Raw genomic sequence first — 144,179 nt, 5'->3', positions numbered from 1 at the left:
ATCCTATAGATAATCCAAATCCAATACCAACACCATGCCCAAAAAACCCAAGAAAATTGGGTGGCACACAAATTGAGTCACAAACCTCAAAAATCCAACATTGATGAAAATCAATGAAAATAAAACCCATTCAACCCATGGATGAATGAGCCAAAAAAATCCAATAAAAATTGGGTTTGAACACCATAGGAAAAAATAACCAACATAACGGTATGAAACCCAAAACTCCCATCCTAAAAACTAGGGAAATGCTCATACCTAACCAACTGGGTATAGCTAGCAATAAAAAATAGAGGGGAACACTAGTCTTCAACCTCCTAACATAACACTACCAAAAATGGAAGCTTAAACAAAAAAACAAGAGAGTCATACCTAATAGCCAAATAGGTCAAAACAAGACTCTAAACAATGAAATACAAATCCTGTACAAGTTTTCAAAAATCATAGCAATCCAAGGTCTCCCCAAGCTAGATTGAACAAGATCGGTTACATGATGATCCCATGTCCATTGCTCCTACAATGAACAAAAATGCAATCCTATAGAAGAGGATTTGGAAAATTTCTCTCTATTTTCTTATTTTAGAAAGTGAGAAGTGAGGAATAAAATTCCTTTTTGGATACTTATTTACTTTCAAGTGAATAAAGGATTAGGGTAAATAACTAGGTCATCTAGTTAAACCCTAAATTAACCCAAATGAAAATTGGCTATTCCAAGTATTTGGAACTCATCTACGACAAGGCTATTGGGAATTAAATTAAATTAAATAAATCTCAAAATTCCCTTAACCCAAAATCACAAAATTCTTTAATAACTTTCACGACAAATCGAAACCTCTAAAGGAAAAGATACACTCAAAGGTCTAATCACATAATGCAAATGAATCTGGATTTATTAGATCACTAGAGAGTTTAATTTAAACAATTAAATAGGATACGTCAAACATATAAGGATGACATTGGTTAAATACAAACAACTAAATCACTAACTCCATGTACCACTACTAGGGACATAAATCCTGGACACCAAAACACACTATCAAAAGTAATTGCATATAATAACACAACTAAAGTAATAAATGCATTAAATGACCTAATTTAACCATTTATTTAATTATATTGAAATAATCCATTTACATCACTTACTTTTGCATAAAGCATCACAAAGAAGGAATGAATTAAATAACCATAACATCAATTCCAAAATATAAATATAATTAGAGGATATGTCCAAATATTAGATAACTAGATATCACAATAAAACATACTGTCATCTCAAAAAGTGCATCACCATGTAGATATTATTATCTAAACATCATAGTAATCTGACATCTATGATACTAGAAATAAAAGTATAAAACCTGACCATCAGGTCATCTCAAACATAAAAATAACATGAGTAACAAGTATCTCTCAGATTAAAATATAACAAGGTACAGACTGCAAACACAAGAGGCACTACATCCTCCCCCACTAGGCATAGGCTTTCTCCTACAAGCCTGCAAAAAGATAGGGGTACAAATCTTTGAATTGTGTAGCATCTTTCCAAGTAACAAAAATCTCATTTCTCAGGTCCCACTGGACCCTTACTTGATCTATGTTCCAACCTCTCAAAGTTATTCTTTGATGTTGAAGGATATGAATGGGCTCAAAAAAAAGGTGTCTATCCTCCACCTACAAACTATCCCAATCAAGAACATGTTTCACATCGAGAACATACTACCACAAAACACAAACATGGAAAAAATCATGGATGTGCAATAGGCTAGGTGGAAACACTAGTAAAAAAGAAATAGGACCTATCCTCTCAAGCATCTCAAATGGTCCAATCAAATGTGGCACCAACTTAGACACTTTCCCATAATAGATGGGGCTCTTCCTCAGAGAAACTCTCAAAAATACCTTGTCACGAATAGAAAAGTGACGATCCAACTTATGGGCATCTACATACTTCTTTTTCCTATCCTAAGTAGTAACCAAATGCTCTCTAACATATAAAAATTGCTGCTCCATATTCTAAAGCATCTCTAGACCTAGAAGTACTTGATCCTCCAAGTGATCCCAAATCAAAGGGGTATGGCACAGTCTACCATACAAGGCCTGAAAGGTAACATGTCAAGTGAACTATGATACCCATTTTTATATGAAAACTCAACAAGATATAAATAATCCTCCCACTTCATCTACCTATCCATTACATACATGCAAAGCATGTCTTCCAAAATTTGGTTTACTCTCTCTATCTAACCTTTGGTCTCTAGGTGCTAAGTCGAACTAAAAGTGAGTTGTGCACCCAAAGAATGCTAGAGTGATGTCCATAGTACTAAAGTAAACACTATATCTCTATCTGATATAATTCAATGAGGGATCCCATGCAATCAAACAATTTCTTCCAAGAAAATATGCACTATAGAAGAAGCTATGTAGGATGCTCTCATGGGTCAAAAATGTTCTGCCTTGGACAACTTGTCCACTATCACCATGATACAATCATGTTATCATGATGACATAGGAAACCCTATGATAAAATCAATAGATATAGTATCCCATTTCCACTTTGAAATGGTATGTGGTTGTAAAAGACCCATCAAATTTTTATTTTTACCTTCATTCTCTGGCACTTGAGACATTGAGCAAGAAAATCTGAAACATCACACCCCATCCCTACCTAAAAGTACAACTGTCTAAGATCAACATGCATCTTCTTAATACCAAGATGGGTGGAATATGGTGAATGATGTGCTTCCAAAAAATCAGGGTATGAAGATCACAAAATGTTGGTAAATAAATACTCCCCAAGTATCATAACAGTCCATCAAACTCTAGAAAATAACCTAAAAACCTCCCCTTAAGGGTATGTCTAGAATCAATCTCTTACCTCACCTAATAATACCATGTGTCACTAGGCAATACCTCCAAGATACATCAACCTCACAAATCCACTCCCAATGACAAAACTGATATCTCATGTTGCCTCCTACTCAAGGCTTCTGTGATGACATTTTCTTTCCCTCTACTACAATGAACATAAAAGTCATACTCACATAAGAACTCCATCTAGCAATGTTGTCGTGCATTCAAGTTTGGTTGGGTAAAGATATAATATAAGGTATAATGATTGCTATGTAGCTCAAACCTATTCCCCAAGAGGAAATGCCTCCAATGCACAAGAATAGTCACCACGGCTATAAGTTCCAAATCATGAATGGCATAGTTAAGGTCATGGTCCATGAGTTTTGTAGACTCCTATGCAATTGCATGACCATCCTACATCAACACTATACCCTCAGCTTCCATTGAAGCATTTGTCCAAACCATAAAATCACCTATGGGATTAGGTACTATAAAGATTGGTGCACTAGTCAAATGCTCCTTAAGAGCATTAAATGTTGCCTCACACTAGTTTGAGCAAACATACTTCTTCCCTTTCCACTAAAGAGAAGTGATGGGATGAGCCATACATGAAAAATCCTTCATGAATTGATAGTAGTAACTTGCCAATCCCATGAAACTATTAGCCTCAAAAATATTAGTGGGTACCAGCCATCCCATGATAGCTTGGATTATCTCTAGATCTACTACAATATAATTAGTAGTGATAATATGCCTCAAATACTTCACCTCTAACTCAAAGAATCTACATTTACTCAAGTTGGTTGCATATAGATGCATGAAAAGGAAACATTCCATATCCATAACCAAGTCTCATCCCTAAGGCCACCTCCCTTATCATCATAGTATGGTAGTTTAGATAGCTGAAGGGATTTGATCATGTCCATGTGGATAGAATCCTCACCATTGAGGTCTCAACCTTTCCGATGGTGCCCTCTGCCACTAGATGGTGTGCAAGAACATTCATGCTCACATTCCTCTTCCTCTCTATGATCTAACATATGCAAATCTCCATGCAAGATCCCTCCTAGCTACAATCATGTTGGTTTTCCTCTACACAAGGTCCAAATTGAGCTATAATCTATTGTAGAAAAGGCATCAATGCCCCAATACTAGCACGATCATTGTTACCTTATTCCTTCTTACCATCTTGTTGTTCCTCCTTATGGTGTTCTTCCTCATTTTTATTTTGTTAGTTATTACCTCCACCACTAGTCTACATATAGGAGGCACCACTAAGGAAGCAATAAGATAAGGGTTGAGATCATATGTAACTATCATAAGAATCACAAGAATAAGATAAAATAAGCTAACAATGAATACAAAGAAAACAATATCATAATGGGAGCATAACACAGAGATCCCAATGTTGCAACATAGGCTCTAATACAAGATGCAATGCCTCACCTAGAGATCCTTGGAACAAGGATAAATAAAAGTGGTATTTTTTTTTAAAGCATGAAATTAAACAACATCAGCATGCAATCAATCATAAGATCACAACAGAAGTTTTAACCAACCAATCTAGGCTTCCAAATAATCTCCAAGTGACACTAAAACTAAAAATGATAATGCTACCAAGGTCACGAATCACAAATGAATTTGAAAGGCCAAAAAAATGAAAATTCAAACACTAGAGTTCAAGAACTCCATAAAGGGTAGTCAAGTCATCTTTTTAAAAAAAATCCGGTCAAGTGCCCGAGCAAGTTTTCTCACAAACTCATGTGACTCTTTTCACTATACCTATGTGGCATTCCTCACTATAGCTAGGCAATACATTATTACAACCATATAATACTTGTCCAATATCATATGACATTTATCACAACTACCATGTGATACTTTCAGGGACCACATGATAGAGTTAGCTATAGTCACATGATACTCTTCCAGTATCGTAAAATAGAACTTATAACTATCATGAGACTCTTTCTAGTATTGTACAACATAACTCCCTAAGGTGTGTAATAATTTATCAATATCTCCAAATGCTAAAACACCATGACCCATGAATGCAAGGAAATATTCTAACAAACATCTAGAGGGAAATAAAAGAGTTAGAACCTCCACACCGGGGAGTATTGGATCCACAAAACTCAAGGCACAGATACTTAAATGCAATAATTACACAATACCATGGAAAATGAAGCAAAAACCATCAAACTATCCAATCTATAACAACATAGGTAGGAACATGTAGAAAACAACATCGCAAAGTGCATACGTGGTTCATAAACCAACATCATATGAAGAAAACTTAAACAACTAAACTCCTTCTTGGTTCCTCCCAACCATAATAGCATGATGAGACCTCCAAGGCCTTAGCCATCCCCCAAGTGTAACATCTCAAACTACCAAAAAGATAGTCAAAGTTGTCTTATGATGACATTACTAATACAATGTAATAACAACATAAGAACATGAAGATCTAACATGTTAATCCAACAAAGCATAGATACTCCAACTAATAGTAAATTACACCATCTAACAATATGCTAAAACATCATAGTAGAGGAATTGAACATCATCTAGATATGATATCCAAACATTCTAATTAAAGCATAAATCACAAGGAAACATAATCTAGAAACATGAATATACCAAGTGAAACATCAAGCATCAATTCCAACTGGAAATAGACCATCTCTATACACTAGTCCCTAGTAGTAGTATAGGTAGCTACACCTCCCAACCAAGTGGAACCCATAGGATCACTTCTATCATGTTGATGGAGATAGTGATCCAACAAAAAACATACATAAAGTAAACTTCAATGGCTAACACTCATGCTAGATAGTAAAGAAGACTACAACCAAGATCATGAGACAATGCAAGTATAATAGGTCCTAGTTAGACACACTATGTGTTAACTGTGTAGGGAATTGATGGAGGTTAAGTAACTTGGAATCATGTATCCCAAGATAAATATTGTTTGGAATCAAAACTCCCCTAGGAAGCACATCAAACTGTGTCTTAGGGTCAACTCTAGGTGCTCACATTTTTATTATCTTAGATTTATTACCTAGTAATTTATTTAATTATCACTTGTTCAGAAATTCTTCATGCCAACCTTGGAAATATTCATGAAGGTTGTGAGAGAAGCCCCTCCATGGTGCTACCCTAGATACCCATGCTCATCACATGATGACTTCTCATAGGAAATGCATAATCCCAACCTAACCCCAATGAACATAACTCCACTGATAACAACTAGGATATCTAGCCTTGTAAGAACCTAATAAACACATGCGCATGTGCTCATGTGTTGATCCACCAACACCACAAAGATCATAAAAACAAGGGTTGGATGAGAACAAAAGGAAAATAACACTCAACCATAAACAAGCTTGGGAGTATAGACATGACAAATATCCAAATACAACATTAAAATGCTATAGTGGTTGGATTAACATCCTATGGATAATCAAAATCCTTGACCAACACCATGCCAAGAAAACCCAAGCAAACTAGGTGGCATGCAAATTGAACCATAAACCTAAAAAATATAACATTGACAAAAATCAACAAAATTAAAATCCATTCAATCCATGTGTGAGTAAGCTACTAAAATATAATAAAAATTAGGATTGAACACCTTATAAAAAAATGACTAGCATAACGGTACAAAACCCCAAACCCCCATTCTAAAAATAAGGGAAATTATCATACCCAACCAATCGGGTAAAGCTAGCAACTAGAAATAGAGGGGAAAACTAGTTCTCAAACTCCTAACATACAACTACCAAAAATGGAAGCTAAAATAGAGTTGAAACAACAAAATATGAGAACCCTACCTAATAGCCAAAAGGGTCAAAGTGGGAATCTAAACAATAAAATAAAAATCTTGCAAAACTTGCCAAAAATTGCAGCAATCCAAGGTCTCCTTGATTTGGATTCAATGAGACTGATCTTGAGATGATCCCATGCCCATAGCTCCTAAAACAAACATAAATACAATCCTAGAGAAGAGGATTTAGAAATTTTCTCTCAAATTTCTTATTTTAGAAAGTGAGAAGTAAGGTATAAAATTCCTATTTGGATACTTATTCACTTTTTGAGTGAATAGAGGATTAGGTTAAATAAATAGGTCATCTAGCTAAAAACTAAATCAACCCAAATGAAAATGGGCTATTCCAAGAAATTGGAATTCATCTATGAAAAAGCTTTTAGGAATTAAATTAAATTAAATAAAGCCTGAAATTCCCTTAAGCCAAATCATAGAATTCCTTAATAATTTTCATGACAAATGCGAAGTTCTAAATAAAAAGACACACTCACAGGTCTAATCACATAATGCAAATGAGTCCAAATTTATTAGATGGCCGTAGGATTTAATTTAAACAATTAAATAGGATATGTCAACCATAAAGGGATGACATTGGTTAAATAGGAATAGTTGAATCCCTAACTCCATGTGCCACTGCTAGGGACATAAACCTTGAACACTAAAACACATGATCAAGTGCAATTGCATATAATAACATACAAAGCAATAACTGCATTAAATGACCCAATTTAACCATTTATTTAATTATATTGAAATTATCTATTGACATCACTCACTTTCACATATAACATCACAAGGAAAGAATGAAGTAAATAATCATAGCATCAAATCCTACATATAAACATAATCAGAGGATATGTCAAAATAATAGATAACTAGATATCATCATAAAACATATTGTCATCTCAAAAAGGACACCATCATGCAGATATGATCAGCTAAACATCATAGTAATCTAAAATCTATGCTACTAGAAATAAAAGTATAACACCTAACCATCAGGTCATCTCAAACATAAAAATAACATGACTAACAAGTATCTCTTAGATCAAAATATAACAAGGTACAAACTGCAAACATGAGAGGTACTACACTTGAAGCTCTACCAAATCTAAGAGAAGTAGGTAACCCCTATAATGTAGTTTAGTAGGTTAGTTTTTTTCTTTTCTATTTTTCTTTTCTTTATTGTGTTTGTTTCCTTGTTCTATTTTTTTTCACATTTTTATGCCTTTCTTTTGCAAAACCACAGATGTCTCGGTCCCTTTCTTAAGAATCTAAGTGCCTATGTCCATAGTCAAAGCTAGTTGTTTCCCTATTTCTGAGTGCCAACTTCCTTGAACCTTTGCTCTTCTTTAGTATGAGGTCTCTTTACTCCTTTGTGCACATTTTTAGTATTTTAGTGCTTTCTCTTCTCCCCCATTTTCTTAGTGCAAAAAATGCTTGAGCTAGGTGTGGGTGGGAAACTATTGTTCAAATTATGTTTTATTTTCCTTAAAAGAGTCATACAATCACCCCTCCTCCCAACCACCCCACCACACCCCAGCCCCCACCACAAGTGTATTTTAATTCTTCTATTATTGCTTTATTTTATGGAGTTCAAGATCCCCCTCTGCAAAAATATGAACTAACCTCATAGGGAGAGGTAGATTTGAAGTACAAATAGGAATATTCCAACAGAGATTTTGATGGGCATCAATTAATACATCTTTTATTCCTATTTTCAATATTCTAAAAGACATATTTTGAAAGTTAATGTGTGTAAATAATAGGAATTATATGCATTTGTAATTGGGTTATTAACTTTTAAAGTTAATTTTGAACTAATGGATTAATGTTGATATTCAATTGATAAGTGTATATTTTTCTTTCATCAATTTGAATTTGATTTTGCAAATATGTGGTATTATTATACATTTTACTATTTCCAAGATGCTCACAAATTTTAAGGTGAAATATTTGGGGAGAGATCAAACTATATACACCAAGAGATCTAGTTAATTAAAGAGTTGCATGACAAAATTGAAGAAATGATTAGTCAACTGAAGCATGAATTTGTATTTCATGAATGGTTAGCACACATTTGATCGACTTATTCTACCAAACTAAACTCATAGTTTTGTCTTTTTAAAATAAGGAATACTATATATTCCATTGCTACTTTGTTCTAAGGGTGGGGGGTGCACCACTACTCTGTTCAAGTATGCAATTTTGTAAGAGTTTACTTGATAATAGGGAATTAGTTGAAAGTTTGATAGTTTGGGAAGCTAGTTTAGAAATTGTGTTAGTATATCATGGTTGTAGGAAAAGCTTAATTCCAAACTCAGCATCGAAGCTTGGATAATGGAAGAAATCATGTTGGACCTTATTTGTGTTTTGGATGCATTGGAAATGGAAGTCATTTTACTAAAATAGATCATAATGGTAAGGTAGATTCTATCATAGTATTTTATAAAGTTTGTTATTCCTTTTGATAGAAATTTTTTTCTTCTTTACTAGTATAGAATGTGTTAGAATAGGAATACAATTTAAATGAATAATTTTTAGTAGATAAATACATGGTGAAAGTTGATAGAGACTATTTAGAATTAGATTATTTGTTGCATTTGTTCAATTAAAGAATTTTCCTCATTAGTTAGCATCATTTCATTTTGGTGAAGTAATATTTTGAATTGATTAGATAGATCATATACTATAATTTTAAAATTGGTAAGATAGAAAAGAAACATGTTAGGAATCTATTTCGAGTCTTGAAATAAGAATAAGCATGAAATTTAGAAGTGTTTTTAGGAGAGTTCCAAATTGTTCTAGATTAAGTCAAGAATACAAGTTAGACACTATTTATAATGCAAAAAGCTCCAATCATTGAAGTCTCATTGAATGATCCTTATAGTAGACAACCTTGTACACACCTTGGTCGATATTTGAATGTAAAACTAAATGATTGAAATTGACAATACAATGATTTTGCACATCATTTTTGGTGCCATTTTCAAGGATAACCATATAAATAGTTTGAATGAATTTCTCCATTTAACCTATCAGTATTTATAGGCATCTTCTGTAGAAATAGTTGGATGAGACAAAATGAATAGGATGATATTTTCCCCTTAGAAAAAGTTTGGGGGAAGGAAACAATCAATCATTGAACAAAGAATACCGGGAGAAGAATATATTTGGTAACAACATTAAAGAATGTATTCATGAGGAAATTGAAGAAGAACTTGGAAATAATCATGAAGAAAACATGAGTGATTGTAGTGGAGACAAACCACCTCCTTATAGGAAATTTCAATATCCAATAGATATAAATAGGGGGCACAATGAAACTCCTATGAAAAATATCTCACCAGCCAATTTGCCAAATTTTAATGGGCATACTTCTGAGGATCCTAATTAATTTCTTTTTGAATTTATAGACCTCTATCAAACTTATGGTTATACATTTGATAACCAAAAGCTAAAACTTTTCCCTTCAAAATTAAAGGAATCTTCTTTAAGATGGTTTATAGGGTCTTCAACCTGGATCCATTTCAACTTGGGAAGAAATGCAAAATGTATTTTTGGATAAATATCAAGATTATTGTATGGTTAGGGATGAGAAGAAGGAATTATTAATATAATGAGGAAAATGTGTTAGCACGAATGTTGACAATATTACATTGGGGGAGTATCCTAAGCATTGGAGAGTATTGACATGTTGCATTGATTACTAAATTTTTCATTCATGTCAACATAGTAGTAAGTCTTTGAAGACTAGTAGAGTACCAGAGAGTAATCTTAGTTGTACAGACAAGTTTTTAATTGTCTAGTGATGTGTAGTCATGGACATGATTAGTATAGTGTCCTAATGATAATTTTTAATACACAACATGTAAGTCAAAGGCATATGGAAGTTGTACTTGATTTATCAAGAGCATTACAAAGATAGAGTTGGAAAGAAGTTTCTGATATTTGTATTATATCTTTCATTTGACATGTAATAAGAAGATGTAAGAAGATGAATGGTCAACTAGTGATAGAGGATAGTCAGATGGTGACATTAGCAGATGCACAAGCCCTAATATCACATGTAAATTTTTGTATAGACTATGAACCAACAGTGCTATTGTAATTGTAATAATTAATTATCTTATTATAATTAATTGGGAAAGCCTTAAGGCTGACCCAAGGAATTATCTTGAAAATATGGTATAAAGGAAAGATGTTTTCCTTGTTTGTAACATAAGAAAGCATGGTATGATCATTGTATGAAGTGCAAAGTGAAAAAGGGAGCAATGTGTTTATTGAATGTGAGTAAGCGATCCAAGGTATTATTGGATGGGAGTTTTGTGATCTAGTTACAAAATCAGAAGGAGTAGAGGTTTAGTTGATAGGAAAAAGAAAGAGAAAGTACAATTCATTTCTTATATTATTCTACAAGGAATAATACAAAGATCATTTAGGCAGTGAGTTCATTGGTCTTTCCCTTGAAGTTGTTTTGGTAGTGGGTCCAACTATCTTCCACAACTCCTAACAGGGACTAATATGTACTGAATGTTGTTATAGACTCCTAACAAGGTCCATCCTCTAATAAGGAATGTTTATATTAGTACATCATCTTATAGGTATCATACCTGCTTGGGTTTTCTATCTAATCAAGGTTCTCCCTAGTTAACACATCCAATGTTATTATGCATAAGTATCTTCTTGTGGTTTGTGATTACATTGGTCAAATGGTTAAGATTGTTTGGTTGATAATAGTGATAATATTTGGATGAATGATTCAATCCCCCCCCTCCCTACCCCAGTTATATCCATGGACTATATATTCTAACAATTGGTATCAAAGCATCAGGTCCTTGAAGGATAAGCTTAACAAATTTGATAGATTGATGGTGAATCTGTTCAGAAAGGATAGTCCTAGATTTAATGGGGCCAACTATGATAGTTGGAAGGAGAAGATGAAGACTCATATGTTATGCATGGGTCTAGGTTATTGGCTCTTAACAAAGAGTGGGAAGATGATTGTGAAAGAAGAGAATATTGAAGAATGCAATGTAGCAAAGAGAGATATGTTCATGTACAACATGAGAGATAGAGAAGATTTACTATCAACTCTTCTAGAGAACAAATACCCTCAGTCAAAATCACTTCAAACATCTCATGCAATTTGGAAAACATTAGAATATATTTTTAAAGGTGATACACATACAAAGAGAGTGAGATTGCAGAATTAGATATGTGCATATCAAGATGCCAAAATGATGAAAGATGAATATGTAATCAACTATATTGGTAGGATATAAGAGATTGTTGCAAGAATCAAATCACATGGTGTAATCAAGGAAGAAGATGAGGTTGTGTGGAAGATCTTGAAAAAATTGACACTGCCATTCTAGAAAGTTGTTGATGTAGAAGCATCCTAGGTTGATGTGTTATCCTTCTCATTTGTGTTCATTCTACTAGTTGTTTCCAAGTTTTAGTCATTGTCGAGTTGCAGCAATTTCCAAGTGCTAGCAATTTTGTAGTTTAACCTTAGTTGAGGTTATCCCATGTCATTTTAACACTTAGGTTCATGTTTTATACCATCTCACTCTGTATTGTGTGTCAATTTCTACAATGTGTGCCAAGTTACCTAGTGTATGCTGAGTGACTCTTCATGTGCCGAGTTATCCTGTTGATGTTGAGTGTTAGTATTTTGGATGTGATTTCTACATTTTTGGTGTGAGCTGACCTGTGGGATTTATTTTAATCATGACATCTATGAGGAGATCTTTTCTTGGGATGTGTCTAGACCATTGTTTCTTGACCTTGCTATTATGTAATGATCTAGAACATTCTATAAACCATTTTGGAAAGTATAAATAGAGTATTTGGGCTTAGAGTTAGAGAAAGTTTTAAAAAGGTTTCTTAGAAAGTTTTTAGAGATTTTGGTAGATCAATTTGGTGGAAAATTGGAAAGTGCAAATTTGAAGTTGGATCTTTGATCATGAATTTATTTATATCTAATCGTAACCTAGAAGACCTTACAACTAGGCATGTCTGTTGATATTTTCATGAATCAATAAAGTGTTTTGCTCTCTCTCTCTCTCTCTCTCTCTCTCTCTCTCTCTCTCTCTCTCTCTCTCTCTCTCTCTCTCTCTCTGTGGTGCTATTTTCTTTTTGTGTTTGCTTCCATTGTGTTAACTCTACAATGTTGGTTTGGATTGCTAGGTGTGCCTTTGGCCCTAATTCTTTTCTTTCCCTCCTTGAATTAGGTAGTATCAGAGCATAGTTGTTCCTGAGTGTGCAAGTAGATCGTTGACATTTGAGGTAGTTTGTACCAAGAATTTGGATCATGCAAAACCCTAATTCAGATTTGGTTATAGGGTTGTAGATCTATGGATTTTACCTATGACTTGTAGAGGGTTATGATCTTGTAAGAACTTGATCTATAAAGATGGTTTGTGGTAGAGGAAATGTCAATAATCCTATATTGGATCAATTGAGACAAATTACAACTAGATTAGATGTCGTGGAGATTGCCCAAAGGAGAGGAGCACATCTTGAGGATGTGACTGATGATGAAGCAGTAACACCAAACCCTAATCCATAACTAGAAGAAGATCAAGATTAGGAAAGATTGTTGAGAGTATTGTCTAGGGAACATTCGAAGCCTACTATAGAAGTTGTTCCCTATGATGGAAAGATGGACACCAATGTTGTGTTGGATTAGATCTTAGATATGGAGAAGTTCTTTGAGTATGAAAACACTCTAGATAATAAGAAGGTGAAGATTGTAGTACTAGGTTGAAAGGTCATGCTTCACTATGATGGGAGCATTTGCAAACTGATAGACAAAGGAGAGGAAAGGAGAAAATTAGAACTTGGGTGAAGATGGTGAGCAAGGTAAAGAATAAATTCCTTTCTATTCATTACCAAGTTAGCTTGTTGAGAAAGATGCAAAATTTGAGACAAAAACACATGAATATGGAAGAGTATACTGAGGAATTCTATAGATTGGACATCAGATTTGGACATGTGGATGATGATGTTGAGAAAATTTTAAGGTACATAATTGAATTGAGATTTGGAATTCAAGATGAGATAAGTTTTGTGAAATTGGAAAGTGTAGAAGAAGCATATCAATATGTATTGAAAGATGAGGAAATCCTGACAAAGAAGCATGAACAAAGACAAAGAGGTAGAGGTAGTAGATTCTAGAGAGGCAGAGGTAGATCTTATGGAGAAGGTGGCAGATCTGATAGTTTTGTGCAAGATAAAGGCAAATATGAATGGAAGAATAATGAAAAAGACAAGATTGAGTGGAAAGGTGGTAGTTCTTACCTAGGAGGTACTAATTCTTACCAAGGAAGAGGTAATTCTTATCATAGATGTGGTTTCCATGGTAATTGTTTTAGATGTGGTAAAGAAGGGCATAGATATTTTGAATGTAGATCCTTAGAAAGTGGGAAAAATAATAGAAATTTTGTAATTCAAGAGGACATTGAGAATTCACCAAGTGGACCTAAGGCTAGAGAAAATCTAATGGTGAGAAGAACCTTATGTAATAAGGGAAGTGATGGGGAAGAAGTCCTTTCAAGACCAAATGTAAGATGGCTAGAAAATGTTGCAAGGTAATCATTAATAGTGAAAGTACAAAAAATTTGGCATCAGAAGTGTTGGCTACAAAGTTGCAGTTGCAAAGGTTGAAACATCCTAAACCTTATCATGTTTCATGGATCAAAGATGAGCATAAGATATTGGTAAGTGAGAAATGTGTTGTGAAGTTCAAGATTGGACATTATTTTGATGAAGTTCTATGTGATATTATGTCTATGGATTGTTGTCATATTTTCTTGGGTAGACCTTGGCAATATGATAGATATGTTGTACATGATGGAAGATTGAATCAATATACTCTTTGGATGAATGGGAAGAAGCAAATATTGTTGTTGTTGATTGAAAGTCTAGATGAGGTTAGTTGTACTAAAATAAAAGTTTTCATGGTTAATGGGAAACAATTTGAAAAGGAAGTAAAGAACAATCAAGTTTAATTTTCTATAGTTCCTAGAGGACCGAGTGTTGGTAGTAATGACAAAGTGACAACAAAAGTTGGTAATGACTGAGTGACAGCAGATAGTGGTAGTCGAGTACCAAAATAAATTATAGAATTGCCAAGTGAGTATAAGGATATTGTTGTTGAAGATATTCCCGATGGTTTACTACCAGTAAGAAGCATAAGTCACTGTATGGATCTGATTCCTAGTGCTAGTTTTCCAAACAAAGCACCATATAGATTGAGACCTACAAAGAATGAAGAACTTAATAGACAAGTGCACAAATTGTTGCATAAAGGATTAATCAGAGAAAGTTTGAGTACATGTGGTATACCTACTATATTAGCACCTAAGAATAATGGAGAATGGAGAATGTGTATTGATTCTAGAGATATTACTAAGATTACAATGAAATATAGGTTTCCTATGCCAATAATGGATGACAAAATTGATTGTTTGAGTGAAGCAAAGTATTTTACCAAGATTGATTTGAAGAGTGGCCATCATCATATCAGAATTAGTGAAGGTGATGAATGGAAGACTACTTTCAAGACAAAAGATGGTTTGTATGAATGGTTGGTTATGCCTTTTGGTTTGACTAATGCACCTAGTACTTTCATGAGGTTGATGAATGAAGTTCTGAAAAAGATTTTTGTTTAAGTTTGTGATTTTTTATTTGGATGATATTCTAATATTTAGTATGACTAAGAAAAAACATCTAGAGCATGTTAGATGAGTATTGCAGAGATTGAAAGAGGAAAAGTTTTTGATTAATCTAAAAAAGTGTTCTTTTATGTAAGAGGAGATTGTGCATTTGTGATTTATAATTTTAGTTGATGGTTTGAGAATAGATCTTGAGAAGGTTAAAGCAATTTTGGAAAGGCCTATAGCTGAGAATGTGGGTAAGGTAAGATCATTTCATGGTTTGGCTAGTTTTACATAAAGTTTATAAAGAATTGTAGTGTTGTTTGTAATGCTTTGACTAAGACAATGAGAGGAGATAAAAGGAATTCAAGTGGACACATGGAGCTAAAATTTTTTTTGAGACTTTGAAACAAAAGGTTGTTGAGTTACCTATATTGTCTTTACTTGATTTCAATAAGGTATTTCAAGTTGAATCTGGTGCAAGTGGTAGTGTAATAAGAGTTGAATTAAGCCAAGAAGATAAACCTATTGCTTTCTTTAGTGAGAAGTTTAATGATGCTAAAAGGAACTATTATGTGTATGATCAAGAGTTTTATGTTATTGTTCAAACATTGAAGAAGTGGAGACATTGTTTGATTCCTAAGGAGTTTGTATTGTATATTGATCATAAAGCTTTATCGTACTTGGAAAGTAAACATAAATTGAATCAAAGACATATGAAGAGGGATGAGTATTTGCAAAGTTTTACATATGTGATTAAGCATAAGAGTGGAGTTACTAATTGAGTTGTTGATGCATTGAGTAGACGATGTTCTTTGTTGACTGAGATGAAGGTTGAAGTTCTTGGTTTTGATGAAATGAAAGAGTTGTATGATGTTGATCCTAATTTTCTTGAGGTGTGGAGAGAATGCATGATACCAGATCTGATAGATCACATCAGCAAGTATGATGAACATTTAATTTTAAGAAGGTATGTTGTTTAAAGGTATTTAGTTGTGTATCCCTAGAAGTTCTATGAGATTGAATCTGATTAAGAAAAAGCATGGTGGCGGATTGGCTCGACATTTTGGAATTGATAAGACATTGAGTTTGTTGAAAGAGAAGTATTATTGGCCACAAATGTATAAGGATGTTCAAAAAAATTTAAAGAGTTGTGGAGTTTTTCAAGTTGCAAAAGGAGTAAGTCAAAATGCTAGATTGTATACATCTATTTCTATTCTTGGGAAACCTTGGAGTGACATTAGTATGGATTTTGTTCTTGCATAGCCTAAAACAACAAAGGGGTTTGATTCTACATTTGTTGTTGTGGATAGATTTTCTAAAATGGCTCATTTTATACCATGTAAGAAGACATCAAATGTAGAGCATGTTGCTAAACTTTTCTTCAAAGAGATTGTTTGATTGCATGGATTACCAAGAAGTATTATTTCTGATAGAGGTAGTAAGTTTGTTGGTTATTTTTGGAGAACTTTGTGAAAGAATATGGGTATTGAGTTGAAGTTTAGCTCTACATTCCATCCACAGACTGATGGAAACATAGAGATTGTGAATAGAAGCTTGGGTTATTTGTTGAGATGCTTAGTTGGAGATTAAACACATAATTGGGAGATGGTATTGGCACAAGCTAAGTTTGCATATAATAATTTTGTGAATACAAGTACAGGGAAGACACCTTTTGAGATTGTTACTGGAATGAAGCCTAGAAGAGTATCAAATTTGAGGGATGTAGCTAATGAAGAGAAGAGAAGTTTTATAGGAGAAGCATTTTCTAATTTTATGGCATCTTTCCATAACAAATTGAAGTTGAATTTGGAACAAAATAATTAGAAGTACAAGGAGATTATTGATAAGTCTAGAAGACATCATGTTTTTGAAGTTGGTGATGAAGTGATGGTTCAAATGAAGAAAGGAAGATTTCTAATTGGAACATATAGTAAATTGAAGATGAAGAAGTTTGGACATTGTAAGATCTTGAAGAAGTTTGACAGTGGAAATGCTTATGAAGTTCAGTTACTTGATGACATGGATATATCTCCTATATTCAATTTTGTTGATTTTGTAAGTATCATGAGTCAGATGATGAAGTTTTTGTACCTAATGATTATCCTAATAAGTACATGGAAGAGGTTGAATAGATATTGTATTAGAGAATTGGTAAAAACACAAGAGGAAAGGACTACTAAAAATATTTAGTAAAGTGGAAGAATAGACCAATTGAAGATGCTACACAGATTTCACAATCTAAGTTGGATTCAGCTCAGGTTGTGACATCTTAATGATTCAGGAGAATCATATCTTTCTACCTTGGTTTTCTAATGTAGGAGCATCCTAGGTTGACATGTTATCCTACTCATATGTGTTCATTCTGCTAGTTTTTATCAAGTTTTAGCCATTTCCAAGTGCCAATAATTTTACAATTTAAGCCGAGTTGAGGTTATCCTACATCATGTTAACACTTAGGTTCATGTGTTATCCCATCTCACTTTTTAGTGTGTGCCAAGTTCCATAGTGTGTGCTGAGCTATTCTTCATGTACTGAGTTATCCTATCGATGTCGAGCATCAGTATTTTAGATGTGATTTCTATACTTTTTGTGCAAGCCAACTTGCGGGATTTAGTTTGATCATGACATTTATGAGGAGATCTTTTCTTGGGATGTGTCTAGACCATTGTTGGGTTGAACTTGCTATTATGTAATGATCTAAAACATTATCTAAGCTATTTTGGCAAGTATAAATAGAGTATTTCGGCTTAGAGTTAGAGAAAGTTTTTAGAAGGTTTCTTAAAAAGTTTTTAGAGATTTGGGTAGATCAATCTAGTGTAGAACTAGAAAGTGCAAATTTGAAGCTAGACCTTTGATCTTGAATGTATTTATATTTGGTTGTAACCTAGAAGGCCTTATAGCTAGGCATGTATACTGATATTTTCATGAATCAATAAAAGTTTTTGCTCTCTCTCTCTCTCTCTCTCTCTCTCTCTCTCTCTCTCTCTCTCTCTCTCTCTCTCTCTCTCTCTCTCCCTCTGTGTGTGTGTGTGTGTGTGTGGTGTTATTCTCTATTTGTATTTTCTCCCATTTTCTTAACTATACAAGGTTGGTTTAGATTGTTGGGTGTGCCTTTGGCCCTAGTTCATTCCCTACCCTCCTTGCATTAGTTGCTTATATGATTTAGCTACTAATACCCTGCACTAAGGATTTTACCAAGGAAACATTTCTTGGAAGATTGGAAGTAGAAGAAGTGGATTTGAGATATTCTTGAGAATTAACAAGAGTAGAGATAGCTTCTAGTACCTTGAATATTCAGCCAAGCCTATCTAGAAGCACAAGCACACATGGAGATTTTTCTAGTAGCAATAGAACAAAATCTTATGAAGACAAGAGGATTTAAGAAGGTATAGCACTTCTCATAAGAAGAGAAAAATATGGTAAGAATATCTTTAAATGTTGGACTTGTAATGAGTTTGGTCATTATGCATCTAAATGTCCTAAAAGAGAGAAAAAGTATTAAAGGAAATTTTAAGCCTAGGAGAGGTAGAAATTTTTTGTATGCTAATGAAGATGAGGAATCTGATGAATGAGTCCAAAGTGAAAGTGATGATGAGCTAAGAATTGTAGCTATTAAGGAAGATGATATTGATAGAGAAATTGGAGAAGAAAAGGCTCTAGTTTCCCAAGTTGAAAATAAATCTGATTGGATAATAGATAGTAGTTGTTCACATCACATGATTGGTGATATGAATAAGTTTGTTAAATTTAGAAACTATGATGGAGGTATTGTTAGAGTTGGTAACAATGTAGCCTATCATATTACATGAATTCAATCCATTACTTTAGATGGGAGAACTAACACTGACGATGTTTATTTTCTTGATGGATTGAAGCATAATTGGTTGAGTGTTGATAATTGGTGGACAAAGGGTATTAATTGTAGTTCATAGAAAAAGAGTTGCACTATCAAGGATAAGGATGGTAAGATGATTGGAATTGGAACTAGGTCCAAAGCTAATGTATTTCAATTCAATCCCACTAGAATGACTTGTTTGGTTGCTAAAGTGGATAATAGTTGGTTATGGCATAGCATATTTTTCCATATAAACTTCAGTAATATTGTAAAGGTTAGTAGCATGTTTTCATTCTGACATTTTTCTAAAATAATAATGTCTACTAATGTGGTTTGCAAAGAATGTATTTTGGTGAAGTAGAAGAAGGTGTAGTTTTCTAGCAAGAAGTTCACAACCACAGAGAAGCTGGAGATTGTTCACATCGATCTGAGTGGTCCCTCTAGAACAAGAGGATTCTATGGTGAAAGGTATTTGATTATTTTCATTGATGATTTCACTAGAATGATGTGGGTAGCATTTCTTAAAGAGAAGTCTAAATCTTTTGAGAAGTTTAAGGTATTTAAGAATAGAGTTGAGAATGAATCTAGTGTTAAGATAAAGTGTTTGAGATCATATAGAGGAGCAAAATTCAGCTCTAGATATTTTAACATTTTTTTTGAGGAAAATGAAATCAAAAGATAATTATCTTCATGTAGGACACCTGAGTAGAGTAGGATTGCAAAAACAAGAAATAGATCAATAGTAGAGGCAATACTAGTGATGTTGGTTGAGAATGATGTATCCAAGACATTTTGGAGAGAAGCAGTCAATACAATAGTGTACACTCTAATCAAAGTATAGATCATAAAAGGTATGAGCAAGACACCTTATGAACTATGGTTTTTTCATTCACCATTAGTTAAGTATTTCATAATTTTTATAAGCAAGTGTTATATTAAGAGAGATAATGATGTTGGTAAGTTTGATCCAAGAAATGATGAAGGTATGTTTCTTGGCTATTCATTGAAAAGAAAAGCATACATATGTTTTAATCATATAACTAAGACAATAGTTGAGTGCACAAATGTAAAGATTGATGAAAAGTTTGGAACTAAGGAAAAGATGTTAGATTATAATTTAGATGAAGAAGAAGATAATTCTAGGAAATTGTTAGACATAATGTAAAAGTTTTCTTTGAGACTAACAATGACCTATAGAATGATGTATTAATTATTGAGAAAAGAGGAAAGCAAAGGTTTGAACCTCAAGATGAGATAAGAGTTGAGATGTCAACTCCTACCCCTAATAGGAATCTAACAAAGAATCACCCTCTAGATAATATAATTAGAAGCAAAAACAAAGGTGCGATGACAAGAAATATAGTTAATGAAGAGATATGTTTGATTAAAGATGATCATTGAATTCAAGTAATGAAGGAAGACTTAGATTAGATTGTGCAGAACAAAATATGGGAGTTAGTTCCTAGACCTAAAGACAAGAATGTGATAGGAACCAAATGGGTATTCAAAAACAAGATGAATGAGCAAGGCAAAGTGAGAAACAAGGCCAGACTTGTATGCAAAGGTTACTCACAACAAGAATGCATAGACTATGAGGAGACATATTCCCATGTATCCAGAATGGAAGCAGTAAGAATGTTCTTGGCTTATGAAAAATATAAGAAGTTTGAATTATATTAGATGGATGTTAATCAACCTTCCTAAATGGAGAACTTGAAGAAGAGGTATATATTGAGTAGCCTAAAGTTTTTCCTCTAATAGAAGATAAAGATATGGTATGCAAACTAAAGAAATCTCTATATGGTCTAAAGAAAGAATCTCTATATGGTCTAAAGAAAGAACCTAGAACCTGGTGTGCAAGGTTGGATAGTTATTTGACAAAACTTGGAGTTGCTAAAGGTATGATAGATAGTAACTTGTATTTGAAAGAAATTGAGAATGATTTATTGATAATAGTAATATTTGTTGATGACATCATATTTGGAATAAATGATGAAGCAAGTGATAAATTTTTTGAAGAAATGAAGAATGGGTTTGAAATGAGCATGATAGGAGAAATTAAGTTTTCTCTAGGATTGGAGATTATGCAGAACACAGATGGTATACTCATCTCACAAGCTAAGTACTTGAAAGATTTGTTGAAAAGGTTTAGATTGGAAATTTTTAAGCATGTTGGTAAACCTATGATAATTGGTCAAAAGTTATCTAGCAAGGGTGAGAAACCTACAATTGAGAAAAAGTAGTACAAATCCATGATTGGAGGTTTGTAATATCTAACTCACACTAGAAGAGATATAGAAAATGTAGTTGGGATTATTTCCAGATTTCAAGTTGATCCTAAGGAATATCATTATGTAGTAGTAGTGTGGATGATAGAAAGAGAACCAGAGGTGGACCATTTTTCCTTGGAGGAAAATTGGTTTCATGGCTAAGACAAAAAAAAATATTGTATTTCTCAAATTACAACTGAGGTAGAGTATGTTGCAACATAAAATAATTGTAATAAAGTGATGTGGATGAAACAAATGTTGAAGGATATCACAATTGAGTTACACAACCTGTTATCATTTAATGTAATAAGACAAGTACATTGAGTATGTCTAAGATCTTGTATTGTATTCTAAGACTAAGAATATATCTATTAAGTATCATGTGTTGAGAGAGAAAGAAGCAAAAAAAAAATCATATTAGAGTATGTGAGTACTAAAGATCAAGTTATAGATATCTTTATGAAGCCTTTACCTAAAGATACATTTGAGTACTTAAGAGGTATGGTTGGGGTTATGCCTCTGCCTACTTCTAAGTAGATGATGCAGTAAGTGCATCAATCCCATGGTATAAAGTACTATTGTTAGACTAGACTAAATTTTGATGCTTCCCATATGGGGAAGCATCTGTGATGAGATGAGTCATTGAGGTGTCTTGGTATTTGGTCATGAATAGTGTCTTTAGACACTTGACTTGGTTGAAGACTTGGAATAGTAAATTGACATAATGATGCCTTTGTCATTGATGCCAACTGGGAGAATATGCATGAAAAAAATCTCCTAATTATTTATGGGGAGAGTGCATGGAAATCTCTACTTTATTAGGGAGATTTAGAAAGATTCATGTAAACAAGAAGGAGGAAGATCTCTATGGGGGAGATATGCATCATAAGGAATTCTAATGTATAGTGAGTTATTTATTGTGAAAAACTATCACTGATCCTAAAGAAGAAGAAGAATGGAGCAGTATTCTAGAGGATTTTAGATCTAATTGATGAAGATGAATTGAGAAGATAAGAATAGACGCAACAACAGTAGAGTACTATTTTGGTATTCATGGAACTTAGATATTTTTCATCTATTTTTCTATCAATGGAAAAAGGGGAGATTATTAGCATGAATGTTGATGATAATACATTGGGAGAATATTCTAAGCATTGGAGAGTATTGACATGTTACATTCATGATCGTGCTTCTCATTGATGTCAACATAGCAGTAAATCTATAAAGATTGACAGATGAGTATAGAGATCTTAGTTCTACAGAAAATATTTTTCTTGTCTAGTGATGTGTGGTCATGCACATGATTAGTATAGTGTCGTGATGATAAATTTTGATGCAAAACACATGTTGAAAATAGATTAATACAAGTATGATAATGTGTTTCAATCATTGTTTTGTCACTAATGTCAAACTTGCTACTTGCTAGTAAGACAATTATTTAGATGATTTGATTACTATAATTTGTTTGATTGATGAAGAGGATTTGATCAAATGAGGTAACAATAGCACCTAGAGGAAAGGTTGAGTTATGATATGGAAAAGAAGTACAAGGATCAGTTAAGAAAATGATATTATAGTGCATTGATAATCTACTTAAGGTTGCAAAGGATGGTTACACTAATTAAGTTCAAAAGAACAAGTTAAATGAATTGTGTCTGCCAAGCAAAATTAGTGTAAGTCAAGCATAAAATTAGTTGGAGCTAAGTAAAGTCAATTTTAGTGTAATCCAAGTGATACAGTATAAGTTGAGTAAAGTTTAGTTGATGCTAAGCACCAATAAACTTTAATTCATGTCAAGTGTTTTGATAGTGGATGCTGAGAAATGCAATATGTGTCAAGCATTACAAGCAAGTTAATGTCGAGTGTTAGCATTATCAAAAAGATCATGAATTTGATGAATCTAAGCTGACAAGTTTGATTTCTTGGATTGTTTGAATGATGTGGAAGATAAGCTTGATGAGCTAGTGGTATAGAATTTGAGATAAACAATTTTGAGGTGAATTCAAAGAGGATTGAAGTAGAAGTTTCTAGAAGGGAATGAAATGAAATGATGGGTAGATTCGTTGAATCCTACTGAATCCAACCTAACCCTAAAATGGATGATAGAGGTTGAACAAACAAATATCTTAATTTTCTATTTATAGAGATGGTTGGTCAAAATAAAAGGTTGTCATGTGTGAGAACCTAAGGAAGAGAAGGAGTCTAGGGTATTGCTCCATTCAATGACCTAAAAGAAGAGACTATATTGGCAATCAAAGCAAGAAGGCTTAAGGGTGTGGATGCTTGAAGGGTGAACAAGTTGTTAGAGCTGAAATGCATGAATGCCAAGTAAAATGAAGGACCAAAACAAAGATCTTTAATCTACAAGTGTGTTGTAAGTTGTTATCAAATCAAGCCTTGCTATTACTTTCTAATCAGTGTATCAATCTAGAGTAAATCCTTTGGATTAAGGTTAACCTAGCAGTCATTTGTAAATCCTTTAACTAGGTGACATTTCAATTGAATGATCTAAATTCCTCTAACAAGGATCACTCCTAACAGGGTGATTGAAATCCTTTAATCAGGTCACATTTAACAGTGTGCATTGTAACCTTAACAAGGTTGGCCTTTCATAGGGCATCACTTCACAAGAATGAGAATGAGTAGCATGTTACTAGTATTTTTTTCCAAATTGGGTTTCCACATTAAATAATTGTGTCAAATGTGTTATTGAATCTATTATGTTTCATGCTTACATTTTTGCAAAGTTGACTTGATAGTAACCTACAAGTTTAAGTGATTGTATGATCTAATGGATGCATGCATGATGAAAATGTTTTATGGATATGGGTTCACTAAGTTGTGAAAAGTTTTAATTGTACATCTATAAATTGGATAATTGATTCACCCCCTGAGTTATTCTGAAGAATTCCAATAGCATCTAAGTCAAAGACATACAAAAGTTATACTTGATTTACTAAGAACAGTACAGAGACAAAGTGCTTGGAAACCCATTTCTGATGTTTGTATTATATCTTTCATCTAAGATGTAATAAGAAAATGCATAGCTAGCTAGTGCTAGAGGATAGTTAGATGGTGATGTCAGTAGATACGCAAGCCCTAGTGTCACACATGTAAATTTTGGTATAGACTATGAGTTGACAGTGTTATTGTAATTGTAATTAATTAATTATCTTATTATAAATAATTGGGAAAGCCTCAAGGCTGATGCAAGGAATTATTTTGAAGATATGGTATAAAGGAAAGATTTTTTCCTTGTTTGTAAAATGATTAAGCATGGTGTGATCATTGTATGAAGTGCAAAGTGAAAAAAGGAGTAGAGTGTTTACTAAACATGAGTAAGCAATCCAAGGTATTATCAGATGTGATTTTTATGATCTAGTTCCAAGATCAAAAGGAGCAAAGGTTTGCTTGACAAGATAGAGAAAGAGGAAGGAAGTACAATTCATTTCTTATATTATTCTACAAGGAATAATACATAGAACATTTAGACATTGGGTTCATTGGTCTTTCCCTTGAAGTTATTTGGGTAGTGGGTCCAGTTGTCTTCCACATCTCCTAATAGGGACTGATATGTATTGAATGTTGTTATGGACTCCTAATAGGGTTCATCTTCTCAAAAGGAATATTTATATTAGTACATTGTCTTGTGGATACCATCTCCACTAGGTTTTTCCCTCTGATCAAGAGTCTCCATAGTTAACATATCTAGTGTTATTGTGCATGAGTATATTTTTGTGGTTTCTAATTATACTGGTCATATGATTAAGTTTGTTTAAGGTTGATAATTATGATAATAGTTGGATAACATATTCACACCCCCCCATAAGTTCTATTGGTAGACTATATATTCTAAAAAAATGGAGGATGAAAATTTGGAAGATTGTGCTAATAGATTTCAATTTCTCCATAGGAGATGTGGGAATGATTTAACATATGATATCACAAACAATTTTTCTCTAAGGAATTGATGATGACTCTAGAGATTCGTTGAATCTCATTGGTATGGGAGAAATTAATAAATTAAATCTATAGGAGATTATTAATATCTAGCATAATTATTCTAGAGCAAGATATGGAGTAAGGGGTTCTAGGAAAAATGGAGTACAACCTGATGTTAGTCAAGTAATGGGAGAAACAATAAATATTAAAGCATATATTCTTATTCATTTGAATGGTCACTCAGATAGGAGGAATTTTGAATAATTGGCTATTTACTTCTCAAAATATAGAGAAAAACATTTTCTATGAGAATTCCCTTTGGATACTATCGAAGTTTTTGCTATATGTGATGGTTCACATGGTACTAAGGCTTGTAAAATTCTATCTAATAAAAAAAAAGGTAATAGAAATTGAACAAGATTTAAATTATGTTGGGAAGAGGAATCAAAATCATGGACCATATGGAGGAAGAAATAATTGGAATAATCTAAACAAATGGAACAATCCTAATTGGAATAATCAGAACAATCAACCCTCAAACATGACTTGGGTATGACAACCTCCTTGGAAAAACCCAAATAATCAATGGAAACCTAGCCAACATCAAAATCCACGATGGAAAAATAATTAGATCTTTAATAAGCAGTGAAAACCAAATGTGAATCGCTTCAAAAATCAACCAAATGAGCAAGTGAATCAACCTCAAATACCTTCCCAACTAGTACCTAATCAAAGGAATAGACAAACTAATGTTGTTGAGAACAATCCTCCTAGTCTTAACTTTATAGAGGTTAATGACATACATTTAAGAAACACAATTATTCATGTATCAACTTATGTTAAACGTTAGGAAAAAGAAAAAATTGAAGAAACCAATAAACCCTTGATAACTAAGTCTTAGGAAGATCAAAATGAGTCAAGAAAAGTATCATACCTTGAAATGTTTAAAGATCATGAAGCATGCTATAATTCTAAGGAAAATCATGAAGATATATTGGATTTTCATTTATTGAAGGAATTGAAAAAAATTAACATTGAAATCCCACCTCTACAAGCTATCAAGAATATTCCTAAGATCAAAAAATTGATTAAAACATTATGCATAAAGACTCCTTGAATAAATAAATAAATGCCTTCCATAGTCCAAGTTGGAACTAACATCATAGATGTTTTATCTAGGAAACTCCTACCACAAAAATTTAGTGATGTGGAGACACGTGTCATTACTTTAAAGATTGAACAAAAAAAATTTGAGAATGTCTTCATTGACTTGCAAGTAGCAATTAACATAATTACATTTGACAAAATAAATTCCTTGGGACTTACAAACATACAACCCACATCTAGTGCATTAATGTTAGCTAATAATTCTAATACTCAACTAGAAGGCAGTCTAGAAGATATAACAATGACTATAGAGACATGGGATTATCCTATTGACATTTTATTTTTAAAGTAAGAGGGAAAGATATGGGATATCCCATAATTCTAGGACATCCTTGGCTTGCAAAAATAATATCTTTGATAGATTGTCGATCAAGAATCATGAAAATATCAAATGGATTAAAAAAAAAGGAATTATCACTATTTCCAACAACAAAACCCACACTTACACAAAACCCACGCTATTTTAGAAAAGAAGAGGGAATGAATGGTAACCAACAAGAAAGTGAACAAGAAAATATGTTTTCATATTATCTTCATCAAGACACGTGCCCTCTAAAATCATTGACAAAAGAAGTTCAAGATTAGAGTAATGGAACAATGAAAATTTACTTACAAAAAGACAAACCTCTCATAAGCAATGCACATTTAACATGGACTCAAGATAAGAAACTCAAACAAGTTCTAACACAACATACTCAAGAATTTTTTTGGGACTATAAGGATATGCATGGTATACATCATGAAGTTTGTATGCACCATATTTACACTAAAAATGTTAAGCCAATTAGACATGGACAACGAAGGATAAATCTATCTTTAAGAGAATTTATCAAAGAAGATATTGAAAAGATACCAAAAGTAGGGTTTATTTATCGAATATCAAATAGAAAATGGATGTCTCCATTGGTTATTGTCCCAAAAAAATGAAAATGGAGAGTATGTGTTGATTATAGAACACCCAATAAGACTTAAAAAGACTACTTTTCATTACCCTTTATTGATCAAGTTTTTAATAATCTTGTTGGAAGCAATTATTTTTCCTTCTTGGATGGGTTTAGCGGCTACAATCAAATCGAAGTAGCTTTGGATGATCAAGATAAGACTACATTTACTTGCCCATGGGGTACTTATGCTTATAGATTTTTACCATTTGGGTTATATAATGCTCCAACTACATTTCAAAGACTGGTTCTTGCAATCTTTGCATACCTTACAACTTCTTGTGTAGAATTTTACATGGATGATTTAATAATTCATCAAAAAAAAATTATGAAGCTTTGGAAACTTTGGACAAGGTTTTGAAAATATGTGAATATCATAGACTATATCTTAATAATGAGAAATGTTTTTTAATGATGTAGGAAGGCATTTTGTTGGGACATCACATTTCAAAAGAAGGAATAAAAGTTGATCCTGGTATAATTAAGATAATTCAACAAATTATCACACTTGCAAATCAAACTAATGTAAGAATTTTGTTAGGACATGCATGGAACTATAGATGGTTTATAGAAGGATTCACAAAAGGGCAAGACCTTTGTTTAACCTACTAAAGAAATATTTAGTCTTTGAATGGATAGATGCTTGTCAAATTTATTTTGAGAACATTAAATAATCTTAATTACTACTCATGTCATTAAAGGACCAAACTAGAATAAACCTTTACATATTCACATAGATGCAACAAATTATGCAATTGGCATTGTCTTGATACAAAAGGATGAGAAGGATAACATGCATGCAATATATTACATTAGAAAAAACTTGAGTTCTAAGAAAAATTATATAACAACTAAAAATGAGTTTCTTTCTATAGTATATGCTTTAAATAAATTTAGAAATTATATAATAAGATATAAGGTGTTCGTTCACACTAATCATTCTACTATTAGATATTTAATGAATAAATCAATTTTCGGAGGAAGGATTATAAGATGGATATTGATATTGCAATAATTTGATATAACTATTGTTGACAAAGTAGGAAAAGATAATGTTGCTACATATTTCCTCTCAAAAACGGTTTTGCAGGGAAAAGATAAACCAGTTAATGGAAAATTTCTAGATGAACATTTTTTTTCTATTTCTATGCATTCACCTTGGTTTACAAATCTTGCTAACTATCTAGTAATAGGAAGATGTCCAATGCACTTTTAAAAACTACCAAAAAAAGAAATTGATTAGAGAAAGCTCTAGGTATGTATGGATTCAAGGATTTTTTTTACCATTGCCCTGAACATGTAATCTTAAGATGTGTGTAGGAAGCATAATGCTATGACATCATCTTTTCTTGTCACAATACTCCAAAATTAGGCCATTATTTAGATGTCCAAATAATCCAAAATATTTTAGGAATAGGATATTTTTGGCCTATAATGACTAGAGATGTCTCATCCTATATAAAGCACTGTGATGAATGTCAAAGAATGGGAAGACCCATTTCCACAATGGAAATGCCTTTGCAGCCTCAAATATCTTTGGAGCCATTTGAGAAATGGGAGATTGACCTCATTGGACCAATCACTCCATCTTCAAAATGGAATCATCATATTCTAATAATTATAGACTACATGACTAAATAGTCAAAACTCAAAACACTTCCAACAACACATGAGGAAAGAATTAAAAATTTTATGTACAAAAACATATTCCAAATATTTGGAGCATCAAGAATTTTTTTTTGTGATCAAAAACCTCAATTTACGTCAAGCATGATAGATTCATTTATGAAGAAATATCAAATAACTCATAGGAAACCATCTCCCTACCATCCACAAGCTAATGGTTAGGTGGAGGTGACAAACAAAGAGGTAGAAAATATTTTGACTAAATTAGTAACACTAAATAAATAAGACTGGTTAGATCAATTGGATGATGTAGTATGGGCTTATAATATGACATGGAAGATAAAAACTAGATTTTCACCATATGAATTGGTCTATGGGAAAACACTAGTCATGCCCATAGAATTCTAATACCAACCGTTGAGAATGGCAAGAGAGTTAAGAATTTCATTAACTCAAGATGAAAAATAAAGAATTCAACAATTAAATAGGTTGGATGAGATGAGATCAGAAGCATTGCTACATACAGAAATAATTCAGCAATAGAGAAAAGTTTGGCATGATAAGCATATCGAAACCAAAAAAAATTCACCAAGGAGATTGGGCGTTGTTGTATAACTCAAAATTTCAAGAATTCAAAGGGAAAATTCATACAAGATGGATGGGACCATCCCAGGTGGAAACAATATATTCCAATAGTGTCATGTAGTTGACTCCTATAGATGGTGAAAGGAAAACTATGCTAGTAAATAGCCATAGATTGAAGCTTTACAATAAACTGACATAAAAAAATTAATTCTTAGTAGAATTATAATCTTGTGTAGAGTTTTTCACCACGGAACACATGTCTTCCATATTGATCAATTCAATATAAATGGAAATAAGAGGAATAAAGAGAATAGGTTCAAAACTTGAAATGGTGGTATGATTTCCAAAAAAGACCTAAAAAAAGAAGGTGAATTGAAAACTAGAAATGGAAATTCACTAGAAGGGAAATTGAAGGCCAGAAAGGAAAGAGAAGACCTTTAGCTATAAAAAATACCAAATCACTCCTACTAGTTTCGGATTACCAATGTAAAATGAGGTATTTTCAAAAAGTTTAAGATACAATAAATCAATCTCCCAATGACATCTCTCAAATTTCTCTTGACAATTGTCATATGCACAAAGAAAAGACTAAGTACAAATTTGAAAGAAAAAAAAGGTACCCATTTATTTTATCGAGTTATTCATTATTCATTACTAATTATTGAATTTTAAGGCAGTAATATAAGGAACATTTATATTTGTACTATTAGTTATGCATGGTTAATTATTCTTAGATAAGTTTCGAGGGAAATTGAGATGGAATAAGATGTTATTAATGCTCTAATCTTGCCAAAGATATAAAAAAGAAGAAGAAAAAAGTCAAATCACAAAGTACTTAAAAGGCTCCACCAATTTCAAGGAAAGATTTGAAATGAATTATTACGATTTGTTCTATGTGGCTTAAGAAGGAAATGCCCTATTAATTAAGTATTCATTATTGGAAGTACTAGTATTAAGCTCAAAAAGACAAATAGCCTCTACTCTATCCAAAATTGATATTCAACTTTTTTGGTTGCTTCTATCTTTTTTTTTTGGGAAATATGTTGTAAAATTTAATCAAATGGGTAGAAAAATGAAATCAAAGCCAGAAAGGGTAGAATTGAGCATAGAATAGGAACAATGGTTGTAGTGGGCAAGGTGGCTGAAATTTCTCAGAATGTATGTGTGTTTTGATGAAGGATTGGTAAATTAATTTGTTTAGAACTTTCATGTAAACATTACTAAGGTTTGTGGATAAATCATTCATGTTACCATAGACATTATAAGCAAATTCTCTAGTATATTAGCTGAAGAGTAAATAATTAAAAAATTAACCACAAATCTAGAAGAATTGGTAGATCAATTTGATAGTGCTCAAGAAGATGACAAAAGAACAAAATTGATCAAGAGAAATGGTAACACTAAAGGGGTGAAGAGAGTATCATTTTTGGAACCATGGAAAGCTTTGTTGGTAGTGCTAATGAAATACTTCACTTGTGAAGGTCAATATGGAATGGTGCTTGGCCCTAGTTTGAAAATATTGTGCCATATAGGATATGGTGAATAGAGACCTTAATTGAAGGTGAATCATCTAGAATTTTGTATTCATCGATTATCAAACATAATTCCTAAAGAAAAGATGAAGAAAAAAGAGTTAAGACATAAATCCCTCATACATTTGATTTTAAAACTATTGGCATTAAGTTAGTATTTCCATAAGTGACAATACTTATCCATATCAGTATTGCTACCAAGCTCAGCACTTAATTCTCTACTCTCACCGAGCATTCTAATATTAACCAAGCTTTGAAGAGTTCAACAGTTTACACCAAGCAGACAGTGGCTACCAAGTGAATACAGGCAATATGAAGATTAGTAGTGTCTATCGAGCTTCACAATGTCTACCAAGCAGTAAGCTTGTGTCATGTAGATTATGTTTAAATTCAGCATTGGGAGAATTAGTGTTTACCAAGTGAAGCAAGGTAAACTCAGTATCTACTGAGTGAAACTACATCTACCGAGTCACCAGTGGTCACCAAGTTCAGAACTACATCGAGTGATTAGTATGGACCAAGCCTTCACTTCTACTGAGTGCATGATGATGCCAATTAATGCAGTGAATGTCGTGTATCAGAAGGTCACCGAGTTAGTTCAGTGAACCTGAGTTATTTACAATTGGGCTGACTTTGTAATGTATTTGTTTACTTATGTTTTGGTTGACCTTTTAGATTTGTAAATTTGAAAGGTATCTATGTAAGGTGTATTGTAAGATATCATATATGCAGAGATAGTAAAGGAATGATAATTATATGCAAAAGATTATCAACAACATTTCAAGGAACATAGCAAGGTCAATTCAGAGGCAAAAAAATTATATCCATCACATGAGGTCATAAGTACAAGAAGAATCTAATCAACAATCAGTTGTAAGTAGATCTACTACTTCATCTTAACAAGTGAATCAATTTTCTAAATCCTCTAACAAGGTAGGCTTAACAATCTTTGTACAAATCTCTTAACAGAGTGCATACTTCATTGTATGTTTGCAAATCCTCTAACAAGGTGGACCTAGCAGTCCTTTGTGCTCCTAACAGGGTAGATCACCAGAAGTGGTCAATGTAAGCCTTAACAGGCCAACTTTATGATGCAGTATTCAAGTTTTGTGGGTATCATCGCCACCCTAGTTTTACTTTCTATTTGGAAGGTTTCTAGGTGACCAAAATATTGTGTTCTTTTCTGTGGTGAATGTCTTAACTTTTAGTATTAATGCATATAGTAGCATAGAATGGTTTGTGACTAATTCAAAAAAAAAATTTAAGGTTATTGATTCACCCCTCCCCTCTTGGTAACTTATCATATATTGAATATTTCCAACAATTGGTATCAGAGCTTTGTGGTTCTCAGGATAAAAGCTTGACAACTTAAGCAAAGATCTAAGGACAAATGGAGATATTCAGACTTAATAAGGTAATTGAAAATGAAAAGCTAGATCTAGAAATGGCCATAGCCCAACTCAAATAAATAAAGGAGCACCTTTCCCAATCCCTAAAAAGAAGGAAGGAACTTGCAAGACAAATGGAAGACCATCAGTATGTTGAAGAAAATATTGAAGACCTTTTCCCATCAAGCTACTCGGATGAAGCTAATGAAGTAATCAAAGAACTCCTAGCAAAGAATGACTCTCTATAAGAAGAAGTAAGGAAACTTAAAAGAGAACAAGAAATCCTATCAATCAGGCTATGTGAAATTTTGGAACAAAGAAATAAGGAAAATTAAGACTTGAAGGCAAGAAACAATGAAGAACAGAATCAATCTAATCAGCATGAAGACCTCATTGATCAAATCACTAAAGAAATGAAGAAATTAGGAATCTCAAAACATAGAATGAAAGAATAAGAAGTGAATTGAATCATGAAAGGGAAATTAATGAAATAATAATGAGAGAACAAAGATGTGAAAAGAAAATCGTTGAAAAATTGAAGAATGACCTAAATGCTGAAAAACAAATCAATGAGAGAATATTGAAATCACAAGAAGACATGAATCAATTGATCCAACAAAATGAGCAGAATCTTCATAAGAAAAAAGGTAAAGTAGGACTTGGATACAATGAATAACAAGGTGAATCTTCTAAGCAATGTGCAAAAAGGAATCTAAAACCCTCATGCAATCATTGTGGGAAAATTGGTCATACATCAAAAAAATGCTAGAGCAATGGAAAAGGAAAATTCAATGGAAAATGCTATAACTACAATCAGCATGGTCACAAAGCCAATGAATGCAAGGAGAAACCAAAATTTGAAGGTAAATCTCACAAATGCAAAAAGCATGGTCACAAGGTATCTCAATGCAAATCCAAATCATTCAATCTAGGTGAACAATTAGTAAAGGCAATATTTAGATGGGACTACAATACCTAGTGTAGATATCATTATTGTGGAGAATATGGACACACTGGGATAAATTGTGCAAGGCATCATCTCAGGAAGAAGGACACTACTATAAGGTGTTACACATGCACTAAACTTAGTCATATTGCTAAAAACTACATGAATATAGGCATAGTTGAAGATGAAAAGAAAGCAAGGGCTGAAAATATAAGGAAACAAATGAGGCAGCAATGGATTCCTAAATCTATTGAGGGTACAAGCTCAAATCATGGTAGTGGAGTCACTCAAGAAGTGGGTGACTCCATCCCCTCAAACTAAATTCCCAAAGAAAGAGTTAGAGTTGTACCCAACAAGAAAATCATAAGTAGTTCCAAGAAATATGAGGAATGCAAAATGATCCAATCAGTATTCCAGATACACTAGGAATCACAGAAAAGTTATCCTTCGCAAAGCTACATTAGACTCCACCAAGGTAAGTTGGTTGTAGACCTTACTAAGGAAGGTTGGGAATAAAGGAAATTTGGTTTGTTCACTAAGTTGATACTCTTACTGAGTTAGGTCAATGGATGATAGTCTATCATGCACTATGTCATAATGGCACCAAGCATTTATGAAAGTCTCTCAACAAAAAGGGTAATTTTGACTTCATTTTTCATCGCATCTACAAGCATTCGAAGAGCAGAATGATTTGAAAGAGTATTATAGTGTTTTTGAGTGATTCGACAACAAGATCTTCATGAATTTCATCATCTACCAAGCAGTAGTGGCATCTACTAGTCGAAGTAGCACTAATCCAAAGAAGGGTTTTGAAATGCTGGTTAAAGGTGTCGAATGGAAAGCACCAAACTTCAAAATTGTTTCGGCCGTTGCTAAGTCACTCGATCCATATGGAGCTTAGTCACAAATCCCTCCCAAGGTATTCCTAATTAATGATATAGGAACTCACTTTAAATGTTCTATTCAAGAATTAGGGACACTAGAAATGGATACTACCCTAGCTGAAATGTGTGTTGACATAGTTTTGAAACCCAAGCATAAACATTTGGAAGTCAAAGGATTAACTCATATCCCTCACATGCCTCAAAATTTCCAAGTGAAGTGGATAAGAAACATATTGATTCAGTTTCACAATGGTCAATTATGGTTGGAACAACCCATTCTAATCACAAAGAAAATGATACACAAGGTTATGAGTCTGCCAATACTAAGCAAGGCCAAAGCAACCAAAACCCTAGGTCAGGAGGAACTACGAAAGAAAACCCTAGCCAAATGGGATGGTAGAGGTTTGAAACTAAACAATGTCACTGACATAGAGCTTAGGTTTGGCATCCATATCATTGCACATAAAATCTATAGCTTGAGTCAGTCAAATAGCATTCCTTGTGAGGTAGTTGACATAGCATACAAGGTTATAAAGAAAAACCTTGAATTTGATTTGTCAGATGTACTTCTGAAGAAATTGAACAAAAACATTGAAAGTGTGAAGACTTCCAAGAACAATTCCTTCAAGTTCGGTTCATTTCTTACCTATTTATTCTTTTATGTTCAAAAATTACTTCCATCCAAGGGCATAGTTGTATCGAGAAAAGACACCCATGTTCTTTATCAGATAAATGAATTTATTGAAGAAATGGGTAAAAAATTTTAAAGGGTGTTGGATAATTACTTTGCGGCATTCAAAGAGAAAATGAATAATAGATTTTGAATCCCACCCAACCTTGTGGAAGACTACAAGGATGACATATGCTTCATGGTGGACTATGACAGAGTGTACATTCAAGCAGTCATACCAAGAGTGGCATGGGTAAAACCATTGCCTTATGAAATCAACATTGATGAAGCTAACGATATCATTGAGTCTTTAATAATTGAGCCACCCAATCCAAATCTTCCTACATTTGGCACTTATGAGGAAGCCAAGAAGAGGATAGAAATCAGTATCAAGATTCCTCAAGCTATCAATAGAAGCAAGAAGAGGATTGAAAAATTGAAGAAAGTCGAAGGTCCTCTAATGCTTACCGAGGGCAATGGTGAGGATGAAGAAGAGGAATATGAAGAAGGTGAAGAGGAAGAATTAGAGAAAGAGGAACCAGCAAGGAAGAAAGGTAAAGTGATTATCACTAAACCTCAAAAGAATCCTACTGTAGTATTCTCCAAGAAAGGTAGGAAAGGTAAAAGCAAACCAGTATTCATTCACTCTCCACCTACATTTGAGGAAAGGATGAAACAACTAAGAATTGGAGTAGGAACATGTAACTTCAAAGTTCTCAAATATGAGACTTGGACTCTAGCTGAGCAAAAAGTGTTTGAAGACTCAGTCATGGAGAAGATGGGTATTTGGAAATACTCCCCTACACAAATTCAAACCCAAATCCATGCAAATCTTTTTGCCAAAATTCAAGTCACATGGGAGAACATGGTGCAAACTATTAAAGACATCTTTGAACAATAGCTAAAACAGTTAGTACCTAATCTGACCAGTGCTGAAGTAAAGAAGGCTATGAAACAACATGAAGACAGAATTATTTTAAAGCTAAACTCATGCTTTATATTAATGAATAACATAGAATTAGTGTTTAAGCATGACTTAGACATCTAGAGAGATGTATATCATCTCAACAAGCCATCATAAGAAACTATTATAATTAAAGATGATGATAGTGATGATGATGATGATGACAACACTCCTTCCATCACAGTTACTGAAGGTGAATTGCACGCTCTAATGGAGGAGAAGGAAGAAGAAGAGAAGGAAGAAGAGGAGGAGGAAATAGAAGAAATGGATGAAGAAGGAAAGAAAGAAGAAGCAGAAGATGAAGAAAAGGATGAAGATGATCTAGTTAGAATTATAGTAGAAGCTATTGCATCTCTTCCTCACACTCCACCACATATTGTCACATTTGTGGAGATAGCTTCTACTAGTGAAATTGTGAGCACAACAACAACATCAATTGCTCAATCTTCACCAGTCAACTCCCAGCTCCAAATGTCTACAATAGAAGTATCAAGCACTTCATCTATAGAGCTAACTATTACCTCTTTACCTACTGAGTTAGCTCCCTTTGTATTTGCATCTTCAGTTTGTGCATTAATAAGTTCTAAAATTTTGTCTTCATCAATTCCAGTAAGCTCTACAATTTTGATTTTATCTATATTGTCTACATCCACTTCGATTCTAGTTAGTTCAGACACTTCTATGAGTATTCTACCAAGAGTGGCACCATTTTTGGGAAGTGTTTCAGTTTTTGGTCCAGTTAGTACTTCTATTGGCATTCAATCCTCAAGCCCTATTCCATTTTTCACTATTAGCCCTTCATTTCATGATAGATAAACAAGCCTCTCCAAGAAAAACGATCAAACAACACTCGAGTTCATGATACCCAGCCTTTAATAATCATAATGCATTGTAATAGAGGAATGGAGGATGAAGAGCATGTCTAAAATTTAGACAAATTTTGGGTGACACATTGCCATCAAAGGAAGGAAATAGATGTTGATTGAACCAACTAAAAGTCCACTACCCACATTGGTTTTCATATGCCAACTCATACTAGAAATTAGGAAACGGCAATAAAATCAAAATCAAATAGTCTCTATCAGAAATGATTCATTCTACAGTAGAATTTTTTTCTCCAGAAAAGATGTTTGCACAGGCTTGCTAGAGTGTCTATTTCAAAAGTCAAACCAGTCATCACTGAAGTAAAACCAAGGCAACCATTGAAAATTCTAATCACTACAAAGGAAATTAAAGAAGACATTGATTTAGACATAGAAATAATAATACCTAAGATTGACTATGAGACTGCTACTATTGAAGAAATAAGATTAGCTAGTCAACTTATAAAGAAAAAAGCTACAGAGAAGTAGCTCAGGTCTGAAAGGGATAAGGAGTACAGAATAATTGAAAATGCCAAGAATATAATTACAGATGCTATATGTATTGAAGTGGATTCCACTCAATATATTTTGATTCAGTTAGAAGAGGCTATACATAAATACAATGAGGACTCCTCTGGACAAGAGAAGCTAATTGAAAAGGCTGAAAGGAGGTTTGATACCAAAGTGCTAGAGCATATTTCTCAGTAGATTGCAATCAAACAAGTGGAGTTGTCCACATTTTTGGGCAATTTTGAAAATTCCTTTAATAATGCAACATCACTTTTTGCAAAACTTTGTGATATGTCTAATTTTACCAATGAAATAAAGGAGAAGCTAAATAAGATTGATGCTGACATAAAATCTAGTGCATCAAAGTTGCAGGCTGACCCCTCTTCTAGCTCCTCTCATCACACTAAGGTGAAATATCTAGCAAAAATGTAGGTAGAGCTCCTAAGAGAAGAAGCAAGAATAAGATCAACCCTGATTGACATTTAGAACATGATCTTGCCAATAATGGATACAATGTAGAAACATATTTCTCATTGTAAGACATTGGTTCAGGATCAGAACTTCTCAGTGGCTGATCACATGATCAAATTATCAGCAGAATTGTAGATTTCTCTCTCTACTTGAAAAATTTTGCAAAAGAATTGGGATACTTCATTCACCCACATTCTTAAGGTACATCAAGAATTTCTCTCTCATTTTTGTGTAACTATATCGATAGTATATGTAGCCCTTTGGCATTACTGTCAAAAAGGGGGAGAGATATTAGTATAAGAAAAAATGGGAAATTATGTATAAGTGAAAGGGGGACATAGCACTCAATAGAGTCAGCATGTATATGTGTATAGCTATGTACATAAGTATCTTTATATATACATTATATGTCATCAAGGAGACATATGTAGAAATGTATATGCAACAGCCTTACAAAGACCAATTTTGAAAAACCAAAACTTAGTAAGTCGGTTTATGTACATATGTTTTGGCTTATAAGTGTTTTGTCACTAATACCAAAGGGGGAGATTATTGGCATTAAGTTAGTATTGCCATTAGTGAGAACATTTATCCGTATCAGTTTGCTACCGAGCTCAGCACTTAATTCTCTACTCTCACCAAGCATTCTAGTATTAACCAAGCTTTGAAGAGTTCAATAGTTTACACTAAGCAGATAGTGGCTACTGAGCGAATACAGTCAATATGAAGATTAGCAGTGTCTATCAAGCTTCACAATGTCTACCGAGCAGTAAACTTGTGTCATGTAGATTCTATGTAAACTGAGCATTGGGAGAATTAGTGTTTACCGAGTGAAGAAAGGTAAACTCAATATCTATCGAGTGATACTACATCTACTGAGTCACCAGTGGTCAAAAAGTATAGAACTACATCGAGTGATTAGTATGGACCGAGCCTTCACTTCTACTAAGTCCATGATGATGTTGAGTAATGCAGTGAACATCATGTATCAGAAGGTCACCGAGTTAGTTCAATGAACCTGAGTTATTTACTATTGGGCTGACTTTGTAACATATTTTTTTACTTATGTTTTGGCCAACCTTGCAGATTTGTAAATTTGAAAGGTTTATATGTAAGGTATATTGTAAGATATCATATATGAAGAGATAGTGAAGGAATGAGAAGTCTATGCAAAAGATTATCAATAGTAGTTCAAGGAACACAACAAGGTCAATTCAGAGGCAAAAAAGTTATATCCATCACATGAGGTGATAAGTGCAAGAAGGATTTTATCAACAATTAGTTGTAAGTAGATCCACTGCTTCATCTTAATAGGTGAATCAATTTTCTAAATCCTCTAACAAGGTAGACTTAACAGTCTTTGTATAAATCTCTTAACAGAGTGCATACTTCAGTGTATGTTTGCAAATCCTCTAACAAGGTGGACCTAGCAGTCCTTTGCACTCCTAATAGGGTAGATCACTAGAAGTGGTCAATGTAATCCTTAACAAGCCAACTTTATGTTGCAGTATTCAAGTTTTGTGGGTATCATCCCCACCCCAGTTTTACTTTCTATTTGGAAGGTTTCTGGGTCACTAAAATATTGTGTTATTTTCTGTGGTAAATGTTTTAACTTTTAGTATTAATGCATACAGTAGCATAGAATGGTTTGTGACAAATTCAAAGAAAAATTTAAGGTTACTAATTCACCCCTCCCCTCTCAGTAACCTATCATATATTGAATATTTCCAACAAAAATATCATTTAGTAACATATGGTATGAGGCAGGCATCTTGGTATAATTTTTAAAAAGGGGAATATAGCAATACTATTTCTGAGATTTAAAAGGCTAAAAGGGAACCAAAAGTTTAGTTTAAACAAAAACCTAGCGTTGGAGAGAAACAAAAACTAGGGTTTAGAGATACAAAAACCAAAAACCTAGGAGAAACACAAGTCTAAAACTAAAATATTAGAGCATAGACAAAAGAAAAAATGAAAAAAATACCTCTTGTGGCTCGACATTCTCTAAGGTTTTTCTCAACTCAAGAAAAAATTGCAACATCAAATACCCAGTCTAAAAAGAAATAAAAAATTCCTAGGAAAAAGAAGATTGTGAAGGATAGAGCTAAGAAAGAATAGAAAGAAACAACATTTTTGACCAAAATTATACAACTACAAAGAAATTTAATGAAATAGTAGGAGATATGAAAGAACCTCCTCCCAAGAAGAATATTCTTGAAATAGAGTATTCAAAGGAAGGAACAAAATAATCTTTTCAAGAATCTCCAAATGTAGTTGAAAATATTCAGACAAATCCACATGAACTGTCTCAAGATGAAAGCCATGAAATTTTTTGAATGAATCCACAATAACCATCTCAAGATAAAATACTAGAAGTGCAAACTAATAATTAGGAACCCTTTGACTCCATACCTAATATTCTAGCTTATGTACAATTAAGTTCTAATGAAGAAAGGGTTGAGGAAGAATTTGAAGCACAAGATGAAATGGAAAATGAAGAAATGTTTTAATGAAGAGAGTGCAAGGGAATATTGCAAGATGAGGAAACAATCCAAATACCAACCAAGAAATTTCTCATTGAAGAAGGAATATAGTTAAGAGAAGTCATTCTTCTCTTACAAAAAGAAAAAGAATTTGAGGAAGAGAAGAATGAGAGATATCATGCATACTCAAATGCTTGAAAAAGAACACCAACTTCAAAAACAAATTGTAAATTTGGAGAACTAAAAAGAATTAAAAGATGAACAATTGAACACATTAATAAAAAGAGTTTCTATTGTTAAGCATGAACTAACAGATGTCAAGGTGAGCTATGAAGATCAAAAACACATTTTAAGACAAGAATTACAAACTACAAGGGAACTAATTGATCAACAACCATCTACCTCCACAGCTCCACCCCAAGACATGCATCAAATTGAAGACTTACAACAACAATTGGAGTAGGCCATCAAAGAAAGAAATGAGATTGAGACAAGAGTGGAATAGCTAATACAAATTTCTTTACAACCAAGTTTTTTAAAGAAACCCTTAGGAATGTATTCTATTTTTCTCGGAGAACAATTCTTTCTTTGGTAAATTAATCACATCATCCTAAAAGGAAAACTGGATTATGAAGATGATTTTGAGTTTATGGCTGACTATATCAAAAAATTTCCAATAGTATGCAATTCTATGTGAAAAATTTACTTGCATGGGTTCTTGTTGCATCATCATTGGTTTTCCTTTCTCAATTTATATATTGGTGAGTTACAACTTCAAACATTTACTTCTTTTATACAAAATTAGAAAGAATGGGATGATAGAAATGAAAAATTTCTTGAAATGCAAGTAAGAATAATTTTTCCCATACGACATGAATATCCAAAGACACTTCCTTTTAGAATGGATTTCAAAGAAATTGCCTAAAATGGTGATACAACTAAAATATATAGGATCAATTTACAATAATCTATTTGGGATTCTAGAAATATAGTTAACTGCCTTACATTCCAAGGCCATAGTGGCATAAGATAAAGGTATAACTCTATCCCACCCTAGATTAGATAGAGAGAACCAATGTCCCCACTCAATTTCATTTGGTCACAAACCAAAGTGAGGGATATTTGTTAGGTTATTGAAGCAAAATATGAAGGATTTGAGCAAGACAAATCCACAAAGCCCAAAAAATACCTGCATGTAAAAACCTATCACAAAGAAGAAAAAGACAAGAAAAGGCAAGGGTTTTGCTTTGAAAACATGAAAATTGTATACTCAGAAATGAAAGGATAAGAGATAATTACAAAAGATCAATTCTTATAGAAGGTGATCAAAACCCAAAAAAGGGTAACCTAAAATGTAAATGCCATTAATAATTACTAATTAATTAATAATGTGAATGCATAAGTGCATAAAGTGAAATCTTAAGAAGGGAGTAAAGGTAATTTAATAAATTAAATTAAATTAACACTTTACTATAAGAACCACCTTAAGATGAGCAACAATGTAGCTACAAACAATGTAGAAAGAGAAAGGAAACTATAGTGCAATGCAGAAAACAAGCCAATCACAGAAAAATCTCTATGAAATAGAGAAATAGAGAAAACCAAGTGGGAAAAACTCTACTCCAAAAAGAGATAGCAAGAAAAGAAGGAAGGAAGGACTCATTACTTAGACCCCTTGAGGAAAAATTCCTTCACCCCAAGCATAGAACACAACTCAAGATACCACGGGGATGCAAAAGGCTTAGTGAAGATGTCTTCAACCTATTGAGTAGTAGGAATGTACTAAAAAGGTCAAAGAACCATCCTAAATTAGATGCCTGATGAAGTGCATGTGAAGCTCAATGTGCTTGGTTTGCTGATGCTCAACTAAGTTGTGGGAAATGTGTACAACACTTTGATTGTCACACCACAAAAAGGTGGGACTATTAGGAGGAAATCCAAACTCTTTCATCAATTTTTGAAGCCACAAAACCTATTGATTAGCCAATACAATTGCCATTTATTCTACCTCTGTAGATGATAATGAATGATCATGCAACTTCTTTCAAGATTATGTGATAGGACTAGAACCAAGATAGAAGAAAAATCTAGAAGTAGACTTGTAATCGTCAATATCACTAGCCCAATTTGAATCTTTGAAACCAACAATGTAAGGAACCCCTAATGTATAGTGAATGCCATAATATTTTGCACCCTGAATTTATCTCAAGATATGTTTAGAAGCTTGCCAATGACTCTTACGTGGATAATGGGAGAATGGAGAGACACGTCCAATTGTAAAGGAAATATCAAGATGTGTGTGTGTCAAGTACAAAAAACTACTCACAAGTTGTTTATATAAAGTAGAATCCACTATAGGAGTAGAGAAAGTGGTAGATAAAACAATAATTGGCTGAAAAGGTGTGGGAGTAGGCTTCCAATCAAGCATGTCGAATCTCTAAAGCATATCAAGAGCATACTTTAGTTGGAGTATGGCTATCCCATCCGAAGACTAAACAACCTGTAGGCCTAAAAAATAGTGGATAAGTCCAAAGTTTGTCATCTCAAACTTCTCTCTCAAGGCTTACTAAACACTATGTATCATGGTGACTGAGCTACCTATAATGATGAGGTCATTTACATAAAACACAAGTAACGATAAGTGAATTTTGAAGCAAGAAAGGAGTTCATCTTCTCATACCAAGCTTGAGGGGCCTATTTGAGACCATATAAAGGCCTTTATAGTCTGCATACTAATGAAAAGTCCTACAAAAAACCATGAGGTTTCTCCATATAGATCTCCTCATGAAGGTCTTCATGCAAAAAGGTACTCTTAATGCCCATTTGATAAACTGTCCATCCTTATGAAGCTGTAAGAAAGAGTACAAGGCAAATTGAATTCAGCTTGGCAATAGGGGAAAAGATCTCAAAGTAATCAATACCCTCAACCTATGAAAAACCCTTTGCAACAAGATGTGCCTTGTACCTATCAATAGAACCATCTACAACATACTTGGTACAATACACCCACTGGCACTAAACCAACTTTCTTAGTTTTAAAAGAGGACAAAGAACCCATGTGTGATTCTTCATCAAAGAAGAGTACTCATACATAGCCCTATCCCACTCTAAGTGTCTTGTCACCTATGAAAAACTTTGTGGATCATCTAAAATGACATGACTCAAAAGGCCACTACCTGCAGTCTAAGCACAAGTGTGATGAGCATTGATAGGATCATCTGCCAAAGGTCTAGCTACATCACCAATATCACAAGCTCACTTGAGAACTCATGGAACATCTAGTGGAGGTGGTGAAGGTGGATCAATGTCTAGATCTTCCTCAAAAGATGCATAATCCTATAGAGGATTAGAGGAAGTACTAGGTAGTGAGGAAGAAGCTGGAGATGGAGGATCCGTTAGAGGATAACACTCATCAAAATGAACATATTTCTAAAAAAAGGCATCTCTAGAATCAAGATCAAACAACTTGTATGCCTTCAAATCCTCAAAATAGCTAATAAAGATGAGTGGTCATCTCTTCTTCTCGATGTCTTTCTAATGAACATCAAGAATAAATGCCCAAGCCTCACTACCAAAGATACAGAAAGTAGAAACATTGGGCTTGACATGAGTCCAAGCCTCCTTAGGAGTCAAGTTTTGCCATGCTTTGTGATGTATCTAATTCTAAATATAGTTGGCACAATTAGTAGCTTTAGCCTAGAATGAAGAACTTGTAGTTCAAGATTGAATCATACAACTAGTCATCTCTCATAATGTCCTATTCTTTCTCTCTGCAACCCCATTCTGCTGAGGGGTGTGGGGAATTGTGAACTAATGTTGTAAACCATACTCAATGTAAAAATATCTAAAAGCCTGATTCACATATTCCCCCCCCCCCCATTTTCAGTGTGTATACACCTAATAGAAAGACCAAATTTCTTCTCCACAAATGTCTTAAAGATTTGAGGGAATCAAAGACATCATACTTGTACTTCAAAAAGTACACGCATATGCATCTAGAGAAGTCATCTATGAAGGTGAGAACATATCAAGCACCTAAAAAAGATGGAGTGGAAAATGACATAAGATCATTGTGTATTAACTCTAATGGTGCCTTAGCACATGTGGATCTACCTACTAGAAAAGGATCTTTGTGATGTTTTCCAATTGTATGATCTTGACACACACTATCAATACAAGAGATCTGAGGTAACCCAATCACTAGCTTATGTGTACTTGTTTGTTGGAGATATCTATAGTTGACATGGCCAAAACACTCATGCCAAAGTTTTCTCACTGAGTTTGAATGAGTCATGAGAGAAACACATGTAGAATTAGAGCTCTCAAAGCCATCAAACTAATATAAATAAAATTGAAGACCAACACTCCCAGTAGAAATAATCAAATTAGGATCATAGAGGTCTCGAATAACCACATCATGTGGTGAGAACTCAATTTTCTTTCGAGAGATTGAATGACAAATCTGAAAGATAGAGAACAGGTTCAAAGATATGGTTGGAACAAAGAGAATACCTTGTAATGAACCATCTTCTAAAGATATAGTTCTTGAACCCGTGATTGAAAGCTGACAAGAATCACCAACTGCAATATGTGTAATAACACTCTAAGAAAGTGAGGTAACCAAATTAGGTGAGTGTGTCATATGATGTGAAGCTCTAGAACCAAGAATCCAAGAATTTGTAGAAGATAGTGCTCATGCAGAAAGACCATGCCCTTTCTCTATAGTAGGAGTTGGAGGCTTTAGAGAAGAAATACTCATATGCTACATGCCCTCCTCTAAATCTACAAGATGTTTCCAATGCTTGGAAACTAGATGTCATTCCTTGACAAAAAAATTGCAAGGGTCACCTATGTTCTTCTTAGTCTTAGAGAAAGACTCACCAGACTCAGAAGAATTACCCTTTTGACAGAGTTTCTGAGCATCTGATTTAGGAGTAGGTTTGGAAGAACTCTCACTGCCTACTGAATCTAACTTATGCTTTGATTTCTACTTCAACTTTTGCGTATATATCTAAGCTACCAATCCCTTTGTCTTTGAACTTGTCATGGTATCCAACTATGTAAGTTTCAATTGTTCTCTAGTCAAGTGGTCACAAAAGACCTCAAAAGTAGGCATAACAAATCTATTTCCCAAAGCATCTTTTTTGGAATAGAAGGTAGAAGCAAAAATCCAAAAGTTTCCAAGAAGTTTAGAGAGAATTAGATAAATGCACTTAGTGTTAGTCTTCATATTTCCACAACCCTAATATAAGGATCTCTGTTGATTAAAATTCATCAAGAAGTCATCAATGGTAAAAAATGAATCTAGTACAAGAAAGGTAAGCTCTACCTCAATCTAAAGTTCCCTGAACTCATTCACTATACCAAACAAGCCTTGAAGCTTGCTCCACATGGCTAGAGGGGTATTACACCCATTAAGATGAAACTATAGACTACCAAATATCTATAAAGAAATCAACCACATTGCCTCATCCATCTTGTTCCTATGTTGCATGACCTCATAAGGACTATAAAAAATTGGTTGCATTGCATCTAAACAAGACCACAACCCTTTTGACAATAGAAGCTAAGTCATCAAGGTCTTCCAAGTGTGATAGTTATGAGCAGTCATGAGTTATAGATAAGAAGAGGTCGTGTCCATTGCTTTAGAAGGTATTGAATTTTTTTTGAATGAATTTCTAGTTTACATAAGTAAATAATAGAAACAAAATGACAAAACACCCCCCACAATGCAGAAAACTAAACCCCAATTGCTAGAAGGAATGCATAAATGAGATAGGAGAAAAAAAGCTTTAGAAACTAATCACAAATACCTGGTATAAAATACTAGTGAAATGACAAATAATCTAGAAAGTTCTCAAGAATATCTTTTTGATGCTTTTTTCAGATCACAAAATGAAGCTATAACAAAGAACTTATGCCCCTCGAAAGATAGAAGTCATCAACATACTTCAAGCACAAAAATAGATACCAAACTAGAAAAAAAATCCAAAAAATCCCTCCATCATTTTTGTCTCTAAACCAACTTTCAAACACTTCTTTCAAAACAAAAAAAGACCCCTATATGCTCAAGATATCACGAGAAAACTAGCAAGGCCCCTAAAAGCAATTAAAAATTGTATCTAGGTGGAGCCACTGTTGGTGAGTTGGAGCCATAGTGGTCAGGGAAACTGCTAGTAGTTATTAGGATTGCTAGTGGTTTCAATGACCACTAGTAGGTTTTGCAAACTGCATCAGCCCAAAAAGGACTTTGTTGGCTATTTTTTTCGATTTTATGTGTCTTATATTGTGTGCAAATGTTGTATGACCCTACTATGCAAAAAAAAATTTCCTCCTAGATCAACATTGTCCAAAATTGATAGAAATTATATGAAAATGGGAATTTTGACACATTCTAAATCCAACTATGAGGTCTATTTGGCCTCAAAGTGCTCTGAAAATTAGAGACCTATTTTCACAAAAAAAACATGAAATACACTAGGTTTGTTATATGAAACCCTCATTCTTCTTGTTCTCCAAACACTGAGAAAACTACAATAGATTTGGCTCTAATATCATGAAATATTTGAGCAATACAAATCCATGAACTCCAAAGAATACCTGCATTTAAAAACCTTTCACACAAAAGAAAAAGACAAGAAGAAGCAAGGGTTTTGTTCTCAAAAAATGCAAATTGTATTTTGAGAAATGAAAAAGATAAGAGATAAATACACAAGATCAATCCTTATAGAAGAAGATCAAAACCCAAGAAAGGGTAACCTAAAAGGTAAATGCCATTTAATAATTACTAATAAATTATTAAATTTGAATGCATAAGTGCATAAAGTGAAATCTTAAGAAGAAAGTAAAGGTAATTTAATAAATGAAATTAAATTAATGCTTTAACATAGTAGAAAAGGTGGATAGAAATGAGGTTCAAACTTCCATTAATCATTTTCCCTATTCCACTATTTAATTCTTCAAACTGATTAGAGGGAGACAACTTGAGAGATTGGAGGAATGACATTATCATTACCAATGGTTATCAATATGAAAGAGCATATCTTGTAGTCAATTTCAAGGAACTTTGTTTAAATGTTCATATGGAAGAGGAAAATAGGGACCTACCAGTCAACCATGAATACAAAAATAGATAGAGAAAGAAACACAAACAAAAAGATATGCCGATGGGGAAAAACCTTTCAGTAAAACAATCCCACCCCTCCAAAACCTATACAATGTATTATCTTCAACTCAAAGGTTACAACACACTTGCAGTGCAAGTTCTTTTAGGACATGGGAGACTTATCTAGTAACTACCAAGAATACACTATTCCCACTTATTTATCTATAGCCCTAAAAGTACTTATCTAATGCGCTTTCCATTTTTAGGGAAACTTCCAAAAATAGCTCTTATGCATCATAGGAATCTATCATAACTATTTAGGTCATGATTTCCTTATACACAATCAAATCTTCCAAAGATAGCTCTTATGCATCATAGGAATCCATCATAACCATTTCAATCATGATTTCCTTACACACAATTCAAGATGTTGACACATGCAAGTGAAGTGACACATCAACATGCCAACTAGACATGTACACTCACACTTAATTACATTATTTGCAAAAAGTACATTTAAAAAACAAATAATAAGAATAGAAATTATTCAAGGTTGAGACACCTTATTCCTAACATTCTCCTACTTATCAAACACCTTGTAAGAGTAAATAGAACATAACAGGAACTAACCTCTATAGGCTGAAAGGCCCATAGGCTCTGAACTTCTCCGTGCCCACTAGTTTCGTCAATGCACCTGCAAAATTCTTTATAGTATCTACCTTCTCCAAATTTACCTTTCCATCTTCCACCATATCTCTCACAAAGTGAAATTGCACATCAATGTGCTTCATTCAGGAATGGAAAGTTGGGTTCTTTGCAAGGAAAATAGTAATCTATCTTGCATCAACACCAATATTAGAACACAATCTCCTAAGCCAAATGGCTTCCTTACAAGCATGAGTAGAAGCCATGTACTCATCTTTTGTAGTGGACAAAACAACCACAGGTTGTCACTTACTTATCCAACTGATGGTACCACCAAACATAGTAAACACATAAGCATTGGTGGATCTCCTACTATAAATATCACCTGCCCAATTTGAATCTACAAACCCACAAATACAAACTAAATGCAGAGCTCCAAAAGAGTTACCATGGTAACAAATAGAGTAATCTAATGTACCCCTCAAATATCTAAATATTTTCTTAACTCCATCCCAATGTACACATCCAAGATTAGCCATAAGCCAACTCAGAACTCCCACTATTTGGGCAATGTCTGGTCTAGTATAGACCATAGCATACATAAGACTGCCAACACTGTATCTGATGAAAATACATTTGACAAATTTGTTTTCCAACTTAGATCTTTTCTCCTTTGGAACATGTGCATAAGCTTCACAACCAAAAACAAAAAAAATGTCTAATTGAAGGCTTTTTACTAGACCAAACCTCCATGGGTGTCTTACCAACAAGAGTTGATGTAGCAGATCTATTAACCAAATAAAAAGTGGTGGCTACAGCTTCAGCCCAAAACTTTTTTTCAAGGCCAGCTCTGCTAAGCATAGTCCTAGCCTTCTCCATCAGTGTCCTAGTCATTCTTTTTGCAACTCCATTTTTTTCTGGGGTATAAGGAGTTCTCGTATGCCTCTTGATACCTCATTCTTTACAGAATTGTTTGAACTCTACTAAGTAAAACTCACCACCATTGTCAATTTTCACAAACTTAATCTTATTACTATTTTGATTCTCTACAAGGGATTTAAATTCCTTGAACCAACTAAGGAGTTGTGTCTTACTTTTTAGGACATAAATCCATGTCCTTCTATTATAATCATCTATGAAAGATACAAAAAATACAAACTTGGAGATTGAAGGAACTTTTATAGCACTAAATACATCTGAATGAATAAGATCCAAAACATTAGAAGATTTGTGAGAACTAGAGTAAAATTCAATATGATTTTTTTTACCACAAACACTATGTTCGCAAAAGTCAAACTTGAGATTACAATAATTTAACCCCTCAACGATGTTCTTGTTTTTAAGGGTTCTGAGACTCTCTTCACCAATGTGGCCAAATCTCAAATGCCACAACATTATCTTTTCTATAGGAAGCTTTCCTTCCAATGTGTTTGCACCCTTAAATACACATGTTGCACTACCACTAGAACCAATAACCACAATCTTCTTTACTGCTCATTTAGATGGTGGGGATGAAGTGATAGTTGCTCTCTTCTTTCAAATAGAAGAACTATTGCACTAAGAAATGCATGCATCAAGCTAAAATATAGTACTTCTCCTTGTACCCTTAGCAAGCACCATAACTCCTCTCATCATCTTGCATCCATCTTTAGAAAAAATAACTTTCACACCTACATCATTCAACATACTTATAGATAATAGGTTTCATGCCAAATCAAGGATGTGCATTACTTTGTTGATCCCCTTTACTCGTCTATCAGGGAATCTGATAGTGACCCATCCTCATCCAACTATCTTTAGGTGAGAATCATCACCCAAGTACACCTTTCCACCATTGAAAACTTCATACTTTGAGAACTAGCTTCAATGAGAGGTCATTTGGAATGAAGCACCCGAGTCTATTAACCACACATCCTTAGATGCATGCACTACCAAGGCTGCAATGAAAGCATCACCATCTTCTTGAGATTTTTTTGAACTTGAATCTGAGGCCTTCTTCTTTTTCTTTGGCTCTTTACAATCTTTACATAAGTTCCTAGTCTTATCATAGTTCTAGCATTTTGCCTTGGACTTTCTAGGAGTCTTTGATTTTCCATAGGATTTGGATCTACCCTTTCTAAACTTGTTGTCATTTTTCTTGCCTCTATCATTGGACCTAACGTGAACATCAAGAGCTTCCTTAGCTGAATCTAATGACTTTCTCCTTGTCTCCTTAGATAACAGTGAAGATAGCACATCATCCATTTTGTAAGTGACTAAAGTACTTCTAAGAGCCATCACAAGATGGTCTGATGAACTTAGCAAGGAACATAGCAGGGTCATACATTGATCCTCCTCCTCTATCTTGATACCAGATGATTTCAACTATGCAATTAGTAAATTTAAAGCATTTAGATGATCTATAACAGATCCTCCTTCCTTTATTATTAAAGAATATAGCTTCTTCCTCAGGAACAACTTGTTCACCAGAGATTTAGCCTGATACATAGACCCAAGCCATGTCCACAAATTGTTTGTGGTCTTTTCATCAAGAAAATTTAGGAGAACTGAATCAACTACATAGAGTCTAATAAGACCCTTAGATTTCCAATCCTTAAGATCCCAATTTTATTGAGATATTTTTGCGGGTCTCACATCAAGTGAAGTCACCTCCCATAGATCACAATCTTCAAGAAAGTCTTCCATCTTCAGTTTCCACAACTCAAAATTACTACTATTCAATTTCTCCACCTCCATTTTTTTGTATGATGAACTAGCCATCTCAATTTGCAAATAAGATTCAGAATGCTCTGCACAAAACTCCCACTCAACTTGAGATTAGCTCAAAAAATCCTACCCAACAACTAGAATCAAAAGTTGATCAAGCTCTGATACCATTTGTAAGAAACTTAGGTGCGGAAAAAACTTCCTACACTAATCTCTTAAGGAAAGTATTGTGCAAATTCCTATTAAATCCTTACAATTTCAAATTTGATATTATGTAAACAATAATATTGCAGTCAACCATGAATACAAAAAAAGACAGAGAAAGAAAATACAAACACAAAGATATGATGATAGGAAAAAAACCTTTTGGTAAAACAACCCCACCCATCAAAAACCTGCACAATGTATTATCTTCAACTCAAAGGTTACAACACACTTACAATGCAAGTTCTTTTAGGACATAGAAGACTTACCTAGTAGCTACCAAGAATACACTATTCACACTTATTTATCTATAGGCCTAAAAGTGCTTATATAATGTGCTTTCCATTTTTATGGAAACTTCCAAAAATAGCTCTTACATGTCATAGGAATCTGTCATAACCGTTTCAGTCATGATTTCCTTACACATAATTAAATCTTCCAAAGATAGTTCTACACGTCATAGGAATCCATCATAACTATTTTAGTCATGATTTCCTTACACACAATTCAAGATGTTGTCACATGCAAGTGGAGTGACACATCAACATGCCAACTAGACATGTACACTCGCACTTAATTACATTATTTGCAAAAAATATACTTAGAAAAAAAAAAAAAAAAGGGAATTATCCAAGGTTGAAACACCTTATTCCTAAGAGTAATTCCTATTTCTAACAATTGGTATTAGAGCACAGTTACTCAGAAGAGGCTTAACAACTTGAGTAAGATCCCTATGGATATGGCACAATTGATGAAGAACCTTCAAGAGGCACTTGAACAAATTGATCTCCTTACTGAAGAAAGAGATAAGCTAAAAGATAGATATGAAGATTCCAAAGTATATATTCCACAATTGAAGGAAAAGATTGAACATCTCAAATCCAAGCCTAAATCTATTAAACCTGAAACTATTGATGATGATTATTCAAAAACTAAAGACATAATACAAGATCTTGAAGCATGAATTGAAGATTAACAATCTAAAGTTGAGTTTGAAGAGTGGTCCTAGAAAAGTTGAATCTGATTTGAAGACTAAAAATTTAGATCTTAGAGCAAGTCTAGCTAAGAAGACATCTAAGTTTGAAACATTGAAAGAAGATCATGAAGAACTTCATAAGTACAACACTATTGTAAAAGGTGAACTAACTTAGTGCAAGCAACAACTTCAAAAGATTTATTCTAGTAGAGAAAAGCTTGATGATTCAATGTCAATACAGAGGCCTACTTATGATAAAACTGGTCTTGGTTATTTATATAACATGTCTACAAAGAAACCTAAAAATAGGTCAGATCCGAAAGGGAAATATAAATCTGATGATAAGATTGAATCCAGTCAATCTTCTAATAAATCTAAAGAAGTTTCACAAGACAAGGAAGTTGAGATATTGGATGAGCCAAAGCAAGTGGAATCTCTCAAGGAAACTAGGTATGAATTTAGAGGTAAGTGTTTTTCATGTAATGAAATAGGTCATATGAAAAGAAATTATACAAATAAGTCATTTAATCATGTTATAGATTTCTATTGTCATAATTATCATGGTATGGGTCATAGGGAAATTGATTGTAGGAAACCTAAATATGATAATGATAGAAGGAATAGTAGAATGTTTGGAAATACTAACCCTATAGATAGAAGAAGATCCAATGAGAGGACATCGAGAGAAGAAATACCTTATAAAGAAAGAAGGTAGATCATGTGTTATAAGTGTAACAATGTTGGACACACAACCCAGAATTTTCATGCACCTACTAATCAGTAGAATCCTAGAAGCATAACTCCAGTATGTCAGTTATGCAAGAACTTCATACATACAACAAAGTATTGTAGAATGGATAGAAACTTCAGAGATAGAATGAACAATGGAAGAAACTTTGGAAACAAAAGGAACGATGGAAGAAATGTTGGAAATGATAGAAGGAACCATGAAAGGAACTTTAAAATGAAGAAAGACAATGATGAACAAATTAATGTAGCTAGTGAACTTTTAGAAGAACTTAATGAGGTATTTGTGAAGGGATCAAAATTTTTTGAAAAAATTTTAGATAATGCAAAGACAAGAAGATCAAATTCCATAATCAAGTTTGATTCAATCAAGTTGAATTAAGCTTGTTCACAACACCAAAACTTGAAACTTCATTTAGAGATAGAACTAGATGTAGTAAAGTTGGGAAAAGGTGTATCTAGATAAGTTTAGACTGTAGCTAAGCTTGCTTGTAATTTGGAGCTTATCAAAACTTGTTATAAAGGAATTAAGAGTTACTATTATTACAAAGAAAGTTAATTCTATATCAAAAGATGAAAACTATGTTTATATAGAGAATTTCAAGGAGAGAAGATTCTTGGAGCATTGTTATGATGGAAGGAAGCTATGGTAAACATTGTGTAGCATTTGAAGATCAAACAAAGATTTCAAACAGAATTAATGAAAGTACACAATTAATGAAAGTTTGAATTGAATGAAACAAAAGGAGTACAGACTTGATTACCACTTCATTGTGATCACTTTAGAAGCATAGAGCACTCAGAAGTGACTTGCAATTTTGAACTAAACCCTATTTTAGAAAGAGGTATTTTATTGATTCTCCATAGAATTTCTTTGATAATGTTTATATTTGATAAGAATTATCAATATGTCAATTGTTCATAATGTTGAGAATGAGAAGAGACCAAAATTGAAGGTTGTTTCTATGGAACCCATAGAAGAAAAGCCTAATTTAGCATTATCCATTACTTCAAACAATGTAGTGCATTTGGAAGATGTAGGAAGTTATCTTAATAGCAAGTTTGAAACTATTGGGGGTAAGTATATGAAGAAAGATATGGAAGTTGTCTTTAACCATGATATATCAATAAAGCCCAAATTTGAACTTTTGAAAGAACTACACCTTTTCAAATATCATTTCTACCATGAATTTGATACTGAGGAATGGACATAGATCATACTAAGTAAAATTCAAGGTGGTAAATTGTAGATGGAAGACAATGTAGTAGACATCTCAGCCACCTTTTTTCATGAGGTAACTAGTCTTAGCAAACAAAGTAGTATACCTTTAGGTGAGAAACTAGTTAAGAAGAAGGTTGAGAGCTACAAAAAAGTAGTTTATAATGGAAATGCTATGGTGATCAGCACCATTAAACAAGATGATGTAAGATTTCTAAGAAGAATCATTGCCTATTCTAATGTGCAAGTTCTAAGATTGATGAATTATCAACAAGATTCATCTATGAAGCCTATAAGATTTGTGTAGAGAAAGAACAAGTCAACCTAAGTGAAATTCTGAGAGTACAACTCCTTGAAAACTTTGAGAAGATCAAGAGGACCAAGAATGGTGTGTTTAGATTTTATTCATTGATCAATCATATATTATTTCATGTACTTAAGAGATTTACATACTTATTATTCATAGAGATTATGAGTAGTGAGAGATGTACCATGGAAAATATTACAAATATATGTAGAAGACATCCAACAGATAAAATATTGGATAGTGGAAATTTGATCATGAAGACATTTCAGAATGGGATGAGACAAAGATTCAGAATTGCACCTGTAATTGTAGAAAGATTTAAAGATGATATATGTGTTATGGTTGATATAGATTTAACTTATATTCAAGCAATAGAACCTCAGGAAACATTCCTTGATCCCTTTGTTTATGAGTTAAGTGATGATGTACCAATTAGATATATTGATCTATTGTTGAAATCTAAAAAGGACCAAGCTAAGCACTGATTTGGGACATATGAGGAAATTACCCAATCAACCTGTTGGCACTAAAAATTGCATGGTCAATTTTGACCACTATTGAGAAAATCAAGCCCTATAAACGCTTTTTGATGCCTATGTACCTGACTGTTAGTTTTAGCCCCCTAAGGTGTTTAATGTTTCTAACACCCTATATTCAGCATGTCTAAGCATTCCATGAAGAAAAAATGATATTCCAAGCTGTTTGACGAAGTCTTGTTTTGAGCCAATGTCTAATTTGCATTTTACCCTAAGTGTCAAATAGCGACAGGAGGTTGTGTTTGCCATTGAATATCTCGCACCCAAAAATGTTTCATGACTTGTCACTTTGGGAATATCTAGTGTCCATACCTCAAAACCTATGTTTTAGATTTTGAGTCGTTTCGAGTTCATTTGACTAGGTTTTGAATCCCTCAAAGTTGGTCAATTACTATTTTCATGCTTTTGCAATTTGCACATAATTCTGGGAAGCCCTATTTGATGTGCTATAATTTTGACTCAGTTGACCCAACTATTGAAATTCATTTTGTGTTGCATTTGTAGATGTTAGAGACTTCCTATGTTTCAATTTTTAAGTCTTGACAAATCTGTTTGATCAATTTTCAAATGTGATTCCGAACGCAATTTCTATCTTTTCATTGGTGTCAACATTTGGAGATTGTTTGGTACCCCTATTCATGACATTATATCTTGAGATCCATGATTGGCTAAATTGAATGGATTGTACCCCTGTGTTGTCCTCTGAAAATACTATAAGTGTGTTAGTTTGCAAGTCATGACAAATCCATTTACACACTTTTCTAGGTCAATTCCATTTGCAAAAATCACTTTCTGTCAGTGTTTCCAATTTGCAAAATCCAAGTAGCCTACTTTGACTGCTCGTCAAATGTGTCCTATTATTCATCATGAGCCCAAATCATAGATCCATACTCTCCTCGTGACAGAGAACCAATACCCCAGTTTTTGTCCTCCCATGTGTCAGTTTACCCAAATTTTGAAGCCATTTCTAGACCCAATTTATTACTTTCTGACATGTTTTCATGCAGGTGATTCTGAGAAGGAAACTTTGATGGCGAATATCTATTGACTGGGAATTCTTCATAAGACAAGATCTGACAGGGTGAAAGTATGAAAAACAGAGAATCAATGGGTTAGATTTTAGAGCCTGGTCAGAGGTTTGGGTCAATTTTTAAGGCCAATCAACGGACCTCCTAGCGCAAAATTGACAGGTTGCAAATTAATGAAAAATGAGTTTCAAATGCTGATTCAGCGATCTAATTTGTTTCAAATTAGTATCAGGTAGTCAGTGGGCTAGTTATAAGATTCAGTTATCTGAAAACAAAATTTTTTTTAGGTAGACCCACTTTGGGGTCCGACTGATTCTGTCAGGCTGATAGATCATTGAATGGTCCAATAAACGTTAAAGTTATCATAAATAGTTTGAAGCATGAACAACCATCTTTAACTCCCCAAGATCCCATCTTGATAACAACAAAAATTTTCATTATAAAGATGGAGCAAAAGGTTCTAAACCCTGGATAGATGGGCTAATCTATACTTACAAGTTTATATCTGGTAGAAGTGGGTTGCATTCTAAAAGTCACATAGAAACTAAGAAAATTGATGAAAAAATATAATCAAGTGCTAAAATTATGGTTCCAAATAATACTCCTTGGCACTATTATTTTTTCCATTTTCACATGTGAGTATTACATTGATCAGCTTCAATTGCCCTTCCAACCATGCTTAAAAATTGAAAAGTTTGGTGATCTATCCACAAAAAGCAAGGAACAAAAATGCCTTCATAAAGTGGTTCCAAGGCAGTTAAAAAGCAACGTCCACACAAGTAGAGGAGTTGACTCAGGAAGGCAGACTTGGTAAAAAATGGAGCCCACGAAGAAGAAGACAACCCACATTAGTAAAAAATGCAGTCAAAGATAATAACAAGAAAGAATCGCCAAAGTAAATAGGGTCCACATGGGTAAGAAGAAGCATTTGACATGGAGAAAAAGAGCAGGCTTCATGCATAATTAGAAGCAGCAATAGAGAACAAAGCAAGTGGAGCCATTCTTTTAACAGGAGCCACAGCAAGGGAAGGAAGGAGCTTGTTGCAGGTAAGAAGACCACACAACCAATCAATTAGAAGTCCACACAAACAAAAATAAGATACCTACAAACAAAGCATGTGGTAGGCATGTCAAAAATCAATTTCTCATGCATGAAAAGGAGACCCAAGTATATTAGAGTAGATCCAACATTTTGAACAGAGCAATCATGCCTTTGAAAAAGTCAAAAAAAGGAGTTACCGCATCTAACAAAGGAAATAGTAGATATAAACAGACCTCCACGCTGAGATTAGAAGCCATTGCATATTAAAAAAACCCACGCTAAACAAAGAGGTAGCAGCCGACACACTGAAGAGAAGTAGGCAGTTGCAATGGGGCAAAGTAAAGATCACGCAATGAAGGAGACACAGTGCCATCAGAGGTAGAAAAGGGATGTCTATGCCAAATGTTCTCTAATTTGCAAGGAGCTTTCCATTCACAGCAACAAAGGAAGAGCCCATGGGTTCTTAAGGAAACATAGAGATAGCATAAATTCATGGTGTAGAAAAGAACTATCCACACAACATATGCAAAGAAGAGTCTAGCCAACGCAATGATAAAGAAGGAGAAGCAGTGAAGTTTTTAAAAGATACAAAAACATTCAAAACCTGAGCATATAAAGACAAAGATGCCAAAGCTTAGAACACCCACGACTAGAGAATCATGCCAACAATGAGGCAGAGCAAGCATAAAAGACAGAAAACCAGTAAACACAATATCCCACATTTTTCATGCATGGGAGTTTTAAATACTTTAAATACTATTGCATACGACTTTGAGAGTCTCTTAAGAAAAAGAGCTTTCGGAAGCTCATGGTTGCACAAGGACCCCACTGGTGACATCAACGTGACTCATACAAATTTTAAACAAAAGTGCTATGATGATGATGTGGTGTGCAAAATGGAGATTCACCAAGATGATGACATGTGTCCTAATTGAGCAGATGTTGCTACTTCGCCAACCAGAAGTGCTCGCTAGTTAACTATGGTGACATAGCGAGGGTCAAAGTGGTGCTGACATGTGTCACTGGGCTCGGAGCTAGTGATGATGTGACAGAGGATGACATGTGTCATTCGGTCACTATGTCACTAATGACATGGCGATTATTGACTCAGATAGCAATATAGCGAGGGATGATATAGCGATGACACTTGGTGAATGGTGTAGATCAGGTAGGCAAATCACAAGTGACACATGGTGCCAGTCAAACAAAGGTTGACCATGAATTTGGAGGGGATTGAAAAATAAAAGGATTGTAAACTTTTTCATTTTCAAAAAGTGATATGTGCAAGTCCTTTAATTTTAAAAGTTTATTCTCTAAAGTTTAAACTTTAGAAATTTTAAATTTTTAAGAAATTCAAATTGTAGACCTTGAGTTCTTATAGTAGGGGAGTCGTTTTCATTTCAACTTTTTGGGGGTTTCTAGGAAGCTAGATATGCCTTATCATATATCGTCAGAATCGTGGGAATCTAAATTTTTTGATTTCGAAGTCAATTTTTACACAAGAAGCCGTCTGTTTGAATTACACAAGGTTTTCTCTCATGTACCAAAATTGCAATTATATTTAGGTATGAAAGTTCAAAATTATTTCCTAGCATGATGATGACCTAAATATAGTTAAAAGGTAGTGAAAGTATAGTTTGGGTCAAATTTTGATCATATTCACTCAGTAAAAACCAAATTTCACTAGCATTCTCATAAGGCAGTTAAGATATTTTGGTGACTCACACAGCTTTCATCATTTAGAAAAGGATATTTTGCAAGTTTGTTATAGAAAATGATGAAACAAGATCAGATCAAAATTAGAAGAAAGAAGAGAGATGTTTTTCAGCTGAGAAGGATTGAATTCTAAGTGGATAGGTGGCAGTTGCATATCAGATCCGAGAATTCATTTTGTCTATATCATTCTTTCTTTTTGTCATTTGAGAGGTTCAAATTTTTTGTGACTGAGAAACCAATAGGTTCCAATTTTTTGTGACTGAGAAACTAGTAGGTTCCAATTCTGGGGAGAAAATTTGCACATTACTGTGAGCCCATATTCTGGTTCTAGTTTTGATGTTTTTCCTTGACTATGATACCATACTTCAGCATAATTCTTTCATGTGAACAGTAGTAGTGTAGATAATACAGGAAGTTCTGATGTGTTAGGTGTTTTTCATGTTTTAATTTTATGCATCTAAATGTATAGTTTCAAGGAAATGAATACATATAAACAGTAATTTCACTAGTTTCATTCTAGTTCTTGTCTCTTGTCTCAGCAATCTATAAGTCTTATGTGGTTTTGGAACAAAGATCTGAGACCCATTTGCATCCCTTTCAGGTTGTATGTTTGATGTATTTTTCTGTTGGACCAAAGGGCCAAGTAAATGCTTGATATGTTTAAACAAGGTTACTAGTTACTTGAGAAGAATATTTTGTGAGAATGAGATCTGAATGAACACTGATGTCTGAATCATAAGGTGATTAGATAGATCTAATGTTTGGGTATACAAGATATGTCCCGATGTCACAGATGTATGTTTTGAATTCATGGAATTTTCCAAATGGATTAGGCACTGATTAGTTATAGGATCACTTGTTATACTGCTGCATGCTTGAGGATTTGTTGAAAAACAACATCAATAATCAATTGTATTTCTCTTTCATGTTGAAGAGCTATAATAGAATGCCCTCACTTAGCTCATGAGGTTCCTAGATCTACATTTAGCTACTGTAGATTGATGTTATTTCATGAGTTATTAGGAGAAATAAGGGTTTTATTTGCTTCATATTAGATTTAGTGTATGCTTTGATAACTAGTACCATATAAAGAATCTATAGTTCTACCTGCCTAGGTTTTGTAGAGCTTGAAGAAGAAGAAGGGTCTAGCCTTATAGTTGGCCTGGTGTCTGAATGGGCATGTTGAAAATAAGAGTTAGCTACCCCTAGATGTGTTTTGTTCTCATCAGGGTAATTGAAAATTGATAACATTTTCAAACACCAACATAACCCATCAAGAATCCTTAGAGAAAGCATCTCACAAGAATATTGAGACAATAATGAAGAAAGATCTAACTGAGGCCAGTATGATAGAAAATGAATCATAGGCAATTAGATAGACAATGAAACAAGGAATAATGTATGTGCAACCACTGTCAGTTGGACAACCATCTGGTGTGTCTATTGCAGAGATACCTTTAGAACATAGCATTCCATATGCTATAGCATTAGTTGAATAGCCAAGTGAGCCAAATAGGAAATTAGAAAGATTAGTGGAATCTATGACTAAAAAGGCTAAAAGAGTCAAGCAATAGGCTACTAGACCAAGAAAAAGACAAAAGACATTGTTGAGAATTGTGGAATCCAGTAAAGAAGAAGAACAAGAAAAATAAGAAGCAAAATAGGTAGAGAAAGTAACTATTTCCAAACAAACAACAAGAAAAGAAAGAAACCTTGGAGGCCAAATATTGAGAAGATAAACATAGCCATTGCTAATGAGGAAAACTTTGTTTGAATGAACAAATTTTATGATCTATATAATAATATTGAGAAAGATTAGACTGATATCTCTCCTGTGAGATATATAATTGCTAACAATCTTTTGAAGGCACAGTAAATCAGAAATTCTATGATAGACTTATAGAGAAGAAAGCACTAGCTCAAGAAGAGGACATAGAACTTTGGAATTATATGAAAAGGACCATATGCAAGATAGATGATGAGGAAGAAGTTAGGAAATTGTTGAACAATCTGGCACCTTACTTGAGGAATAAGGTGAGACCATTTCTATTTATGGTGGGTGAGAAGGATAAAATAAGGAATGAAATAGCTATAGCTATCAGTTAGATGTTGACAGATTCTAAGGCGACACCTTCACTATCACCTGGAACTTCGGAAGGGTGAGTAAGTGGTGACACTATGAAAATTGATTAGACCAATGTTACTATTAAAATTGATGATACTAACCCTTTTTGAGAGTTCTAAATAGGCAGAATCTCATGCCAAGGTTATTCATGATCAATTAAAACTAGTTGAAGAAGAAAAGAAAAGAAGAGTTGAGGAAGAGAAGAAAATAATAGAGGAGGAAGAAAAAGAGAAAGACAAGAAAAGGAAGAGAGAAGAGTTAAATAGGTAGTAGAGAAGAAGCAAAGGGAAGATGAATCTAAACCATCTAGTTCATCTAATCTACTTTCACTTTCTAGCCTAACAAGTGATGATGATGATGAAACTGACTTGATCTCATCTCTGACAAAACTTTTTGAGAAGAATAGGAAATCAAAGAGGGTATAAAGAATCTTAATGGAGGTAACTGACAGATTACATCATAGTTTGGTAGTCTAGCATACAGATGTAGATCCTTAATAGAGGGCACAAGCAATATTGAAATCTTTTGATGAAGAATTTACAATTTTTTAAAATCTTGTAGAGTCAAAGGCCCAAATTTCTCATTATGCTAATTTATTTAGCAACATTTGTCAGAATATCAATAATGATTTTTTAAGTCTTGATACCTATATCAAGGAACTTTGAAAATGTCAACAAGATGGAAAGGTATCAAGTACATTAAGTGTACCTTATCTCATAATTTGATCGAGGATTTTGATAGTAAGATTTAAGGAAAGTTGAGTGAGCTAGAAGCTCTATCAGGTTAGATATAGCAGCCTTCAAACAAAGTTGATGGCTTTGAAGGACAAGTGGCCAGTATTCACAGTGATATCAAGAAACTAGAATTTTAGAAAAAAACAAATTTTGAAGAAATTATTAGAATTTAGAAAGTCTATTGCTCTGAAGATATCATCTATTAAGAGACAGTTGGAGGGGTGTGTCAAAGTAAAGGACACCTACTTGAATTTCTTATACTCTGATCTTAATGTAGTGTAAATTGTAGCATATGCCCTATGTGAAATTCTCACTTCTACTAAAACAACCAAGGACACATGGATAAAAGGTGTCGATAGTCTCAAGACAAGTTTTGATGATTGCATGAAGATATTATCAACTTAAGGCAAATGATTATAGTTTTTTGACAATAGATGAACAGTTTTGATAATTTTTCACATTTTGACCTTTGTCATTGATGTCAAAGTGGGAAGATGAGAATAAGGTAAGGTATATAATCATATCAAAAGGGGGAGCATATATAAGATGGATAAGTTGTAAAAGATAATCAATGTATTGATACTATAATGTTTTGGACAAGTTTTTGTTACTTAGCCAATTTTCCCTATTTTATTGCCATCAATGCAAAAGGGGGAGATTGTTGACAATTATCTAATGAAGATATTTTATTTTTGTCATTTATGGAAACAAATGATGTACATGCTTGTAAAAAACCTCAAAAATAAAGATACTTAGCTTTTGGTACCTACAACAGTGTATTGTTTTGTATGTAACTTGTTACTAGCATCCTATTATGATTAGCAAAGTTAGATGGAGATAGTATACATGTTGATGATGATGTGTACATCCTCAAAAATTAGTAAAAATTGTACAGAAAAGAGATATGTCTGCTTTCCTTGTGAAATAGAATAGTGAAATTAAAGGCAAAGGAATTATTTTGTTTACAACATAATTACTTGACCAATTAGGGCCGACATCCTAGATGTTTAATCTAAATTGGAAAAGTATATTATGGTCTTAGCCAACCTAGAAACACTTTGTGAAAAGGCATGGTATTTATGCAAAGGACATCTTGCAAATTCAAATGTGGTGAAGTAGTGTACATTTTGTATTCTATGTGAACTTTTATGAAAATGATATATGCAAAGTTTTGAGAATCTATTCTTGTGATCCAAGATCAAGTTGAGGTCAGAGATCAGTCAAGAGAGAAGTTAAAACACATATATACCAGAAGTCTAACTACTTGTTTGGGCAGTGATCTCTTCTTGTAATTGGAAGTGTATATTTGGGTAGTGGGCTCATCTTACATCTACTATACTACAACTCCTAATAGGGTTGGAATCTCCTAATAGGGACTCTCTATACTGAATTTTCTCATTGAATCCTAATAGGGTCCATCCTCTAACAAGGAACATATATATTAGTATATTATTTAGTGGGAATCATCCCTACTAGGGTTTTCCCTTGGCTAAGGTTTCCCTAGTTAACAAAATATGGTGTTATGAGTTATCTTTGTGCATGGTTATTGTTACTATTCTACATTACTTTTTACTTTTTTATGTTTTATTCGAAGTAATAAATAATATTCAGTTGGCGACTAAAGTTTGTAAATTTTTGATTCAATCCCTCCCCCCAACTCAGTAATTCCTATTTCTAACAATAATTTATCTACCATGGCTTCCAATTTTATTGGTTATGATAACTTGAATGGAATTGACTACACACTAAAGAGTCTAAGTGATACCTAGTTGGGTTTCTAGATCTTAATTATTTACATAAGAGATTACAGGGAAACCCAATCCATCTCATCACCAAGAGACTAAGAGAGAGATGCAAGAGCATCCAATGGTGTAAGGGTAATCATGTATAACCCAAAAATATGCTTAGTGTTAGTTTATGTCTAATGTGTTTATATTTTTGGATACCTAGTGGGGCCAAATAGAGATTTCAACTCTCATAGTTCCACTATTGGTTTTTTGGGTTAGTGTTTCTAACACCTTGCGATGTGTCAGTGCATAAAATGGGTTATTTTATAATTGATCCATAATTATGATGAGTTAGAGGGTGTAATTTGGAGGGATTTTGGTACTTGTAATTTCAAGCACTCCATAAAATGAATGTGGTCAAAAGGATTTATGGTTTGAAAGTTATTTATAGCTTTAAGTTGCTTGGAGACCCAAAAATATGCTTAATGTTAGTTTCTATTTAATGTTTTGTATTTTTGGATACCCATTTGGGCAAGATAGAGATTCCAACTTTCATAGTTCCACTATTGGTTTTTTGGGTTATTATTTTTAGCACCTTGGGATTTGTTAATGCATAAAATGAGTTATTTTGTAATTGATGCATAATTATGATGAGTTAGAGGGTGCAATTTGGAGGGATTAGTGTAATTGTAATTTCAAACACTCCATAAAATGAATCAAGTCAAAATGATTTATGGTTTAAAATTTATTGCAATTTAAGTTGCTTGGAGACCCCTTAAGAATGCTTCAAAGTTAGATTTGAGGCACTAAAAGGCCTCAAATAGGCCCCAAAAATGGGGCATGAGCTCAACTTGTTTAAGGGGCTATAAAGAACTTGGAGATATTTTTGAAAATGTAAAGGGTTCATCAATCAAAGTCCTGGATCAAAAGTTATGCCTCTTAGAAGTTGGACTGCCATTTTTGGATTCTTCTAATTTTGTACTGACTTCTAATGTGTCTTTTAAAACCTTTTGCTTTGGTGGTGGATGCCAAATGGCATATTATAAATTGTATTCCTAACCCTAAACCTAATTTGGGTTACTTAAGGTCATTTCTTGCATTGTAAAGGCAATTTTTATGGAGTTTGGGATAAGGTACTATGAGAAGGGTTTTTCTCCAAAATCTAATAGCATTGTAAGCCCATAGGGCATGTAGTTGAGTCTATTTTTGCTAAACTAAATGTAATAGCATATCATTTTTGATAATAAAATTCTCTTTTTCATATTGTGTTCATTTTGTCTTGGGTTGTGCCTTCATCAAAGAGAGTGGCCTAGTGGAGGCGATGGGTTTTCCACTGGTGGTGTAGGCACCAAAATTGATCTTCAAATGCATTATCAATTACAACTTGGATACCCACCAGATTAAGACTCTAGAAAATGAAGTGTTTCTCACCCTTGACTAGGATATTTTGAAAAGTTGTTTCTATTTGCTAGAAAGGGAAGTCTGTAATGACATGAAATATTGGAATTTAGCTACCCTCTACATTGAGAATAAATTAGATAGGAAGGGTGGCATAATGGAAACCTAGTTACAAACACCTCTAAGCAACAAAAGAAAATTGCCTAAGACCCTCTACGTAACTATCTTGAAGAAGGAGATTATTGATATCCTAGTGCTCCTGTACATGCTAAAAGGGAATGAGAATTATCTCAACTTCATAGAGTATTATTTCTATCTAGTCCAAGTGGTGAGGGATGAGGGGGAGTATATCAATTAGGCTTAGTTAATAAGTGATAACTTAACTAGTTATCTTCAGAATGAACAAGCCCAAAACCATTTTTACATGTCTTCATATTTAATCTATGCCTTTGCTATTATCCATCTATGGCTTGGACTACTACATGTCAAATAATTTGATGAACATATCCAAGTGTATGATTATTACTCATGTTTTCAACTACTTCACAAATACGTGGAGTTCATGAAGTTAAATGATGCTTTTATAATGAGGCTATGTCATATATTATAGGGATGCCCAAAGAGGTGGCTCTCTTATAAAGTTGTGTCTTTTGTTACTCAACATGGTATTTATTTCATCCAATTATTGACATTTTCCTACATTAATATCATGGGTTTTGATGATTTCTGCTAGAAGCTTCCCAAGTGCTATGATGATTGAATCATCCTAGTTGAGTTGAGTCATCAAATCTTGCAATTAAAGTTGAACAACTTGTGTATGGATTCTCAAAAGGTAGGCATTCCTTTTTTTATCACCATAGGAGTGTACTTATATGAGTCTCATTCAAATTCCAAAAAAAATTTGAAGGCCTTCAAAGAAAAATATAATCCAAACCTGTGCCAAGTAATCTGATTGAAATTTAATCCAATGGATTACATTAAGAATATTTTTCAATTAGCCTCATCTTTTAGGCACATCCTAGCTGAGTTGCGTAGGTGAGCTTGAAAATAGAGAAAGGTTCTTCTCCATAATGATAGTGCAACAGGTAAAATTGTATAATGTTGATCTGATGTGAACGGAATTGATGATTTTGGCATGTACATGAAGTCCTCCTTGTATCTAAAGAAAATCAAAGGCACTCCCATTAATTCATCCCCTCCCCTTAGTCCCACCATTGATAATCTACAGTAGTTGATAGATGGGGTAATCAAGAGGATAGATAAAAGGGTGGAATAGACCAAAGGTAGAAGAAAAAGGATGAATAGTTCACCTATAGGAGCCCACCCCACTCAGTCATTAGCCACAACTTCTACCAGTGACATATCATCTATGATATCCATGTTCATGGGGATCTCTTAGACAATTGGAGGAGGTGGAGTAGACCAGCCTCTAGAGAAGAATGTTCATATCGATCCTACCTATCAAGGAGGCTTAGTGGTATTTGTTGGGTCAATAGATGAGCTTGAGAAAGAGAAAGAAAAGAAAGCAGAGCCAGAGGGCACAAAAGACAAAGATGCCTCAACCATTGTGATAAAATTGGATGGTTTAGATGGAGCTCAAATAGATGATGGATTTGATGGAGGAACACCACCATAGGGTACACATCAAGCACCAAAAAGCCAAGGTAATTTCCTTGCTACTACTTCTTTTTCTCAAAAAATCATTTTTCCTTTTTCTCGCAGGAAGACAAGCACTCCTCTTGTGGCGAGGAAACTATTTGATGCAATAGCCCTCCATTCTTCCCTCAAAGTTTTCACTATGAAATCATGGCTAGAGAATACACTTTAGAGGAAAATAAAAAGGCTAGAGGAAGAGGCTCCCCTTAAGGATCTAATTACCCAAACTATGACACAACCATCTACTATCAAGAAAACTAAGAAATCTCCTATATTAGCGACTTTAGGAAAGGGTATTAATGCAATCAAATTCATTATAGATATTTCTCACAATCGAATAGAGGGGAACCTAGTTTATCTTTCTCCCAATAGACTTTAACATTCAATAGTATAACATAGGGCCTTCGAGACTTGATACTAAGGTTGGGATGTGGAGATTCCTCAACCAACAGATGGATGAGGAGCAGGAAGAGATAAATATATCTGAAGCTCAAATCAAAGCCTTGAATGAGGAATTATCTAAGTGCCTTAGATAATTGTCTTCTCCACTCATTGGCTCTATAGGAGAGTCCTCTAATTCAATATCTTTCGACCCATCTACAGAAGAGAACAAAGCTCTAATCGCCAAGCTTTAGGAGGAAAGACATTTTAGCTAAATTGAGCTAGGGTGTTGTTGAAAATTAACTATATGTAGTGATGTAATTATTGTCATTAATGCAAAAACATGATGTACATGTTGTAGAAACCCTCAAAAACAAAGATACTTAACTCTTGGTACTCAAAAAATTATTGAAGTATGAAACTGGTTTACAACAATGTATCATTTTGATGTGTAACTTGTTTATATGATGTTATTCTTGAGAGACAAGATATATGGAAGAAGTATACATATTGATGATAATGTGTATAACCTCAGACATCAATACAAATAGTATAGAAGAAAGATAATTAAGATGTACAGAACATCAGAATGAAAAGTAAAGGAATTATTTTGTTTATAAAATAATTACTTGACCAATTAGGGATGGCATCCTAGATGTTTACTCTAAGTTTGAAAAGTATATTGTGGTCTTAGTTGACCTAGTAGCATTTTTTTAAAAAGTATGGTATTTATGCAAAAATTAAGAAGTGATTTTTGTGAAGCAACATGCAAAAGTTTTGAATGCGAAGTTTTGAATCATATGCATAAGAGAATTTTGATAGCCTAATTTTGTGATCCAAGGTTGAGCTAAGGTTAGAGATCAACTGAAGGAAGGTACAACATCCATACTTCTATATTCAATGAACTTTAATTACTTGTTTGGGCAATGAGCTTTTCTTGCACACATTGTACCACAACTCCTAACAAGGTTGGAATCTCTTAATAGGGATTCAAAGTCTCCTAATAGGGACTCATATGTACTGAATGAGTTTATAGACTCCTAATAGGGTCCGTCCTCTAACAAGAAACATTTATATTAGTACTCCATCTTGTGGGTATCATCCCCACTAGGATTTTCTCTTGGCCAGGTCTTCCCTAGATAACAAAATATGTTGTTATGAGTTCTATCTATGCATGGTTACTTTTACTATTCATCAATACTTTTTTACTTTCTTATTCATGGTTCAAAGTAATAAATAATATCTAGTCAAAAAAAAAAATTTATAGAATACTAATTAACCCCTGACTCTCAGTATTCCCTATTTCAAACAATTGGGATTAGAGCTAGGTTACTCAAAAGAGGCTTAACAACTTGAGTAAGATCCCTATGTATATGGAATAGTTAATGAAGAACCTTGAAGAGGAACTTGAACAAAATTATATCCTTATTGAGGAAAGAGATAAGACGAAGGATAGATATGAAGACTCCAAAGTATACATTGTACAAATGAAGGACGAGATTAAACATCTCAAATCCAAGCCTAAATCTATTGAATCTAAAACTAGTGATGATGATTATTCAAAACTGAAAATAGTACAAGATCTCGAAGCATGAATTGAAGATTACCAATCTAAAGTTGAGTTTGAAGAATGATCCTAGCAAAGTTGAATTTGATTTGAAGACTAAAAATTTAGATCTTAGAGAGAATCTAGCAAAGAGGACATATGAATTTGAAAAATTAAAAGAAGATCATGAAGAACTTCATCAGTACAACACTATTGTGAAAGGTGAACTAACTTAGTGCAAGCTGCAACTTGAAAAGCTTTATTCTAGCAGAGAAAAGCTTGATGAATCTATGTCAATACAAAGACCTACCTATGATAAGACTGGTCTTGGTTACCTATTTAATATGTCTACAAAGAAACCTGAAAGTTGATCAGATCTAAAAGAAAAAGATAAATTTGATGACAAGATTGAATCCAGATAATCTTCTAATAAATCTAAGAAGTTGGACCAGAGAAGGAAACTAAGAAATTGGATGAACCTAAGCAAGTGGAATCTCCTAAGGAAACCAAGTATGAATTTAGAGGTAAGTCTTTTTCATGTAATGAAATAGGTCACACGAAAAGAAATTGTACAAATAAGTCATTTAATCATGTTATAATTTTTTTTTGTCATAATTGTCATGGTATGGGTCATAAAGAAATTGATTGTAAGAAGCCTAAATATGATAATGATAAAAGGAATATTAGAATGTTTGGAAATACTAACCCTATAGATAGAAGAAAATCTAATGAGAGGACATCAAGAGAAAGAAGACCTTTTGATGAAAGAAAGTGGATTGTGTGTTATAAGTGTAACAACTTTGGACACATAGCCTAGAATTGTTAAACACCTATTGATCAATAGAATCCTAGAAGAACCCCAGTATGTCATTTATGCAACAACTTTGGACATACAAAAAAGTACTACAGAATGGACAGAAGCAACAATGGAAGAAACTTTGGAAATGACAGAAGGAATCATGAAAGAAACTTTGGGAACATGAGCAAAAATGGAAGACACTTTGGAAATGATAGAAGGAATAATGAAAGCAACTTTGAAAATAAGAAAGACAATGAAGATCATACAAATGTAGTTAGTGAACTTCAAGAAGAACTTGATGAGGAATTTGTAAAAGGATTACATATTTCTAAGGAAAAGTTAGATTGTGCAGAGACATAAAGATTGCAATCAATAATTGAGTTTGATTCAACCAAGTTGAATTAAGCTTGTTCACAGCACCAAAATTTGAAAACTTTATTTATAAATTGAGCTATGAGTAGCAAGGTTGAGAAAAGATTTATCTAGATGAGTTGAGATAGTAATTAAGCTCACTTGCAATGTAGAGCTTATCAAAAAAAGTTACAAAGGAAATAAGAGTTACTTTATAGTACAGGAAGTTTATTCTATGAAAGAAGATGAAATCTATATTTTGATAGAAAATTTCATGGAGAAAATTTTTGTGGAGCATTGTCATGATGAAAGGAATCTATGATTAACCTTGGATAGCATCAGAAGATGAGACAGATGATCTTGAGCAGATATTTGATTTTAAAGTGAAATAAACAATTTTTTTAATTTGGAAAGTATGCAATTAATGCATTTTCTAGTTGAAAAAATGGAGTATGAACTTGATTATTTCCACATTGCAATTATCTCAAAGGCATAGAGCATCTAGAAGAGAATTGGCAAAGTGATTTTGAGCAAAACCCTACTTTGAAAAAGGTATTTTATCATTTTCTGCATAGAAATTATTCAATAAATTTCTATTTGGAATAATCATGGACATGTCATTAATTCAAAATATTAAGAATGTTGAGAGACCTAAGTTGAAGGTTGTTCCTACGAAACCCTTAGAGGAAAACACTAATTTGGCTTTATATATTACTCTGAACACGCAGTATATTTGGAAGATGCAGGTAGTTACCTGTCTAATAAATTTTAAAATATTAGAGGAGAATTCATGAACAAAGATATGGAATTTTTTTTCAATCATGATATGATTGTAAAGTCGAGATATCAACATCTGAAGGATTTAGACTTAGTCAAATATTACTTTTACCATGAACTTGATATCAAAGAGTGGACTCATCTTATATTAAGAATAATTCACAATGGAAATATTTGGATGGGAGAAGATGTAGTTGACATCTCTATCAACCTTATTCATGGGGTTACTAGTCTTAGCAAACAAGGCAGAGTACCTATTGTTGAGAAACTACTTAAGAAGAAGGTGGAACTTAACACTAAGGCAATGGTAATCAGCACCATTAGACAACAAGATGTGAGATTCTTGAGTAGAATCATTGCATATTCTATTTATGCAAGTTCTAAGAGTGATAAATTATTAGCAAGCTTTATCTATGCAGCCTACAAGATTTGTGTTGAAGAAAGAACAAGTTAATTTGAGTGAGATTTTGAGAGTACAACTCCTTGAGAATTTGGAGAAGATTAAGAGGACTAAGAATGGCATGTTTAGATTTTAGTCACTAATAAATCAAATTTAATTTCATGTACTTAAGATATTTCCATTTTTATCAACTATAAATATTATGAGCAATGAAAATTGCACTATAGATAAGATAATAGATGCATGCAGAAGGCATCCTACAAAGAAAATCTTGGATAGTGTTAATTTAATCATGAGGACATTTTAGAATGAGATGAAATAGAGATTCAAAATTGCACATACAATTGTTGATAGATTTAAGAATGATATATATTTTATGGTGGATATAGGCATAACATATATTTAAGTAGTAGAACCAAGAGAAACATTTCTTGATCCCTCAGGTTATGAATTAAGTGATGATGTAGCTATTGGTTACATGATGATGTAGCTATTGGTTACATTGATTTAATGTTGAAATCTGAAATAGTTCAAGCATCATACATATTTGGAATGTATGAGGAGATAACTCAATTAGCTTACCAGGTGTTATTAGAGAAAGCATCTCATACGAAGGTTGCAACTATAATGAAGAAAGCACTATTTGAGGCTAGTATGTCAAAAGAAGAATCAGAGGGAGTTAGATAAACAATCTCTAGACTAAAACAAACTAGTGAACAAGGTGTGATGCATGTGACACCTCTTTTAGTTGGCCAAGCATCCGGTGTATCCATTGTAGAAACTCCTATAGAACAAAGCATTCCATATGAAACTGTATTGGCTAAACAACCTAGTGGATCTAAAAGGTAGTCAAAAAGAGTTAAGCAATAAGCTACTAGACTAGAAAAAAGAAAGAATACATTATTGACAATTAAAGATTTCAATGATGAAGAAGAAGAAGAGGAACAAGAAGAAAAACAACTAGAGAAGGTTATTGTTTCCAAGCAACCAACAAGTAAAACAAGGCAACCCTGGAAACTAAAGATAGAGAGAATTAACATAGTCATTGTTAATGAAAGAAACTTTGTTTAAATGAATAATTTTTATGATTTGTACAATGACATTGAGAAAGAATAGATTGATATGTCTACTTTGAGATTTATGATTATTAATAATTTGGAATTCAAAGACATTAAAGGTTTTGTAATCATAAAGTCCATGACAAACTTATAGAAAATAAGGCACCATTTTGGGAAGAAGATATGGAACTTTAGAAATTGATGATACGAACTATGTGCAAGATTAAAGATAAAGAAGAGATAAATAAATTGATGAGTAAATTAGCACCCTATCTATAGAACAAAATGAGGCCAATTCTATTTATGGGTGGTGATAAGAATGTAATTAGAAGTGAAACTGTTGTAACTATCAATAAAATGATGATTGAGGTAGAGGAAGCCCCTACCACTATAGAGAAAACTTTGATAGTGTTAGTAAGTGGTGACACTATGCAAATTGGTCAAACTAACGTTACTATTGGCATTTATGAGAATCCTTTTGAAAGCTTTAATCATCCTAAGCCCCATTCTAAAGATATTCAGGATCAGTTGAGATTGATTGAAGAAGAGAAAAGACACTTGGAAGAAGAAAAGAAGAAAATTGAAGAAGCCAAGCTGAAATTTCTTAAAGAGGAGAAGAAGTAGAAAGAAGAAAGGAGGAGAAAAGAAGTTGGAAGTAGAAAAGGAAGAAGCAGAAAAGAAAGAAAAAGAAAGAAAAGAAAGAGAGGAGAAGGAAGAAGAAGAGAGTAACTCAAAGAAGGCAATAAAGAAAAAACAAGAGGGAGATGAGGTGAAAGCATCCAGCTCATTCACTCCTATATCTCTTGCTAACCTTATAGGTCATGGTGATGATCAATCTAACTTTATATCATCTTTGAACAAGTTAATTAAGAAGAAAAAAATAGTCAAGAGTCTTCAAAGAGCATTAATGAAGGTGATTGAAAGATTGCATAACACCCTCATAGCCAAAAACACTAAAGAAGACCCCAAACAAAGAGGTCAAGTAGTTGTAAAATCTTTTGATGATGAGTTTACAATTTTTTTGAATGTTTATGAGTCTAAGGCTCAAATTTTACATGATGCTAATCTTTTCAGCACCATTTGTCAAAACATTCGAAATGATTTGCTAAGTCTTGATGCGTGTATCAAGGAATTCTAAAGATGTCAACAAGTTGGTAAGGTACTATACATAAAATATACCTTATCTCATAGGTTGACCAAAAATTTGGATAGTAAGACTCAAGGGAATCTCTAACTAGTTAGATACAACAATGCTTTTGCAGAGTTGATGAGTTTGAAGGACAAGTTGTTGGTGTTCATTGAGACATCAAGAAACTACAACTTGAAAAAGAGAAAGTTCTAAGAAAACAATTAGAATTTAGAGAGTCTATTGCTCTTAAGATACCATCCATTGAGAGACAGTTGGAGGAATGAGACAAAACAAAGGACACTTATTCCAATTTCACCTACTCCAACCTTAATGTAGTTGAGATTGCATAATATGCCTTATATGCAATGCGCACTACTAACAAAGCAGTCAAGGACACATGGCTGAAAGTTATGGATAGTATAAAGGAAAATTTTGATTATTGCATGAAGATGATATTAGCTTGAGGTAGTGAGACAGATATTTTGACAGTTTTTTTAAATAGTAGTTAGCATAACTTTTTTCACAATTTTTGACATTTTAACCTTTATCATTAATGTCAAAGGGGAATAAGTTGTAGAAGAAAATTGTAGTAATTTATGTATGTAGTAATCATATCAAAAGTGGGAGCATTTTTAATATGAATTATATGTAATAGATGATAAGTATTATAAGTTTTGATAAGGTCTTTGTTACGTAGCCAATTTTCCTTACTTTGTTGCCATCAATGCCAAAGGGGGAGATTGTTGACAATTGGCTATATGTAGTTATGTAATTAAACACATGATGTACATGTTTTAGAAAACTTTTGAAATAATGATACTTAGCTTTTGGTACTTAGAAAATTGTCTAAGTATGAAACTAGTTTACTATAGTGTATCTTTTTGATGTATAACTTGTTTGTACGGTATTATTCCCAAGAGAGAAGATATATGGGATTAGTATACATATTAATGATAATATATATAACATTTTACATTAGTATAGATAGTACGAAAGAAAGATAATTAAGATATACACAACATCAGAATGAAAGGTAAAGGAATTATTTTGTTTACAAAAAATTACTTGACCAATTAGGGATGACATCCTAGATGTTTACTTTAAGTTGGAAAAGTATATTGTGGTCTTATCCAACCTAGAAATTTTTTTTGAAAAGCTATGGTATTTATGCAATGATATCTTGCGAGATTAAGAAGTGATTTTTGTGAAGCAACATGCAAAATTTGTGAATGTGAAGTTTTGTATCATATGCAAAAGCAAATTTTGATAACTTGATTTTGTGATCTGAGATCAAGTTGAGGTTAGATTTTGGGTAAAAGAAGGTACAAAATCCATTCTTCTATATTCAAGGAATTTTAATTACTTGTTTGGGCAGTGAGCTCTTCTTGTAATTGAAAGTGCATATCTCGGCAATAAGCTCTTCTTGCACACATTGTACCACAACTCCTAATAGGGTTAGAATCTCCTAATAGGGAATTAAAGTCTCCTAGCAGGGACTCAAATCTACTAAATAAGTTTATAGACTCTTAATAGGGTCCTTCCTCTAACAAGGAACATTTATATTAGTACATCATCTTGTGGGTATCATCTCCACCAGGGTTTTCCCTTGGCTAGGGTTTCCCTAGTTAACAAAAAATGGTGTTATGAGTTCTATCTATGCATGGTTAATTTTACTACTCAACATTACTTGTTTACTTTCTTATGCATGGTTCAAAGTAATAATATATAGTAGGTGACAAAAGTTTGCAAAATATTGACTCACACCCCCCCACCCAAGTATTCCCTATTTCTAATAGGTGGTTAAAAGATATGAAGGTTAGGGGATTACCTTTGATTGAGAAGTTGGGTGCCCTTTTCATAAGGGTTGTGAAACTAAATAATATTACATTCACCAATATGGAATATTTTAGAACAAGCATGGAGGAATACAAAAATTCCATGTCTATAATACACAAAATCATGAGCCTAAAGATTAAGAATGTCATCAACTTCTAAAGGATGGTGACAAACCCTAGTCTCATTGGATACAATCTTTCAAATTCAAATGAGAGAGTATGTTCAAGATCAAAAAAAAATTGAATAAAGTATATGAGTTAGTGAAGAAGATAGAAGAAACTATTTTTTGGTATCTTCAAGAGCTGCACATTGAGTCTCATGTGAGCAAAGATGGAAAAGTGGTCAATGTGGGACATATAAAGACCACCTATCAAGAATTTCTAGATGAATTAGTATGTCATGATAACTACCAAATCTCTATACTCCACTGGTTGACTTCCATAGATAGAATTCTAGAAAAATTATTGTAGAAATTATAAGTCTGGGTTAATGTCATAGAAGGGCTTATCATAGAAGGGCTTGTCATTTATCATGACTTCTAAATGATTCAATTAGATAATATATAAATTCCCAAAACTAAGGACTTTGTGGACATCATAGGAGATATGAAACAAGATAAAATGAGCTAGGAAAGTTCCAAACCAACTAATGATGGAAGCCAAAATGATTCAACTCCTCAGGCTTAATCATTGTTTTGTTCTAAAATGACAAGTGTCATTTTTTTTCCATTTTGGGTTTTTCTTCCATCTTATTGAAGATTTAATCTAAGTAATATTTTAAAGTTAAGGTGCCTATCTATAATACATTTAAAAATAATGAAAGGATCAGTAATTTTCGGTGTGAATTTTCCCCCTATTGCAAAGTCAATTGGGTGAGTCTCAAAAATTATAATCAGATGTTTTTGTTCATCTCATTTCATTTATTTTCTTCCACTATTTGGTGGACTGAATTATGAGAAAATTTTGAGTCATTAAGTTTTAAATGGATGTTGAGATTTAATTTTTTTTGTAATCTAAGAGTTATTGTAGTATCATGCATACTTTTGTTTCTCCTATTTTGTAATAGTACTTAGGAAGTAGGACCGTATAAAAAATCTTTTAGTTGGATAGATGCATGTAGGAATTAAAGATGGAATTTTAAGGGAAAGGTTTATTTCTCCCATGGTCATGGACATAATTAAATCGAAGAATTCAAATTGTGCCTATATTTTTCATGGTTATGAGAAAATCGTAAATATCCTCTTTTTCTCTCTAGTTCAGAGCATTCCCATTTTAAGTAGGATACTCAAATAAATTCATCCCAAATATATCTTAGAGGGAGTTGTACCTTTAAATTTAGGGGGAAGTGAAAGAACTAGGAGAAACTTCACGTATATTGGTAGTCATTTTTTCCTCACCCTTTGGGCAAGAGAGTAGAAGATTTCAATTAAGGAAGAAGAAGAAGAATTGTTAACCAACACCTCTTAACTTTCAAAATTGAGGAAGGTAATGAAAATATTCTCACTCTTGTTTCTAAAGAAGAAGCCAAGATACCAATGTTCAATATGGATAGAGAAAAAACCTCTAGACCTAATGGGTTCTCTACTTTATTATTTCAAGAGTTTGTGGAATTGCTAGCTATGAAGTTAGTATAGCAAAAAGAGGATTTCTAAAGACTAGTAAGTTGTGAAAGAATGTGAACAATAGTTTCTTTATGTAAGTCCCTAAATTCAAAGACCCTAAGAAGATCACTAATATTAGAACTATAATTGTGCGTAGTACCATATAAAATATACTTTTTAAAGTCTTGGTTAACAACTTAAAGCCTCTCCTAGATAAATTTACTAGTAAAACTGAAAAAATAATGTCTTAGGGAGACAAATCCTTGATCTTATTAGTTATACTCATTATATTATCCACTCAATGTAAAACCTTTAAATCCTAGGTATAAATTGGATGTATATATAATTTATGATAGAGAAATGACATTTTCCAAATAAAGTTCTAGGTAAACTTTCCTTGAGTGAAATATTAATTGGAATTGTTTGTGAATGCATTGAGACTATTCATTACTTAGTTCTGGTAAATGGGGTCCCTTGGGGGGGTCCTAGAATCTAGAAAGGGGATTAGAAATTATTACCTATTGTCTCCTTACCTCTATATCATGGTTGTGGAAGTGCTTGGCTGAAATTTTCTAAATATATGACTTTTTGGAAGAGTTTAGGGAGTTGAAGTTATTTCCAAACTCCTTGCCTGAATTCTTGAATAATTTTTTGATGATATTTTTCTCTTTGGAAAATATTTAGTAGTGCAATCTATATAAAGGAAATGTCTATCATTTTATTATGCTAAGGTCTTAGGTCAATGCATTGATTATGAAAAAAATAATTTATTTCTCTTTAATATAAATATGGGTTTATAGTTTAAGGTCAAGGATATCTTAGGTTTCCAATGTGACACCCTTCCAACAGCCTACATTGGCCTCACCCTTAATCTAAAAGAGGTCACCCAACTTTTTGGATCACTATCCTAGAGATAGTTTATAATAAATTAGTTGGTAGGGAGGACAAGATCCCAAGTAATGCAAAAAAAATCCAATTGTTTCCTACTTCCCTTCATGGCATCTTGATCTATTTTTTATCCCTATTTAAATTTTCTCACAATATGGATGAGAAGATATGAATAATCTAAAGTAATTTACTCTCAATAAGTGTTGAATACAAAAAGAGACTAATTCTCGTAAACTTGGATATAATTTGCAGACCAAAAAATTGTGGTGGAGTTAGGACTAGGAAGCTAACTAATCTAGCTAAAGCCTCGGCTACTAAAATTGCCTAACATTTATCTATTGGTAAGGTTTATTAGTATAGTATTATGAGGATCAAATTTATTAACCAAGGTAACTTTCATAGAGTCCTTTATTTAAATAGGTTTCTACCAAGTTCAAAAGTGGAGCAACATTCTTAAATATAGAATTCTCATCAAGGAAGGGGAAAAATGATAAATTGGCAATGAGAGGTTAAATAGATTTGGATGGCAATCAAGTTGTAGAATTATCTTGTTAATATTCTATAAAATCTTATTATGAAATGGGTGGATAACTCCTTTGGGGTTTACATTATTGATTACATTAATTCCAAAAGTAAATGAAAAATTCTAGCTTAAATTAATTTATGAATAATTCCAATTCTCTTTCTCAAATTGTTTAGATTAAGTCCATAAATAGTGATGCACGAATCATTAAATTCCCTAAATAATACAATATTTTATGGGAAAATATTAAAACAAGAGCCTTTTTGTTCAAGTCCTCTTACAATATGATAAATATGTATAATAGAGACCTTGACTTTTAGAGGGAGGTTTGCAATTTACAATTGAAACCAAAAGTTAATTTATTTGGTGGGCCTCTCTACATGGAAAATTCTTAACCTAAGATAATCTTTCTAAACAATTTCTCTAATAAATATATTCTTTGTAAGTAGGAGGAGGAACCAATTTAAAATTGTTTTAGTAACTATCATTTACCTCACAAATTAGAAATGTATCCTCTAGAAATTTAGGCTCCAATGGTTTTTCAATATGAACATTCAATAATTCATATTCAATTGGAGGTTTCCATGAAAAAATATTTGGAAGAAATTTCCCCCTATTTTTTTTGTTGTATTTGAAAAGAGAGAAATAACTAGATCTTCGGGGATAATGAGAACATTATTGAATGTTTTTTATCGGGTTTCAAAAAACTCTTAGAAATATAAATATTAGAAATTGGAGAACACCTATTTTACCACTAAATAGTTGAGATTGTATTCTTTTGAAAATATCAAAACTTATAGAGAACCTTCTATGTGTGTTATAATTTTATCAAGATTTATATAAGTAATTCTAAGTGGAAAACTCCTCCTTCCTCATAAAAACTATTTTTTTATGGAGCTACTTCATGGGTAAAGTGGTTTGGGGAGGTGTTAGTAGAGATAATAAAGGTGATTTAGTCACTATCTATATTGTAAAGTTTAAAGGAAGACACTAGTAACCAAGAAAATGGAATGGTCCTACTTTGGGGTCTTATAATAACCTTGTCAATTGGTATTAAAGATATAAAAATTAAAGCAGACTATGATCAAGGGGATTCTTAAGTATGTGATGGCCTTATTCACTGGGTTTGATGAGTTTACTATGAAACACATTTAGAGAAGGTAGTGATGTTGTTGACGTAATGACTATTGGGGGGTTGGATACATATGGATTATGATGATAGAGGAAGAAAAACTTGTTTCTTTATGGCACGAATACCCTTCAAAGGGAGAGAAAAACCCGTTGATTTCTCATGGAAGAACTTATTAATATTTATGCACCCTTTTGTTGAGTTTATGGACCTTACTTTATAAAATTGCTAGGGATCTTAATTTGAAAAGATTTTTTTTCTTTAGAAATATTTTAATTACATTAAGGGGCCTAACATAATGTACTTTTTTTTCATATGCATCCCTTTATTCACTAGTGAAGAGTTGACATTTTCACCTATAATTTTTTACTAATTTGATTAATGCCTTATTTAATGAAGATGATGTTAATTTCCACTTTGGTTTGATGGATATTGCAAGATCACACAATCTATCTAAGCTTAATATTTTATTCAATCTCATTATGACAATCAACCATTCAAATGAAATATTTTTTATTTAGGAAATACAACTATAGAGTAATACAAATTACTATGAAAGCATTAATTATCTCAATTCATTTTGGGATCATGTACATTTCCTTTTTGATGTTTTCAAATTGAGTTTTTTGAATTTCTTAAATTATTTAGCTCTAGTTTAAAATGCCATGGGTGGGGATAAAGTACATGTTCAAATGGATAAGAAGGAGGATTTCAATAATAGTGTCAAAGTATGTAATATTTGTAAAGAAGGGGGAGTTAAAAAATTTATAGAGTGCATGATAGGGTATGATTAAATCCTCTCTTTAAATTTTTTTATTGCATGGAAAGAGAGGAGATTATAAATTGGAAGCATTTATTGTGAGGTGAACAAAGAGATCATCTCCAAGACCATGCATTTTTCAATGACTAGAAGAAACTAGAAGAAAACTACTAGGGTTTTAGATGTGACTATTCTTAACTAGTTATTTTGTGAGGGTGAACATCATGTAAAGTTGTGTAGTGTTTATGATTAGGAGAACCATCCTAAGCCCTCAAACTAAGTGTGTACACTGGTAATTGCATATTTAACTTTTGAGGGACAATTTGGGGTATACTACTACTGTCACATGCATTTTGTGAGTCACTTTAGAAACTAAATATTATTTTTGTGTATATTTTTTCTTCTCTATTCCTTGGAGATATTTATTAAGGAGGATATAGAGGGGGGGAAATTAGGGTAAGAAATAAACTATTCTCAATTAAGGCCTATTATTCATGCTATACCACTTCCACATCACTCTCTACCCCCTAATTCCTATTATTGTCTAGGAAGCTCCTTCTTTCTCAACCCCTCTATCAACTAGTATCATAGACTCAAGATTTTAATTACATGAAGGTGCATGAAATAGTTTATTTTCTTTTCCTATGTGTCCTTGTATTCCCTGATGATGGTATGACATGATCACCTATAGATCAAATTATTAATTTTAATGACCCTTCTTTGGTGGACATGACATTAATTTCTATTTTAGTTCGATGGATATTACAACATCACACAATCTATCTAAACCTCATATCTCCTTCATTACCATAATATTGATGGACCATTCATATTAGAGAGCTTTCATTTTTGAGATGCAAGTGAAGAGTGACATAAATTATTATGAATACATGGGTTTAGGTGCATTTCTTCTTTAGTGGTTGAGAAAATTGGTTTTGTATTTTATTAACACTTTACCTCTAGTTTACAATGCCATAGGCATAGGTGGAGTATATTTTGAACCAAATATGTAAAATTATTTCAAGGAAAAAGTATTTCAAGGAATGTCACAATATGGAAAAAAAAATTAGAGTAGGGGGAGTTTTGCATTCTATAGAATATATTACAAGTTCTCTCTACAATGTGTTTTCTCTTGGGTGGAGAGGAGAGTGGATATGAGTATCATTAAATTTGAGGTAAATGAGGAGAACATTTTAAAACTCATGAGTCTCTTGATAACAGGGAGAAAATCGAAGAAAACCAAAATGTTTTATTATGTCACTAGTCTTAACCAAGTATTTAGTGAGGGTTAACACTTTATCAAGTTGAGTATTCCATGTGATCAAAGAAACTTCTTGAGTCCTACGACAAGTTGTGTACAATGGTAATGAGATATTTTACTCTTGGGGAGTTATTTTGGGTTTATCACTACTATCAAAATCATTGAAATCAATCACTTCATAAACCAAAATATTATTTTGTTTCCATTTTTATTTTCCATTCCTTAGAGATCTATATTATGGAGGCTATAGAGGCAAGAAAACAAGGGTAAGAAACTAACTATTTTCCCAAGGGCTAATATTTATGTTATACCAATTATAATTTCCTCTTATCCTCCAATGCACATTATATTCCAAAAATCAACTTCCTCAACCCCTCGATCAGCTAGTATCATGGACTCTTCTAGCCCATGCATGAAGAAATGTATTAAAAATTTCTCCCTTAAAACAAAAATAAATGACCCCCCTTAAGTTAAAAGAAAAGGCCTCCAAAAATACTAACTTTAGTGTCTAGTAGATTGATTTTGATATTGATAACATAAGAGACCAACACTCTTTGTTGGTCTACTAGGCTAACAACCAAGCCTTCTATGAAGGAAAAGAACTTGATGTTGGATACAATTGGTTAATTGAGTGTTGTCTTTGATGTTACACAAATGTCATATCAGTCATCAGACAGAGTCTACCGAGCTCAGAAGGTAAGCATAGTAGTTTACAGAGTCTACCAAGCGTTGCTGTATATTACACTATCAAGATAGCTTCTACCGAGCTAACTTGGTTAATGAAGGAAGTTTAGTACTTATCGAGCTCACTCGGTGATCGAAGGAAATTGTGACAGAGTATTTACCAAGCTGGGAAGGTAAGTGAAGAAAAGTTAGTGTTTACCGAGCTGGGAAGGTAAGCGAAGAAAAGTTAGTGTTTACCGGGCTGGGAAGGTAAGCGAAGAAAAGTCAGTGTTTACCAAGTTCACTCAATGTCCAAAGGATTTTGAAAATTGTGGAATTAAGGCTAAAATTGATTTATGTGATGAATGTAGCCGACTCACAGTATAATTATTAATAATTTTAACTTGTATTTATGGCCGACTTGATAATCAGAAAGGTATATATGAAGGATCAAGTTGCGAATTCAAGTGTGCATGTGTGGATAAGACGTATGTGTGAATTATGAAGGTGCAAGAAAATTTTTGAAGGATCGGATATCCTTGTGGAGCTACAAAGCTTTTATGTGATCAGAGAGGATCTAGTGAAGCAGAACAGAGATCTGTATCAGCAAAGATAAGTTGCATTATATTCAGATCATTCATTGTTACTTTCTAACAATTGTAGCCGTTATCTCAAATCTCTTAATAGAGTGGGTTTAACAGCCTTATTGTAAATCCTCTAACAAGGTGACAGTTCAGTTGAATTGTTCTAAAGACCTCTAGCAAGGCCACTCCTAACAGGGTGATTAAATCCTCTAACAGGGTCACACCTAACAGTGTGTTTTGTAACCTTTAATAGGGTTGGCTCCTAATAGGGCTCACTTCAGAAGAGTGAAAAATAGTAACTAGTTACATTGGTGGTTTTTCCCATATTGGGCTTCCATGTTAAATCTGGTGTCTCTAGTGTTCATGATTGCTGAATTGTTTTGGTTATCAGTTCTTAATAATTATTAGTATTTGCTGCATTATCAAGTTTCAATAATCTGTAACTAAGATCAAGATTTTAGACATCTAAGGGACTGTGAAATGTTTTTGTGGTAACTGATTCACCCCCTCCCCCTCTCAGTTACTCCATTCTCATTTCCAACACTTGAAAGATGAGTCAAAATAGGATGAATAAGGAGAGAGTGAAAATAATGATAAGGAGGATACAATGGTTGAGAAGGATATATTATCTACCAATTCTAGTAGTTCCTCCCATGTCTCAAAGAGTCTTTAAATTGAATTCCTTAATATTTCCCAAAATAGGGTTGTAGAGAAAAGGGCCATGTCACCCACTATGGATAGGGTAGGGTCCATGCTAGTGAGAAATGTGAAACTTCAGAGGTTTTTTGGAAGGAGATAGACAAAATTCTAAATTATTTTGATCATATGGATGAAATGTTCTAGGATTTCTCTCACTTTTCCCTAAAGGTGATGCATAGGTCATCGACCACGTTTTTCCTATTGCATAAGGATGTTGGTGTGAAAGATAGTGAACATAGTAATCACAACTAACTTTTAATTAAGTTCCTTATTAAATATTGGTGAAGGATGATGTTGACCAAGACATGCAAGAGGAAGGAGTCTCGGGGACATGGTCCCTTTTTTATTTTTTTCATTCTAGTTGATAATGGACCTTATGGTATTGTTTCAATTTTTTTATTATCATTGATATTGTTATTTATAAATATGAGTTTCTTTGTTGGTATGGTTATGGGTGGTCCACTTTAAATAATTTAATAGGATTTTAATTATTATATATAATCAACTATGTTATAAGTATTTTCATTAGAATAGTTGATGTTAAAAGTAAAAGGAAAGGTTTCTATGATAGTATAACTCGATTGGTTTTGTTGTATGGATGTTATTGTGATTATATTTTATATTCGATGTGAGTGTTGTTGATGTATTGAAAGTGTCAATATGTTGACTATAGTCTATTGGGATTTTATTCTAAAGAGACAACACTCTTATTTTGTTTCTCCTAATATAAGAAACTAAGAAAACACATCATTGTCAAAACAATTAATAAATGATGTCATTACATCCTCCATCATGAGACCATCACCCATATAGTCATCCTTGTTCTAATTTTTACATAAAAGGAAAATTGGACAAGGCATAATATATAAAGCAGATTACTTTTCTTCAGTACGTAAAGATAAGTTTGTAAATGAAATTATACAAATAAGTTAGGAAATGATATTCTAAAAAAAAAATAAGAATGCTATGGGAAAATAAAATCAACCAATAGATCATAAAAAGTTGAAGGAAAATAAAGCTATCAAATATAATTTAAAATAAAATTCAAAGTCTTAATGAGATTTGCAATCGACAATACAATTTAAAATGACATAAAAATGTAATGAAAGAAGGTGAAAACCTATGAGTCCAAATAAGTCATATTTAATAAATATAAAGATAAATATTATAAAATTTAATTTAATCTAATTAAATAAAATTACTCAATGAAGCTATAAGTGATCTACACAATATAGTTGTCAATAATATAAAAAATACTTAGAACTAGAATAAAAATAACTAGCAATCGCACTTTAGTGTGCAATGGGTATGTCATGGATGTATGGAACATCAACAAAGAATTTGTCCCATTTTCAATCTCTTCCTCTTATTATTTTTATATCTTTTATGTCTTTACCAATCTATCACACCATGTATATATATTTCTCTTCCTCTCTATCTCTCCCTATGTATCTCCTTAGATTATTTTATATCCTTCCTAGCAATGTCTCTTTTTATTTATATTTATTACCTTTCTCCCATCCTATCACTCTATATTCATATCTACCTATATTTTCCACCTTCATTTTTATATTTTTAAATAAATATCTCTCTCACTATCCATCCATCTCTCTCCATCACCCCCTTTCATATACCTTCAAATATCTACATCTCTCTATTTATTGGACTATATCTCCCTCCATTACTATCTCCTCGATTGGTATCTTTTCTTTTTTAATATCTCCATGCCTAAAATATCTTCCCCATTTAGACACTCATATGTCTTTATCTTTCTCTTTTACATTAATCTCTATCTCTTTCTCTCTCCCTCCATCTATCTCCCATATTATTTTCTCCCACTCTTTATTATGTATATGTGTACTTACCTACTTTTGATGTTTCTCAATGTATCTATTTATCTCCACCTCCCTCATCTATCTATCTATCTATCTATCTATCTATATATATCCCTTCTTATATTTCATTCTTTTCTTCTCTCTCTCCCCTTCTCTATTCATATATCTCTTTATCTTTATCACTACTTGTACCACTCTCTTGTTGACATTTCAGTCACGTTTGTTATTAGTGATATACACTTATTCAAATTGTAAGTATCTACCAAGAATATTGTACAATTAACAAAGCCTTTCAAATGCTAATGAGTTCTAAAATTGCTACTAAGTCCCTTAGATAGTATTCAGTTTGCATCGAGTAGTTATTACAAAGTTGTTGATCAATACTGTAAACCAAGCATAACAGTATATAGTGAGTTTATTAGTGCAAACTAAGTCATGCAATGCTTACCAAGTTCGTAGTTACAGTGATGAGAGTCTAGTGTTAACTGAGCCACTTAGTGTCAACCAAGTGACTCATTTTATATCAAGCTTGAAGCGATAGCATTGACCAAGCTATATAGTGTGAATCAAGTGATTCAGTTTATATGTCGAGTTTTGTAATATTCACCAAGTCACCAATGCAGATCGAGTTTAAGACTACTTGAAAGTGATTAGTATAGACCAAGCTTCTATGTCTATTGAGTGTATGATGATGTTGAGCATTAATAATGGATGCCAAGTATCAAAACCTCATTGAGCTAGTCTTCAGAACTCGAGTTTCTTCATTTGGGCTGACTGTGATTATTTTTGTAAATTTGTATTATGGTCAACTTTGTAATTTGTAAATTGGATTGGTATATATGTAACGTAGTGTATCACATCCAATGCAATGGAATATGATGACATTATGTAATATAACAAGAATAGAAGAGAGAAGAGTGAATTACAAAAGGCTACAATAGTATAAGGACCAGTAAAGATTTATCTATCACAGCAAGATAATTTTTATACTCAAAAGAATCTCATTCAGCAAACCAAGTTGTAGATCAAAGATCAGCTACTATTTCATCTTAACAGATGGATCAGTCAAATCCTTTCACAAAGTAGACTTAATAGTCTTATGCAAATCTCTTTATTGAATGCATACTTTATTTTATGTTTGTAAATCCTTTTGCAAGGTGGACCTAGTAATCCTTATTGCTTCTAATAGGGTAGATCATTAGAGGTGATCATTGTAAGACTTAATAGGCCAACTTTATACTTTAGTACTAAAGGTTGTGGGTATCATCCCCACCCTAGTTTTACTTTCTATTTGGAAGATTTCTAGGCACCAAATTATGTGTCATAGTTTTATGAATGCTTTAATGTTTTCAGTTTCTCATGCATGCAATTAGATCAGAACACACATCATGGATTAATTGCTAATTAAGGATTAAGTTTTATAAGTTATTGATTCACCCCTCCCCTCTCAGTAACTTAGCCTTTCATAATATTTCCAACAATTGGTATTAGAGGTTTGTGGTTCTCAAAGAAAATTTTAACAGCTTGAGCAAAGATCAAAGGTTATGGAGGTATTTAGACTTGACAAGGCTGTTGACAATGAGAAGCTAGATTTGGAATTGGCTATTGGACAACTCAAGAAAGAAAAAGAGAAACTCTCTCAATCCCTAAAAAGAAGAAAAGAACTTAAAATTCAAATAAATGACCAACTCTATATTGAAGAAAGAATTGAAGACATCCATTCAAGAAATTCAGTTGAAGTTGATGAAGCAATCAAAGAACTATTTGAAAGGAATAGTACTCTTCAAGAAGAAGTAAGAAAACTAAGAAGAGAGCAAGAAATTCAGTCAATAAGGTTGTGTGAATTCATGAAAGAGATAAACAAGATAAAAGAAGACATAGAAGGAAAGAACAATAAAATTTAGCACCTATCCCATTAGCAAATAGACTTCATTGATCAACTCAACAATGCAAATGAAGAAATCATGAATCTAAGATCAAAGAATGAAAGACTGTAGAATGATCTAAACATTGAAAGAAAAACCAATGAGAGAATGATGAAATCTCAAGAAAATATGAATGAATTGAATGAGAAAAGTTATTATAGACAAAAAGGAAAAGCAGGAATTAGATATACAAAAGAAGGTGAATCATCCAAGCAAGGAGCTCAAATGAATCAAAGACCTACTTGTAGTCATTATGGTAAGATAGGTCATACATCAAACAAATGTTGGTGCAATGGGAAAAAAAATTCAATGGAAAGTGCTACAATTGTAATTAGCATGGACATAGGGAAAATGAATGCAAAGAGAAACCTAAATTTGAAGTTAAATGTCACAAATGTAAGAAGCATGGGCACAAGTCATTAGAATGCAAAACTAATATATTAAACCTAGAAGAGAAAATTGTAAAAGCTATGTTTGGTTGGTAGTATAACACTTGGTGCAGATGTCATTATTGTGGAGAATTTGGACACATTGGAATGAATTATGTAAAACATCATATGAGGACAATAGATACTACCAAAAGATGTTTCATTTGTATAGAACTTGGTCATCTTGCCAAGAACTGTATGAATACTGGAAGAATTGAAGATGAAAAGAAGGCAAAAATTGATAACATCAGAAAGTAGATGAGATAGCAATGGGTTCCAAAATCTTCTAAAAATACAAGTCTGAGCACTAATGAAGGTGTCACTTAAGAATTGGGTGACTCCACCATTTCCACTTGATCTCTCGTAATAGAACTGGAACTAAGATTTTGAAGAAAAAATCTCACATTAGTTCTAGTTAGTAGGCTAAAAGATCCAAATCAGCATTCAAAATGCAAAGGGATCACTAAGTAAAAGATGCCAGTGGTTAACGAGTAAGTTTAGGTTACTATCTTGCCAAGTAAGGTCAAGTAGCAGACCCTAGTGTGCAAAGTCAAGAAAAACTATGTTTTGTGTGGATACCAAGTCATGGGAGACTTTGTTGACCAATCAATACAAGCATAGTAGATGGCAGTATGTTGTTTGACCGAATAATTGTACCAAGAATTTATGGAAAAATTTGATGAAAAAGGTTGAAATCAAAGTCATTTCTCACCTCAATTTTTAAAGAGCTATCTGTGCAAAGCAATTTTTTAGAGCATTCAAGTGATTTGAGCAATTTTTTATTGAAAATTTTCATATTCTCTCAAACCCTACTAAGAAAAAATGGCTTACACCAGTAGAAAATCAAAGAAAGGTTCAAACATGTTAGTTTGAGGCATGGAATGGAGGACACCAGACTTTAAGTTGACTCCTATCATTGTGGAAACCCTAGATCCAAGCAGAGCTCAGTCGCAAATTGCTTTAAGGTACTATTAATCAATGATATTCATTCACATTTCAGATGTGCTATTCAAGACATTGGAATACTAGAGATGGATGAATCATTGAAAGAATTATGCATTAATGGTGTGTTGAAACCTGAGCATCAACATCTTAAAACTAAAGGTTTAACTACATTCTACACATGCCACACGAATTTCAAGTAAAATGGATAAGGTATATTCTCAATCATGTGCACAATGGTTAGTTGTGGTTGGAACAACCCATTTTGATAACTAAGAAGATGATCCACAAGATCATTAGTCTTCCCATGTTGACAAAAGAAAAAAATTGACCAAAACCCTAAGTCGGGTCAAACTAGAGAAGAAAACCTTGCCGAGTGGGATGGAAGGGGAATGAAGATCAGTTGTGTTACTGACATGGAACTCAAGTTTTGCATACATTTCATCGCTCACAAGATATATAGTTCAAGGAGATTAAATAGTGTATCATGTGGAGCAGTGGATTTGGCATACAAGGTAGTCAAGAATAACCTGTCACTTGACCTTGCTGAGCTAATGTTGAACTAGTTCAACAAAAACATGGAAAGTATAAGAACTTCAAAGAATAGTCCATGTAAGTTCCATTCACTTTTGACTTATTTATTTTTCTATATGAAAAAGATTTTCCCATCTAAAGGTACAATAGTTTGGATGAAAGATGTACCTATTCTCTATCAGATTAATGAGTATATTGATGAAATGGGAGAGAACTATGCAAGTATTATGGATAACTACTTTGATGCATTCAAAAAGAAGATGAATAATAGATTTAGGATTCCTAAGAAACTATTTGAAGACTAAAAAAATGATGTTTGTTTTATGGTTGATAGTGACAAAGTATACATTCAGGCTATAAGATCAAGGATAGTATGGGTAAAACCTCTTGGTTATGAAGTAAACATAGATGATACCAAGGACATTATTGAAGCATTTATTAATGAGCCTATTAACCCTCAAGCTACATAATTTGGCACATATGATGAGGTAAAGGCTAGAATTGAGCTTGAAATCAAACTCTGTTAGGTAGTTAGTAAAGGAAAGAAGAGAATTGCCAAACAAAAAACCAATTCTACTCTTTTGTTGACCAAAGGCAAAGGACAAGATAAAGAAGCTAAAAATGAAATGAAATCAAATGATGAAGAGCCACTAAAGAAGAAAGGTAAGGTAATTATTACCAAGCCTACCAATACATCAACTGTTGTGTTTACCAAAAGATCATCTAGGAAGAAAGCAGATAAAGAAGGAGGAGATGTAATCTTCAAGAGGCCTCCATCTACTTTTGAAGAAAGGATAAAAGAATTAGAATTAGGATCTACCATAAAAAAATTAAAGGCACTAAAGTATGAGTCTAGGACTATAGAAGAGCAAAGGAAAATAGAGGATATATTAATAACTAAAATGGGTAAGTGGAAATACTCCCCAGACTAGCTTGCTCAGCAAATTTTGAATGTTCTAATAGAAAAGGTCAAGCCAAGATGGGAGAATGCCATGAAAATTGCATTAGATATATATGAGCAAACCCTGAGGTAGCTCATGCCAAATTTAGATGAGAAGGAGGTAAAGGAATCTCTGAAGAAAAATGAAGAAAATCTTATGTTGAGATTCAACAATTGTCTTATATTGTTGAAAGACATTGAGCATGTAGTGAAGAATGCTACAAACACATGGAAGAATATTTATCTTCTTCACAAGCCAAGTGATTTTTTAGTTAGTGTTAGTGATAAAGATGATGATGATGAACCAAAAAAGGATGAAGAAATTGATGATGAAGAGGAATAGGGGTATGAAGCTACTGAGGACAATCTACAAGATTCTTAGAAGACTGACCCAATGAAAATTGTTGAAGTGGTTATAGCCTCACTTCCTCATTCTCCAAGAAAAGTTCTGAAAACATCAAGCCCAGAGAAATCTTCAACAGGATTGATTGTGACAAACACAGTTAGCACAAGCACTCAATCAGTTTCTGCACCCATCCATCTCAGCACCCCATTGAAAGAAGTGACAAGCACTTAATCTATAAAGCAACCAACACTTCCCTCTACATCAATTTTGGTAACTCCATGTATTTCTACTATTGATCTTTTGACAATAAGTACAATATCTACATTTTTAGTGAGTCCTACCACTTCTACAATTGTTTCCATTCCTAGTATGCAATTAATAAGTACAAAGATAATTGAGGCCAAGCCTTAACCGAGCACAAGATTTTTGGGTAAAGGTAAAGACAAGGAAGAAGACATAGATCTTCATGAAGAGATTGTAATTCATAATTTCGACATCTCAAATCTCAATCCTGATCAAATACATGTTTTTGGAGAAATTCTTTAGAAGAAAGCCAAGTAGTAGAGGCTTAGAGAAGAAAGGAATAAGGAATTCCAAATAACTAAGGATGCTAAGAATATCCTTGTAGAGGCATTAAATCTAGAGGTTGATACCTCTCAACTAATTTTGAACTAGTTAGTAGAGGTAGTCCAAAAATTCAATAATGATTTGAATGGACAAGAAAAATTGTTGTAGAGAGCTAAGACGAAGTTTGAGAATAAGGTTTTGGAACTTATTGCTCAACAATTTGCTATCTATCAAGTAGAATTATCTACTATTCTAGGCTCACTAAATACCTCTTGCAACAATTTGTCTTTACTACATGATAAACTCTGTGATATATCAATTTTCAATAAGGAAATAAAAGATAAACTATTAAATATTGATGAGGATCTAAAGGCAAGTGCACAACAGTTGCAACTTGACCTGAGCTATAGCTCTGCCCATTACACCAAGATTAGATTCTTGACTGATATGTAGGCAGAATTGTTGAGAGAAGAGGCAAGAATAAGAGCTACATTGGTAGATATATAGAACACGATTCTCCCAAAAATGGATGCATTTTAGAAACATATTGCACATGTAAAAATTCTAGTCCATGAAAAAAACTTCTCCATTGTAGACCATATGATTGAACTGTTAGCAGAAGTGTAGATTGCATTGCACACATGCAAGGTGTTGCAAGGGAATTGGGACAAGACTTTGGCACTTATCTTAAAGGTACATTCAAATTTATTATCACATTTTGGCATTACTGTATAGTATATATAGCATAAATCTTTGGCATTAATGTCAAAATGGGGGAGAAGATTGACCACGTAAACATGTATATTGTATAAAGGGGGAGAAGATGTATATAGATGTATTGTGGAAAAGGATAAGATGTACAGAAAAATGTATATATCAGATGTAAAGTATATTGGATATTATGTTTGGGGGAGAATTACTATATTATTCATGTACAAATACATCTCTTACAAAACCAATTTTCAAAAATCTCAAAAACAATATAGTCTATCGAGTTGGAGACATAAGGTGATGGATAAAGGTGTTCTTGAACATTTTTTTTTGAATTTAGTTTTGACTGATAAGTGTTTTTGTCACTAATGCCAAAGGGGAAGATTGTTGACATATCAATCATGTTTGTTATTAGTGACATACACTTATTTAGATTATAATTATCTACTAAGCATATTGTACAATTAACAGTGTTAACCAAGCATTTCAAATGTTACCAAGTTCTACAATTACTACCGAGTCCCTTGGATAGTATTCAATTTGTATTGAGAAATTACTACAAATTTGGTGATCAATAGTGTAATGAAATGTCCCTTTTCTGATTTTATATGATATTTCCAACCTCTAATCAGATCTTTAAGATCAAACAACTAATATCACAAAGATCCACCAAATTTCTCAAGAAACCCCAAATCGGGTATGCTGAAAATAGTGCCAAAAGCTTCACAACTTCACAAATTATTAATAAATCTGAAAATGGACATTTTTACAGAAATTTAAGTAGCATAACAGCCTACAAAATGAAATTTATATATCCTTATAGCCTTTACACAACAGTTCAAAAATGTAGGACAAAAACTATGCTCATCGGGCTCCTGAAATTAACACAAAAATGCTCGGAAACACCACAAAAACACTAATAATCTATCTAAAAAGTTTAATCACATCCCAATACATATATTCAGCTCTATTTTAACACCTTAAAGTCTGAAATACAGCAGCAACCCAAACTGATATGAAATACTCAACTGTAAACACCAAACTTGTACAAAAAACACACCCGAAAACCCACAAATTTGCACTGTTCAGCACGAAGGCAAACTCTATATGAGCATGCACATCGAATGACTTCAAACTCCCATCCTTAGCCTTCCTAGAAACCTGCAAACTTGCATTTTTGGGTCTCCTTCTCCACAGGTTTGGCAGCCTCTAAAGAATAACAAAGAAAATGAGCAAAATCAAGTTCTGGAATCAGCCCAAAAATGCCTCCAAACCCCTTAAAAGAGGGCATAACCGTAACTCACATCCAAGAGAGGTTAATAAAATATATTTTAATAATAATTTTCATTTATTAGTCCAACGGTTTCCAAATATTAACCCTCTTTTTCTGAAACTTCACTTTCTTGGGCCTGCCTGCCTTAGCAAAGATTATTATTTTTTAATTATTTAAAAAGGGGACATGACAAGTCCTCCCCTCCCCAAACATTGCTTGTCCTCAAGAAATGGCTGAACAATAAACCAATCAATCCACCTGGATCCCAAATGTAGTCATGAACTATACTACTACCAATTAACACAGGCTCCTGCAATATCCTTTGCAATATGACCAAGAGGAATCCATAATCAAACTGACAATTATAGCTCAACCAAACTCCAAAATCACCACTACCACAGTCAAAAACCCATGAGACACAAACTCTTAGAACATCAAAACCTAAGTAAAGTGGACAAATCAAACTACCAACATAGTAAATACCATCAACGCATCCCACTGGCCTATACAGAATGTAAAATCCAACTCTGCAACAATGGTGAACGCTCTCGAATGAAATTGTACCAAGTATGGAGAATCCACACACTGTACAACTCCTGCAATCAATACAACTCTGCAAATCACCGGCCACTATCTCATAACCATAGCTCCCATGCACTGTTGATGGTGAAAAGACATTACAAGATAAAGATTAAAAAATGGAATCCAAACCAAATTTGCCTGCCATCAACTCCTCAAAACAAGGATCAAATGCTAACTAATGTACATACCCTGCAATATAATGTTAATTAAAAAAACCAACCTCAGTCAACAACTCACCATGAACAAGTGATACAACCCACTGTGACTGATCACTAGCTAAGTCAGGAGATGTCATAGCCAAAGGAGTAGAATCAATAACAACACCCACTGAAGCATCACTCCCAAACTTCTGCTCTAAGTCACATATTATCAAGCTGTCAACTGCAAAACCTATCACCATGTCATGCCCATCACAACTCTCATCTTGAGGCATCAAACTGTAACATAACTGATGATAAGCAATAGGAACCAAAGTACATCTCTGTATCATCATCTCATCAACATGGTCATCAAAGGTAAATTGATGAGTGTACCTCACAGTGTAATGCCGATAGAATTCGCCAATCTCAGTCAGTGGCTCAGACTGTAATCTAGATGAAACTAGCTGCAATTGATCATTAACCATGTTGGAACTGACTACTACCTCTGAAGTTATCACCAAGAGAGTAGTATTACTAGTAGGAACCATGCCAACTGCCGACTCACCAACATCACACATGATCTTTGATACATCTCTAGTCTCCGTGCCATCAGTACTAGAGGCCACCACCATGTCAGGCATACAACAATCCACTACAACACCCAACTCAATTGAACCTAACTCTATTGGGAATGAACCTGATATGCCAATGTTAGTATCAAGGATGGATGCATCCCCATCTCCACTTCCTTTGACAATCTTGACCATGGACATCCTCGGATCACCAAACACCACATCTTGTGACTATATATAATCAGGTAAAGACTGTAGTTACTCTAACTCCATGGTCACCTTAGCCAAATGAAACTATGACTCCTTGAAAGCCAACTCTGTACTCTCAAGAATCTCAAAAGTCACCTCAAGCTGCTCAGTAAGCTCACTCACCTCATCTTCCTTGGCCAACAATGCATCATATGTTGTACTGCCCCACTCCATAAGATAATCTCTGTCGGCTACCAACTGCATATAATTCTGTCTCAAAATCCGAATAGCCTCCCATAAAGAGTGGATCTCTGTCAAGGAAAGATAACTGCCTTCCTGCTCATCACTAGTAGGAGAACCCCATCCATAAACTGCTAACAATTCATGAGCAGCATTGAAATGCTGGCAAGTGATAGCAATGTATCGGTCACTAACTCTCAACTGATTAGACACATGATGACACTGGCTTAACTATCTCCTACAAACCTCCTCTGATGCACTGTTTAAAGGAGTATCCTCAAAGTTACTAGTCTCTACAGTATTACCATCCATATCCTTTGAATCAAATCTAAAGCTCATATCAGCATATAGAGTATCAAAAACATTAGCACTACTGTTCAACTCCTCTGTACCCAAGGAAACTAAGTCTTCAAAACTGCCCACTACATCCTCCTAGATGTCATTAATGCCAATATGATCCTGGGACTCATCTGTACACACTGCCAAATATGAAATATCATCAACACATTCCAGCAAGTATGGTCAACTGGATATATGAACAAATCCCAACACCGGTGTATAAAAACTAATACCAACATCGGATAAGCTCCTGGCACAAGAAAAGACAACACCGTGCAATCTGCTAATCAAATCCATGATAGCACCCAAACAATCACTGCTACCAAAAAGTGTTAAAGATTTCAAGTCAACTGAATCCCAAATGCCAATATAACAATCTTGAGTCCATATTCGTAAACTATAATTAGCTGGTAACTCAAGAAAAATCCTCACCTGAGTAATATGACCAATACCAACTAATTCCACATACCTGTCTGACATTATCCCTATATCCTAGATGTGAATGCAAGATGAACTCACAACATTATCAATGTCCACATATGATCTACCATTCGTAGAAAGCTGAGTATTAGGAGTGCAAGATGAAACTAAACTCAATTCCATGCCATGCTTATCCCCATGTCTCTCCCAGTCTTGTAATGCCAATGGAGTATTCACCAAAGAAGCTCGAGTGTCCTCAAGCTCATGAGAAAGCCTGTCAACTTCCTCCTCCTTCCTCCTCAAGGCATCTGAATAGTCTTCGACAAGGCTAAGAAGATGGTCATGATTTGATAGAAGATGTAAATAACTCAACTTTATCGTTCCCATTCCTTCCCTAATCGCTTGTAAGTCAACACAAGGAGACTTTGCCTGAACTCCCTTATGTCTACCCTGTAACTGAATCATCTGAATGTGATCCTCTATCATATCCCGCATACTGTCATGATGAGATAATGAAGTCACAATACTATCTTTGTTCACCTTCAGCTAGCTGGACAAATCATGTGCAGTACTACTTGCCTCAACCTCATGTGATGAAGCATCTAACTGTGCCTGGTACTCTTTCTCAGCAAAGTCATGAATGCTCAATGTTTGCTCATCTCTACTAGGTATCTCACCATCATGCACAAAAACATCCTCATAATCATCATCTAAACCCACTACCTCCTATGGCAGAGTAGAATCTGAGACCTTTTCCTGGCTATAAGCTAGTTTCTCAAAATCCTCATGCAAGTTCTTGGTAATTATGTCATCTACCCTGTGAGAAAATTTGCCAAATAGAAATCCAATCAACTTATCCACCTTAGCTGGGTTAGACAACATGTCATTCATTATACAGTGATGCTCGACCAACTGTTTAGACATGTCATGGCTTATTTTCTTAAGTCTATCTCGAATGTCTAAATAACCATCCTTTCTACTATTCTGACTCTGGATATCAATTGTCCAAGATCGTGTCCTCTGAGACTCTCTACTATACCTATCCATTCTAGATAAAGTAGAGTGTAACCCCAATAGGTTATAACTTCTTCAAACACCAAGAACTAACATGCAATTGATTACAAGTAGCATGCAACCATAGATTTCGACATGCAGCTAATTAGAAGTAACATGCAACCACCAAATTCACCAAGAACTGACATGCAAATGATTAGAAGTAGCATGCAACCATAGATTTTGGCATGAAATTGATTAGAAGCAACATGCAACCATAAATTATGACATGCAAGATCTGGGTAATTGTCAAAACTGACATGCAAGATCTGGGTAGTTGTCAAAACTGACATGCAAACTTCTACAAACCCTCAAGCTGGCAAGATCATAGCTCTGATACCACTGAAATGTCCCTTTTCTGATTTTATATGATATTTCCAACCTCTAATCAGATCTTTAAGATCAAACAACTAATATCACAAAGATCCACCAAATTTCTCAAGAAACCCCAAATCGGGTATGCTGAAAATAGTGCCAAAAGCTTCACAACTTCACAAATTATTAATAAATCTGAAAATGGAAATTTTTACAGAAATTTTAGCAGCATAACATCCTAAAAAATGAAATTTCCAGATCTTTATAGCCTTTACACAACATTTCACAAATGTAGGACAAAAACTATGCTCATCGGGCTCCCGAAATTAACACAAAAATGCCCGAAAACACCACAAAAACACTAATAATCTATCTTAGAAGTTTAATCACATCCTAATACATATATTCAGCTCTATTTTAACACCTTAAAGTCTGAAATATAGCAGCAACCCAAACTGATATGAAATAATCAACTGTAAACACCAAACTCATACAAAAAACACACCCGAAAACCCACAAATCTGCACTGTTCAGCACAAAGGAAAACTCTGTATGAGCATGCACATGGAATGGCTTCAAACTCCCATCCTTAGCCTTCCTGGAAACCTACAAACTCCCATTCTTGGGTCTCCTTCTCCACAGGTTTGGCAGCCTCTAAAGAATAACAAAGAAAATGAGCAAAATCAAGTTCTGGAATCAACCCAAAATGCCTCCAAACCCCTTAAAAGAGGGCATAACCGTAACCCACATCCAAGAGAGGTTAATGAAATATATTTTAATAATAATTTTCATTTATTATTCCAACGGTTTCCAAAGATTAACCCCCTTTTTTCGAAACTTCACTTTCTTGGGCCTGCCTGCCTTAGCAAAGATTATTATTTTTTAATTATTTGAAAAGGGGACATGACATGTAAACTGGGCATAACAGTATATGTTGAGTTTATCAATGCAAAAAAAGTTGTGTAGTGCTTATTGAGTTCACACTTATTGTGATGAGAGTCTAGTGTTAACTGAGCCACTTAGTGCTAACCAAGTGACTTAGTTTATACTAAGCTTGAAGTGATAGCATTGATCGAGCTATACAGTGTGAATTAAGTGACTCAATTATATGTCAAGTTTCATAGTATTTTTCAAGTCACTAGCGCAGACCGAGTTCAAGACTACTTGAAAGTGATTAGTATGGACTGAGCTTCTATGTCTACTGAGTGCATGATGATGTTGAGCATTGACAATGGATACCGAGTATTAGAACCTCACCGAGCTAGTCTTTAGAACTCGAGTTTCTTCATTTGGGCCAACTCTGTGATTTTTGTGTAAATTTGTATTATGGCTGACTTTGTAATTTGTAAATTGGATTGGTATATATGTAACATATTGTACCACATCCATTGCACTAGAATATGATGACATGATGTAATATAACAAGCAGAGAAGAGAGAAGAGTGAATTAAAAAAGGCTACATTAGTATAAGGAGTAGCAAAGATTTATCTATCATAGCAAGGTGATTTTTATACTCAAAGGAATCTAATTCAGAAAATCAAGTTACAGGTCAGAGATCAGCTACTGTCTCATCCTAACATGTGGATTAGTCAAATCCTTTCACTAGGAAAACTTAACAGTATTATGTAAATCTCTTTACCGAGTGCATACTTTATTGTATGTTTGTAAATCCTTTTGCAAGGTGGACCTAGTAGTCCTTATTGCTTCTAATAGGGTAGATCATTAGAAGTGATCATTGCAAGCCTTAACAAGTTAACTTTATACTACAATACTTAAGATTATGGGTATCATCCTCACCCCAGTTTTACTTTCTATTTGGAAGGTTTCTTGGTCACCAAATTATGTGTCATAGTGTTATGAATGCTTTAATGTTTTTAGTTTCTCATGCATGCAATTAGATCAGAATACACATGATAGATTAATTGCTAATTAAGGATTAAGATTTATAAGTTATTGATTCACTCCTCCCCTCTCAGTATCTTAGCCTTTCATAATATTTCCAATAGCTCTACATCTCTCCATCTTCTCTATTGATCTTAGATTGGTTTTGACAAGTGAGTGTCAACACACTTAAGTTATTTATTTCATTTATGCCTAACAAGTAGTACATGTTGAGCACAACATGTATATTATAGAGCATGTCGAGTCATAGTGAGTGTCGATTCACTCATGTGTCGAGTCACTCAAGTGCCAAGCAAACGGTATATGTCAAGTAAGTAGTACATGCCAAGTAACACAGGCCAAGTCACAACATAGAGAATAGTATATGCTAAGCATCAAAGACTTTAGATGCTGAGTGACACAGTTTTGACTTTTTTTTTTGCAAAGGCACAAATAACTATGTAAACCATTTTTGAGTCGAGTTAAGATTATATTTTGATATTTTGGAGATAAGGATGAATCTCAAGTTGGATTCCCTATGCAATTACATGTAGCTAATTAGAAAATGAGAAGGATTAAATGGAAAAATGGATGAATCTTAGCCATAGATTCATACCTAACCCTAAGTAACCTAAGTCTTCTTAAGGAGGACAAACCCTAAACTCTCTAGTGAGTGAGTAAGGTATTGAAGGAGCTAAGAGAGAAGTTTGCATGCTCAAATAGTGCATTCATGGTGACTAAGGGGTTATGAAGTGAGATTACATTACATAATCAATTAGAGCAAAATAGAGGAAAGGAAAAGGATACAAAAAAGAGACATTTGATCAAGGAGGGTCAAGAAGACATCAGTTTAGAGGTGATCTATTATCAAGTAATCAAGTAATCAAGTTTTAACTAGAGGATCAAAGCTAACACATTTTAAAAATTGATTTCAGTCAAAATCTCTTAATTGAGTAGTCCTAATAATCTATATAAAATCCTCTAACAAGGTTCTTTCTTAATTGTGAGTTAAAGTTCTTTAGCAAGGCAGACTTCTAACAGGGTGTTGAAATTCTCTAACAAGGTGAGACCTAATAGTCTTTATAAGCCTTTAACAAGGTAGACCTTTCATAAGGTAGATCATGTTTCATGGTCAAAACATTGCAACCTTCATTGGATACACTTTATTACTATAGTAGTGAAGAGTTGTGGGTGTCATCCCCACCCTAGTTTTACCTTCTCATTGAAGCTTTTCTGGGTAATAATATATAGTGTCATATGTGTGTAATTGATTATATTTATATACATGATTTACATTTTATTTCAATTTATTCATTGAATGAATGAGATAAAGGTGTGATGAAAGTTTTATGGGTCCAAGTTTAAACTACTGATTCACCCCCCCACCAAAGGTTTACCTTTCCTATTGTAATTCCAACAATTGGTATCAGAGCCTTGTTCTCTAAAAGAGAAGATTTTCAACTTTGAGGAAATATCTTGAAATGGAAGTCTACAAATTGGGAAATATTATTGAGAACTAGGGAATTGAAATACAACTCATTCTACATCAACTTGATGAAGCAAAAGAAGAACTAAAGAAATCTTTGAAGAGAAGGAAAGAAATTGCTATTGCTGAGAATGACATACAATACAAAGAGATAGACACTACTAAGATACTTGCTAATGGTGACTCCAATGAATTTGATGCAGTAGTTGTAGATCTAATGGAAAATAATAAAGCTCAGACTGACAAAATCAAAAATCTCAAGTTAGAGCAAGAATCGCAAGACATACTACTATGTAAGGTGACTAAATAGAAGAAGAAAGCCATAGAAGACAAAGCCATGATTGAAGATGATAAAAGGATTTTGGCCAATAGATTGGAAGAGAAATCAATAGAGCTAACCAAGATTGCCAACATGCAATTGGATACTCTATGTCAAATTATGAATGCCAAATATGAATTAAATGTCAAGGACATTGAGATAACTACATTGAAATTGAAAAACACACAATTTCAAAGTAATCTAAAGAGGGAAAAGGAAAAATTTTTAAGTTTCAACAAGCCAAATGAAGCCATCAAATACTTTGAGCAATTATTGAGATCCCCTAGATCCAATAATGATATATCTAGACCGGGATATACAAGCACTAAAGAAGGAGAGTCATCCAATAGTGCTAGAAAGGAACAACAAAGGTAAGAACTCCAAACCTACTTGTAATAATTGTGGTAAGAAAGGACATATTGCTAATGTGTGCAGGAGCAAGACAACAAATTAGAATATCAAGCCTAAGTACATGGTTCATTGCCATAAGTGCAAAAAGAAAGGTCATCAAGCACATGTAGAACCAAGACCATGAATACACAAAGATTTGAAGGATATTGCTACAACTATCAAAAGTATGTACATAGAGCTTTTGAATGCAGATCTAAACCCATGTGGTCATCAAACAAGAAAACAAAGGTAAGGAACAATCACAACTCTTATAATTGGGATTATAATGCAAGATATAGTTGTCATTATTGTCAAGAATATGGACATGCTCCTAAGAATTGTATTAGGAAACACTTTAGGGTAACTACCAAAGGTAGTTGAGTCAAACCACATGTTTTAGCTATTTGAAGACTAGTCACATTAGTAGATATTGTCCAACAAGGTCAAAGGCACCAAGTTGTGAATTTGATAAAGGAAAAGACATGGTAGATATTGAACACATCATAGGTGAAATGAATAAGACATGAAAGAAAAAAGATGATTGCAACACATCAAATGGAGAAGGGATCACTTCACTAAATGGGTTAGGTGATCACACCTCATCAAACTAGGAAACCAAGAGGTATGTGTGACTGATATTTAAAAAGGTTATATCGTACATCAATTCCAAAAGGTTTTAGTACTGAAAATATTACATTAGCATAAACAAAGATGAAAGATGTTAGATCATATGTATGATCTTTCTTGACAATTTTGTATCCCACATCCACAGCTATGCAGGGGACATTGTTTAATTTGCTAGATTGGTAAAATTTGTGTGAAATAACCCTAAAAGAAAACTCAACCAATGGATCAATAATTGTGCACATTCTTTTATGTGCAAAAAACCTTTCCAACATTTGGAATAGTATCTTAGAAAACCAGCAGGTCAATAGCAGTTCAAATTGGTGAATACATTGAGTAGTTAGGAGAAAACTTTGAATTTGTAATGACTAGCTACTTTGAGGATTTCAAAAAATAAATGAAGAAGAGGTTGAGAAATACCAATGTCTCTAGTAGAGAAATACTATGATGATGTATGTTTTCTAGTGGATGCCAATCACACTTTTGTACAAGCTGCTACACTAAGGGTGAGATGGATGAGACCCTTAGATTATGAAATCAATGTGGATGAAGCCTCTGCAGCTATCATTGCATTACTTATAGAAGAGGTAGATAAAAGTGAAAAGGTATTTGGAAATTATGAAATGGCTAAATTAAAAATCATAATGGAACTCAAGACTACATCTACCATGAAGAAAAAGGAGAAGATAGTGAATAAATTGAAAGCTAAGTTTGGAGAGGGTGTCGAGCAGGAGGATGAAGAGGAAGAAGACATTCAAGCACAAGCACCCCTTGCATTAACTTAGGGTATGGGTGAAGATCAGATAGAAGAGAAGGAGATTGAAGTAGCTAAAGGTGGTCAGGAAGAAGAAACCAGGGAAGCACCTACACCCACTGATACAAAGAAGAGGAAGCGTAAGGCACAACGAATGGCAAGGGCTAAGAAAACTATAAAACCAAGCCAAGCCAAGCGTACTATACCTACCACAAGAGCCAGTACACATGCACCTATATAAAAGGCTAAAGAAAAGACCAAACAAGTAGAGAAAGAAGCTCAATTATAGAAAAGGCCAAGGAGGAAGTATGCAGCACATGCCAAGTCTGATGAAGAGAAAATCGAGTCATATTACAATAACCAATTTTAGGTGGTGATTCTCAATCCACTTTAAGACTTATAAAATTTATGTGAAAATGTTAGGAATAGTGCAAATTTGTTAGGATTTACACATGTAGATTTTGACAATCTTGGTAAAGTAGAGAAGAACCAATTGGAGGAGGCTATATATGCCATGACAGCAAAATTTAAGACTAATCCATTAGAGATTTCCAACTCTATGCCCAAAAGTCTATATGACCGAGTTGAGCAAAAATGGCACTATTGTCTAAACCTGGAGAGACAAATTAGGTAGACCTCACTAGCACAAGTGATGCCTGAACTAACTAAGGAACAAATTTCTAAGGCTATGAAGAAATATGTAGTTAGGTCCACACCTAAATGCAGAGCATTTATCATATTACAAAATAACATTGAGGATGTAGTGAAAAAGTCCACACAGATGTGGAAACTTACTTATCGGTTGACTAGAGTGAAGGAAGGAGAACCATAACCCATTGAAGTAAATGATGATGAAGAATATTATGACAAAGATAACACTACTGAGGAAGGAACAAAAATGCAAATAGATGACAAGGCAATAGCTGAGCCAAAGTAGCATGAAGAATAGAGTGTGCAAGACACATAATTGTCGAGTGTTAATACTCAACATGTCACAAGTGAGACTACTAAAATAGTAATTGTTAAGGATGTTTTTGACTTATCAGCTCTAAACATAAATCCCCTTATAGAGGATGATTTGAATAAGATATCAGATCAGTCTACACTGCAAGCCAAACTTTGTGAAAATCCTATTTTGGTCAATATAGATGAATTGCAAAAATTAGTGACTGACACTAAAAGGGAAAAGGCGGATCCACAAGAACCAACTTCTATCATCGCTCAAGTCACTACCATACATTCTTTGGTCAAAGGACCTGAAGCTACATAAGATAAGGTTGATCTAGTTCAGAAAAGTACAGTGGAAACACAAGCTACTACTAAAGAACAGAGTGGAATAGGTCAGATAGTCTTATGTACAACTACAACACAAGATCAAGGTGAAAGTCAAGTCATTGTGGTAGAACAGGGAAAGCCTAAAGAGAGTAAGATGACACCTCAATTGAAGGAGAAAAAATCCATCCAAGCCTTGGTAACCTTACCAGTATCTAGCACTCCATCAAGTCAAACTCTTCAAAAGTCGAGCGTAGATGCAACCCCTTTGTAGATCTCAGTGTTGAACCTGAGTTCATCAAGGGAAGAAGAAGTGATCCACTATGGAGACATGAGCCTTGATGAAGAAATAATTTTTCCCAAGTATGACTATGATACAATGACCATAGAAAAAATGGGTATATTGAAACAAGCTCTAGTAAGGAAGAAATATCAAGAAAAGCTTAAAAGGGAGCATAGGCAGAAGCAGACACTGTAGGACATCAAAGACATCTTTTTAGATACATTTAGTCTATCAACTCTAGACGAGACCAAGCCACTAATAGAACAAGTGACAAATATAGTGGAGAAGGTGAGTGATGTTGACCTAGACACAAATGTCAAATTATTAGAATGGTTAGAAAAGAAGTTTCAAAGCAAAGTCAATGAGAAAATATCAAGTGAAATAGCATTGACACAAGTTGCATTGGCAACTAAGGTTGAGGATGTAAAGAAGGTACTTGATAATATCTTCTCATTGTACGCTAAATTGTGTAATCCAACACTCTTCACCCAAGAAACCAGAAGTCACATCTTGAGCTTGGAAAGTCAGACAAGTTCATCAGGTGCCAAACTACCTATGAATCTAGCTCAGAGTGAGAAGCATTTCAAGAGATTTCCTTAATCCCAGAGTCAGTTAGCTACGTTGTCAGTAGATGAGGCCAACATAAGGGCCAAACTAACTAGCATCCAGGCCACTCTAACCCCTCATATGGAAATTTTGCATAAGGAGCTATGTTATGTTGAAACCCTAATGAAGAAAGACCTAAATCTTCCAACCTTAAATGGTCTAGTTCACCTTGCTACCAAGATGGCTATCCAAATAAAGTCTTTGGATGTGGCATGTGAGAACTGGGATGTAACTCTCAAGATAATATTAGATTGCCATAAATCCTTTTTGGAAAAACACACACTAAGTGTATAGCCCATTGACATAAGTGTCAAAAAGGGGGAGACATATTTTTGGGGGAGTGATAGAGAAAATAGGGAGATATTTCTTTTGGGAGTAATAGAGAATAAGAAATTTTGGGGAGATATAAGGAGAAGCATCAACATACAAGAAGTATCATCAGATGAGAGGGTTTCAACAAAACAATGCATGAAGTCAAAGAGTATCAAATAAGACACATTTACTCGGCAAGAGTACAAAATTTTGGTTACGGAATAGACATATCAACTTAGGTGGAGATATCAAATTATGAGGTATCTAAGTTGTTACAAAATTTTGAAAATTTGAAGGTATGTATATAAGCTGAGTTAGAGATATGTTATGCTTGTGAGATTAAGGATATTAATGTATACTCAAGTGTTTTTGACACTCATGTTAAAGGGAGAGATTTTTTATCTTAGATTGGTTTTGACAAGTGTCAACACACTTAATTATTTACTTAGTTCATGCCAAACAAGTAGTACATGCCAAGCACAACATGTATATTATAGAGCATGCTAAGTCACAATGAGTGTCGATTCATTCATGTGCTAAGTCACTCTTGAGTGTTGAGCAAACAATATATGTCGAGTGACATAGGAGCCAAGTAAGCAGTGAATGCTGAGTAACACAAATGTCAGGTCACAACATAGAGAACAATATGTTGGACATGTTTTTACCTCATGCTTTCCTAAATATGTTTTACTGTGAATGCTCCTAGTTTTTTATCTAAAAATTAAGGTTTGATCTCTTTTAATTTTGTTAACCCTAACAAAATCCCTAATTAACATTCTACAAAATTGTGCCCTAAGCAATCCCTTTAAGTCGTATGCATTTACCTTATAGTTGAGCGAGAAAATCATTTTTGAAAAAAAGTATATTTTTTCAAGAACCTTTAAAAGGCTTTTCATTTTGTTTCATAATCTCCCGAATTGATCTTTACTGTCAAATCTTTTAAGATCTATGGTAGTCGCCTTGTCATTATAAGAATCTATATTCATTTTATTTCATGCAACATGGAGACCAAGAAAACATGACACATGGGACCTAGTTAATATGAGCATGGTTTCAAGATAAATTGCCTGCACCATCTGATCTTTTTAGGATCAATAGTGGTCTCTATGTTGCCACTAGAAAGCGTAAGGTTTTTACCGGTCATGACATGGCAACCTCCAGTAAAAAGGAAATATGGCGGGACCAAACTTAAAGACAAGTGCCATAATTTTGGGTTTGTCATTAATAAGCCTTGTTGGCATAGTGGAATGTTAGAAGTGTTAGGCACAATAAAAGATGTACTGTAACAAGAACATGTTATTAACTCACAACACCAAATTTCTTCAAAATCTATGATGGTAACTATGTCACCACCAAAAGTTATAAGAACTTCACTAGTCATGACATGGTGACCTCTCGTGAAAAGAGAATGCAATGGGACTTGATTTCAAAAAGTGGTGGCACCATAGAGACTACTAGTCATAAAGAGCCCAGCCATCATCTCATGATGATATGATGTCATGTGTCACCGTGGATTCGCACTAAAAAAGGATACTTGTTGATTTATGTCATCAAATATCTCCCAAATCGACGATGGTCACCACATCACTATAGAAACTTGCTTGATATTTAGTATTCCCAACATGGAAACTAAAGGAAAGTAAGAAGAACCCACCATAGTTACAATGAATTAATTGTGAAATGCTCATCGTTCAATCAAGGTTACATCAACAGTGGTCACTATGAGGAGTTGCTCGATGTTTATGCATAGTGACATAGTGAGAGCATGACACATGTCCAAAAGAGCCAATGGGTCTAGCATAACTTGCCAATAGTGAAAGGAAAGACCTGTGTGGAAGAATTGAATTGGGTTGGCTACCAACCTAGTCAATTGAAACTGAGTCACTGGTGATTTTATTCTTAGATTGTCTGATTGTTTAAAATCGATAGCTTGTTTTCAAAATTAGAAGGTGATGCCACCCTGTGTTCCTTACAACCCATTTATGAAAATTAAGGCTCCCCCGTGTGAAGTATAACTAGAGACATATTGCAAGATTTCATCAATTTTTCTCTATGTGAACAAATTTTTGATTTTTAGAGAGCAAAGAACCTATTGAAAAGGTACGTCTTGCCTGATTAAAGTGCAAAAGAATTTCCAGTATCCACCATGTGTTGCAAAACTTTGGCAAAAGAGTAATAAACAATCAAGTATCTTAATCCATTAAACAACAAAGAATTCTATTATTCTGCATCACTATTAAACATGCCTCTAAAGAAGGTTTTTTCTAGGAAGGTAGATTATGCAAGTAGAAATAGACATGATGACTTCCTTGAATAATTGACAAAGTCCACAAATGAGTCTTCCTAGATGAAAAATATATTTTATGTGAACCCTAGGCTCAAGATTGTGGATGGCTTATATGATAAAGGGAATTGGGTTAGGGTTGCTACTACTTCTAAAACAAGGTTCTAACTTTCTAAGAAGTGGTTTTTAGAAAGAAAATTATTTGATCCCAATGGAAATATTTGGAATTTTAATTTGGGAAAAATAGTGGTCCCTAGTGTTTTCATGGATTCAGACCTACTCATAACCATTGCTCAAAATTATGACCCAATAGTTAGCGTAGTAAGAAAAATAGATGAGGAATGCCTGATAAGGATAAATGCTAAAGAAATTTGAGAATTTTTTGGTTTGGAACCACTCTTAGATTATCATGAGACCATTGACCTGCCAGGATTGGAAAAAGAATACTTGTCTAAAAAAGATAAGGTCAGGAAAGGTGCACTAAGGGCACACTTGGGCTCAATTGGAAATTTGACATTGGTTACAAAATCTACTAAAGAACCATTTAAAAAGGAATTCTTCAGCTATAGGGCTATAGAAATATACATGACTCTATGTAGGGTTTTTGGTGAAGAAAAACAAAATTTTATGCCAATTAAATTCATGTATATGATGACACAGATCTTTTCTCTCGGTGTGGACATTATTTTTTATTTTTCTTCTTACATAGCAGAAGAGATCCATATAGGATTAGTTGGGATTGCAAAGGGCAAGGTGGAAAAGACATTTGGCCATTATTTATTGTTAATGCACATATTCTTATTTAAAGGGGTTACATATTTTGAAAAGGAGATGGTTCTGAACCGAGAATATGAAGGAGAGGCTTTCCCAATCTAGTTGTGGAGTGCAAATTTGACTTAGGATGTAGAGGAAGCCAGCTTTGTTAGATTTGATAGGTATTTTGCATCTAGGTTAAGAAGCCTCATATTAAGGGACAATCCCATAATTCCTAAGGCATTGTTGGATTTCATTAGGCCCATGGACAATCCTTTTAGGTTGAAAGTATCCCATGACTGGGTAGATATCATACCATACCCTATTTCTATAGTTTTTATGGTTTATGGTTTCCAAGGGACTCCCCATGTACTACCCTACCAAGTTTTCTTAAAGATAGGGATAGTTGCAATGTTGTGGCAAATGGGGGATTGGAGGAAGCGCAATTGGTTGGAAGATCCAAAGGCTCAATTTTCCCCACTTGTATTGTGGCTCACCATTTCATCATCACTAAGGGTAGTTGGGTATTCTTGTATAAATTCTTAGATTGGTACAAGATGGTTGTGTCCCTTGCCTATTTTTGTGATACTGAGAGATTTTTTGATGTTTTCAGGCGAAGGGCTCAAGTTGGTTCAAAAGAGCCTCAATTCTATTTCCCTGAAGGTATAATAAGGAATGAATTCTCTTTGCAAGAGTAAAAGATAAAAAGGAGAAATCGAGGGTTTATTCTAGGGTTCTAGAATTCATAAATTGTTTTGATAATAAATATAAGCCTCTAGAAGATGCAAAAATAGAGGCAAATAAATTGAATAAGCTAATGACTAATTTTCTTGAGATCATGGAAGTCATGAATGAGAAAAAGATATTCTTTATTAATTCTTTTCCCAATAAGGCCCGAGAGGTCATGAGGAGATTGTCATTTACCCCAACAGTAGGATTAGGACAGTTAATTGTTCAAAAAAGGCTTGGCTATAGTATAATTTAGAATACAAGGGTTACATTAGATAAAGGAAAACAAATAATGGGGTCAACCAATGCTGTTCTAGAGGAGAGACCTAATGATCCCATGCCCAAGAGATAGAAGATAGAAAAAGAACAAGTGCCTCAAATAGAGGAATATTCACCCACCCAATCCCCCTTACACATTGGAGATGAATAGCTCACTAAGGAGCAAGTGGAACAGTTGGGGTCCCAAGGGGTAATCTTCATTATTGCAGTAGAATTGGAGGAAGGAAATCCTCAGGAACCTCTTATGCATAGACATGAACTAAATGTTGTAGATTATAGAGGAAAGGAGTTGGATCCTATGATAGAATAGGCCAGCCATGAATTCATGTTTGACGATAATTTTGTCAAGTCCAAAGCCTTTTTTCAATTTTCTTGGAGAACAAACATTGGAGTGTTTGAGGAAAGATGTAATAAAATGAAATTAGAGCATCCCAAGATGGAGGAGACAGATGTACAAAATCAAATAAAGGAAGAAATGATGCAAAAATTCAAAAGCTTGACCCTTGAAGTGTTGGAATTTTTTAATGGGAAGATATCTTCTGAGAGGGGGGGTGAATTAGAAGATCTGGTCTTTTTGAGACTTTTAAAGGCATATAACTGAAATTAACATGCATGCATATAACTCTAAACAATCATAAGAAACAAACATGTATCACCACATAACACTTGAAATTTTGGTGACCCAGAAATGCTCCAAGAATAAGAAGGTAAAACTAGGGTGGGGATGATACCCACAAAATTACTGCAGCAATTGATTTCAACCACTTCTGATGGTTTGCCCTGTTAAAGGCTTTACACTGTGTCAATAGTGATCTAGTTAAAGGATTTACAAACACTTTACATGAAGTGTTACCCTGTTAAAGGATTTAATCACCTTTTTAAAGGATCTACAAGATAGTTGTTAAGCTAACCTATCAGCATAGGGTTTCCTTTCTACTACAATGGCTAAAGAGTATTAGGTATAATAAACCTGATAACTTACAATCCTTGATTGCTAAATACAGGCACTTAATCTTCTTTCCCTGATCTTGATCTCTTGAGATCTGATATTCATTCGTGTCCCTTGCTTTGTTCTGATCAACTGAATGTCTAACTACTATCTTGTCCACATAATCTTTTTAATACCAAAGCTCTGTAATGACCTTAAAAAGACTCTACAATTCCTTCTTGTCTACAACTCTCTTTCAATAGCGTCAGGACTCCCTTATAAAGATTAGTGGATCGTTATGCATCCTTGGATAAAGTCTTCCCACTCAAACCCTTAAAATTCACCCATTGGTTGCATGCAATTCCAATTTTTTGATTGGCTACATGAGGATTGCATAGGTGAGTGGAAGGATTTGATCTTATCTCCTTATCTTATCATGAGTCATGCATAACCATTTTACATCTTGGTTTGTATTGGCACAAACTCTTATGCTAATCCTGCATTGCTCAGCACATGAGGTAATACTGATGCTTGGCACCATCTATTCTGGATTGCTCAGCATCCTCTGTGTTTCCTGTGTTACTCAGCTCTCACTGATTCCTAAATTACTCGGCTCTTATTAACTTTGGAATTCTTGGCACACACTATCTTCTGATCTACTCGAAACATGTTGAATTCTATATAGCTCAGCATATAGTGAAATGTGTTCTGCTCGACAACAACTGTAGTTTCCTCGGCACTTTCACTGACTTGGCACATATAAAGAAATTCTAGCTCATCTCCCATTGTGTATTTGGCATGTATGGTTAAGTGTGTTGACACTCATTTGTCAATCTTATTTATTTGATCAACATGAAGAAGGGAGATAAATGATAAAAGCATCTAGGGTTTTGTTGTTGTGTAATTGAGATATTGTAGATTCTATGATTTTCAATTCTATCACAAAGAAGTTGAGTACAGAGGAGAAAGGGAACAAGGAAATGAAAGGTGCCAAATTTAGTGAGGATCATGCTACACTATTCATTTGGTCAATGAGAAAAGGATCCAAGGCTAGCTCTTCCCAACTTGATGACACTAGCTTAATAGGAAATTTAATTGTGAAAAGAGTTGAAGAAACTACCACTAAAGAGGCTGCAAAGCTAGGTGTTGGATCAGCCAACCTCACCTTAGCCACAACTCAGAGAGACACAAGAGAAAGATTAGAGTTGCAAGAAAATTATGAGAAAGTTTTGGCTGCATACAATAAAGAAGTTCAAAAAAGAATTAAACTAGAAAATAAATTGATGGGACACCAAGGGAAATATAGTATGCTTGCAATCACTCATCCTTATCCACTAGTGGAGCCTTTTAAATCCAATCCCCTTATTGAGATCCCAGACACACCACAGAGACCTCAATACTACACTGCAGAGGATTTTGAGGAAGAAAAGAGTAAATTGTGGGCATTGCATGTTGAAATGGAGATCCAATATGAGGATAAGTTAAGGAGAGCCATTATGTATCTAGTTGATAAAATAGATTGGCCAGCCTTCTATGAATAGTTTAAAAATGTAGTAAATACATGGGAAGAGATGAAAGCAAGTGATGATTACCTAAAGCCAATTGTCAACTAGTAGAGTAAAAGAAATAAAGATGTTACTCTTTTGTAGTTTTCTATTATTAGTTTGTCCTATGAGTATATTGAGAAAACTTATGATTTGACCAATGATATATTAGAGTTTGATGATAAGAGAGTTGCATTGTAGAGAAGAATCATAAGTTATCTAGATAAGTATAAGAGTATTATTTTTGAACTCTTCCCACATGCCATAGAAAAAGAGGATAAGTTGAAGAATAAAGATGAATGGGCCCAAGAACTAAATGATTTATTGTGCCTTCAAATGAATAAGGTAATAAATGAAAAGGGAAATGCATGGTGGGCAGCCACAACTGAAGAAATTGTAAAAGTTCAATTTTTCTTTGATTCTTTGAGGCAAGATTTTATTGAGATTGATAAATTAGGAGAATATGTGATGAAGAAACCACATGATCTTCTAAATTTTAATTGGCCAGATGACACACTTTTTGACAAGTTGATGGTAGAATTAGTTCATGCAAAGCAAGTAGAATATGGGGAAATTGATGATGCTGAAATGGAACAAGATGAAGTACAGATAATTGACACATCAGTAAAAATAGAAGAGGACCAGGAAAAGCAACCAATTGTAGTTACCAGAGTGGAGCCCCAAAGTGATGACTTGACAATAGGAAAATTAATGGTGAATGCCAATTTGTCAGTACAAGAGGACATGGATGGAATATCTCAAGTCCATCTTAGCTTACAAGTACTAGAACAAGGCCCACAGCATGCAAAATCAGTAATCACACACTCCGAGGATGAACAACAACAACAAGGCTAATCATGAAATCTTCTTGATAACAAAGGATGCAATAGAAAGTGGTCCCACCAAAGAATATTCATAATGAAAGACATTCTATTGCACAAATTTTTTGTCTTTTATGATAGTAACAATGTAAATATCTTTTCTGTCTTAAGGACAGTTGTCAGTTTCTCTATGTGTGAAGCTTGTTGCATCTCACCCTATATAAGTGAGATTCCAAGGCTAGAGAACGGGTCTAAGTCATTGTATAATTTTAGTTTTTCTAAGCTTTGTTTGGTCCAATCCTTGATGCAAACTTTATGAAATATTTTCTTTGCAAGTATTTGAGAATACATTGATGTCATAAGATCATGTAGTGTCTTATTTTGAGTTTTTTTTTGAGTTCAATTCTAGCTATAATACAATTTTCAAAGGAAATTAATAAAAAGGTGAGCTATCCCCATATCTCTTCTTTTTAAATCTTGTCTCCATTTTTATTACCTGGTTATCTTGAAATTGCATGAGCAAAGCTTGTTCAATTGAATGCAATTAGGCTAAGTTGTATATCATTTTCGCTATTGCTTTTAATTTAATGAATTAGGTAAATGCTTAAGTGAGCATGATAGGATTTCCATGGTAATAGGGAGGATATGTGTAAGAATGAGTTTCAGTAAGAATTGCTAATAGAATTGATTGTAATGTAGTCAATTAGGTCAAGAAATTGGATAGACTCTAAATCCCAATGGATGAGGCACTAATCAACTATTTTAGTCTACATATGGAGAAACCATGAATATGCATCAAAATTAAAATTTAATCAATTTTACTTTATTGTTTGAAGAGTGTCAATGCTGGTCAGCACTTGTTTACATTTGATCTCTGAGTCTTAGTTAGCTACTATTGCCCAGAATTATTTGTAGATCTAAGAAGAATTTTGACCAATCTGCTATAGAGGGGTGATTATTGTTGTAAATGTTATAGAATGAATGAATTATGAATTTGATATTAGGTTGTGAATCTTTTATCCCTCAGGTGCACCCACCTTGGTTTTGTAGAGACAAAAGAGTAGAAAATATTTCCAGATTTTATTGAGGGTAGGTCAAGATCTAAAGCACATATGACTATTTATGGGAAGTAGTTGATCCTTAGGTTGTTTTGATCTTTATTATCTTGGTATTAAGTATTTTGTTTCTTAATAGTGTAAAAACACCAACACAGTATATGCCAAGCATCAGAGACTTCAGATGTTGAGTGACACGATGTTGACATTTTTTTTGTGAAGACACAACAACTATGTAAACCATTTTTGAGCTGACTTAAGATTAGATTTTGATATTTTGGAGATAAGAAAAAATCTCAAGTTGGATTCCCTATGCAATTACATGTAGCCAATCAAAAAATAGGAAGGATTAAACAGAAAAATGGATGAATCTCAGTCATAGATTCATAACCAACCCTAAGTAGCCTAATTCTTCTTAAGGAGAGCAAACCCTAAACTCTCTAGTGAGTGAGTAAGGTATTGAAGGAGCTAAGAGAGAATTTTGCATACACAAAAAGTGCATTCATAGTGGCTAAGGAGTTATGAAGTGAGATTACATTAAAGAATCACTTAGAGTAGAATAAAGGATAGGAAAAGGATATAGAAAAGAGCCATCTAATCAAGGAGGACCAAGAAGAAATCATTTTGTGGGGATCTATTATCAAGAAATCAAGTGCTAACCATAGGATCAAAGTTGAGACATTCTAACAGGTGATTTCAGTCAAAATCTATTAACAAAGTAGTCCTAACTAGCTATATAAAATCCTCTAACAAGGTGCTTACTTAATTATGAGTTAAAGTCCTTTAGCAAGGCATACTTCTAACAAGGTGTTGGAATCCTCTAACAAGGTGAGACCTAACAGTCTTTGTAAGTCTTTAATAGGGCAGACCTTTCACAAGGTAGACATGTTTCATGGTCAAAATATTGTAGCCTTCATTGGATACACTTTATTACTGTAGTAGTGAAGAGTTGTGGGTGTCATCCCTACCCCAGTTTTACCTTCTCATTGGAGGGTTTTTGGGTAATCATATATGGTGTCATATGTGTGAAATTGCTTTTTTTTTTAATGTACATGCTTTACATGTTATTTCAGTTTATTCATTGAATGCATAAGATGAAGTTGTGATGAAAGTTTTATGGGTCCAAGTTTAAACTACTAATTCACCACCCCGCCTCCCCCCCCGCCCCACCCCTCCCCCACCTCTCAGAAGTTTACCTTTCCTATTGTAATTCCAACACTTCTCCATGTTTCTCTCTCCTCCTTTATTTCATCTCATTATGTCTAAACATATACCCCTTTCTATAGTCATCCATATGGCACTTTCATATTTCCCCATCTCTCTACCCTTTTTGTATATCTATATTTATCTTTCTATCCCTTCCCCAATTAAGTGTATTTGAAAAAATTATTGATTGATAATTTTGACCTGTTTTCAATATTTGGCAAATGTTTTTAATAACAATTTTTTATCGTCAAATTTGAAAAGAAGAATAAAATCTTTTCACTATTCATGTAATACAAAAAATTTAATGACCAAAAATAAATTAGTCCTAACTACTCTACTATTGAAATATTATAACAATTCCCAATTGATCATCCCATTAAAAAAGAAATGCCAATATATTGAAGTGAGATTTGACATATCTATTTATAAAAATTTAATCATTCTCTCACTTGAAGCATTCCAATAATTTATATAACAATCACAATTGATCACCTAATTCAAGAATAAAAATCAACTTCTTAGGAATGTGGATGCAACTCCTCTAAGTGTCTAGATTGAAGAGTTGAGTTGATTCTTAACAACCATGATTTAAAAAAATTCTCTTTCCTCTTATTGTTGTCTATTGCAAATCTATTATAAGAATGATATTATTAATAAGTTTTAAAGATACATTCAATAAAAAATAAATTGTCTATATTTACTATTGTTATAAATCCAATGTTATAAAATTTAGTTATAAAAAAAATAAACATATATATTCTAACTTTTTCTTTTAAATCAATGTGAACAAAAATAGAGAAAATAATTGAAGATTCAAAATTTTATTAGAAAATATTTATAAGTTATATTAGATTTTAAAATTTAATAATATTATTTAGACACCCAAACACTCCAATGATTATAAAAAAATTAAGTGAATTGGAAAACAAACAACAATATAATCTCAAGTAAAAAGTAAAGCCATGTGAAACATATTACTATAGAATGTAAAATAGTACACTAACTCCCTGAGTTTGGAAAAGTATTGATTGAAAACAAGCAGATGGAAAGCTCTGAAAATTTTGTCAAACACGTAATGTGGGGAAGGAGCAGAGTAGTTGGAAGGCGACTGAGTTTAGTGCACCATGCAATTTGGTCCCCCAATGTGAAATCCAGAATATTTTACAAATGTCTACCCCATGCATTTTGACATCCACCTATGTAGACTTCTCATATCTATCTCTTGTGTGGACGAATCAAATTTGTACTAAGCGCATGCCATGACAGCTTAAAAACCCGCACAAGGCTAGAGGGTGTCTCATTTATGAATGACATAATGTGGAGTAAATTCTTGTGCTCCCCATTTCTTATGATGCAACAGCTTGTTTAATGGATGGGATTGGTTAGATGGCAGTCCAATCTTACCCTTTTATTTTCAACCATTAATTTTTAAAATCAGGGGCTTTACTTCATTTAGGGAACACCTACAGCATAAAAATGAATTATAAATGTTGTACTTGTTTCAATACCCAATGATGGAAAATGATAAGATAAATGTGGGGAACCAATTCACTAATAATCTATATTTTACTGATTGACTTGGATTATACAAGCTATTTAATATCATTTATGAATGTGTGGAGTTTAACTTACATGTGTACTGATTTATAGATATGACCTAATAGAATGTGACTTCTCAAGATTTGCTTACCTCAAGTTTGAATGCTTATTTGATCTACAACATGTATTCACAAACACCTTTGAAATTAGACTACAAGAGTAATGTTCTCAATACTAAGACCCTAAATGAAACAATAAAAAAACATGACTGCATACAATAGATATATTGAATGACATAATAAGTAGATATATTCCAAGTAGATTTTTCTTTAATCAGTTAAATTTAGATATTCTTTTGCACATTCTAGTATTCTTATTGAATAAGTTTATGTAGATACAACAACTATGTGATGCAATGTTCATCAAGTATCCATTGGTAGCTTTGTTCGATACAATACAAAAAGTACAACAACTAAATAGACACATGAGCATAATGTGTAAGGAGATAATTTGGAATACTTAATGCAATGGTTTGTCAAATATGATTTCACATTTTGAAATTGAGAATTTTTTATCTATAATGTCAAAAGTGATTTGAGTAAAATTTCTACCAATAGATCTTATGTGAGGTGATAAAAGATAGATCTATACAATTAAATACAATTTTGATAATCAATAATTAAACATGATCAAAATTTATTATATCATAACCCAATTATATTCAGAATCATACCACTAATACAATAATTATTACATTTACAATAGGGAGTAAATAAAACAAAAAAACACTCAAAAATTAAAAATAAATGAATAAATAAAATTTCACATTCTATTTAAGTTAGAATTGAGTCTAAAGCTCTCACTTGAAAACCATATAACCACCTACCTTAACTCCTAGAAACAATCCACACAAACGACATTGGACAACCTTTCTATACAATTACGAACTTACCTTAAAAAAACAAATTGAATCTTAAGTAATATCACCAATAGTCCAATTTGAAAATGACCCGTTGGACTTCGAGTTGCTTTTAAAAATAATATATCACCCAAGTTCATTGAGTACCACTTAATTAGTGGTGACACGATATAACATTTGATCATGCATTCCCATAAAGATATCAATGTCAAAGAATTATTTTGTACATAATTGTTTAAAGTCATGTCACATTTGGAAAATCAAATGAGCCTAGAAAATTCAATCTTACAAAGGATATGACCATTAATGACAATGGAGATACAAAAATATTGATCGGTAAGATACAAATAATATTTTAATAAAAATAAATTATCAAAATTAAAAGTCAAAATACATATAATTTTGATGTCTTTAAAAAGTAGATATCATAAAATTACACTTTGTAAACATTAAAATTTTGATTTTGAAAAAAATGAAGATTGTTAAATTTATATTATATAAAAGTTAAATTAAAAATTAAAATAATACAAAGATAAAGGTTGTATAAAACAAGTGTAAACATTAAAATTTTGATTTTGAAAAAAATGAAGATTGTTAAATTTATATTATATAAAAGTTAAATTAAAAATTAAAATTATACAAAGATAAAGGTTGTATAAAACTTATGCAATTCTTGGTGGGAAAGATTGAAAGATATTCAACAACTACTCATATGGAGAGCACTAAATTTTCCTTCTTTTTGACTAGAATGAATGTTGGGACTAAACAAATCTAGACCAAGTTTTTAGCCTCACCAACCAAGACTTTTTATTCTAAGCATTGTGGTTTAACCTAATGATAATGATTTGGACTAATTTGAGCATTTAGTAACTTGCTTTTTTTAAGGTGAGACAAGGACTAAAGCTAATTTAGCTAAGAAAAGTAAAACTTGTGAAAAATGACATACATGGAAACTCAAAATGATAATTCTCTGTAAACTTAAGAAAATATTAGGAATGCATGTAATGGACATGAATAAAGTTGTATACATTGTGTTTTTATTTGTATGTTTTTTTGGGAAGATATTTGTAATGTATGTTTTTAATATTTATGTTTTTTTTTTGAAAATTTAATATGTGGTACTTATTGGTTTAACATTTATTCAAATTTAAACTTAAAGTATTTTATTTTATTTTTGATACAATTTTGTTGCAATTTTAATTGTAAAATAAAATAATAGTTGTGATTATATTTTTGAATTAAAAAGTGGCAATAGAAGGGTGTTTTTCTTAATAACAAGAGTTGAATTGCTGTGCAAATGGGCTAGCTAGTGAGCAAAAGCAATCGAAGAATGACCTCTAAAAAGAAACCTAACATAAGGCAAATATTGTAAGGTTAAATAGCAATAAAAGAGAGATACAGAGAAAACAAAGTGGTTTGATTAATCCTTAGTGTTGCACCTTTCACTCCTTAGATTCTTAAGCCACTCCTCCCTCGGGAAATTGACAAGTTCTCTATTATCAACCCCATCTTTCTCTTGCAAGTCTAGCTACAACAAACAAAAAGTGGTTATTGTGCTATACACGATTCTACACCCAAATTTTGTGTGTTTAATATGCCTTTCTCAATCTCTAAGAGCTTCTCCATCATATGTTTGATTTTATTATTTGCACTCTACAAACCTCTCTCCAAATGTAGGAAATTTTTCATCCTACGATCTACTTTTTTTAGAGCATCAATTTGGGTTGAAATGGAAAGATAACATGTATAGTCATTGAAGGAAGAATACACAATTTTCTCCTCAAACATAGTCTCATAGATAGTCCTGAAGTTGTTAGATACATGTGAGACACTCTCAATATTTGTAGACCCCTTCCAAAGCTCATCAATCCATCTCACCTGATTTCCCTTAGCTTTGACATAAACATTAACAACAACCAAAAGAAAAACTCCTTCAATATGATAGGGTCCTTGTTTCTTTTATATAGATCTACAGTTTTCTTGTTCCACTCTTCAACTAGCATAATAACCAACAAACTTCTTAGTGGAAAAAATAAAGACTGTTAATTCCTTGACCCACTACTCTAATATCTACACCATCTAAACCAAAATTAATTTTGTCATTTTCATCTCTAGGTCTTATTAGTGCCACATTCACCTCCCTATCCCACTACCGACACTTTTCTACCGATAGTATAGATTCCTTGCCTAAGCATACACCTTTATATTTGTTGATAGCAGTCATTTCTGCCCCCTTTTCTTTGTCAAATTAAAAATCTTGGGTGACAACTATAATGTTTAAATATTTCTTGGATAGGACTTTATGCGAATAGTTAGCAAGTATGACAATGTATTTTTCAATTTGCTTAGGAAAATTTTAATTGAACTAAATTAATTTGGTAATTTGAGCCAAGGCAATTCCCATCATATTAGAGACAATATTTCTAAGGTTGCCTTTAATAAACCATAAATCTATATCAACAAGGCTAAATACAAACCTTAGTAATAAGTCCCATGCCTAGCTTGCCACCCTTATGAGATGTAGAAAATAGTGAAAAAATATCAAACTAACAACAATTTCATGAGAAGCATAACATGTAATTAAACAAACCCCAAAATTTCATACCTTATCAAAACTCAAGACCTTGAATTTTGAATAGAGAGATGGGATGGGAGAGGCACAATAGTTTCAATAGGAGACTCAAGAAACACCTAGGGTGCAAAAAATAAATATGGGGATAGGTTCTTAGACCTCCCATGGTCATGGTTTGAGTTAGGACTGTAGCGTTAGTAAGAGAAAATTTCAATCTAACATCATTGTCTTGATTGTGTCCTATGGTCTAGGGGAGACTTTCTTGTGCATTTTCTTCCTAACTTTCTCTTCTCATGGGAAGTTGTTTTGGTCTTGGGCTTTTTTTTGTTGGAATATTCAAATATGGAAAGAGTACTTATGAGAGGGGGGGTGAATCATAAGTATCACACTTTAGCCAATAAAACTTTTAACTGAAAGTAAATTGCATGCATGTAAATACATCAAATAAACATGAAACTAAACACATGCATCAACAACTCATAACACTGGAATTTGGTAACCCAGAAACCCTCCAGGAATAAGAAGGTAAAACTGGGGTGGGGATGATACCCACAAAAATTACTGCAGCAATATTGTTCAACCACTTCTGATGGTCTGCCCTGTTAAAGGCTTTACACTGTATTAATAGTGACCTGGTTAGAGGATTTACAAACACTTAACATGAAGTGTCACCCTATTAAAGGATTTTAATCACCTAATTAAAGGATCTACGAAGTAGCTGTTAAGCTAACCTATCACCATAGGATTTTCGTTCTAATACAATTGCCAAAAAGTATTAGGTATAATGAACCTAATAGATTACAATCCTTGATTGCTGAATTCAGGCACCTTTTCCACTTTCTCTGATCTTGATCCTTTGTGATCTAATAACCTTCACTTCTAAAAATAGATTTCCCTGTGCACCCTTGTATATCCACTCATATATATTTTTACAATGAAATTTTGTCTTCCTTATAAAGACTTCAAGGACTTAGGGTTAGATATGGATCTACGATCCACATTGAATCTTCATTTTCTGCTTATTATTTGCACTTCTTCTATTGGTTGCGTGCTTTCATCATTTTTCTTATTGGCTACATGTAGATTGCATAGGAAAAATAAAAGATTCGATCTCATCATTAAATCCTTCAAGATTTACCTTATGTCGGCTGTAAAAATGGTTTACATCATAATTTGTGCAATTACAAACTCTTATGCTGATATACTGAGTTACTCGGCTCCTGAAGTATTGCTGATACTCGGCACATGTTATTTCCTAGATAGCTCGGCACCTAAACAAAATTGTATCACTCGGCACCTTATGGTACTCGGCACTTGTTAACACTTGGCATCTTGTGTTGCTTGGCACTTGTTAACACTCAGCATCTGATCTTCACTCAGTACTTCTTAACACTCAACATCTTGTGTTGCTCGGCACTTGTTAACACTCGACATCTGATCTTCACTCGGTATCTGAAAACTACTCGGCACATGAAGATCACTCAGCACTTGAAATCTTTCCTAACTTGGCATGCATGGTGTACTCGGCTCCAATGTGGAATGTGGTTAAGTGTGTTGGCACTCAAGTGTCAAAAACCATTATGAGGTTAACATTTTTTTTCTTAATTTTGGGTATATAATAGGTTTCAACAATGGTGTGAGGGGCTTTGAGGCATCTCTAGATTATTTAGTGATACCTTTAGATATTATGGTAGATTATGGAGCTTTGATGATATCATTATCACAATCTCTAGATTCTTTAGTGATTATGGTGGATTATGGAGCTTTGATGAGGTATCTGGTGAAACTTAAGATGGTGCTATTAAGACTAAAGATTATGGTAAATATCTTGGTTGGAGACTTGTTTGGAGGCTTGGTTCTATGGTTTTGTGGGGACCCATTTTACAAGTTGTGATTTCTCTTATTTTCTCTCTTAGTGTATTCTTTTGTTTCCTATATGGGAGCTTATGTTCATTTTTGGTTTTGGTTCTTTTTCTGTGTGGTGGATCTATCCTATTGATTTTTTGCCACTATGATTTGCCTCTATTTTGGTGTTGGCCCCCTATTTTCTCATGTGGTTATTCTCCCTACTATTTATAAAACCTCTAGAGGCTAGTTCTTTCTCTATTGGTGTGTTGAGAAGGATGTAGGTGCTCATTGGCCTCTAGTCTTATAGTATCCAAGGACTTTGGGAGTTTTTGGGTGACTCTCTTTGTACTGCAGTGGTGATTTCCCTTAGTTATTGCTAGGTATGTTTTTTATTCTTCTTTTCATTTATTATTTTTGGTTGCATTTGTTTCTTTATGGGTTTCTCTTTTTAGTTTGGTTTCCCTATCTTCCTATTATATGGGTGTGTTTGCCCCTTTTGTGTTGGTGCCTTTATTTGTGGTTTTTTTTTTTTTTTTTTGTGTCCTTATTTTTCTTTTCCCTCCTTTTGGATTTTTTTTTGTTATTTTTCTTTCAGCCCTTGTTTTCTTGTGTGGGGTCTTCTTTCTTTTGTTTTTAATTTTTTCCCTATTTCTATTTGTTTAAGTTGTTGTTGGTAGTTTTCAAGGGTCTAGTCTAGTTTTGGTTTATTTTTCGCTTGGGTCTAGTTATGGCAGGTTAGAGTTTTTCCATTTTTTTTCCAATTATTATATTTGTATTCTCTTGTATGAGATTTATTTCTTCAATTTTTACTCCTCCTTAAAAGAATTCTATAGAGGATAAGTCATTCCCTATTGAGGATGGGTCTTTGGGTGTGTCTTTTTTTTTGTGGAAATGACACAGGGAGATTTTCTCCTTTTCCATTCCTAATAGAGGTAGAATCTTCTTCTATCAAGGAGGATAATGGTTTCTGAGATAAGGATGATAGGTTCTCATTTTGGTCCTCTTACAATTGGGGCTAATCAATTACAAGGTTATTATCCATTTAGATTTTCATCCTATATGACTTCATCTTTTTGGGTCCTATTAAGGTGTGATATTTTACTTTAGATAAGGAAATGACTTTTTCTACAAAAAAAATGGGCTTCACTATTATGATATCATTTATTTATTGTATCCTATTGGTTGTGGTTTCACTCTTTGTTCCTATTCAGAGAACCCATCTTCATTCACTTATCCTTTTTCTAGCTTGGAAGAAAGTCTCCTTTTTAGATGGATCTTCTAAGTTCTATCTCTTGAGGTTTCTTTTTTAGGTTAGGAGAATCTATAAAAATCCCTTCAATGTTTGAGGATCCTATCAAAAACTTTTTCTAATTGTTGGAATTAAGTCAAAACTCGAGGTGGTTTGGGGAGACTTTCAAAACCCGATAGTTTTAGATCATTTTATTTGATAAATCTGATGAGGTTGAATAAGTTAATCATTTTAGGATCCATGGTAAAACCCAATGTTAAGAGGTCTAGGGGGCCTTTCAAAACCCCATTATTTAATTTTCTTTTGGATGATCAATCTTTTAAGGAAGTATGTTATGATTTATTTGGGAGTTATGTTAAAACTCAATAGGGTTTGGGAAGAACATCAAAACCTTATGGATCTTCTTGTTTGGAGAATTTCTCTTTGATGTGAGGCTTAGGCTTATTGGATAGTGTCTTTGGGAGTTGGAGCTTTATTTTTATGTTATTTTATAGCTATTCTTTGTTTGCTAGTTTTGGGTTTCCATTTTTTGATGTTATATATATATTGCAATTAATCATCTCTACGAGGTTCTAGATCATTCTCAAAATTTATCTTTAAAGAGTTTTGCAGCCCCATTAAAACTATATTTTACCTTATTAAAAAAATAAGATTGTTAGAAACTACATTTAGATCTAACTTTCCTCCTTAATAAATTGGCCAATTCATGGATGAATGCTCTCCATCCTTCTCTTACACTTTAGGCCCTTGTTATCTAGGCCCAAAAAAGGTAAAGCATTTTGTGTTTCATTATCTTCCCTATAGGTGTGCTTTATAACAAAAAAAATTCAAACTCTAAGAGGATTTTACTCCCATCTCCTAGAATTACCTCTATGGACCAACAATTCTTGCTCATCCTCCTTACATAATTAATTATGCATATCAAATTTCTAGAATTTCTACACTAATAGATAATGATGCCAGTTTAATTTCCCAAAAAAGTCACATACCTTATGGTTGGAAATTAGTATATCCATTCAAGTTAAAATTAAATGTTAAGATCATAATTCCCTAATCAAATCTTACAATTCCTCTTGTATTCTTTCTCCTGCCTCTAGTTGCACATGTTTAGGGGAAAAAGGGGGACACTTTAATAAGATGTAGATCTCTACTTTTTTGGTTTGCTAAGCCATTCAAATATGTATGTGATGGAAAGATGGAATATCCAAATTTGATTACTCTTTATATCCAAAATTAGATTAGATATGACCCAAAGGAGAAAGGGCACCAATTTTAAATTTGAGTTATAAAGGAGAATACAACATAAGGAAATGCACTCTTTGGCCCTTATGGAATAATGTGTATGCAAAATTTAACCAATTGCTTAAATAATGTAGATCTAGATGCTAAGTGTATACAATCAACCCAATTAATATATAAATCTAAGTTAAATATTTGAAAGGAAATAAAATATGAAAGATTCACCTTGAAATACATACAAAAATATGTCTTTTAGCTACAAAAGTTAAAAATTTGAGCTATTTCTAAGTATCTAACTGTAGATTCTTAAATGAAATGATGAAAGGAACAAAACCCAGATATCATTCATCTAGAAAAGTAGCAGGGTCCAGGTCAATCTAGAGTGTCAAATTCTGGCAAGGTTGACATGGTCCAAGGGCACTATAGAAAAGTCAAACCAACTTATCTAAGAAGGTCTTGGGAAGTTATTTCTAGATTCTCATACAAAATTATTATATCCTACTCCTACACACATAAAATAAAAGGTTTTTTTATTATTTGTTTGGTGAGGGCTTGCCTTGGTCAAGCCCTAGATTAAGAAATCAACCTTGAATTGAAATGTAATTGATAAAGGAAATGCTAATATATAGTAGATCTAAATAATATCAAATGAGAGATGCAATTACCTTAAAGATACAATTCCATTTGATACATGATCAAGTATGTAGGTGTAATAGCCTTGACTCAAAGAAACCGAAGAGAAAATCAAAGAAGCCAAAACCTCATATATGGAAATGTATGTGACAGTCCATGAGTGAATAATGGAAGTGATTGAATGAATTGGAATGATATATCTTCTCCTTAGAGCCAAACTCCACTACCACCTTGAAGGAAGAATATTTATACAAGAAGGAGATTCTTACACTTTAATTCTTGATGATACTTTCTTGAAGAACAATGCCTTGATTACTTAATTCTTGATTGTGGTTCTATTATGAATGCATGATTGTGAAAATGAAGCCCCCAATCCTCCTTATATACTAGTTTTCAAGTGGGAAAAGAACTCAAACTTACTAGGGAACAAGATAAATCAATTAGTAACTTGATGTCTTTCAGGCCCTAAACCCCACAATCATTGGTGACAAGGTCAACCTAGTTGACCTTGAATTAGACTACTTTGGCCTAAGGTCAACCTTGACTATACGAGGTCAACCTAGTATACCTAGTGCAAAAGAATGGAGAGATCAAGCCTCAAAAGGTTGAGTAGGATGTGTAGTGAAAACAAGAAGATAATAGGCCTACCAAGAGATATGGGCAATAAGGTAGCAAAGAAGCACTTAGAATACCATACTATGAGGTGAGAGATGATGAAGAAGTATGAGATTGAAGGAAGAAGGAGAAAAAGAGACCAAACCCACACTAAGGAGGGGTAAAAGGTTTCAAAATGAAGTGCATCCTTTTTAAGAAGGTACATTTATCCTTCACTTTAGTCGGAGTATGAGGCAAGGCATACTCGGTAAAGGAAGGAGACAACAAAGAAAATATCATATCAAGGTAGAACATCACTAGGATAATGGACATAAGACCCAAAAACTAGGATCCTAACTCCATTCCCATGCACAAGAGCATGAAAGCAAAGAAAAATAAAGTCAAAGAAAATAAAAGAAAAATAAATAAGGAAATCAAAACCCAAGAAGACACAAAAGGGGTTAGTACTAAAGCCAAAATTAACTAGTGAAATAGACCTTAGCTAAGGAAAAATCTCACCCACTAATATCATATTTTGAATTCTATTACAATGCATAAGAGATCACATATGTAAGGAAAGAGCACCAAAATGGACTACATCTCTCATAAATCAATCCTACCAACATGAAATCACTAAGAGAGAACAAGGGAGGGATTATCTAGCCCAATGAGGTTTGTATTCCTTACTATGAATCACAAAAAGGAAGGGTTGAATGGTTGAATAGGTTTTCATTCCTGATAATAAATGCCAAAACCAAAAACATAAAAAACCAAGATCAAATTGTCTAGTGGGTTTGTGTGCCTAGAAGTCAATCATGTGCACCTATCCATAACTATTGCATGCATGTGTATATGTGTATGTTTATACTCGTACACCAATTTCCTAGTATCACCAGGACATGGGTGTGTGTGTATTACCCTAGGAGGGATTTTTAAAAAAACAAAAAAAGTGTCTTTTCTGAAGACAAAGAAGTATCACTAATTCCCATTGAGGATTTAGCAAAAACTAAAAAACAAAATAGATGCATTTCCTCAAGATGGAGATATATCACTAATACTTGTTTAGGATTTAGACAATGTGCATGTGTTACCTATAAATATGATTTTTAACATAGGTTCTTATATGTGCAAAAGAGATGAAGCAACAATGCATAGATTTGAGGATGACCTAGAAATCATACCCAATAAACAAGATCAAAGTGCTCCAAGCCATACTCAGAATTTGTATTTGCCCCATATTTGTCACCTATGTCCAAGGAGGGAGTATATATTCCCTCCTCCTTAGGATGATTATTAATCCATAGGCATCTTAAGGAAGAGAAATAAGCATAACTAGTATTAATAAGGAGATATCCTTTTACAATAATGTATACCATAAATCTAGCAAACAACATTAACTCTAATAAGCTAAGTAAATAGATAAATTATGAAAGGATACATCACTAATGAGAAGATCTCTTGTGTACAATACATATGAATTCAAGAGGAGTTTCATGAACAAAGAGATGATTTCAACAAGAAAAAGAATGCACCTAGTCATCCCTCTGTGTACACATGGAATAGAGATCCTTGGATGAATTAGAAAGACAAAATTTAAAGCACATAGTAAGGGTAAATGATAACTATGAACATATGTTTACAAATGAAGAAAGGATGATAATCAAGGACATGCAACTCTTGAATACAAGAGACAACCATGATCAAGCCACCACTCCTTATAACAAAAGAATGTCACATAATAAACAAATTCTATTGTACTAAGAAAAGTTGATCCTTAGAAAAATAAAGAATGTACAAAAGGTCTTTCTCCCCAAGTGTGAGACAAGAAAAAAAATCCTATGGTTACATTATGCCATAATATCTGCTGGGATATAAATATGTAGGTAACAAAAAATAGTTATGCACAAAACATTTAATATACAACAAGAACTATTATACAATAATTTCATACCATAGAAGGATAGAGCAAGAAAACATCATAGGATAACCAACTCCAAACAACATAAAATGACAAGATAGATACAACATATGACATAATCTATCTAGATGTTTGTTGAATGGGAAACATGAGAATCCAAGATATAAAAATATATGTGTTAGGAAAAAGACACATGATCTTGTATGTAACAAAATCTTTTCATAAACAAAGATAAAAATGTACCATAAAATAATAAAATCTATAGAGAAATAAGTGAAAAGACAAAGGATAAGCATGTTATGCCTATAATAAGAGATAACATGAAGAAAGAAGATAATAAAATCCATCTGAGTGAGATCCTCGTAATAAAGTTTTAACACAACTAATCAATATAGACATATTAGAAGAATACACACCTAAAAAGGGATTAAAAAGGTGAAGGGATATATAAGATGCTATGCCAATACTAAATATGAAATTTTCAAGTAAGGATATCTAATTATCAAATAACCAAAATAGATCTCAATAAAGGATTATCTTTTCCCCCCAATGAAGGTGAATATAGAGAAAGGCCTATTGTATCACTCCTAAACATATTCTTCAAAATAATAGGGAGTGCTGAAAATAGTGATTAGAAATGCTAAGTTCTTTTATGAAGAAGAGAATAATATGTTGTGTATAAGAAATTTTACAATTTTCAATGTTACCATGAATATAGATGATAAATTCTTTACAATCATGAAGATAATGCTCATTGGTGTAGCAAGGAAAACATTTGAATATAGTCACAACATTCGATATTGATGGTTGATATTATAATGTAGGAGCTTGAAAAAGGCAATAATAAACCCTTAAGACTAAAGCTTCTCTAGTGTTAGGAGGAGAAAAATGTGGAATTGAAAGAAGAAGGTGTATAGGAGATTAGAGTGGAGGATAAGTATTATAAATCGATAATACTGAGAGGGAGGGTGAATCAGTATTCTACAAACTTTTTCCCACAACTGAACATTGTTAATTACTTTATAACTTGCATATGAAAGTAAACCAACAATGTTGAACAGTAAATATAACCATGCACATAGAGAACTCATAATACTATTATTTGTTAACTAGGGAAACCATAGCCAAGGGAAAACCTCAGTGGGGATTATACCCACTAGATCATCCACTAAACAAAAGAATCATGTTCAGAGTATTGATGCTATTAGGGGTCTATGAAGTAAATATAGTGTCTCAAGTCCTTGTTAGAGGACTAGGCCTTGTTAGAAGCCTCAACCTTTTTAGGAGTTTCTTCAACCTTGTTAGGAATTCATAGATCAAATGCAATGTATGCAAGAAGAGTCCACTGCCCTAGCATGCATTTGTACAATGAATTTATTCATAAGAATAGGTCTACATACAATACTTTCCGACTGCTATAATTCAATTTCTCTAATCATACATCAGATATAGTTTGCGTATCATCTCATTGACTTCACATCAATCACAAATATTGCATAGATCTCTCCATATCTATCACACTTATCTTCGCAAGATAAGATCTTTACTTGTATATTAGTAAATCTCTACTCAGTCAGCCTTCATGTCTTCACATACATGACATAATATAAAATAACTTATGGAATAACATCCACAAAGTTGTCTCATCATGACTTACTTATTATTTTTTCACCAAAATAATTCCTTAAGTCGTACAATTCAATTTCGTATTATGCTCTGTCAAATACTTGTACTAGTATTTCAATCATAACTCATGTCATACTATGTGTACACATCTGTAAACTGGTACACATCATCATGACACTATCATTGAGCTTTCCTCAACTACATATAAGCTAACTCTTAATGATTTGTCTATACACATCTCATATGTCTTTGTGTTGTTGCAAACTGTCTAACACTTAGACAATTTTCTAAATCTAAATGCATAAATGAAATATTGAATACATGTTGCTATAAATGAAAAATCTTAAGATATCTATCTGACCATATTGCCAACAACATGTCCCTTTGGAATTGATGGCAACATTTGCGAAATTGGCTAAGTCACAAAATGATGACATACATTAAAAAAATAGATAGAAATAACTACACAAAATTTCCTTCAAAAGATAATAGTTTTATTCATGTTCTGATGGATCATTACATTCCTTATCACTCCTTTAGATTGATACATAAGTGTACTCCTCCTTACATATAAAATACATACATACAATTTTCCTTTACATATTACTCCCCCTTTGACATCAATGACAAAGGTGTCGAAAAAACTAGGAGGCCTACTAGTAATCAATTTTTTTACCCCACTAATTATGAATTATGTACAGTTCTTTCCTAATCAGTCACCACAATCTAACACATTATCAGATTATCATGGACCCATTGACTTTTAGGGTTTAGAGAAAGAATACTTGCCAAAGAAAGATCAGGTTAGGCAAGGTGCATTAAGAGAACACCTTGCCATAATTGGGAACATAATTTTTGTTACAACATCGACTAAAGAACCCTTTAAGAAGGAATTTTTCACTAATCGAGTTGATATTTATATGACATTGTGTAGGGTTTTGGGTGAGAATGAACAAAATACTATGCCCATAAAATTCATGTACATGATGACACATATCTCTTCTTTTTGTGTGGACATCTTTTTTTATTTTGCATCTTACATAGTAGAAGAAATCCATATAGGATTAAATGGGATTGCAAAAGGCAAGGTGGAAAAGATATTTGGTCATTATTCATTCTTGATGCATATGTTCTTGTTTAAAGGGGTTACCTACTTTGAAAAAGAGATGGTTTTGAATAGAGAGTATGGAGGAGAGACTCTGCCAATCAAGTTATGGAGTGCCGACATGACCTAGGATGTAGAGGAAGCCAATTTTGTTAGATTTGATAGATATTTTGCATCCAGTTTAAAGTGCCTCATATTGAGGGACAATCCCAGAATTCCAAAGGCACTACTAGATTTTATTAAACCTATGGATAATCCTTCTAGTCTGAAAGTATCCCACAAATGGGCTGACATTATACCTTACCCTGTTTCTATAGTTTTTAAGGTTTATGGTTTCCAAGGGACTCCTCATGTACTACACTATCAAGTGCCTTCGAAGGTAGGGATAGTTGAAGTGCTATGGCAGGCAAGAGGGTTGGAAGAAGCATAATTAGTTGATAGATCTAGAGGCTCACCTTTCCCCACCTGTACTATGGCTCAACATTTCATAATCGCTAAGGATGGTTGGGTATTCTTGTATAAATTCTTAGACCAGTACAAGATAGCTGTGTCTCATGCCCATTTTTGTGATATTGAGGGATTTTATGATGTTTCCAGGCAAAGGGCTAAAGTTGGTTCAAAAGAGCATCAATTCTATTTCCTTGAAGATATAATAAGGAATGAATTCTCTTTGCAAGAGCAAGAGATTAAAAAAAAGGAGAAATGGAGGGTTTATTCTAGGGTTCTAGAATTCATCAATTTTTTTGATAATAAATATAAGATCCTAGATAAGGCAAAAATAGAGGTAGATAAATTGAATAAGCTAATGACTAACTTTCTTGAGATTATGGAAGTCATGAATGAGAAGAAGTTATTCTTTATTACTTCTTTTCCTGATAAGGCCCAAGAGGTCATGAGAAGGTTTTATTTCACCCCTATAGTAGGATCAGGGCAATTAATTGTTCAAAAAAGACTTGGTTATACTATGATTTAGAATAAATGGGCTATAGTAGATAAGGGAAAACAAATAATAGGGTCTACTAGTGTTGTTCTAGAAGAAAGACCTGATCATCCCATGCCCAAGAGGTAGAGGATAGAAAGGGAACATGTGCCTCAAATAGAGGAGTATTCACCCACCCAATCCCTATTACACTTAGGAGATGAATAGCTTATTAAGGAATAGGTGGAATAGTTGGGATCCCAAGGGGGAATTTTCATTATTGGTTTAGAGTTGGAGGGAAATCCCGAGGAACCTCCCATGCCAAGCCTTGATTTAACTATTGCACATTATAGAGGAAGAGAGTTAGACCCTGTGATGGAATAGGCTAGCCAAAATTTCATTTCTGATGATAGCTTTCTTAAATCTAGAGCCTTCTACCAATTCTCTTGGAGAACAAACATTAGATTTTTTGAAGAAAGGTGCAATAAATTGAAAGCAGAGCATCTAGAGATAGAGGAATCAAATATACAGAGCTGAATCAAGGAAGATATGATGCAAGAATTTAAAAGCTTGACCCCTGAGGAAGGGAGGCAAATGATAAAATCATTTGGGGTTTTGTTGCTGCCTAATTGGGACATTGTAGATGCAATGATTTTTTATTTTGTTACAAAGAAAATGAGTACATAGGAGAAAGGGAAGAAAGAAATGAAAGGTGCCAAGTTTAGTGAAGACCATGTTGCACTGGTAATATGGTCAATGAGAAAAGGATCTAGGACCAGCTCTTCCTAGCCTAATGACACCGTTCTAATGAGAAACTTGATTATGAAAAAGTGGAGGAGACTACTAATGTAGAGGCTGAAAAGGTAGGTGTTGGATTCACCAACTTCACCTTAGCCACAACTCAGAGAGACCAAAGGGAAAGGTTGGAATTACAAGATAAGTATGAGAAAGGTCTAGCTACCTACAATAAAGAACTCCAAAAAAGGATTGAACTAGAAAATAAAGTAATAGGACATCTTGGGAAGTCTAGTAGGCCTAGAATCACTTATCCCTACCTACTAGTGGAGCCTTTTAAATCCACTCCTCATATTGATATTCCAGACACACCATAGAGACCTTAGTACTACACTGCAGAGGATTTTGAAGAAGAAAATGCTAAACTATGGGCATTTCATGTAGAGTTAGAGATTCAATATGAGGATAGGCTAAGGGAAGCTATCATGTATTTAATTAATAAAATTAATTGGCCTACTTTCTATGAGCAGTTAACTATTAAAGTAATAAATACATGGGAGGAGCTAAAGGCAAATGATGTTTCCCTGAAGCCAATTGTCGATAAGTGGAGTAGAAGGAACAAGGAAGTTACTCTTTTGTGTTTTTCTATAATTAGTTTATCCTATGAGCATATAGAGAAAACTTATGATTTGGCTAATGATATATCAGAATTTCATAATAAGAGAGTTGCATTGCAAACAAGGATCATAAGTTATCTTGACAAATATAATAGTGCTAACTTTGAACTATTTCCACATGCTATAGATGAAAGGAGTAAGTTGAAAAATAAGGAGCAATGGGCCCTAGAATTGAATGATCTATTGTGCCTTCGAATGAATAAGGTCATAAATGAAAAAGGAAATATATGGTGGGCAGCCACAACTAAAGAATTTGTAAAAGTTCACTTATTCTTTGATTCTTTAAGGCAAGATTTTGTTAAGATTGACAAAATTGGAGAGTATGTGATGAAGAAGAAGCATGATATTCTACACTTTGATTGGCCAGATGACACACTTTTTGATAAGTGGATCACAAAATTAGTTCATGCAAAGTAGTTAGAATATGGTGAAACTAATTATGATGAAATGGAATAAGATGAAGTACAAATAATTGACACATCAATAAAAGTAGAGGAGGACAAGGAAAAGAAACCAATTGTAGTTACCAAAGGAAAGCCCCAAAGTGATGACTTGACAATAGGATAACCGAGGGTGACTATCAATCTATCAGTATAAGATGACACACATGGAATACCTCAAGTCCAACTCAGCCTGCAAGTAATAGAACAAAATCCACCACATTTAGAATCAATAATCACACACTCCAAGGATGAACGAAAAAAAAAAGGCCAATCATGAAATCCTCTTGGAAATAAAAATTGTAGCAGAAAGTGGTCCCCACTAAAGAATATTCATCATAAAAGACTTTCTATTGCACAAATCTTTATTTTTTATCACAGTCAAAATGTAAATATATTTTGGTCTTAAGGACAGTTGTCAGTTTCTCTATGCCTGAAGCTTGTTGCATCTCACATTATATAAGTAAGATTCTACGGCTAGAGAAAAGGGTCCAAGTCATTGTACAATTTTTAGTTTTTACTAAGCTTTGTTTGGTCCAGTTCTTGATGCAAACTTTATGATGTATTTTCTCTATCAAAATCTAATAATACATTGATGTTATAGGGTATAGTGTCTTATTTTGAGTTCTACTCTAGTTGTTATACAATTTTCAAAGAGAATTAATACAAAGATGAACTATCCCCATATCTTTTCTTTGTGAATCTTGTCTCCATTTTTGTTATCTAGTTATCTTGAGATTGCATGAGCAAAGCTTGTTCAATTAAATGCAATTAGGATACATTGTATATCATTTCACTATTACTGTTAATTCAATGAATTAGGTAAATTCTTTAGTGAATATGATAAGATCTCCAAATGGTATAAAGGATATATGTAAGAATGAGTTCCACTGAGGTCTATTGATAACATTGATTCTAATGAAATCAATTAGGCCAAGAAATTGGATAGATTCTAAAGCCCAATGGATGAGGCACTAATCAACTAAGTTCAGTCTGTGATTAGAGAAACCATGAAATATGCATCATGCATCAAGCTTGAAATTTAATCAATTTTACTTTAATCTTTTAAGAATGTCAATGCTAGTCAACACTTGTTTACATTTGATTTATGAGTCTTAGTTGGTTGTCATTGCCCAAAATTATATGTAGATCTAAGAAGAATTGTGATCAATCTACTATAAGGGGATGATTATTGTTGTAAATGTTGAATGATTTAATTATGAATGTAATATTAGGTTGTGAATCTTCTATCCCTCATGTGCACCCACCTTGGTTTTTCAGAGCCAAAAGGGTAGAAAATCCTTCTAGGTTTTTTTGAAGTTGGATTCGGGTCTAAAGAACATATAGTTGTTTACAGGAAATAGCTAATCCTTAGGATATTGTGTTTTTCATCATCTTGGTATTAAGTACTTTTTTTTCTTAGTAATGTAGAAACACCAACACTAACATCCTCCTAGTTGCCTCCCATTAGAAGAATTTATCTTCTTTTGTTCCTCAATAAGGGTTCAATACCCTTCAAATTTCTATCTAAGTCCTCCATAGATTCAACTTTACAGAGTTTATTTATCATTGTCATCCTCAAATTAAGATCTTCTTCCAATACTCTCTTCTTTATGTTTAACAACCTATTAAGTAGATCTTATGGAATTTTACTTTGCATACTATCAAACCTCTTATTTCGTAGTATCATATTTCTTACTATGGAATTCTCTAACTACCTTCTATCTATATTATTATACAAACTATAATATTTTCTCAACTATACAAAATTATCATCATTAATAATTTTCATGTTAAGGTTTTCTACTTTTGGCTTCCATGCTTTCTTGCTTGTTGGAGTTTTGCCTTCCTACACTGCTTTCTCCACTAGCCTATCTTTATTTTCATCCTCAAATTCTTCAGAATCACTAATTTGTAGTGTCTTCCTTCTCTTTCCTAGTCTTTTGGTGGCCTTCTTGACTCTTTTCTTGGTGGATGGTGCAGGTTCTTGCTTAACCTTCACAAGTCAATTTGATTTCCTCTATGTAATAGGTGATTCCACCTTTGACTTCCTTCTAGGCCAATCACTCCTTGTCTTCTCTGGTTGCACTTGTACAACTATTTCATATTGTGTAATGGGGGTCTATGCACATGTTTGTGCAATGGTTACACCTTCTAAAGGTCCTGGTACAACAATGGGAGTTGCTTCTATCACTTTAATCTGCTCTCTTGTCTTCAATTCTATTGAAATTCCCTTTACCTTAATGAATTCTTCTTAGGTTATGCCTAATTCCTTAAGGATGGAATCAATTAATTTATCCACTTTTTTCTTTCTTTCCTTGTCATGTAGTTCAAAATGAACTATTCTCATCTTCTCATCAAAGGTTCCTCATCTAGGGCATTTAGTGTCCTTCTCAAATTGAAGTATTACCTATGCATATGCTTTTATAAGCTCTATGCTCATCTCATATCCCATGGGCTCTATGAACTTAACCCTTGGTTCCACTAATTCCATGCATGTGTTATCTATCTCTACGTTGAAGCATAAATCATCCTTTTACTACTCTTTCATGGAGGGAGGTATTTTGTACCTCTATTTCATTTTACTATGGAAACTCTTCATCATTCTATCAATGTCATCTCTAACATTCTCTAGCTTTGACCTATAGCATTGAGTCACCAATTTCATTGTGCACTTATTGATATCCCAATTTGTTACTTCTATAAACTTCCTTGTTGCATAAAAGAATAAATGAGTTAGTAAGGAATCAAATCTAAAGACTACACTCTTTATCTTTTCCAATTTTGCAATGTTATCTAACAACTGCAATAATCTCACAAAAATTTACTTTTCTTCCCTGAATCACCATTACATAAGTTGCATGTGAAAATATAGCTTGTACTAGGTTAACCCTTGATCTATGGTTAAAATAGTACCCTAATATCTTACTCAATAATTGTACTTTCTTGTCCTAAATTGAATCTACCTTCATCTTCCTTCCATCAAATCTTGTATTTAGGTTTGTCTCAACCATCTTCCTTACATTCTTCTTGTCTACAAGATTGAATCCATCTTTACTCAATCATGTGACCTTGTGAATTAGGTTATTATCAATTTCAACTTACACATCAACTAACCAAAACATATCATCATGTACCCTACTTAGAATGATTTGGGTCAAATCACTGTTATCAAACTCCATATAAAACATATAATTTACCAAATTCAACTTGCTCAAGTAGGTATACTCAGGCTTCAAGGATAGATTATGGCTACACATAGTCCCTAAGTCTTTGTGTATATCTTCATCACCTATGTTCTCAATTTTAAAATGTATATATCTTTTTATGTCTTCAACATGAAGCACATTCTCTAGAACTTGCAAAAATGCCTCTAATGGGTCATCCAAAAGTGAAATAAATAGATGTTTCTTGAATACATACCATGGCCTTTCATTCAAATTATAAATTGTCTAACTAGTCATTGCAATTCAATTGTATCCACTAAAAAAATTAGTATTAGCTCTGTAAATTACCTCTAAAATGTGTTTTAGGGCTTTTGCAACTTTGCGCTTCAAATGCCTTTCTTTGCACTTTGCTTCGCTATCAAATCGCTCTTCAATTCGCTCAAAACACTTCTCATGAACAAATGGTACACACAATATTTTTCAAAATCCTTAAATTATTTCAAAAAAAATTGTGCATTAAATGTGTATGTACCACAAATTCAAATATTGTCTCTGTTCACTAGTAAACTTATTTTCTAAATTCTTGACTACTGCAATCATATCTAGACTTGTGCACTTGATCATAGCTTCCTCTCTATGTCCTCTACCTTATGTTAACTACACAACTACCAACTCTCTCTCTAACATCAATTCTGACTAATTGATGCTCTACCTCTCTTGAAACTACTTAATTCAGGTAGGATGTGTCGCAAACAATTTGTGACTTCAATGTATCATCAGGTGCATCAAAATATTGTTCCTCAAAAATTGTATAAGAGCTTTCTAGATCCTTAGCTTTCACAAATTCTTCTTTGAATTCATCATCATGTTCCTTGATTGCTTCCTTCTAACTATTATCACTACCATTTCTATTCCTTCTATCATCTATTTTGTTGTTCCTTATGTAGTTAGGATTCCTATTGAAGTTTCTTTTATCCATTCTACAATATCTCACTGTGTGTCTGAATTTATTACATAACTAACATATAGGTGCATTTCTTCTTTGATTTGTTCCATTCTAACTTTTAGATGCTCTGCAATTTCTTGCAATGTGTCTAGGTTTGTTACACTTGTACCACACAATTTTTTTCTTTTCTCCATTTAGTCTCTCTCCATCATTGGATCTCCTTTGAGATCTCCCTCTTTCATTACTTGTAGGGTTAGTGTTCTTAAACATTCTACTATTTGCATTATTACCATCTAATTTAGGTTTCTTACAATCTACTGCTTTATGTTCATAACCATGAAAATTATAACAATAGAAATTAGTAATAGGTTTAAAAGACTTACCTGTGCAATGTCTTTTCATATGACCAACTTTGTTGCATATGAAAGATCTACCTCTGAGCTCATGTCTTACTTCCTTGGGTGATTCATCTAGCTTGGGTTTATCACCTTGCTATGCTTTCTTAGGTTCATTATGTTTCACTAAGAAAATAGCTAATTCAATTTCTTTTGATACTTCAATAGTTGTGCTTGATTCTACCTTACTCATATCAAATTCTTTAGGGGACTCAATAACTGGATCTGGTTCTCTTCTAATTTCTACTTTCTGTGTTGATTTCTCTCCAATAAGATATCCAAGTCCTGTCTTATCATAATATGGTCTCTAGTGAAATATGTGTTCATCAATCATCTCACTACTAGAATAAAGTTTCTCTAACTATCGCTTAACTTGTGGCAATTCTCCTTTCACAATGATATTATATTTTTATAATTCTACATGCTCAATCTTTATAGTATCTAATTCAGATGTTACTTTACTCAACTAGGATCTAAGGTCTACATTCTTAGTTTTTAGTTTAGGTTCACTCTTACTACCATCTTTCTTAAGACTCAACTTAAGTTCAACAATTTTCAATTCATGTTTCAAGATCTCATTTTCTTTCATGAGATTTCCTACTTCATCATTGTCACTAGTCTTCTCAATTGATTCCTTGCCAAATTTCAAATCATCAATCTTGTCTTTTAGTTTTCCAATATAAACTTTTGCATCTAAATAGAAAGAAAATAAGGATTCCTTTCTTAACTCTATTTTCAATGTGATGATCCAAATTGATTAAGCACAAGAAAGTGATCAATGCAGAAATGGGTCATGTGATACAAATAGGGAGAAAGGAGGTTTAATGATATTTAAATTATGGGGGAGTATGTGCTTAAATCTTGAAATAGATAAAAGACAAATACTATCCTTGAATTTGAAAAGTGTTATTTTTTGATGTCTATGTATAGTTTTGGGGAATTTTGCAACCTATTCCAGACTTGAAATGTCGAGATGGAGAAAACCTAGAAATATTTTGTCTTTTTGAAGGGAGGTTGATGGTGACCTTGATAGTGGGGCATAATCTTACCCCAGGGCACAATTTTACCCTAAAAAGTTGACATTGATTTGCACTGTATTGTTGTGTAGTCTAATCAGTCTCCAAGTGGGAGATTGTTGTGATGTGGAGCCTAATCAGACTTGGAGGTTAATTTGGTGCAGTTATCTCCCCATATTATTTCTATAGGGGTTTGGAAGATCGGGTCATCAAGGGGCAGCACTCCTGTGGGGTCCTGGGGTAGTGCCCCAAGTGTGTTCCCTATAGCAGTACAAGGTGGGGTTGATGGGCAACGTCTCTGTGGGGGGTATTTGGGGGCAACACCCTCGAAGCCAAAAATTACCTTATATTGTAAAAGGCATCAAGTACTATTTTTCTATTATTCTAGCCCTAATTTTTTAAGTGGCAAAAAGCTTGTATAAAAAGGCTTAGGTTTAGGGATTTTCATAATGGGTGATACAAAAACTAGTTCTTGTGGCAGTATTGAGCTATAAGGGATTATAGATTGTAATCATGTTGTAATCACTAGATCATAATAATTTTGAACTTTTGGTGGACATAGCCCAGGGAGTGGGTGAACCACGTTAAATCCTAGTGGCTTGTGTTCTCTTATGTGCAATCTAATATTTTCTAATATTGGTTATATTTGCATGTAACTATTATTTCTGTCTGAGGTTAATCCTAATAAGTGGTATCAGAGACAAGTTGTCATAAAAAAAAATTTATAGCTAGATCATCGTCATTTTTTTTAGTGATCCTCTATGGGAAGGTCTCATGTTTGAGTGGGAGTCTCATGGTTGAGTAGGAGTGATGGTAAACGAGGGTAAGATGAGGTTGGGAAGTTAAATGGACATAACTTTCAGCTATGGAAGATGTAAATGGAGGACTATCACTATAAGAAGGATTTATGGAAGCCACTAGAAGGGAAAAACTAAGAATCAGGGGACTATGACAAATGAGGAATGGGAGATCTTAGATAGAAAGACACTTAGAAGCATTCAGTTATGCTTAACACCATCAGTGCATTTTAACATTACAAAAGAAAAAATGACAAAAGAATTGATGAAAACCCTAGCAAATTTGTATGAAAAGCCCTCCACTTCAAATAAGTTATTTCTCATGAAGCATTTATTTTATATTAAAATGGAGGAAGGTGGATCTATTGCAAATCATTTAAATGAGTTTAATACTGTTACTAGTTAGTTATCTTTTGTGGGTATTATTTTTTATGAAGAAATTAGGGCTCTCTTGATTTTGTGTTCTTTGCCTGAAAGTTGGAATGGCTTGGTAATGGTTGTGAGTAATTTTGTTTCTACATCTAATACCCTAAAATATGATGTTGTGATCAATATTATTTTGAGTAAGGAAAATCGTAGGAAAACCTGAGGTGGATCTACATCAAGAAGTGCTTTGAATGCACATAGTAGAGGCAGAATGACTAAGAGAAGAAATAATTCTAAAAATCATGGGAAATCAAGAGGAAAGTCAAAGGGGATGAGGCCTCAATCTAGAGGACCAAAAGATTGTTTTGTACTATGGTAAAATAGGGCATAAGAAGAAAGATTGTTGGACTCAAAAGAACAATGAAGGGGATAAACCAAAAGGGAACAAGGAGGAAAATATGGTAATTTACAAATCTAAAGAGGATGCTTTACTTCTTTCTTCAGAAAGTATTGATGATCCATGGGTTTTAGATTTTGGTGCTTCATTTCATGCTACACCTCATAGAGGTTATTTCCTCAATTATGTCCAAGGGGATTTTGGGCTTGTTTATTTGGGGGATAATGAACCCTATCAGATTGTTGGAAAGGGAAAATTTAAGATTAAGTTGTAGAATGGAAATCATTGGCTACTACATGAGGTAAGACATGTTCCAAGGCTGAGTAGAAATTTAATTTCAATAGGGCAACTCAATGATGATGGTTGTTTAGTTACATTTAATGATAAAATTTGGAAAGTTTCAAAAGGTTCCCTTGTAGTAGAAAAATATGTGAAAGAAAGAACCTTATATCTTTGTACAAGTCATATTGTTCCTTCTACTTTGATTGTTTCAAAGAAAAATGAATGTTTAGGAATAGTTGCTATAGTTAAGTAGGGAGAACAAATAGCTATTGTAGATTTTGATATAGCATTATGGCATAACAAACATGGGCATATGAGTGAGAAAGGTATGAAAGTAATTCATTCAAAGCAATTTTAACCATGTTTAAAATGTGTGAATATGGATTTTTATATGGAAAACAAAAGAGAGTGAGTTTTGTGAAGACTAGGAAGGAAAAGAAAAGTGAGGGATTAGAGCTTGTGCATATAGATGTATGGGGATTGGCTTAGGTATCTTCCCTTGGTGGTTGTCATTATTATGTTACATTTATTGATGATGCAAATAAAAAAGTATGGGTTTATTTCCTTAGACAGAAATCTGATGTATTTCAAACTTTTAAGAAATGGGAATGCTTGGTTGAAAATGAGAGTGGAAAGAAATTAAAATGTCTCAGATTTGATAATGGTGGTAAGTATTTCAGTCATGAATTTGAAGATTATTTCTCCACTAATGGTATTCATAGATAGAAAACTATTCCAAGGACTCCATGGAAAAATAGAGTGGTTGAACGCATGAATAGGACTATAATGGAGTGTGCAAGTAGCATAACATTACATGAAGGGTTTCCCTTAAACATGTGGGTGGAGGCTGTCAATACTCATGTATATTTGATTAATAGAGGTCCCTCTACTCCTTTGGGTTGTGGTATTCCAAAGGAAGCATGGACTAGTAAGAAGGTGAGTTATTTTTTTCTTAGAACCTTCAGTTGTGAAGAATTTGCTCATATAGATTTTGAAAATAGAACCAAGCTAGAAGCTAAGTCAAAGAAATGTGTATTTTTTGGATATGGCATTAATAAATTTAGTTATAGGCTTTGGGATTCTAAAAATAATTTAATTATAAGAAGCAGGGATGTCATATTCAATGAGAAAGTGTTGTACAAAAATTTGTTGCAGCAATATGAGAAGAAAGAAAATGATTATGTAGTGTTGAAAAATACTCCAAAACCTAATATTTCAGTAATTCCTCATGATTTGCAACAATCGCAACAACAAATACCACACACCCTAGTGAATGTTAGATAGTCAACAAGGATAAGTAGACCTCCAACAATATTTTCTTCTTCCTTGTATTATATTTTACCTATTGATGCTGGTGAACCTGAATGTTATGATGAAGCTATGCAGGTGGATACAAAGATTTAGTGGGAGTTGGCAATGAAGGAAGAAATAGACTCTTTGCTAAAAAATAAGACATGGGATTTATGTAAGTTTCCTATAGGTAAAAAGGCTTTAAAGAATAAATGAGTTTATAGGTTAAAAGAAGATGATGGAGGTAAGAAAAGATTTAAAGCTAGGTTAGTTCTAAAAGGATTTAGAACAAAGGCATTGATTTTGATGAGATATTTTATCCTGTTGTTAAAATGACTTCTATTTGCACTATTTTAAGTATTGTGGCTACTAAAGATTTGCATTTGGAGACACTTGATGTTAAAATAGCCTTCCTTCATGGTGATTCAGATGAAGAGATATATATGGCATAGCCACAGGGATTTGAGGTTAAAGGTAAGGAGAACTTAGTGTCTATATTGAAGAAAACTTTATATGGTTTGAAGCAAGCACCTTGGAAATGGTAACTAAAATTTGATAGGTTTATGCATGAACATGGATATAGCAGGTGCCACATAGATCATTGTGTTTATATTAAGAGGTTGGATGATGACAACTACATTATTTTATTTTTATATGTTGATAATATGCTTGTAGCTAGGTCTAACATGGATCACATTAAGGGGTTGAAACACTACTTAGCACATGTATTTTCTATGAAGGATCTGGGGGCAGAAAAAAAAAATCCTTGGTATGAAGATTTTTGAAGATAGAAAGAACATAAAATTGACATTATCTGTGGCTAATTATATTGCGAAGTTATTGCAATGTTTCTCTATGGAGAATGCTAAAGTTGTCACAACACCTTTACCTAGTTATTTGAAGTTGACTAAGGAGATGTGTCCCAAGACACAAGAAGAGGAGGATAATGATGTATGCTATGGTATATACTAGGTCAGATATTGCACATGTTGTGGGAGTTGTTAGTGGGTATATGAATCATCCAAGAATTGAACATTGGAATGCAATTAGATAAATTCACAGATATTTGAGAGGTACATCCAGTAAGTGTTTACACTTAGGGGGCTCTACTATTGATTTAAAAGGCTATGTTGACTCAGATTTGGTAGGAGATATTGATACCTGGTGGAGTACTATAGGTTATGTATTTACTATTGGTGGGGCAGCCATGAGCTTTGTTTCTAGGTTATAGAAGGTTAATACTTTATCCACTATAGAGGTAGAGTATGTTGTTGGTACAGAGGCAGCCAATGAGATGATATGGCTTTAGTTCTTCTTAGAAGAATTATGAAACCCTTAGAAGGATAATTATTTTTTTTACAAATAGCTAGAGTGTTATTCATCTTGCAAAGAATTCAGCTCTGCATTCAAAGACAAAACACATACAGTTGTGGTACCATTTCATTATTTAGTTTTGGATGATGGACAGTTAAAGCTAGACAAGATACATGTGGATAATAATCTAGTAGATATGTTTACCAAGGTAGTAATAAGAGAGAAGCTAAACTAGTCTTTAGTTTTGGTTGGTCTTCTAGACTAAACAAAATAAAAGAACAGTATATTCCAGGATGAATTTATATTCCAATGGAAGCTACATGTTTAGCAGTGCTATGATCAGTCTCCAAGTGGGATATTATTGTGATGTGGAGCCTAATCAGACTCAAAGGTTTATTTGGTGTGGTTATCTCCCCATATTATTTCTATGAGGGTTTAGGGGTAGTGCCCCCAAGAAAAGGTCAAGGGGCAATGCCCTTGCAAGGTCCTAGTGCAGTTTCCTAGGTGTGCTTAATGTCACAGTATAGGGTGGGGTTGAGGGGCAATGCCTCTGCAAGAGTTTTTAGGGGCAGCACACCCAAAGCCATTAATGACCTTACATTGTAAAAGGCATTAGCTACTATTTTTCTATTATTCTATCACTAAGTTTGTAAGTGGCAAAAGGCTTGTATAAAAAGGCTTGGGGTTAGATATTTTCATAATGGGTGATGCAAAAATTGGTTCTTGCAACAATATTGAGTTGTAAGGGATTACAAATTGTAATTAGGTTCTAATCATTGGATCATAATAATATTGGACTTGTTGTTCGTCGATGTAGCCCAAGCATTAGATGAACCACGTTAAATCCTAGTGTCTTGTGTTCTCTTATGTGTGATCTATTATTTTCTGATATTGGTTATATTTGCATGTAACTATTATTTATGTCTGAGGTTAATCCTAACACATTGCTCTAATGAAATTTCTATTCACAGATCATGCAAGCTCAATGAAAAGGATATTTGAATCTTCTTTTCAATTTGTGTTTCTACACCTGTATCTACAAGAAAAATGGTTTTGTTATTTGTATGATGGGTTTTCCTTGGTCAAACCCCAATTTTGAATCAACCTTAATAATAGAATTGAAATAGAGAACGCTAGCAAGTAGTAGAAGAAAATCTAATAATGAAGCTATGATACTCAATAGATATGCAATTGTATTTGAAATGTAAACAAGTATATTGATATGAAAGCTTGAACATAACATTAACAAATGTAAATCAAAACCTCCATGATTGTATTCTTAGATCCACCTTGATAGAAGAATGAATAGAACTTGAAGATGAATAAAGGATCTTAAAGGAAGATCACATGATCATGATGGCTAGATCTAGGGTTTGAATGATGAATCTTGAATGCTTGAACCAAATCCCTCTAAAGGCTTGAATGATTCAATCTATAATCTTCAATAGATAACTTGAACGCTTGAATGATAGAATGTTTTCTCACTTGAAAAGTAGGTAGTTGCCTATAGATAGTAGTTTTTCATGTGTGATAGATCCTTGATTGTTAAAATGAGGGAAGAAGGCTTCCTTATATATAGATCTAGTACACTAACTCCTAGAGAAGGCAGGCATAGGAGCATTAAATCCAATTTAACCTTAACCCCTAGGATTAGACCTAGACTAAATTAAATTTAAGAGTCTACCATTTTGAAACTCAAAATAGCCGACTCGAAAGTAGAAAAAGGAACTTTCCAAAGCCTAAGATCTCAAAACTTCTAAAAATTAAAAATGAGACCTAAGGTCAGGGACAAGGTTGACCCTACCCTAGGATTGAATCAAGGCCATCCTTGACCTAGGTCATGGTCAAGGTTGACCTTGACCCAGTAGGTCATCCTTGACCCAAAGGTCAAAGTCCTTCATTTCATAGAGCAAGTTGTCAAAAATAGGCTGGAAATAGAGAGAGAGAGAGAGAGAGAGAGAGAGAGAGAGAGAGAGAGAGAGAGAGAGAGAAGCAGAACAAGGGGAAAACTACCAAATCCATACAAAAACCCATTCAAGGTTCTTAACATGAACCCAAACCACTTACTCAGAGGGGTAAACACTCTTAACATAGAAGTGCTTCCATTTTAAGATGATACAACATCTTCATACATATCTTCCAGGTTATTTCTTTCTTCTATAAGAAGGTCAATCTATTCAAGAGCTTGTTCAAGATTTTTCTTTAATCATTCCATAATCATAGTGATCTTACTCAAGTTGTTAAACTTCTTTAGAGAAACTAGGCTCTGATACCAATTGTTAGAAATAGATAATACTAGGAGGGGGGTGAATTAGTATTCTACAAACTTTTGCTAGCAACTAAATATTGTTAATTAGTTTATAACTTGCATATGAAAGTAGACCAACAATGTTAAATAGTAAATATAACCATACACATAGAGAACTCATAACACCATTATTTGTTAACTATGGAAACCCTAGCCAAGGGAAAACCCCAGTAGGGATGATACCCACTAGATGATCCACTAAACAAAAGAATCATGTTAAGGATATTGACCCTGTTAGGAGTCTATGAAGTACATATAGTGTCTTGATTCCTTCTTAGAGGAATAGGCCTTATTAGAAGCCTCAACCCTATTAGGAGTTGATAGATCAAATACAAT

The sequence above is a fragment of the Cupressus sempervirens genome, chromosome 2, assembly GCF_028749045.1.
Source record: "Cupressus sempervirens isolate cs-2001-9-10 chromosome 2, ASM2874904v1, whole genome shotgun sequence".
Lineage (NCBI taxonomy): Eukaryota > Viridiplantae > Streptophyta > Pinopsida > Cupressales > Cupressaceae > Cupressus > Cupressus sempervirens.
Note: the sequence above shows the minus strand (reverse complement) of the source record.